We start from the raw sequence: 144179 nt of genomic DNA, 5'->3' as shown, positions 1-144179 counted from the left end.
CTTTCTCTTTCGTATTTGGCTTCTAAAAAATTGTGCAAAAAATCAAATTGATGTGGATGCTCTAAGCATGCACCTCCCAAAAAGTGCATGTCATGCACCATTCGTAATGTGCTACATAGTACCTTTCGTGAAAGTGCTAATTAGCACTTCACGTGGAGTGCTAAATATTATCACTTCACGATGCTAAACAAGATTAACACTCTTTATAAGTGTTATAAAAAACACTTTAATTTTTCGTAATTTCGATTTCTCTCAAATAGGTCTATTTTGAGAATTAATTTATTATTTACCTATGAATTGATAGTACTAATTCCCGCGTAGTAGCAAGAATCGATATGGAAAATGAGCCTCCTTTATTAATGTTGTTCTTGTGTGTCTTTGTAGAGAGAAGGGAGAGCGTTCAATGTAGAGAGAGAGAATGCATAGTGGAAGTGAAAGGAAGACCCCTTAACTTGAAAGGCTAAAGACCCTTTTATAGGTCAAAGGTTTGGGCGGGTTTGACCCGCTACCTTTGACCTTGACCCGCTGACTATGACCACGACCCGAACCGTTTGACCACGACCCAAACAGGAGCACAGAATGTACGGGGAGCCTGAACCCGGGGTATATACCCCATCACCTATTACTCATTTTGAACTTACAATATGTCAATTTCTTCGTCATGAAGAGTGAAAATCCACTTTAACCCTACCAAAATCGAAAGTAGACCTAACATATATTTGTACTACAAAATAGCCACTTAACATTGTCATTTTAGCTAAAATTTCCAACACTATTGATGAGTATATTTTATACCTTAATTTAAATAAGTTTTATTGGTTAATTTTATTATTTATATTTTATATTTCATTATTATTAGTATATTTTGTTATATTAGGATTAAATAACTTAGTTAATAAATTTAAAGTGTAATTAAGTTTATTAGTTATTAAATTGAATTATAAGGTGAGTGGGTTCCATTTTGCTTTATCCCTAATTACACTTTAGTTTACTTCATATGTTTGCTGCGCTGTACGTTCATATATTATATTTATGCTTTTGTTTTGTTTCGGCAGGTTGCGGACGCGAGACGAAAAGCTAAGGCGCTAGAGAGATTTCAACGGATTCATTCGCGGAAGATTTCTGGAGGAAATTAAACAAAACTTTTTGAGGATGAAATTGAAGAGAAAGATGCGGTAAGAACCTGAATTCTAGGGAAGCTTGTTGATTTGGAACCCTATAAAAGGAGAGCCATTCTGATGTATTTTGAGCAGATTGTTCCTTTCATATTCTTATATTTTAGAATAGTTTTCTCTATGTCTAGCTAGATTTTCTTAATCTGATTCAAGAGATTTGAAGTTTTAGTTGTGAATTTAGGGAGGTTCTACTTCAATTAATTTATTGGATTCATGTACTTCCTGCTTTATCAAAGTTAATTTTACAGGAAGACTGATAGTAAATTAAATTGACAACTTGGTTTATTATTGTTTATCCTATTGCTATCTATGAGTTTATGATCCGTAATTGTCATAAACGATTAGACCGAGTAGCTTGTATTAATTTTATTAATGTGATTAGTACACGAATGACAGGAAGACTAAGTTGCAGGTTGTAGCTATCTCAATCTGTGATTTAGGCTTAGTTATTTTCCATTAAAGTGTAATGATGTTATTGGGTGAATATGGAACGCTATCGTCCCCAGTTTATTCAATAACAATTGTTGGTTTGAATGCTTAATTTGAATCAAGTAATTTAGGGAGAACAAAGACTAGTTACGGCTATCCTAATTAGTCTTTGGCTAAGTACTTAAATCTAATTTAATTTTTAAAGAGCCGATGATCTGGGTCACTTCTTTAACATTCATTTTCCATTGAATCAGAATTCAACATCTCTAAACTCGATATTAATTATTGTCTATTTTATTTATTCTTCTCAAACTCCCCAATTTCCCCTGCTTTGAGTCATTTTAATTTAAGAAACAAAATTCATTAGTTCTCTTGGGATTCGACCTGGTCTTGCCACTACTACAAATTAGTGGAGTGAGCCAGTATTAAATTTGTAGGGCTTCGACAACCCTGCCAACTATTCATCAAATTAATACCTTTAGGGGGCGTTTGGTTCAGGTCATCTCAGATTACCTAGGTAATCTAAGTCTGGTAATGTTATATTATCTTGTTTGGTTCAAGTTATGAGATTACCTAGTAATGTTATATTACCTGAAAGCTAATGTGACGGTAATATTTCAAGGTAATGTGATTACCCTCATTTTCTTAGGTAATCTTAGATTACCTTGAATTATTCCAACTTTGCCCTTATCAACTAATAATAATAATAATAATAATAATAATAATAATAATAATAATAATAATAATAATAATAATATGTTTATATAATCAAATATAAATGTGTGTATATTTATATATATATATTTTTTTTTAATATTTAAGCATTGATATACATTTATACATATAAATAAATACACACACATATAAATAAATATATAGACATTATAGTAAATTGATCCATATAACCCTTAACCAAACAAGGTAATATTATATTACACAATCCAAATCAAACACATACCTTCCTGGGGTAATCCAAGATTTGGTTCAACTTTCTCAACCTACTGAAACACAAAGAATCAATAACGCCTGAAGCTCAAACTCACAACCTTCCAAATGGAAATCCAACCCAGATATCAGACCACATAGTCTTGGTGGGAGGAACTTACTTAATTGGTTAAAGAGTTTGGGATGGAGTTTGAAATCGATGCCCAAGTTAGTCATTAACACCATGTATTCGGAACCTGCTCACTCTTATTTTGGCTCCCTCATTGAGGACATTAAAAAAATGAAAAATAAAAATAAAAATAAAAATAAAAATAAAAATAAAAACTAAAGACTTTTCCTCTGTTAAAAGGTCTGTAAATGATGTGGTTCACGTTTTTGCAAGAGACGTGTTTTGTATGACAAACCATGGAAAACGGCTTACTAATCCTTCGATCCATTTTTATCTATGATGCCTTATATTATGATCTTATTCATTAATGAGAAAATCCTTAAAAGATATATAATATAAAATTTTGATTTTATTGATCGAAAATAATGTTTAGTCGTACACTCATAGATAATTCCCGTTTTAGCTCTCTGATTATAATTAACTTAAATGTCTCAACTATTATAATTTCCGTTTTAGCAGTCACTTGGTTGAAGGGAACGAGAATGGGAGATGTTGATGTAGAAACGGATTTTCAGCTAGTTTATTATGCTTTAAAGTCAGACTCTTATTTTTCTGCTTTTGGGTTAGTGATAGATTATGTAAAGGAATTAGCAGCCAGTATTCATGGTGTTGATTTCTCTTGTGTTAGGCAATCTGCGAATCGTGCTGCCCATGTTGTTGCTCAGTCAGCCGTTTCTGAGTCAGGTTGCGGGGAATGGTTTGACATTCCACCTATCTTTCTTGTTGATGCTCTTTCTTCTGATTCAATGAATTAATCCTTTTATCTCAAAAAAATGTTTCAACTATTATATTTCGTTTACTTGAGATTTTCTATTCTAAAATTGATCCAATTTAATATTTGACTTACAATCATTTTTAATCCACTTATGACTAAATTTTGAATAAAATATAACGGTCATGTTTGGTAAATGGCGGTTAGCTGATTGTGTTAATTAGAGAGTATAACTAGTTGATAATATTAATTGTTGTAGAAAAGTGTTTGATAATTAGCTGTTAGCTGATAGTTATTTGGTATAATTTCTTTTTTGAAAAAGGTAATTTAAAAAGTTGCTTGGAGTAGCTTTTTGAATTTTAACATTTTGGAGTTGCAAAACGCTAATTAACCAAACACTTATATTGATATTTTAACTAAATCAAACAATTAATAGTGGTCAAATAAGTCAAAATTGGCCTATAAGCTAATTTTTTACCAAACAGGGCCAACATCTAACTATGACTAAAAGTGACAAATTTTCAAACTTAAAGTACCAAATCCGGCTAGTTTAAAAGTTGAGTATTAATAGTAAAAAGTAGAATAGCCTTGGAACTAAGACCGTAATTAAGTAGAGATCGGTCTACTATGGCGAATGAGACTAATTTTCCCATTTAGGATGGGACTCTCTTAAGTGTATTACTATATATACACATAAGTTCAAACTACTGACCCTGTACTTAAACAACCCAATCTCCTTCCACTTTAACCAACATCTTTTGATAAGGATAGTATGAGTATCCATTGACGGTATATAAAATATCTATATTTGAAAATTAAATTCTAAAGTATTTTTATTTGAAAAAAAAAATGAGGTTTAAAGTATTCTAATTAAAATATAATAATTTTCTTTGCAAATATAATTAGGTAATTAATATGAAAAAAAAAAAAAACAATTAATGGTATATAGTAATTGGAATGGTGGTTAAGTGTCCAATTTCACACATGCATGATTGCTTGATTGTTTGATTGTTTGCATTTATAATTTGAAGTGTGAAGGTGAGACGCAACACGGGGCGGCGGTGCAATAAAAGAGGTGCCGGTGTTGTGCGGAGCCGTGGGCGGGGAATGCCGGGTTTTATGGTACGTAGTGAGAACACGCGTGTGGGTATGCGCTAAGATGCTTCACTCTCCCCCACGCGTGGTTGGTTCTCTTTTGGTGAGAGGGACGATGCCGCGCGGACCGCAAATTACATGGAGAAAATGAAGGTATGAATTTGGTTTTATTGTAAATATATGTAGTCTTGTATTAATGTTTGACACATGTAAACTAATTTAGTAGCATTCCGCTAATCCGCACGGGCTTACCTCAATAGTTTAGTGGGTAATATTTGAGAGAAGAGATCAAGGTGGGCAGATTCCTTGTGCGCACTAGCATTTGGCCCTGTTTGTTGAATCATTGAGTCACCATGATTATATCTTCCCAAATACTCTGTAGAGCCTGGGTGTGGGGGACCCCTTAGGTCACCATGATTATATCTTCCCAAATACTCTGTAGAGCCTGGGTGTGGGGGGCCCCTTAGGTTTGCATTCCGCTATTTATATTCACCCCGACCCGACATAGTATTTGGGAAGATATATAAATCACAGTGACTCAATGGTTTAGCGGACTGGGCCAAATGCTGGTGCGCACAAGGAATCTGCCCACTTTGAACATAATTCCCACACTACCGCCGCCGAGTTTCGAACCTTGGTTTCTTCTCTCAAATACTGCTCACTGAACCATTGAGCTAAGCCCGTGCGGGCAAACTCTAACAACCTGTTTGGTAGATATAAATTGTATTTCAATTACAACATAATTATATTCATTGATGGTAAATTACCGTGTTTAGTTAGAGAGAATTGCAATTCCTTTCATTTGTAGAATTGGAATTCTTGGACCCCCCTACCCCCATGGGAATTTCAATTCCATGGTAGCTAGGACAGGGCAAAACAAGAAAAGTACTTAATTGTATTCTTCTCATTCCTAATAATTCTATTACTCTCTACCAAACAATGTAATTTGAATTCCTACTTTATTCATATTTTATTCTTTTCCATCGAATTACAATTATTTTCATCCTTAATTCCCCATCCCAACCAAACGCCCTGTAAGGGGATAAATGTTTGGTTGGATGGAAAAGTTTTTCCATAGAAAATGTTTTCCTTAAAGTAGAGGAAAATGTTAGTATTTTTTTTTTTTTTGTTTGGTTCATGAAAAATGAATTCCTCACATTTGAGGAAAACAAAATCCTTGGTAGGACATGAAGTTTTGTTTTCCATGAGAGTTGGGAAGAAAAAAAGAGTTGACTTGACAATTTTATTCTTGTTTTTTTTCTTTTTTTTTTTTTATTGTTACTCCGTATTACTTTTATTATTTTGTAGAGGCATATATGTTTTTATACTCATTATTTCTTACAATTCTAAGTCCAACCAAATAATGGAATCAATATTTTCAGTAATTTTTCTCGACCAACAAGACAATGAAATTCATCTACCTAGTAACTACTTTTTTATGGAATTTCAATTCCATTCTTCCTAAAATATTTTTCGTAAATCAAACGAACTCCTAAAAAAAATGGGTAAGAACCAAGTAATTAAATTTGGAGTTCAAACTATGAACAACCTCTTGTTTGGGAAGAAACATAACTAAATTCATTAATAAAAGTCCTCAAACAGAGCATTGCAAATAAAAGCAATATAAGAAGACCACACCACGCAATATGGATGTTAGCGGAATATAATATTACAAAAAAAAAAAAAAAAAAAAAAAGTATTGTTCTCGTATTTTTGGACAACATTCAAGCTCATTTTAAGATTTGATTTGCACTCTTTACCCGTGGGAGAGAGCCTCTACACTATATAATTTAACCACTTTCTAAAAGTGTCTTGTACAGAGACGGAGTCAGAAATTTAGTTGGGGGGAGGAGGGAGGGCGGGGGGGGAGGGGGGAGGAGGGGTGACGAAGAAGTACGGACGGATTCAAAAAAATTTTCTAGTAAAAGCGAAACATTAAAACAAAAGACATAATTTATAAATAAATAAATAAATTACCTAAGAAATATAGTTGTAAATATTGTTGGATATGGACGAAAAATTTAAAATACAATTTAAATTACACATCTCATTATTAATATAAAAGAATGTTATATATATATATTTATATATATATATATATGGTCAGGTTCCTATGAGAACAGGTCATCCCGTGCGGTCAGTGCGACATACACCCTTAGGTATGTATAAATGCACCACACAGTGTTTGAAAATACATCATTATGTGTGGTGTATTTTTTTTTTTTGTGTGGTACATTTTTTAGCATTTCATTCTGGTGTATTCTCGAACACTGTATGGTGCATTTATGCATACCTATTGGTGTATGCCGCACTGACCGCACGGGAAGACATGTTCTCACATAAACCAATATATATATATATATATATATATATATATATATATATATATATATATATATATATATATATATATATATATATATATATATATATATAAAATAATAAAGTTCAAATGCGGCGAGGTCTTCCCGTGCGGCGGAATTCCAGAATACACCAACAGTGTTAACAATATGCACCAACAGTGTTAGAAAAACACACCACAATGAAATGCAATAAAACATCACAGAATACACAACAGACTCAAAAAAAATACACCATATAACTCACCACCCCCAATGGTGTATTTCTGAATAGTGTATGGTGTTTTTACTCACACCTAATGGTGTGTGTTTGGTGATGCAGAACTCTGTTTACTCTGTTTTTTGTGGTATATTTTCCTAAAGTTGATGGTGCATATTTGTTGAACTATTGGTGTTGTCGCACCGTAAAAAATCGCCGCACCGTAAGACACTGCCGCACCTGAACTCGCCTATATATATATATATATATATATATATATATATATATATATATATATATATATATATATATATGGGGTGGAGGTGGGGTGAGGGGGGGCAGCTGCCCCCTTTGGCTCCGTCCCTGGTCTTGTATATATAGTGGTGCAAATTCACTGCCCAAACCAATGTGTGACAAATGTAACTTACAAGTCTTCTCAACTCCATTTTCCAACTCAAATGGGTCTATTTTGATAGTTTATTTCTCACTAACCATTATCTGTTTTGAGCATACAATATATCGATTTCTTTGTCTCACTACGAAGAATCTAAATCTACTTTGACGCAACCTAAATTAGTAATGGACATCACATATATTTGTACCACAAAATAGCCACCTAAATTAAAATGTCATTTTATGTTTTTTTTTCAACAATAAAATCACTCATCAATTAATCTTTAACATTAAGTAAAATTAAATCAAAGGACGGCCAAACATTTTGTGCTCAAATAGCATGTAGTGACCTCTCCCATATGAGAGGTCATGAGATCAAACTTCAATGGAGGAGTCTTATGTTTTAACGGATACTATAATGTAAATCAAAGGACGACACTCCAACCTACTACCACAATCAAATATCAAGTATTCAAGTGTGGACTATATATGGACTGTGGGGTGAGAATGGTAGAGGCAACACCTTAAACAAGTATGAATGAGAATATGGTGTTGTCAGATGAAAGAGAATTGTTTGCGAGACGAGTTAACCATTTGGAATTGTAGAATATACACACACTAATTTTTTTTATGCATAATATACACAAAATAAATGTTCAATATTAATATTTAATGTTAAAATCTTAGTTATATTAAAATATTTTAGATATTTATATTATTGTATAATAATTGTTATTTTTATAAATTTAATATTTATATTTTAAAAAATAATTAACTAACTAATTTTTATTAATTAAAATCTAAATTAAATTGAATTTATTGATTATGTTACTCCAATATATAATATCTACATATATTATTACCATTAAAGAATATCTAAAAATAAGAAAACATATGATAGATGCATGTGCATATGATAAAAAATAATAGAAAAAGATAAACAAAAGTTATAACAATAGATGTGTTTTTGTCCAAAAATTGTATATTAAAACTCTTATATCATAATGCATGTATGAAAAAAAAAAAAAAGTAATGGAAAGCAAAGATAAATGAAGGGTATCAACCTTCATTCACTCTTTTATATATCAATATATGTATGAAAGAGTCTTGCTACACTATTTTAATTTGTCCATTTGCATGTTTGATTATTAATCAAGTTTCTTTTAAAATATCTCGTTATTTATTTTTTAAAACCTTGTAATAAGATCACCTAATTCACAAGTAACTTATTAGTATAAACAAATTTTCTTGTATAAGATGTTTGGATGATTATGGCCCTGTTTGGTAACATTGTTAGCTTATCAGTCAATTTTGACTTATTTGATAACTATTAGTTATTTGACTTGATTACACAACAAATATAAGTGTTTGATTATTTAGCTTTTTGTAACAGTTTATTGTTCCAAAATACTAAAATTTAAAAAGTTGTTCAAAGCAGCTTCCTACAATCATCAAATGCTATCAACTAGTTAAATGCACTAACTCAATCAGCTAACACCTATTTACCAAACCCCCATATATCTGGCCCAATTTAAATACATATTAATAGCTAATAGAGTGATCCAAATTCGGAAGCTTAGCTTGTTCTATTGCACGCTTCAAACATCATTAAAGGCGAAAGGTGCATGTTCACACCTTGAGCCATCACCGCTATTGTGCTACACAAAATATGAGAAATCATCTTGAAACTGGAAAGCTTAGTTATCTTGTTCGGCTAATCGTTGTTTTCTCTAGGTATTATACTGTATAAATAGTAGATGTTGGTATTGATTTCGTACTTAATTTCTTGCAAACCTAGCCATTACTTTATTATTTTGTATATTGAATCCAAACAATAGGTCTAACCGTCTAAGTTTAGCTTTTTTTCTTAATCGATTCAAGTTTGGATGGTTTTCAAAAAATATACTAGCCAACTCAGAGTCATACAAGATAATTTACGCTTACAACACTGGAGACCTAAGAATCTAGACCATCTTCATTACGTACAAACATATCATTTATTCATTACTTGCACTAGTTTATTATTGTAATTGACCAGAGATGTTTAACCACACTATATTGACACTTATCCTAATCAATTTGTACTCAACCTTACAAAGCCTAATTGTACCTTACCAAAAATAAATAGGGAAAATGGTCAAATAAGTCCATGAACATTATACAAGGAGGCAATTAGGCCCTTGAACTTTTATAGGTAACAATTAAACACATCAAACTTTTGACTTTCGTGCAATTAGATCTAAAAATCTAATATTTACCTGTAATTGCAGGTAACCTTTTATGTGACATCATTTGAGCTTGCCACGTATGCAAACTTTAAAAAAAAATTATTAAAATTAAAAAATCAAAATAAATAATAATAATAATAAATAAACATTTCCCATAATGAAGTCATGCGCCGGTTAGCCGTGCCGGCGGCCAGAGAAGAAGAAGGTCTTTTTTTTTTCTAATATATTTCCCTTCTTCGTCTCCAAATATGGAGACGAAGAAGGAGAGAAGAACAAGGCAGCCATGGCCGAGCAACCTTTTTTTTTTTTTTTTTTTTGTAAATCTTTCCCTTCTTCGTCTGGAGACGAAGAAATGAAAGAAGACCCTTCTTCATCTCCAAATTTGGAGACAAAGAAGGAACACGTAATAAGGCAGCTATGGCTGTCGGCCATGGCTGCCTTCCAGCTTCAACCTCTTTTTTTTTTTTTTTTTTTTTTTTTTAAATAACAATCATTTCCTTCTTCGTCTTCAGATCTGGAGGCAAAGAAGGGAAAGAGAACCCTTCATCGTCTCCAGATTTGGAGAGGAAGAAGGAGGAGGAAGGCAGCCATGGAGCCGGCCATGGCTGCCTTTGACGAGTAAGTTTCTTTTTTTTTTTTTTTTAGTTGTTAATTTTTTAAAAAATGAAATATTATTTTTTAAAAATAAAAATGACATGCATGTAGGATGCCACATAATAAGTTACTTGCAATTACAGGTAAATATTCAGTTTTTGGATCTAATTGCACCAAAGTTAAAAGTTGATGTGTTTAATTACTTCTTATAAAAATTTAGGAGCCTAATTGACTCCTTGTATAATGTTCAGGGACTTATTTGACCATTTTCCCTAATAAATATGCATCATTTTTATCTCTATTATCTATGTATTGTAAAAACAATCCTACCCTCAATCTAATTTATGTTGTTAATATTATATATTGTACAAATATGCTAAAATTAATTATTGTTTTAAATTAACTAAAGTGACATTTATAACATACATAGATAGATATTTTCTAATATCCATATCGGAATAAATAGTGTTAACAACATTAATAATAATCTATACTATATATAAAAACAAAATCCTGAAATTTTAACTTCCCGCCCAATTCCTAAAAAATCTCTCCTCCTAATAAAATATATTGATTTCTACTTTCCCATTCGTACAATAATTCTGCGTTAAAATTATATTCTCATATTATTATAAAATACTGTAATACAATCTATACTTCTATCTACTATACTAATAATCTACTATACTAATAAGAGTCCAAGAGAGTTAGGCCTATAATGGGTAAAAAAAAATGGCGGTCAAATTTTTTAATCAAATGAATGTCTCAGATTGATCAGATTTTAATTTTTCCTTAAGATTTCCTAATTTATCCTTAATGAGTATGATTATCCGTTAACTTTTCCGTTAAATATTATATTTTCCGTTAATTTCTGTTAGTTCACCGTTAACTTACTCATTGATTTTAATAAGAAAGGTCTTAGGTTCGAACCTCATCCCAATCAAAGTTGGCATAGTTAGACAATTAGTACTCTATTTTACTTTTATTAAATTATAATAATAATTTAGTAGCTACACCAAAAAATAATACATATGCATTTCTTTAATTTAGAATTATGTGTCTACAATGTCTTTATTCAAAAAAATTATTCATTATCAATAAATTAAATAAGAGAAATAATTTCATAAGTTATATTGTATTTATTTTTCTCTAATACAAAAAATTTTTACATTCAAATTTATCAATTCATTATATTCGCCACATTGTCCTACAATGTCTTTATTAAAAAAAATTATTCATTATCAATTACTTAATTAAGAGAAATAATTTTATTAGTTATATTATCTTTATATTTCTCCAATGTAAAAATTCTTTACATTCAAATTCATCAATTGATTATATTCACTACATTGTCTATTATCTTTTTTGTGCACTATTTTTTAATTAAATATCAAAGTTATAATACAAAAGAATGCTATGTATTTATTTACCAAGTATTTTATTAATACCATGAAAAAATTAAAAAAAATATAATTAATAAAGTCAATCATATTAACTACTTGAGGGATTTGTTGACAAAGAGAGTATTCAAATCACACAACAAATTGAAGTGAGAATTATCTCGCAATGTCCTTGTTTGATAATCAGCAGTTAGCGGTTAGCGTTAGCGGATTATATTAGCAAATTTGACCAGCAAATTATATCAACGGATGGTAAAAAGATATTTGAAAAAATTAATTGTTTAAATTAACATGTAAAATGACCTAAGGGTATAATAATAATAATAATAATAATAATAATAATAATAATAATAATAATAATAATAATAATAATAATAATAATAATAATAATAATAATAATAATAATAATAATAATTGTTTTTAAAAAATAAAAAAATAAATAAAAATAAAATTAAGTCAATCATATTAACTACTTTGGGGATTTATTGACAAAAAGAGTATTCAAATTACACAACAAATTGAAGTGAGAAACTATCTCGCAATGTCCTTGTTTGGCAATCAGCAGTTAGATCTTCAATATTAGTATATATTTAATATTTTATGCCCTAATTTTTATTTGCTCTCCCTTTGTGCCGTATTTGGTTTCAACCATACCTATACAATTATTTTATTGACAATTATAATCAATATTGACTATATTATCTTGCATTTGTAAAAAAAGAATTGCATATTTAAATACGCAAATTTAACATTCAATTATCTATGCATGAACAATTCTAATATAATATTGCCTTGATATACTTTAAAGTACTTATTAAAAAAAACATTGGGCATTATCCCATAAAAAACTAGTACTATATATAAAAACAAAATCCTGAAATTTTAACTTCCCGCCCAATTCCTAAAAAATCTCTCCTCCTAATAAAATAATATTGATTTCTACTTTCCCATTCGTACAATAATTCTGCGTTAAAATTCTATTCTCATATTATTATAAAATACTGTAATACAATCTATACTATACTATATATAAAAACAAAATCCTGAAATTTTAACTTCCCGCCCAATTCCTAAAAAATCTCTCCTCCTAATAAAATAATATTGATTTCTACTTTCCCATTCGTACAATAATTCTGCGTTAAAATTATATTCTCATATTATTATAAAATACTGTAATACAATCTATACTATACTATATATAAAAACAAAATCCTGAAATTTTAACTTCCCGCCCAATTCCTAAAAAATCTCTCCTCCTAATAAAATAATATTGATTTCTACTTTCCCATTCGTACAATAATTCTGCGTTAAAATTCTATTCTCATATTATTATAAAATACTGTAATACAATCTATGATGAATTGAGCTGCCCATGCGGGCATAAAATGTTCATTACTTATATGGAATAACATAATACTTTTGAGGACAAATGTCATACTTTTACATTTTGATATAAAAGTATTATATAAGAATAGAGTAATAGAGTAATGAGCATTTCAACTGGTCACAAAGGTAAAATTTATCATAATAGACTAAAGATAGTGTTTGTCATCCTGAGTTACCCCTCTACAATTCAAAAGGAACATCTAGGGACTGGAGTGAACGATCTCACCTTTTTTCAGAAGAATAGAAGTGCAATTAAGTCGAGTCTTGATTGAACTCATTAAATACTTTCCTAAAAACGTTATTGAATATTTGAATACACAAAAGTTTAAATTCTAAAACTCATTTCAAATATTATGATTTTATTATTATTATTAAAAAATGTTACAAGGCTCCAATTAAATGATACACCCCTCTCTCAGCATGGCTATACAAGGTGGGAATGCCACGTAACCTTAAGGGCCCCAGCAGGAAGTGGAGCAGTCAACGCCACGTTTGACTCCTCCTATATATTCAGCGGCTCTCCACTTTCTTCTCTCAGCCGTACCTTAAAGTTTTCTTACGTTTCAGTCTGTTCTCTCTGAAGCAATTAATTAAAGAGTTTTTAATTTTCTGTAAATATTTTATAATTAAAAATTCACGCGGGGTCGAGTTTAATGGCTCCGAAGGATAAGGGGGCGGCGGTGGCGGTGGCGGTTCCGGCGGTGGACTGCAACGTGAATGGAGTGCGGAAAGAGCAGGTGCATTACAGGGGAGTGAGGAAGAGGCCGTGGGGGAGGTACGCGGCGGAGATCAGAGATCCCGGGAAGAAAAGCCGCGTTTGGCTCGGGACGTTTGATACGGCGGAGGAGGCGGCTAGGGCTTACGATAATGCCGCGCGGGAGTTCCGCGGCGCCAAGGCGAAAACGAATTTTCCGTTGGCGGAGGAGCGGATTCCGCTCGATTTCTGCGCGAGGTTTGATATGAACAGGAATGCGTGCGAGAAGGACGGCGGCGGATGCGGCGGCGGAGGAGGAGGAGGAGGAGGGAGGAATAGCAACCACCACAGTCCCAGCCAGAGTAGCACCGTGGAATCGTCCAGCCGCGACGGCGGGGGGCGGTTCTCGCCGGCCGTGTTGGTCGACTCGTCGTCGCTGTTGGATCTCAACGTCGGCGGCGGCGGCGGATTCTCCGCGGTGAACCTTCCGTACCAGAGCCGTCACCTCCGCGTCGCGCCGGTCGTCGTGAGTGGATACCCGCCCGCCGCCGCCGCCGCCGTGCATCCGGCCAGCCACGTGTTCTATTTCAACGCCCTCGCGCGTGCCGGCGCAATTTCGCCTTCCCTCAACCCCCGATTCTCGTCTCCCAATTTTCACGACGGCGGCGGCGCCGGCAGCACCGGAAGCGGCGTTGCTCAGAGCGAGTCCGACTCCTCCTCCGTCGTCGAAACCAACCGCGATCTCAAACCTAACAAAGACGGCCTAATTTTAGATCTCGATCTCAACCTTCCTCCACCGGAAACTTTGTGAACCGCCCGGCGTCGAGAGTAAACCGTTTTTTTCCGTCAAAACCCTTTTTTGTTCATTTTAGAAAAGAAAAAAAAAATAGTAAGAAGGATTAATGACAACCGTTGGATGTGAATACCAAGAGCCGATACAACCTCTCTAGCTCTCCACCAGCCGTTGATTAGGTGAAAGCTTTGTGAATTAGGCATATTTTTTATATTATTTTTTTCCCTTTTTTAATGACTTGTCGGTGGCGGTAACGGTGGCCGTCGTCACGGACTCACGGCGGTGTGACGTGTGAGACTGTGTTCTTGGATATGGATATGGCACGTGTGGTCCGTGTCAGTACGGGCACTGATGGCACGTGTGGACCATGTCAGTATGCATTATTCTACCACGTGTAGTTGTGCGCCCCATTTTGGAGGCTGGATTTTGTATGAACTTGTTTGCAATATGTAAAAGAAAAAAGAAAAAGAAAAAAAGAAGCTAAAGTGTAATGTCAAGTTCTGCTAGGAAATCTGTATGAAAATTTTTAGATTTTTATAAGTAATTGTGTAGTGAATATATAAATTTTTGTTTTATACTTATAAGTAATTGTGTAGCGTGCACCCAACTTATAGATGTGTAGCATTGATACCAATTTGATACAAATTCAAACCCTAATTACAAAACAACTAATTCGTGCCTATACAAATTTGACTCAAGCCTTATACATTATCCCAAATTATAATGATGCCAAGAGTGACTTGATGGAATAGGCTTGGCAAAATATGTTATATATTGTTGGTTTTAATAAATATATAAACATAATTTAACATCTTTGTTACAAAATATAATCCTTGGATGTGTTCACCTTAAAATGGACCAGAGTCATTATTGCAAGGTTGTCACTGTTGATTCAGACATCAACCTAAAACGACTGAATGGGAGGAATCGAATCATTATTATACTGCAAGGTTGTCACAACCAATTCAAGTTTAATAAGTAAATTCAACGATAAATCTACGCACTTCCTATAATTTGAATATGCAGTATTAATGTATTATATATGTATTTCAAAAAGTAAAAAAATTCATTTTCTTTTTTTTTTTTTTAACTCACATTTTATAACTTGGCAAACTATATTATAGACGCTATGGATCCGTTTTAATATTCATAAAGGAGATAAATATTAAATTATGCAAGTGTTTTAGGCTAGGTCGTCTGTACATTTGTGCGCATAAATAAATATTCACCAATCACCATCATTGATTGGTCAAAGTTCCTTAATATCGAACTATACACTTTTGTGCAGAGGAATACAGTCAACCCAATCAGAGCCTTTTTCCAACCTCATTCTCCTCATTGTTTATTGCAAGTTTCTCAACCACTGACCATTGTCCTAAAGGCAAATTCATTTGTTGATGATGCACTGGGATTTGATTTTTATTTAGTTAAATTAAGATATAATAATCACACTTTAGAGTCAATTAATTATTAGTCATTATACAATTTAGTCCTCATTTTTAAGTGGGTTTTACCATTTTAATTAATGCATGACAAATCAAATTATTGTTATATTTCGTCATCTAAAATTAAACTTTTTTGGCACAAGTGTCAAATAGGCTCATCTACTATTTCGAAGTGTTCAATTCCCCCCACCATTTAAAATATATTGTAATCAGGCACACTTACCCTCTAAATTTGTTCGATTAGATTTTTTTACAGGTTACCACCCAGTTCCGTTGACATGACCCGGTTACGATTACATGGCATCCTTTATATAATAAAGCTATATGGTTTGGGAAATAATTAATGTTACAATTAATGCCACAACATTCTTTATTATTAAAAAAAAACACAACATTTAAAAAATAAAATAGCTATATATTATATAATCATATAAAAAATATACTTTTGAAAAATAAAATAGCTATATATTATATAATCATATAAAAAATGTGTTCAATTAGAGTTTAAATTTACACATACAAAATTTGAAATTTGCTTTCCAAATGTAATTATCTTAGTTATTATTTGTATTGTGAAAATTATAATATAGATGAAATACAATTAAAAATAAATCAATGTAATTATGTAAATTATCTCTATAAGTTTATTTGAATATGGATATAATTAGAGATTATATTAACCATACAAAATTATAATTTTAATTTTAATTGTAATTTTGTATTCTATAAAAATAATTAGTAGGATATTTCACCTAAGTTTGATTTTTTTTTTTAAATGATTGAAAATGTCAATGTGGTAAGAATTTCATAGTCATGCACCAAATATAAAAAAATTTGATAGGCACAAACTAAACGTGAAAGATGTAATATAGTTGGGGGACCAAAAGTGAAAATAGATCTTATCAAATTCAGCCAATATAATATATTAATTAGTTATGGTATTGTAAAAATATAGTCATTGAGTTATAAATATAATGAATGTAGTGCCTTAATTTTTTTAGATGAATGTAGTCATTGGGTGGACCTGGACCGTTAAACAAACAGCGAAAGATCCGAACCACAACGTATGGTTGACACCAAAAAAATAAAAAAAAATAAAAAAAATTAAAGAACTAACTTAACTATATTTACAATTTGGACACTAATTTACGATACCATATCATAAATAACTGAGAGCTCACATTTGACTAAATTTGAAAATTGTGAACTATATTGCATAATCAATTAAAAATTGTAATAGGTTGTCTTAAAATTATTTCATATTTACATCCAAACCCAAGCGCTCCCCTGTGCTCTTTTCTTGAATGTGCCTTTACAATTTGCATGTTTCCTAAAGTGTCAGTGTTACAATATGATCAAAATTATATGTGCTCTCGATAAAAATTCAAAGTATGTACTTTACGATTATTAGTAAAACATAATTGACAGGATAAATTGGATAAATTACTGGAGCCGACTTGAAGCACTCTTAGTCTAATTTGGAACCGTCAAAATAATTAAGCAGTCAAATATTACTCCGTAACAATTAAGAGTTGAGCAGAAAGCAAGTGTAATAGTTGAGTGCAGAGTCAATGCACTTAATAGAGGGGAAAATGACTTGAAATATGAAAAAACAAATATGTATTTCTAAAATTATGAAGCTGTTGAAAGTTGGACAAAAATATGAAAAAAAAAAATTTTTGGGAAATGCGTTTGATGTCAGAATTGGTCAAATACAAACGTAAGTGGGACTTGCATTTGTGTTAAAAAAAAAAAAAAAAAATTTGGTCGCCGGCAACCAACAGCTTTTCTGCCAGCGACACCCGTTTTGGTCACCGGTTCCTCAGCGACGGTTTCTCTTGCGGCTTTGCTCACTCCTTCCCCTTCCCCCCTAAAGGTTGAATCCACTCGCTCTATTTAGAATGCCTGAAGGAGGAGGAGGCTCATGTCTTTTGTCTGAGTGTGGAAGATGATAAAGATGATGAGGACTAAGGTTCAGCGTCAAGGGTTTGGGCGGAGAAATCATATATCCATTTTTCGGGAGTGGTTCAAACCACACAAGGATTTTAAAGATAAAATCTTTACGGTTGTTGTTGTTAATCCACTCGGATATGCATTTGTAACATCTATCCCTTCCGTATTCAATCTCGTTTGCTTCTGCTCTACTGGTCAGCTCTGATCTGATCTGTTCCACCATCGTCTTTCCTTCGCTGAGAAACCGGTGACCAAAATGGGTGTCGCCGACGACCAAAAAAATAAAAAAAACGCAAGTGGGACTTGCGTTTGTGTTTGACCAATTCGGACATCAAACGCAGTTTTCAAATGTCTTTTTCATATTTTTGTCCAACTTTTAACAACTTCATAATTTTGAAAATACATATTTATTTTTTCATATTTCAGTCATTTTACCCCTTAATAGAGTGTATAACAATTATTAAGGAGTCATGACACTTATTAAGGAGAGTCATTTGTACTTATTAAGAGGCTATTGTGCTCATTATTATAATTTGTTATATTTAGTGGCCAATAATATAAAAATCGAACCCATATAACAATAAGAGGGACACATTATAAATTTGTACTCAAAATCATAACAATACAATCATAGACTCTTAGTAATACTATTCTACTTTCTTAAGAAAAAAAAAAAAAAAAAAAAAAAACTATTCCACTTGTATCTATTTGCTTATACACAAATGTTCAATTAATTGAGATGCATCTCGGATTCTTGGAATAGTTGATTGCCACGAGTGATTGGTACATGGAGATGGAGATAATAGAAGGGCCCACTTGGGCGCACACATGGGGATCGAAAGCGCGGCTCCGCATTGCGGTGGGTCCCTTTCTTTGGCCGGCCGCCGTCTTATCACCACTACGGAAGTGTTGTTTTTTTTTTTTTTTTGAGCAACTACGGAAGTGTTGTTATTTCCTACGCATTACACAAAGAGATTCCTAAATCGAAAAAAAAAAAAAAAAAAAAACCTAAAAAACAAATTCTACTTGTTATATATATATATATTTTTAATGCATTTAAGTTCTAATTTTCACTAGACTAATACTAAACTCTCATAATCCTAGTAAAGAGTTAATAGAGTTAACTCTGCACATAAGAGATCAATATTTACACTTCCGCTAATTTGAGAAGTCCAACCTCCTATCTAGGGAACCCCAGCTCCAAGATGTTATTGGTCAGCCCTGTTGGTGGAGTTGTGTCTTTAGTGCATCTCCAATAGTTGCAATTTTTTGAACAGTTTTTACATGTGTAACTAAGAAAGAGAAAATGAGAGGGGAAGAACAAAAATTAAAATAAAGATTTACGCACACGCGCCCAGCCTTAGCGCCTCACGCGAGGCAGCTTTAATTGTTACATTCTTGGTGGTGTCCACAGATCTGACACAAACCAAGCTCCTTCAGCAAATACCCATTTTTTTCTCTCACATCTCCGTCTCTCCTCCACATAAGTATTACTTCCTCAAAAATCAGTAATGGAGATGCTCTTAGAGCAATCTCATTTGTTGAGGCTTTTTGTGTGCCAAGTAGGAGAAAAGCCGGGTTGTAAAAATCGATCTAGGCGCCCGCCTAGGCGCTTCTAGACCGTGGCGATTTCCCCCCTAGGCGCCCGCCTAGGTTACCGGCCGCCTATGCCTAACTCGGCTGATTTGGCCGCCTAACGTCTAAGTTAGTCGAGTTAACTAGTCCATTTCGGTCGAGTTAACCCGATCGGCTCGGCCTATTTATTTTATATATATATATATATATATATATATATATATATATATATATATATATATATATATATATATATATATATATATGTGTGTGTGTGTGTGTGTGTGTGTGTGTGTGTGTGTGTGTGTGTGTGTGTGTGTGTGTGTGTGTGTGTGTGTGTGTGTGTGTGTGTGAATATATATAATATGACATATATACACTCGTAAACTAGTTTGATACTTTGAATATTTGGATGATTGAAGTATTTGAGTATTTTTAATTTTTAATATTGTTTTTTTTTTTAAAAAAACCATTGTTTTGATGTTATGACTTATGAATTATCATTAATTCATTTATTTGGCTGTGTTATTTGATTAAATGTTGAAAACAACCTCATTAAAATTGTCAAATTGCAAACCACTTTTTTTTGGCGCCGCCTAGATTCCGCCTAGGCGCTGCCCGAACGCCCGACGAGCGCCTAGCGCCTACTGCAACCATGGAGAAAAGAGAGAGATAAAGAGGATAAAAAGAAAATAAAAAACAAGGCTGACATTAAATTATTTTAAAAAAAAAAAACAAAAAAACAAATGTCCCTTTTTACGCGCACAGTGTGCGGCTTTTTGCATTTCACTGGGCCCCACAAAAAAATTATTTTAAGGGAAAAAAAAGAAAAAAGAAGAAGAAAAAAACCTCCTAAAACCCCATTCTCCCATTAGTGAAAAAAACTCCACCTAACTTTTTTCTTATGTCAAAAATCACAAAAATTCACTAATGTGATTATTCTTACAGTGTGTTTAGTTCGTGGAATAGGTCGGGAGTGGAATACCATTCTCAGGAATAGATCTATTCCATTGTTTGGTTTGTCTTTTCAGGATTGGGAATAACATTCCCGTGAATGAGCTATTCCCTTTACAAGGGGAATAGCCATTCTAAGGGGACCGACCCCCTAGTATTAGCTATTCCCAAGTATTTGGGAATAGCTTTTGTACTCTAATTCTGAAAATACCCTTTTATATATGTGTGTGTGTGTATATATATATATATATATATATATATATCACCACTGTCACCACCATCACCACCGTCGCCACCGCCACTACCAACACCACCGTCATCGCCACCACTAGCATCACCGCCGCCGCTACCACCATCGCCGCCACCACCAACACCACCACCACTAGCATCACCGCCGCCGCTACCACCATCGCCGCCACCACCAACACCACCACCACATAGTTTTATAAGGGTATTTATGTCTTTTAAAACATATATCATTTCTATTCCTTAAACCAACCAAACACTGTAATATAATTCATAAAGTCTATTCCTCGCGCGAACCAAATAATAGATTACAATTTTTATTCTATTCCTTGCCTATTCCATTCCTTATGGAATAACATTCCTATATATTACCTCAAAATTCATTCCGTGAACCAAACGTGTTGTTAGATCAAGTGGTCTATCACTTAAGCTAGCTCACATGGCATACTTGTATTCTTTGTTTTGTGATAATAGAAACTCGCAGCTCTATTTACATATATACAAGGGATAAACTCTGCTCTTGTGTAATGACTTGCAAACTACACTGAAGATTATGTGTGACAAACTCAATCAAGAAAGTGTTTACAATAATCAAATTCATAATTTTCAAGTATGAAAATATGTCTCGCCTACTTGACCACTTTTTTTTTTTTTGGATGCATTTATTATATTCTTGTGATGATGAGTTATTTCTCCCATAAAAAAGAGAGCAGAAAAAAAATGGTGGTTCCCAAATAATATTATAGTTTGCAAGAGTACTATCCTATCAAATATTCTCTAATGTCTTAATTGAATTTATAATTTAATTTTTATAATGTTTGTTGTATTAATGCATGTTTTTTTTTTATATTTATTATGTTTTATTGTATTGTTTTCAAAAAAAAAATGCATGTTTTTTTATATTTATAAAATGTTATTAAAAAGAATTATTAAACACAAAATAAAGAAGAGAAAAATTTAAAATTATAAGAAATGACAAATTTTAGACTGATGAAGAGAAAAATTTATAAAATGGAATAGAGATTTTTAAGACAGGATGGCAAGCAATCACTCCCACCTACCTCCCTCTTAAAGTCTTGGTTTACATGTGTTTGAGATTATGTTCGCTAACTTAAAGTTACTTCTTTTTGTTGTTCTTATAAGCTCACAATTGCAAGATATTTGTAAGTAATATTTTGTTTTAGTGTTTGTTTTATTTTTTATTTTTTCCAGATGTATACAAAAATTGGTAAAATGAGAGAGGAGTTTTTTTTCCCCTAAATTATGTGTTTTTTTTTTTTTTTTTTTGAATGCAACAGACTTTATTACATTGTAGTATCTGTTCCACTAAGGTTCAATCTCATGAACTCCCGTATAGGAGAGGTCACTACGTGCCATCTGAGCACAAGGTGCTTGGCAATTTATGATGTGTATATTCTATATTAAATTTTTTTTTATGAGACTTCAGCTTATAACATTGGACCTCTATTCCGTTTTTTTAACAATTTTTTAAGGTGATAGATTTTCTCACTTTCGCGATGATTCGATGAATTAATAATCGACTGTTACAAAAATTTTAGAAAATCAAATACTCCGTAATAAATAATAATATAGAACAAATATTATATTATAAAAAATTTTGAGTGTTTAAAAATCAAATGATAATAATAATAATAATAATAATAATAATAATAATAATAATAATAATAATAATAATTATTATTATTATTATTATTATTATTATTATTATTATTATTATTATTATTATTATTATTATTAATTTGTACGCTTGAGATCCTCGTACATATCAAATGTAAGTAACACAGGAGTTGGAACAAAGGTCTTCTCATTGCTAGGAACAAAGGCTTCACCAGGGTTGTTGAATGCGACTCGGAGGCCATGACCAGCACGATCAAAGGTGACGGACTGACGGTGTCTCTAGTCCAGAACCGAACACCCTCATCGCTGATTGCAAGGCTATTATGAGGTAGCTTCAAGTTCAGGACTTTAACCATATTCTTTGGTGAGGGAACCAGTGCGCTGACTTCTTGGCCAATCTGGACCACAATGGCAACTGGGGTACCACCATTTTGAATCCGCCCGACGGCATCGCGCACCTCTTGGGCAAAGATGCTGGGAACGACACTGTTAGAAGAATTTATTAATCTCGGGATCTCTTGGGTCCGTTCCTTTCACCAAAAAAAAAAAAAAAAAAAGAGTTATGACTAGATCTTATTATTTATAGTCGGAGCTCAATAACAATAAGATATGCTATACGCAGTAAATATTTAACAGGTCATTTACCAAACTAAAACACAAAGAGCCAATAACGCTTCCACTAAGACTCGAAATCACACCTCCTATATAAAAGTCCAACCCGAACACCATCTACAGACAATGTGCTTGACAATTATGACATAAATTTTGTTTATTTAGTTTTTTTTTTTCTTAATATAAGCAATTATTTTATAAAGGGCCAATTGGTACATGAAAATGGACCGATTGGTTTCTGTTTGGTTAAGTTTCAAGCATTCCTGTGGCCTAAATGATATAAATTATGACAGAAGGCCCAAGCCCAATCTAATTGTGGGACAAATTGAAGGCAAATTATGCCGTGCATCCGTATGCACCATGCATGGTACATACGGATGCAAAAACGACGTCGTTTTATTAAAAACGTGCGTCTCCCCTTTAAAAAAAAAATTTCAAGTTCGATTCCTAGCAACAACATATGAACTAAAATTCCAGAATCGATGAACTATAATTCCATAATCGATGAACTATAATTCCAGAATCTATGAACTAAAATTCCAGAATCTAATCTATGAACTAAAAATTCCAGAATGAATGAACTAAAATTCCAGAATCTATGAACTAAAATTTCAGAATCGATGAACTACAATTCCAGAATCGATGAACTATAATTCCAGAATCAATGAACTAAAATTCCAGAATGAATAAACAGCATAATGTTGTTGCTGGGAATCGAACCTGAATTTTTTTTTTAAGGGGAGACGCGCGTTTTTAATAAAACAACGTCGTTTTTGTATCCGTATGCACCATGCATGGTGCATACGGATGCACAGCATAACTACTCCAAATTGAAAGGTTAAGGCCTTCAAAAATGAAGTCGGTAAATTATTGTGTGAGCCACGGTTCAAAACGACATCATTGAATTTTATGAGTTATAATAATATATTTTATGTGTTAAAATAATGTACATTATATATTAGAATGATGTACTTTATATTAGAATAATGTATTTTATTTGTTAGAATAATGAAACTTCTAGAGTAAAATAATGTACTTTATGAGTAAGAATAATGTACATTTTATTTTAAAATAATGTACATAATAAATTATAAAAATATATGTTGTAATGGGTTGCGTGAAAAAATTGCACGAAACGACGTCGTTTTTTTTACCATAGTTCACACAGTTGTGTAAACCACGGTCCATGCAATAATTATTGAATGAAGTCCATGAATACCAAATTAGGCTGTTTAATGTTCACATAAAATCATGAATTAAACCATCATAAATGATTTAGTGATTAAAAGTCAACCTGCAATTTGTATTTCGTTCTCCCAAAAGAGGTTGAATTCTCAATCTCAAAGGCCCCATAGTAATTTGTACTTCGTGTTCAATTTCATTGCTCCCAAACAGAATAAATATTTCCCTTTCTTTTTTGTGTTCAATTTTATTCTTCCCTAAAAATATGGAGTATTAACGGGTTTGACCTGTATATAAACATGACCTATCAAGCTTAATGGTTGTTGTTATAGACACGATGAGAGTTTGAATTTGTTGATTAGTTGTAACTGAATAGAATTACAGCAGATAAAAGGCAACTGACTGGAAACTCTCCTAACTAATAGAGAGCCTCAGTCAAACTAAACCAACACCACATAATTACATAATATAAAAACTATATAACATAACATTTATTAATACACCCCCTCAAGCTCAAGGTGGATGTGAGACGACATTGAGCTTGTCGCGAAGAAGCGTGAACCGAGGTCCTGTGAGTGGTTTGGTGAAGATGTCTGCTAGCCGGTCTTTGGTGGAAACGAAGTTGACGACAAAGTCTCCTGAGGCCACTTTATCTCGGACAAAGTGGTAATCAATCTCCACGTGTTTTGTCCTGGCATGAAACACGGGATTCGCACACAGATATGTTGCCCCAAGATTATCACACCATAAAGTAGCTGGCTCGGGAGAATGAAGCCCAAGTTCACGGAGGAGAGACACAACCCAAGTGACTTCGGCGGAGACATCAGCAAGCGCTTTGTACTCGGCTTCAGTGGATGACCGAGCTACTGTTCGCTGCTTCCTGGATAACCATGATATGAGATTCGTACCGAGAAACACAGCATAGCCACTGGTACTTTTCCTGTCAATCGGACAACCTGCCCAGTCTGAGTCGGAGAAGGCCTGTATAGTAGTGGATGCAGACGGAGTAATGCGTAAGCCATAGTTGATAGTGCCTTTGATGTAGCGCAACATCCGTTTGGCCATGCCCCAATGCTCGTCAGTAGGTGAATGCATGAACTGACATAGACGATTCACAGAGTATGACAAATCTGGGCGTGTTATTGTCAAGTACTGTAGTGCCCCGACAATGCGCCGATAGTGCGTTGGGTTCTCATAAGCGGATGTTGCCGTGATGACTGATGTTGTGACTGATGCTGGTGTGGTGAGAGATTTGCAGTCGAGCATCCCCGCACGACTAAGTAAGTCTGTTATGTACCGCCGTTGAGAAAGTATGAACCCGTAATCCGTAGATATGGTCTCGATGCCCAAAAAGAAACCTGGTTTGCCAAGATCACGGATTTTGAAGGTGGACGCAAGCCGCTGTAGCAGGGTATTGATCAACACAGCATCATTCCCCATCATGATGATGTCATTAACGTACACAAGCAAGAATACCCGAGATGTGCCGGACGTGTAGTGAAACAATGAGACATCTGTTTTTGACGAGGCAAACCCTGCAAGCAGTAGAAAATCATGAAGCCGTTTGAACCAAGCCCGGGGGGCTTGCTTCAACCCATAAAGCGAGCGCTGCAGATGGCACACGTGATCCGGGTGCACTGGATCCTCGTAACCAGGAGGCTGCTTCATATACACGGTTTCGGCTAGATGTCCATTTAAAAAGGCATTATGGACATCTAACTGGCGCATCGTCCAGTTGGACGAAACAGCAAGAGAAAAAAGCATCCGGACGGTGGTCGATTTAACCACCGGGCTATATGTGTCGAAGAAGTCCTCGCCAGCTACCTGGTTGAACCCTTTGGCCACCAGTCGTGCCTTATAGCGCTCGACTGACCCGTCAGCCGTACGCTTGGTGCGAAACACCCACTTGCAGCCAATTATATTCATATGTGGCTTCAGTGGCACCAAACGCCAAGTGCTGTTGTGCAGCAGCGCATTGAACTCCTGATCCATGGCTTCTCGCCACTGTGGATGACCTACAGCCTGGGAGTAGCAAGTCGGATCAGTGGTTATATGTAAAGCATGAAACTGTTCGCCAGAGCCCCGAGTCTGGTGACGGAGACGCATTACATGGGTTCGGTCCTGGGGCTCGATACGACGCCGTTTGGTCCTGGCACGAGGTGGTGCAGTGACAGCTAGAGGCGCGGGTTCATGTGCCAATGGCACAGGTTCAGCCTCGGGAACCGGGACCAAGCTTGATGGTGAGTCCGTCAGGGCAAGTCGTGGGACCATGGGCCCGGACGCCCACGGAAGAGGCTCGGGCGGAGTAGACGTAGAAGGTGTCCGAGTTGCAAATGGAAACATCGTCTCGTCAAACCGCACGTGACGACAGATGTAAACTTTCCCAGTTGACTGGTCCATGCATCTATATCCCCTAAAAGACGGGGGGTAGCCAAGAAAGACACAGGGTGCCGAGCGATATTCTATCTTATGCCGGTTGTATGGCCTGAGATAGGGATAGCACCGACACCCAAAAATTCGAAGAAACGTGTATGGAGGAGACACTTTATGTAAGCGAGAGTAGGGACTGTCAAAATTCAGCACAGGTGTTGGTAGATAATTTATTAGAGTAGTGGCAGTTTCGAAGGCAAAGTCCCAATACTCAAGTGGTACTGAGCCCTCAGCAAGTAGAGCAAGGTCCGTTTCGACAATATGCCTATTACGGCGCTCTACTCGCCCATTTTGCTCATGTGTGTAGGCACATGACTGCCGATGATTGATGCCCAGTGTTTGGAATGTGGTATGAAGTTTTCTATACTCACCCCCTAAATCCGACTGAATACACTTGATGGAGCGGGAAAATTGCCGCTCTACCAACACCCGAAACAATTCAAAACTTTTATAAACATCTGATTTTACCCGTAACGGATAAAACCAACAGAACCGAGAGTAATCATCTACAAAAAGCAAGAAGTAGCGATGACCACTAGTGGAAACTACCGGAGCCGGGCCCCATACATCGGTAAAAATTAAATCTAAAACATTGGTGCTAGATTTATGAATTCTATCTAATTTAAACCGGGACGACTTGCCGAGGTGACAAGCCGGGCACGACTCCGTGGACTTGGATTTATTTGGCGAAACTGGACAGTCTTTTAAGATGCGACTCTGGACAACACCGTGCGGGTGACCCAACCTTCGATGCCAAACGCCTTGCGTGGCACGAGAACTGACGAACGCAAACTGTGTATTTGACAACGGAAGCTTGTATAGCCCCCCTGATGTTGGCCCCTTAAGCAGAATGGCCCTGGTTTTGGAATCCTTCACAATAAAACAGTCGTTATGAAATTCGAAATAAACACTGTTTTCTTTAGTAAATTTTTGTACGGAAAGTAAAGGGACCGACAGACACGGAACATGTAACACATTGGACAAATTTAACGATTTGGACATGGACGGGATTGATGCATGACCGACACGTGAGATTGTCAAACCTGCGCCGTTCCCGACTCGTAGCACATCCGGCCCGGTGTACTCATCCGATCGGGACATCATGCTTGCGTCCGGCGTAGCGTGCGCGGTGGCACCGGTATCGGGGTACCATCCATCCGCCGATGAGACCGAAGGTGCCGGCGGTAGTTCTCCAGCAGTGGCGACATGGGCTTCCGCCGGCGGTTGCGTCGTGTACCTCTTGTAACAATATATTGCCGTGTGACCCTGGGCACGACAAATTTGGCACCTAGGCACACCGCGGCCATTCCAGCCGCCTCTGCCACGGCCTTGGCGGCCATTACCGCCTCTGCCGCCTCGCCACTGCTGCCCTGAACCTGCAGATCGCCCGCCGTCTCCACTGGACCCGCGACCACGCCCCACATGCAGCGCCTGCGGAGGACCTCCATTGCCGTCGCCAATAGTAGTGAATTCATCAGAGATGATGAATTCTTGCGCCTGCAAGAAATCCGCAAGCTGCGGCAGTGAGATGGAGTGGTTGGTGGCTGTGAGCGAAGCTGCCATGATTCGCAGGTCCTGACGCAATCCACGTAGAACATATAAGTTCTGTTCGGTGGAAGACAGTGGCCGTCCGGCCTGAGCCAAGGCTTCCACGAGGACTTCCGCACGCCCCAAGTACTCCGCAGTCGACAGATTCCCTTGCCTCAACGTCTGGAATTGGCCTAGAAGGCTGAGGCAGCGCGCTTCGGTGGATGAACCAAGGGACGTGGTGATCGACGTCCAAACCTCTGCGGCGGTCTCCCGTCCGACGGCTAGGTGGAGCACTTCATCGGACATGGAGGAGATGAGCATGGACAATATCGACTGGTCTTGCAAGACCCAGGCTTTGTGCGCTGGGTTTGGGATGGTGGCGGTCGTTGTCGTCGCGCCGGAGCCGGAGCCGGAGTCGTTGGATGATGCAGCGGGAATTGTGGATGGCGGACATGGCATTGATCCATCGACGAATCCAAGTAAATCCTGCCCCCGGAGGAAGGGGACGAGTTGTGTTCGCCAAAACAAGAAGTTTCGGCTATTCAGCTTCATGGAAACATGGTGATGGGCGCCGGAGAGGGAATTGGTGGTCGCCGGCGAAGGGGAGCCACCAGCGGTCACTGTGCGCTCAGAAGAATGCGACGACATCTCGGAGGCAAATCGGACGGTCTACGGTGATTTGGGTGGAGAGAGGATAGAGGATCGGGATCCTATCTGATACCAAATGAGAGTTTGAATTTGTTGATTAGTTGTAACTGAATAGAATTACAGCAGATAAAAGGCAACTGACTGGAAACTCTCCTAACTAATAGAGAGCCTCAGTCAAACTAAACCAACATCACATAATTACATAATATAAAAACTATATAACATAACATTTATTAACAGACACAACCACAAATTATAATAAATTGATACCACACAACACAATAAGCTAACGAGTTTTAGGTTACAATAGTTGATGCAATACAAAATGATATAACTACACCCTGCTAACCTGTTAACTTTTTTCTTTCTTTAATTTCTTTCTTTAAGGAAGGATTGACAAAATTTATCTATTTAGCTAGTAGTACTAAGGACTGGGATTTGAACACCCTTAATACACTGTTTGAGGATCGCGACATGGATCTCATTCTGAAAATTCTAGTAGCAAGCCAGTTTGAGGATACTTGGTGCTGGTCGGGAGATATTAAAGGACTCTATACGGTAAAGAACAAGGTAAGTTAAGTTCACATATGTATACTAAGTGGTTTGTGAGCTATTGGTATCCGATTGCTTCCTTATGTGGGAGGTCTAGGTTTCAAGCCTAATATTTAAGTTCACATACGTATCATCGTGAATAAAATATTTAATTCGAATTAATACTCTATATGATAGTTATTAATAACCATTATTTGTACGATGCTATCCATCATATATTGAATAATAAAACATCATATGTTGTATTAATTTTAAAATACAAATTCTTTCCTTTGATTGAATGAAATTGTCGCGGAATTGAAATTCCATCATTTTCATGGAATTAGAATCTCATGCGCACCCTATATTTCAATTCAATAGATTTTGTTTGTGTCAATATGCCAACCTCAATCATGTATGTTTTCTCAAAACACTCTTATTTATTTTATTGTTTTCGTTATGTAATTCAAGGATTTATTTACCGCATGTTACATAAATTTTCAAAAGCAAAATTTGAATTTGGTCATTTAATAATAATAATAATAATAATAATAATAATAATAATAATAATAATAATAATAATAATAATAATAAAAGTATCAACATTCTTGTCATGCAAAATCATTGATTTCACAAAAAAAATAATAATAATAATAATAATAAAAATAAAGAGGTGAATCAGTCTTCATAGACTTTGCATTCCTTGTCTACAAGGTTTGTCTTGCAGTTTTCTAACATTATTGTTTCCCTTTGTTGAAGCTTAAAATTAACAAACTGTATGTTCCATAACATTTTTCCTGTCTTTGTAGATGTGTACTTTAGAAAATAGTCGGTTTTCACTATGTACGAATCACCCTTCCAGAACAATTTTGACTTGTTTATACGAATCACCCTCCCCGTTATTTTATATCCTAGCATGACTCCACCAGCTAAGATATATAGGGTGTGCCTTAGAAATTTGTCAACACTCGGTGGGAACTCCTAAAATGTAGGGTTTTCCAATAGCAAAACATAGCCTTTGATTTTCAATATCTCTTATGAATGAAGTTCTTGATTTTTAGTTACCTCATTTTAAGGAAAGAATTAAGATAATTAGTTCTTTGCATTATTAGAGTAGGTTGTATATATGTTATTGTAATCTCCATTAGTTTAATGCAAGAATTTTCCAAATTTTCTTCTTGGTATCAAAGCTAACCCTCGGAATTTCTTTATGGTATCAAAGCTAACCCTAAGAATTTCATCCATTGATATCTTTGAAACCCCATGAAAACAAGCAAACATCATTAGTCACACACCATACAACTAGCTGATGTTATTAAGGAGTGGCACGACCAATTTGAAAACCTCGTGAATAATCAAAAGATGTATATCCAAGCCCTCAACAGCTGGCTGAAACTAAATCTCATTTTTGTAGAGAGTATCTTGAGGGAAAAAAAGAAAATCACTTTTTCCATTACAAATGTCAACACTTTCATTGATTCAGTTGATCTACCAAGATTATTTAGAGTGCACTACAATATTCACTAAATTCATGAATGGATAAACCATGCACTCAATTGTTCAAAGTCACCTTTTCTATCCCTGCATACCATAGATTCAAGCTTCTTTGGCATATCTCTATCCTTGTCCATTAGAAGATTTGCAAATTTCCACCCCAATGGTCCCATTAGGGGCTTTACAATTTTCTGCTTTGCCAATTCTCCCTCATGTTGGTCTATTAGAGGCTTTGTAAGTTTCTGCTTTAATCCCCACTTTTGCCAACTCTTTTTCCCATTGGTCGATCAGAGGCTTTGGAAGTTTCTGGTTCAACTTCTCTCTAGCCATCAGCTTTGCAAATTTATTTGCCAAATATCCATTCCAATATTCCATCATAGGCTTTGCATCCCCTCTTTTGCCAACTCTCTCTCCCATTGGTCCATCAGAGGCTTTGGAAATTTTTAGTTTAATATCACTTTGTTCATAATAAGCTTTCTCAATCTATCTAACAAATGTATTTCTCCTGTTTTTCCTAGGATGTAGGGAAAACACCTCCCAATTTGGCTTTTCGATACAAACTTCGGGACATCCTAGGCTTTGTTGCATGTCCAGGTGGAGTCCTGATAAGGTATTCCAATACCATAGCATAACCTTCGATACTCATTAAAACCATAAGGTCTGAGGCTATACACATTCCTTAAATTGCGACACCTCGGGCTCCAATTGGTAAATATCCATTCAAAACCACCTCATGGATCATTATCTCAGTTAAAACCATGATGTCCTCTTTTAGAAAAAGAAATCCATTGACTCCATGTTTAACCTAGCTCAAACAAGGGTATCAGGGCTAAACCTCATAATTTCTCCATGGTATTAGAACTAACCCTAAGAATTTCTTCGTGTTATCAGAGTTAACCTCATGCCAAAGGTCATAGATTCAAATCTCTGCATCACCTGAAAAAAATTAAAAATAAATTCTTTGATCCACATGTTACTTGGAGTTCATGTCTGAAAAACTTCAAGTTATGAAGATACATCTAATAACGCTGCGGAGAAAAACTCCTCCCAATTTGGCTTTTCCGCTACAAACTTCGGGACATCCCTAGGCTTTGTTGCATGTCCAGGTGGAGTCTTGATAAGGTCTTCCAATACCATTGCATAACCTTCAATACTCATTGAAATCATAAAGTTTGAGGTTATACGCATTCCTTGAATTGCAACACATCGGGCTCCAATTGGTAAATATCAATTCAAAACCACCTTATGGTCCATTATCTTAGTTAAAACCTTGATGTCCTCTTTTAGAAAAAGAAATCCATTGACTCCATGTTTAACTTGGCTCAAACAAGGGTATCAGAGCTAACCCTCAAAATTTCTACATGGTATCAAGGCTAACCCTCAAAATTTCTTCGTGATATCAAAGTTAACCTCATGCCAAAGGTCATAGATTCGAATCTCTGCATCACCCGAAAAAAATAAAAATAAAGACTTTGATCCACATGTTGCTTGGAGTTCGTGTCTGAAAAACTTTAAGTTATGAAGACACATGTAATAACGCTGCAGAGAGAAACTCCTCCCAATTTGGCTTTTCTGCTACAAACTTTGGGACATCCTTAGGTTTTGTTGCATGTCCAGGTGGAGTATTGATAAGGTCTTCCAATACCATTGCATAACTTTCGATACTCATTGAAATCATAAGGTGTGAGGCTATACGTAGGGGTGTCAATTGGACCAGCCCACTGGGTTTTGCATTAGCCCTGCAAGGCTATTGAGTTTATCGACTTGGGCTAAATGGTTTTTTGTTTTTAAGTTTTTGGGTTGGGTTGGCCCTAACTCTAAACGGTGAGCTATTGGGCTAATCCAGTGCACTGAATCACTAAACAAAAATTGAAAGATAAGAGTTGGTATCCGCAATCTGTGAAACGAGATGAGTTTTGAAAAAAAATCTACCTATGACGTCGATGAATTGCGATTCCTTTCTCACCTAATTCTCTCCCTCTAATCAAACACCCAGTACAATCATGGTATCGAAGCTAACCTTCAGAATTTCTTCATGGTATCAGAGCTAGCCCTCAGAATTTATTCATGGTATCAGAGCTAGCCCTCAGAATTTCTTTATGGTATCAGAGCTAACTCTCAGAATTTCTTTATGGTATCAAAGTTAACCCTATGCCAAAGGTCATAGATTTGAATCTCTGCATCCAAGGTTTAAAAAGGAGCGCCTCGGTACGCCTCAAGGCGAGGTGGGAGGTTTGAAGCCTGAGGCGTCCACCTCTCAGGCAAGGTTAGAGGCGGACGCCTCAGCCCTTTGAGGCGTACGCCTCATGCACGCCTTAGGGCGTGTCTAGGGCGTTAATTGAGGCTATTTATGCCCTTTTAGATTTCAGAGAGTCCAACTATTATTTTTTTAAGCGCAATACAAAAAAACCAAACCCAATGACCCAATCAACCCTAGTTTGACTAGAATTAGAAGTCTGAAATGTGTGTAAAAAGGAATTCAAAGAAACCAGCAACGGGAAGTGCGAAGACTGCGAACTGCGAACAGTGCGAGTGTGCGACGCGACCTATATCTCCGACGAGTTCCCCCCTTCAGCGACCTACCCCCTCCGACGACTCCAACTTCAGGTGATGTCGTCATGCGTCATTTTTTTTTCCAATTTTTTTTTGGGTTAACCTACTGAGCTGAGTAGCTAACTGTTAGAGACTTAGAGTATTATATATATATATATATATATATATATATATATATATATATATATATATATGTATATAAGTATATAACTAATATTTAGAGTGACACTTGGCAATAGTATATATATTGTGTTAGATGACTCATTCACTCACTTCACTATGGCAGTAGGCACTGCCATGTAGTGGTATTGTGGACTGTGATAGGATTTTTTTTTAAAATATTAATTTGTTGAATATTATTAATTATTTGTAGGTTGAAAGGTTGATTGTCTATAAATGGTGAATCACTCAAAGAAGAGTAGTGCAGGAAGTGATTTAGGCAATCTTGGAGCATATACTGGTTCAAAGAATAAAAAAGATCCAGCTTGGGACCACTGTGTTGAACTTGTTGAGGATGGTCAAGAAAAAAGAGCATATAAATATGTTATATGCAATTACTGTAAGAAAGTCATCACAGGGGGAGTGGCACGGATGAAACATCATCTCGCCGAAACCAAAAATAATGTCAAACCTTGTGCCAATGTATCAGCAGAAGTAAAGCAAAAATTTGTTGACATATTAAACAAAGTTAAAGCTTCCAAGAATTTAGCACAAATGGAGTTTGAGCAACGTGTGGACGTTGGCTCATACTTTGGAAGCGGGAGGGAAGCTAAGGGTGAGGATGGAAACAATGTGGCTTCCGGTGGTTCAAGTTCTATCTCTAATAGAGGTATCCGGGGACCTATGGATAGATACATCATGAAAGAAAATTCTAGTGGTGACCAACCAACCTTACACCCCAGAATGCAAAAGAACTACGTCAACAAGTTTGTTTAGACATTGGGAGGTTCTTTTATGAAAATGCAATACCATTCAATGTGGCAAAGAGTCCTTCATTTATCAACATGCTTCGGTCGATTGCCGCATATAGTCGGGGACTTAAGCCTCCAAGCATGTACGAACTTAGGACATGGATATTAAAGGAAGAGTTGACAACAACAACAACAACAACAAAAATTGTTGAGGACATTAAGAGTACATGGCCACTTACCGGAGTTTCAATCATATCTGATGGTTGGCAAGATATTAGACATAGGAGTCTAATTAATTTCCTTGTCAATAATCCTAGTGGTACAGTTTTTTTGAAATGTGTTGATGCATCCGAGCATGTGAAAGATGCTAAATTGTTGTTTCGGTTGCTTGATGAAGTTGTTGAGGAAGTTGGAGAAGAGCTTGTGGTTCAAGTGATAACGGATAATGCAAGCAACTACCGGGCAGTGGAACAGATGCTTATGGAGAAAAGGAAGCATTTGTATTGGACTCCATGTGCTGCACATTGCCTTGATTTAATGCTAGAAAAAATTGGAGAGCTACCACAACACAAAAATGCTTTGATCAAGGCAAAGAAAGTGAGCAACTACATTTATAATCATTCTTGGGTTTTGAGCTTGACGAGGCAATTCACTAATAGAGAGCTTATTAGGCCAGCAGCTACTAGATTTGCCACTGCATATTTGACATTACAGAAGTATTTATCAAGTGAGGCAACCATTGGAAGCTATGTTCACTTATGAAAAGTGGACAAATAGTAATTACGCAAACAAAGCTTATGGGAAGGAAGTTAGAAAAATAATTTTGAGGGATAACAACTTTTGGCCAAGTTTAATCTATGATATCAATACTACAAAACCTTTGGTTGAAGTATTGATGCTAGTAGATGGAGAAAAAGAGGCTGCTATGGGTTTTCTTTACAATGCTATGGATGAAACAAAGGAAAAGATAGCCAAAAACTTGGGTGGAGAAGAAAAGGATTACAAGGAGATATGGGATCTCATTGATGAAAAATGTGATGTTCAGATGCACCGAGATTTGCATGCAATTGCTTACTTTTTAAATCCTCGTTGCCATTATGCTCTTGGTTTTTCTACACATGTTGAGATCAAGCGTGGCTTATTAAATTGTTTAGAGAAGCTCATACCCAACGCAGCTGAAATGGAGAAAGCTGACGTACAATGTAGTGCTTTCCACGCTCAACAAGGATTCTTTGGGTTGACTTAAGCTAAAAACACACTCTACAAGCGAAGTCCTGGTAATTAAAATTTAAATTCTTACTTAAATAGTTAAATATGAGTGTTACGTAATTATAGTAAATTTAAATACTTAATGTTATATTGTTATTACTAGTAATTCACCCGCGCGATGCACGGAAAAAATTATTTTATTATAAATATAAATAAAAAATAGAAAAACTAAAATATTTTAAATTATTTAATATAATAATATTTTTGAGCTTCCATTGGTCAAGTATTTATTATTTTTATAGAATACAAAATTACAATTAAAATTAAAATTATAATTATAATTTTGTATGGTTAATATAATCTCTAATTATGTGCATATTCAAATAAACTTATAGAGAGAATTTACATAATTACATTGATTTATTTTTAATTGTATTTCATCTATATTATAATTTTCACAATACGAATAATAACTAAGATAATTACATTTGGAAAGCAAATTTCAAATTTTGTATGTGTAAATTTAAACTCTAATTGAACATATTTTTTATATGATTATATAATATATAGCTATTTTATTTTTCAAAAGTATATTTTTATATGATTATATAATATATAGCTATTTTATTTTTTAAATGTTGTGTGTTTTTTTTTTTATAATAAAAGATGTTGTGGCATTAATTGTAGCATTAATTATTTCCCAAACCATAAAGCTTTATTATATAAAGGATTCTTTTAGTTGAATGGTGGACTCAATATTGAGATGGTACTCCCGAGCTTCAAAAGTTTGTCGTTAAAGTGTTAGGTCTCACTTGTTCTTCTTCTGGATGTGAGCGCAATTGGAGTGCATTTAATCAAGTGCACACCAAAAGAAGAAACTGTTTGACCACAGCAAGGATGAATGCTTTGGTTTACATCTTGTACAACAAAAAATTGAAGGATATGCTTTTGAAGTTGAAGTCATTGGGAAATGATGAGGATAATTTGTTGATTGATGAGTTACCATTGGATGACGAATGACTTGTGGGTGAAAATGATGAATATGCTCCCAACATAAGTTCGGATGACATTGGTGTTGATGTTTTTGAGGGCGAGGGGCCATCACAAGCAACTCAAGCTCAGCCAATTAAATCCTCAAGCAAGAACTCCAAGAAAGCTAGTGCACAAGGATCAAATAAGGGAAAAGGAAAAATGAGACTAATCAATGAAGTTGAAGAAAATTGGGAGGATTTTGATGATGATAGTGACAATGAAAATGATGAGGATATAGACAATGATTCTCTAGATGAATTTACATTGTGATTTATGATGTGTTTGACTGTTTGTTTGAATGTTTGATTGTTTGTTTAGTACTTTAATCTTAGATTGTTATGCATTTGTTTGCTTTAGACTTATATTATGTTTAATGTTTTGTGGTGTGTTTCTTTGAGACTTTTAGCTAATGAATTTTAATCTTATATTTTGGTAAATTTTATGAATAATGTTTACAGGCTTACAACTTACTAATATATTCTGAGGCTAAAAATTGAGGCTTACGCATCGCCTCAAAATAGAAAACGCATCAAGGTACGCCTCTGCCTTTTAAAACCTTGTCTGCATCGCCTGAAAAATAAAATTAAAGACTAAGATCCACATGTTGCTTGGAGTTCACGTATGAAAAACTTCGAGTTATGAAGACACATGTAATAACGCTGCGGAGCGAAACTCATACCGTTGTTGGGACAATTGAGAAGAATAGTTGCTACTAGAAAAAGTTAAGTCTAGTTGTTTACCTCCAGAGTGCGAGAATAGTTGCTACTAGAAGGTCTAGCTAAGACAACTATTTTTATTTTTAGGAGATGAACTAATTTTTTGAAAGTGGGTAGTAGAACCGGTAAAACAAGGAGTTGTTCTTTGTACTGCTGTTGGCGGCTTCCCACAGTGGTAATGGTGAAGTCTTCTAGGTCACAACCCATCTTATCATATATTATCCTATCTAGAGAGTGATTATGTTCCCATTTTTCATTACGGAGTTTAGGAATCATAAAGTAGTTCGTATTATCAAATATTGAATATGCAAACTGATAGGAATTGAATAGCCAACACGTAGAAATTATCATTCAATTGGATTAGGTAATGAATTGCAAACACAAAAACTAATTTTCAGTTAAATTTTCTATCTAAATCTTAATTTTGAAATTCTCTGTAATTCTTACCCTACAAACCAAACACTAGAATTTAAATTTCCACTAAATTCCCACATTATTCCTCTCTCATAGAATTAACGACTAATTATTCCAAATATGCATGAACCAATTATTATATTTCCGTCCACAACTCTAATTGATATTTTTTAAAAAAAAAAATCTCAAACTCTTCGACACTATAGTAAAAGATTTTGTGTGTGTGTGTGTGTTTTTTAATTAGAAATATAAATAATGTTTGACGAATATGATAAATGATTAACCATAATTATATAAATTACTAGTTTTTTTACGCTCATTGTGTGATTGGGATAATGCCCAATGTTGCTGTTGTTGTTTTTTTTTTTTTTTTTTTTTTTTTTTTTTTAATAAGTACTTTAAAGTATATCAAGGCAATATTATATTAGAATTGTTCATGCATAGATAATTGAATGTTAAATTTGTGTATTTAAATAGGTAATTCTAAATTTACAAATGCAAGATAATATATTCAAGATTGATTATAATTGTTAATAAAATAATTATATAGGTATGGTTGAAACCAAATACGGGACATAAGGGAGAGCAAATAAAAATTAGGGCATAAAATATTAAATATATACTAATATTGAAGAGTTAATTGCTGATTGTCAAACAAGGACATTGCGAGATAGTTTTTCACTTCAATTTGTTGTGTGATTTGAATACTCTTTTTATCAATAAAACTCTGACCCCAAGTAGTTAATATAATTGACTTAATTATATTTTTATATGTTGTTTTTATTTTTTAAAAAACAATTATTATTGTTATTGTTATTGTTATTGTTATTGTTGTTGTTGTTGTTGTTGTTGTTGTTGTTGTTATTATTATTATTATTATTATTATTATTATTATTATTATTATACCCTTAGGTCATTTTACATGTTAATCTAAACAGTTAATTTTTTTAAATATCTTTTTACCAACCGTTGCTATAATTCGCTGGTCAAATCCGCTAACGCTAACTGCTAGCTGCTGATTGTCAAACAAGGACATTGCGAGGTAGTTCTCACTTCAATTTGTTGTGTGATTTGAATACTCTCTTTGTCAACAAATCCTTCAAGTAGTTAATATGTTGGCTTTATTAGTTTTATTTTTTATTTTTATTTTTTCAAGGTATTAATAAAATACTTGGTAAATAAATATATAGCATTATTTTGTATTATAACTTTGATATTTAATTAAAAAATAGTGCACAAAAAAAAAAAATAGACAATGTAGTGAATATAAGCAACAGATGAATTTGAATGTAAAGAATGTTTACATTGGAGAAATATAAAGACGATATAACTAATAAAATTGTTTCTCTTAACTAATTTATTTATTGATATTGAATATTTTTTTTTAATAAAGACATTATAGGGATAATGTAGCGAATATAATCAATTGATGAATTTGAATGTAAAGAATTTTTATATTAGAGAAAATAGAAAAGGATCAAATAAGCCCCTGAACATTATACAAGGAGGCAATTAAGTCCCTAAACTTTTAAAAGATGTAATTAAACACATCAACTTTTGACTTTTGTGCAATTAGACCCAAAAACTGAATATTTACCTCCAATTACAAGTAACCTCTTATGTGGCATCATCTGAGCTTGCCACGTATGCAAACATTAAAAAAACATTTATAAAAATTAAAAATCAAAATAAGTAATCTATAATAATAATAATAATAATAATAATAATAATAATAATAATAATAAATAAATAAATAAATAAATAAACATTTCCGGTAGTCGGCCCCAGAAATGTTCGCCGCCGCCGCCCGGCCGTCCGGCGTCCAGAGAAGAACCAAGGCAGCCTTCAACCTCTTCTCTTCTATCTCTCTCTCTCTCTCTCTCTTTTAATATCTTCCCTTCTTCGTCTCGGAGACGAAGGAGAGAAGAACAAGACAGCCATGGCTGTCAACCTCTCGTTATTATTATTATTTTTTTTTAAATTTATTAAATCTTTCCCTTCTTCGTCTCCAGATCTGGAGATGAAGAAAGGAAAGAGGACCCTTCTTCATCTCCAGATTTGGAGACGAAGAAGGAACAAAGAATAAGGCAGCTATGGCCGTCCCTTCAAGTTTCAACTTTTTTTTTTTTTTTTTTTTCTTAAATAACAATCATTTCCTTCTTCGTCTCCATATCTGGAGGCGAAAAAGAGAAAGAGGACCCTTCTTCGACGAAGAAGGAAGAGGAAGGCAGCCATGGCTGCCTTTCACGGGTAAGTTATTTTTTTAATTTTTTTTAATTAAATATTATTGTATTAATAAAAATGACACATATGACGCCACATAAGAGGTTACCTTCAATTACAGGTAAATATCCAACTTTTGGGTCTAATTGCACAAAAATAAAAAGTTGATGTGTTTAATTGCTACTTTTAAAAGTTCAGGGGCCTAATTGCCTCCTTATATAATGTTCAGGGGCTTATTTGACCATTTTTCCTAGAGAAAATAAAGACAATATAATTAATGAAATTATTTCTTTTATTTAATTTATTGATAATGAATAGTTTTTTTTTGAATAAAGACATCATAGACACATAATTCTAAATTAAAGAAATGTATATGTGTTATTTTTTGTTGTAGCTACTAAATTATTATTTAATTTAATAAGAGTAAAATAGAGTATTAATTATGACAACTTTGATTGGGATGAGGTTTGAACCTAAGACCATTTTTATTGAAATCAATGAGTAAGTTAACGGTGAACTAACAGAAATTAATGGAAAAGATAATATTTAACGGATAATCATATTCATTAAAGATAAATTAGAAATTTTAAGAAAAAATTAAAATCTGATTAATCTGAGCCAGATAAAAAAATGTGACCGTCATTTTTTCTACCCATTATATGCCTAATTCTCTTGGGCTCTTATTAGTATAGTAGATAGTAGATAGATATAAATAAATTTCCATTTTAATTTATTAATTATTGTATTATTTTTTTGGTGTGAGCTAAAAATTAACTATTTGATCGTCAAATATTAAAAATACTTCATTTCAGTTTTATATTAGATGAGAAGTATTACCAAATAATTTTCAAATAGAGATGACATTACACGTGGATGATGAGAATTATAGTTGTACGATCATCGAAGATCCTAAGATGATACATCTATAATCTATAATATTAATTTAAAACGACTATATTTTGTATAGTCTGCTAAAAGTTTTATAGTTGAGCGACATGACTCTGACTTTTCTAAATATAATGAGTTATTAATTTTTTGTGCTTCAATTATATGACTCTTTGTGCTTATAATATATTATTATAATCGGTAGTACACACAAAAAAAAAAAAATTGTATAGTCTATTTTTTTTAATTATATTCCCTTTATATATTTATAATATAAAAATATATAAGTGTTATAGCTGAGGAATTCAACTCAGAATCAATCCATACAAGAATGAAATTGTGATCCCCAAATCAGAATCCAGAGGGGGATTATAGTTCTGTATTCTCTAGCGTTTCAGCCATTGTTGTCGGCGGTTTACTGGTTTTTCGTCGCCGTCAAATGCATGTCACTTTTCAGACGGTGAGGTCTGTGTTACGGTATACGGAACCCTAACCCTAATCAACTCCACATCACCTCTTCATCGGAGCTACGCCACCGCTGCATGCGATGTCCTCCGCTGCGGCGGCGGTTGATCCACCACACAACACCGTGGACCCTGCCTCCAAGTCCGAACAGGAGATGGAGGATGAGGAGTACGAGTACGAGTACGAGGAGATAGAAGAAGAAATAGAGGAAGAAATTGAGGTTGAAGAGGAAGAAGAAGTGGAAGAAGTAGAAGAAGAAGAGGAGGAGGGGGAAAAGGAAGATGTAGAAGAAGCGGGAGCAGATAGTGACCAAGAATTAGCCCCATCCAATGGAGAAGATAGCGGAAAGGGTTTGTCTTATTTATCAATAAATATTGATCCTTTACTGAGAATGTGTATCTCCCCAGTATTTGTTTCTATGTTCTGATTATATCATTGTTTTGAATGTGGGTGTTTTATTTACTCTCTTATTTGAGTGCATAAATTGGTGTTTCAAGTGTAGTTGAAATAAGCCTAATTTGCCCATTTATGTGAAGGCACTGCTGAAGCAGGAATTGCAGAAGCAGCAGCCAAATTGTTCAATGAACATGATCATAAAAAACAAGACTTGGAGGAAGAAGTCGCGAGAAAAGAGGGAGCTGATAATGCTGAGGAATTAACTAAACTCAATGAAGAAGATCATGCAGAAGGTTTGTTTTTTTTCACGAGTAAATTTTATTGCTCTAGCTGGTTTATTAATAACCTATTATATTTCTTTGGCTGAAGTTATGACTGTTCTCGCTGTTTCGAATTGCGAGATTTTCGAAATGTCTTATTTGAGTGTATACTTATTATTGAAAATGTAGTTGAAGTAATCTCATATTTGTCCATTTACATAAGGCAACGTAGAAGTGGAAGAAACAGCAGCTGCTGAAATTGCTGAAGGATTAAGTCAATGCAACAAAGAAGGTCATGAAAAAGGTGTGTCTGTTTATTAATATTTAATAGCCTTAAATACTTTAAGTCCTGTTTTTATTGATAACATGGTATATTTCCTCAGCATTTTTTTGTTAAGTTTTGATAATTTCATTGTTTACGCTTTGCCCAAAAAAGGGAAAATTTTCTGGTAATCTCATTGGTACCCATTTCAATGTGATATTTTATTAAAATACCCTGTTAAGGGAAAATGACACTTGAAGAACTAAAGATTGAAAAGAGAGTAGCGTGCGATTGTTTGAAGAGTTAGAACTTGCTCCAAAAAATGTAGTGTTAGATAACCACCGGGTTTCTAGATTTTTATTTGATAAGTTATTTTACCAATATTATGTTATATATAATATACTAATTGATTCAATTATCTAATACTCCGTATCTAATATTTTTTTATAGTATATAAATGAATATTTTTTAATAGAGTTAATACCCAAAATAGTCCCTCGACTATGTCGTAATTACCAATTTGGTCCTCGACTATCATTCTTACCCAATTAAGTCCTCAACTATACAATTTTTACCTAATTTAGTCCTTTGTCAATTTGACTGTTTGTTGACTGTCAAAAGTGGAAATAAAGTTGTAATTTTACAAGTTTTCTCCTTCCTCCCCATTTAGCAGCGCCAAACCATGTAGCAATAAGCTCCGGTTGGGTTCTAAACCTGTCAGTATCGAAGTAGTGGTTATGCATCGGATAGCCCATGAATTTGATTTCCAACGATTTTTTGACGACCGAAATCTGATCGGAGTGTATTGCTGCATGGTTTGGCGCCTCTAAATGGAAAGGAAGGAGAAATCTTGTAAAATTATAATTTTATCCCGACTTTTGACAGTCAACAAACAGTCAAATTAATGCAGAGGACTAAATTGGGTAAGAATTGTATAGTTGATGACTAAATTGGGTAAGAATTGTATAGTTGAGGACTTAATTGAGTAAAAGTTACATAGTTGAAGACTTAATTGGGTAAGAATGATAGTTGAGGACCAAATTGGTAATTATGGCATAGTCGAGGGACCATTTTGGGTATTAACTCTTTTTAATAATACTCCATAATATTTATGTAGGGATAGAGATATGCTTCTTGCACCCATTCTTATTTGAGGAAAAATACTTCAAAAATTCCCCAATCATCCTTGTTGGTGTAAATTAACTTTGGCCAACTTATATAGAAGATAAAATATAGGAAAATAAAGTAGCTTGGACACAATATTTAACATGGAAACTTGAAAGGGAAAAATCATTTGCCTTTTTGGGCTAAATCAAACCAGAATTCCACTATTATTTGTGTAGTTTTATGTTATGATCATGAGTAAACACGTGTCACCTACGATTAACACTACTAGAGGTCGTTAGCGGGCTGGCTACGTTGACAAGTGAATTGAGTGAACAAGGAAAGGAAGACACATAGCTGAATGTAAGAGCAACCCCAATATTCATATTTGTTGGGTTTTTGGCAGCGTTTTTTGCTTAGTGGGAAAGAGAGAAGGTAGGAGGGAGAGGGAGAGGATGCATGCAGAAGATGGGGTTTTTCGTGGGGCCCACGCGATATTAAAAAAAAAAAAGACCTAGCTGGCAGACACCAGTAGCGCCCAACGGGTGCGTCAGGGTGGCCACCGATTGGCAGCCACCTTGACTACTCTTTTTTATTATTTTTTCTTCTTCTTCCTTTTTCCCCTTCACTCTCTTTCCTCTCTTTCTCCTTGTTGGATATGAAAAAACCTGAGCAAAATTCCACAGTGTTGGGCTTGCTCTAATGGATAACAAAATATTCGGAAATGTTTAGAGAGCTTTCCATCTCTTTGTTTGACCTAACTTTTTATTTGTTTTATTAACTTTCATAATTCCCTTTATTAGACCCAAGGTTACTGTTGAGCATATATATAATATATAAACATAAATGTGCAATCCAACTATCAACTTAGGTTTTAGTTGAGATGGAGCACATGTTTTAATTTGGTATCAGAGCCAACCCCGTGCCAAAGGTCATGGGTTCGAATCTCCGGGTCACCCGATAAAAAAAAGAGACTACGGTTCACGTGTTGCTTAGAGCCCATCAAAAAGTAATCGGCCCGCACACGTGAGGGGACGTGTTGAGCATATATAATATATAAACATAAATGCGTAATCCAACTATTGGCTTAGACTTTTAGTTGAGATGGAGCACACGCTTTAATTGTTACAAGCATGCAACTTTCATAAAAGGAAACAAATAGAAATTGCCACAACTCCAAGAAAATAAAATAAACAACTAAAAGGAAATAAAATCTTCAATCAAGGATGCTTGGAATAAATCCTTATTTGTGATCAATCCTCTTGATTTGTTCTGATTTGTTTCCTTGCGATGGTAATACTTTCTTATGAATGCATCATTGTACATGTACAAAGATGCGAGATTTGAGATATAAGTGGAAAGCCAATGTAACGGAGGTTGATCTTTTTCCAATCTACCATGTGGAGGCCAAAGTCCCTTTTGAAGGCCTGGGACCCTTTATTTATATTTGAAGCGAGGTGTCCGACTCCTTTCTCTGACATGTTGACATGGTGGGAGATTATTGGTTGGATTGGCCGACTAATTAGATAGGCTCAACCGCTACTCGGCTAGCTTTGGAGCTCTAGATGATACGCCTATTATGATAGTGCTAGCTTATTACCGACTAAGCTGCTGAGGCCAATCTCCTTAACTAGCTAAGTTCCTTGGGTGGTACACCTCGGTGGTTTCAACTCCTTGAATTAGATCTCTTGCGCAGAAGACCTCATGGGTGGTAGACCTCCTGGTTGGTAGAAGCTGACCTCGGCGGTAAACTTCACAAGCCTAACTCTCAGGGTCTAAGCTTTGATTCACTAAGCTAGATCCTTCGATGAATTGATGTTTGGTTTGTTGGCTTGTTGAGTTCCATGTTTTGATGACTCGACCTATGGACCTCTGGGGTGTGACCTGGACCATCTTGGGCTAGTCATGTTATGGTGTCCCTAATGACCTAAGTCCAATGGATTGGGCTATTTTCCCATCATCTTTATGCAAATACCTATACCCATATGGTTAAAAATAGGTGCTATCCCTAGGGCATGGGTATAATTGTCATCCTTGTTTAGTGGTATGAATGTTATACATTCATTAACTATGAGTTTAAATAATGTTGATTGGCAACTATGGTAGGCAAGTCTTTTGACGGTGACCATGGGCCAAACAAATTCTTGTTGCTCCATTCTTCACCTCTTTTGCTCTTGATGGAGAAAAAACTGCTTTTTATTTTATATTATATTTAATTTTTAATTTTTAATTTGGTTGCCTTGCTCTATTGAGACTATTCATATGCAGCCCCATCCCTAGGAATTTTTATCTTAGTCTCGAAGGTCGTATATTGCTTTGTGTTACGAAACTGTTAATATCCGGTATGGTTATCCTTTAATTGCGTCTAATTAATAGGCCTATCTTCCTAATTGTTATGAGCAAGGTGGAGTGTTTGTCTTAATTGAAGTTTGGAGCTTTTAGATGTTCCAACTTGAAGCGAAGTGTTGAAATATAGAAACCCTAGCATAGCTCTAGGTGTAATCTTGGGGTTAGCCCATAATATTTCTGTATAAGCATGTGTATCTCTGTTAGAATATATGCAATATATTATTAATATATTATTAATACAATCAATATATTATTTCTATAGTTTCATATATTAGGTTTTGCCAAGCCTTCAATCCCTCAATTTCAACATAAACTTATTCAAGAAATAATTATTATTATTTTTAATTCTAAATTATTTTATTGGTAGAGAATCTAATTATCTAAATGTTAATTTGAACTACCATGCACATTAGACCTTTCACTATTAAAAGAATTATTGTTTCTCAATGAGTAAAATAAATACTTATAGTGTACGAAGTTATATGCGAATAAAATTTTACATAAAACAATAATATGAAATATATGTTTAGTGCATTTTTCTATTTCATTTTTCCACAGTTTTCTCAATTTTTTTTTCCATTAGAAAAATAGAAAACGTGTTTATTAACATCTATTTTTCCATATTATTTTTCAAATGAGAAAATATGAAGTTATTCGAAATTCAATTGTTTTTCTTTATTTTAACCTACAAATAATGCTAGTGATAGGTGACAATAATATGAAGTAGTGCGATCATGTGTGTACGTTGGATCGGGTCGGTTATATCTAAATTGTATTTTGAATATTCAAAAATTTGGGTGCTACTTTTTGAGTTTTAATTCGGATTATAGGAATAATACCCATAAATGACAATAGGTAAAATAACACCGGGTACTTGACCTCCCAAACCCTAATAGGACGGGTTTGAATAGTAGTGAATTAATTGTACCCAATACCTGATTGTGTGTGTGTATTCATTTGGATTTCAGAATGATTTTGATTACTATATCGATAGTGTCAAACAGTTTTGAAATCGGTATGGGGCTTCATTCATGTCCAGGTAGTTCTAAATGTATTTTTGTTCAAATTTGAATAGATGAGTACCTACTATTTTCATCCTAATAACATAGGTAGAGTATAAAAAGGATAATATTATATGTAGTCATAGCAGTGGATATGTAGATAGTTTGAATAATGGTGGTGATAGGAAGATAAGTGGATAGGGGTGGTGATAGGGTATGTAGGTGGTTGTAGAGGTATATGGATAGGTGGTTGGGTAGATGATATGAGTAGATAGGTAAGTGAAGTGAAAGTTTGTAGGTAATACTAATAGGAATTATAGATGAAGTTATGTGTGTTTTTGTATTTGGAAAAATCTGGAAAACAAGAAAAAAATGTTTTCCAAATCCTTTGTTGAATTGGAAAGATGAAAAATGGAAAACGGTACTAAAAAACACATTTTCTGTTTTCATTTTTTTTTTCTTCAGAAAAATAGAAAATTTTTCCAGAAACTAAACGTGCCCTAAATCTTTTCAAAATATATACATTTATGATGGATTTTCTAGTGATGTTTCATTTTATTCATTTGACTTAGAATGACCTTTTTGGTTGTATGTTCAGTCTCTCATATATCTCTTAATAGTTCTTTGTTTAGGCAGATGTTTTTCATAGTTGGGGAGCCCTAGATCTAGACAAATTATCTCAAGGGATCCAACCACCTTTTGCTACCAATATTGTCTGGAGAATGCATTAGCTTGTGTCTCATTTCTTCTCTAATTTGTCCTTTGTAGAAAATAGACAAGTTCTGGAGCCTGCAAGGCTTGAAAAGCTTTTGGGGTCAGATTCTGCTACTCCCCAAGAATCGGTAGCACATCCACCATTGGATGCCTCTGTAGTAAGGGACAGTGATAACAATAACGGAACTGCTAGCCCAGATGATACAAATGAAGGGAAGAAGTCAACGGTTGATGGTAAGAACCGTTATTATCCCATATGGGTTCCATTTGGTTGCTTTTGGAGAAAAGTATTCAATCCTCGGCTTTTTTACTTCAGGCCTTAGTGTATGCTTAGTTCCATTTATAGCGCGATAAGAAATGAAGATATGTGTCGATAATTTTGGGCGCCTTGCAGGAAATAAAACCCACAGAGGTGATGTCAATATTTCTCTGCATGAGGGTGGAGTTATGCCTGAAAAGGCTTTTGGTTGTGAAATCAATGCTGCAATGTTGGATGTTGATCCTTCCAGCAATGGGATTATTGGTGTCCAATATTCCAAAGATATGGCAGATCAGGAAGCAGCACAAGCTGTAGAAGATATGGAGATATCACCAAGGTTTTTCAATTTCTTTTATCCCCACTGGTTCAAAGAGTTATGGAATTTTGTTTTTGTATTATTTCTAGAAAAAATCCTTATGGATCTAGGTGTTGTTTAGGTCGGATGTTCCTCAATTAAGGCCAAGAAGTTTGTCACCCGGTGCTGAATTCAATGATAAAAATAAACGACCCGCAATTATATGTGATTTTTTTGCTAAAGGCTGGTGCATCAAAGGAAGTTCCTGTAGGTTCCTTCATGTAAGGGATAATGCTGCTAACAGTTCCAAGGAGGGCAGTGTAGATGCTTCTAAGCTAAAGGGCATACTTGCTGGGGAAGGTAATTCGTATTCATAATACTTGAGGTTGAGTCTTCAAGGGGCAGTTCTAACTAGTACTTTGTACCTTGTAGGTTTGAAATATACAACTGAAATATCAGCAAAGAACATGCATTCAGACCTGGGTCTTTCTAGGATTGAACATGAAGCAACACTAAGGTTGAAGAGTGGGATTGAGGAAGTGCCTCTAGACAAAAACCTTTCTGTGTCTGATACCTCTTTAAAGGATAAGGACATTGGGAGGGAATATCTTGAACATAAACCATACTTGGCCAACTACAACCACTCATCATCAATGCTCAAAGACTATTCTCAAACTTTTGGGAACAACTCTTTTGGTAGAGGTTTGCCATCTGAAAATTGTAGAAATGTTGGATATTCCTCTTATTTCTCACATTTAGAAGGAATAAGAAGTAAAGGAAGCCAGTTTCTTCATGATGACCATCCTTCAAATTGCCCTGTAGAGAGGGTACCTTTATATCCAAGTGCTTCTTGGAATGCAAGTCCCCTTGGCTTGCAGAAGCCTATAGAAGGTGGTAAAGAACTTTCTGCTTCTGGATCTGTTTCATTCAAACACAAGTCTCCGCCGTTCACTGGTTCTGAATCAACACTAATTTCTCACCTTGATTTATCTGCACCTACACATCATTCGTCTCTGTATAAGCCCAACCTATCCTTTGACAATTGGGAGCCTTCTGTTCCATTTCAACCATCATTCTTGATTACTCAGCGTATGCTGTCTGAGGCAAGTCGATATGATCCTATTCGAGACAGTATTGAGCAGACAATTGCTCAAGACAAGCCCTCACAGTTCCCTTTCTCTGGTCAAGGTGCATCTGCCTCTGGCACACACGTGTGTGAAAATGCTGATCCAGTAGCAACAGGAAACCTTGGCCCTGAACAGAGCTCTAATAAACATTCAGTTTCTAGTCACAGTTCTCACAAGGATGCTGTTCCCCGAAACCTGTCAGAGAAAGAAAAAGAACTGATGGATACTGCAGGGGCTCATCAGGAGAACATTTATTATACTTCCTTGAAAGAAAAGCAGCTTCCGAAATCTGCTGATTTCGGAGATACTACTGAAGCTGATAAAACACACTGTAGTAATGATACCGTGCAGAAGAATGGGGCACAGTATAAGATGGAACTGAAAGTAGAGAGTGTGAAAAGTGGAAATGATGTTGATGGATTAGTTCACCAGGACTCTAGAGCTTTAAAACAGTTTGAGTCTGCTGTTGTGGAATTTATCAAGGAACTATTAAAACCAACTTGGCGTGAGGGTCTTTTGAGTCGTGATGCTTACAAGGCGATAGTTAAAAAAACAAAAGCTAATTTTCTTAGCACAATGCAGCCTGAACAAATTCCTGATAATTCTGATTCAGTAAAAGAATACCTCTCATTTGCTCAGCCGAAACTTGAGAAGCTTGTTCTGGTGAGTTTTATGGATTTGAAAGATTTATGTAGTTAGAAAGATGACTATAGACACTAAGTGCACTATTTTGACCAGGATTTGGTTTTACTACAATTGCAGGGTTATGTAGATAAGTATGGCAGGTCATGATATGCATTGCAAGTGTGCAACCTAGATACTAGGTAGTTTGGAGCTATCCCAATGGGATACTAGGAGTTCTGCCAACTGGTATTGGTGTTCTTCCTTTCAAGAGCATTTTGTTATTTCTAGAGCCTAAGTGTATACATATAAAGACTAAAGTGCTGTTAGTGAATTTAGTTGTTTTTAGACATTAATTAACTATATATTTTCTGCATAATATAGTTTTGTATTTTTGCAATATACTTCCGTGAGTACCTTGAGTTACTTTTGTTATGGGGATACAATGTTACTAATGGCGGATGGCGGTTTATGATGAATAGCCAAAATCCGCCATAGAAATATGGTGGATGGTGTTGCGGCCTAGGGCAGAAGCATGGCGGTAACACAGAATCGGCAAATGTCAACCATAGGCACCAATTGCTTCAACCATATTTTAAAAGCTTTTCAACTTAACCAAGTTGAATGATAGGCCAGCTTGGTACAAAAAAACAATAAGTTGATGGACCTTGATTGCAACTTCTTTGTTTACTGATCCTCTAATGTTAGTTTGCCGCAATTTCTCATCTTTCTTTACTTAATTGCAGTTTTAGGCTTTCTGCAAAATAAATCTATTAACCCTTTTTTAGTGGCATTCCTTTCCCCATAGTACTTGCACTATTAGAAGTTATGGATTCAAGTTCATCATCACTTTCATTAAATCCTAGACCCCAAGATGAACATTTCTCACATTTGGAATATCCACCATGTCATTGTGTTGTTTTCCTCTAAAATATGTCCAAAGTTCTTCTCTAACTAACATTGCCTTTCTTCCCCTATTAAGTGTTCTTCGGCTCTAGTTATTCCTCCCATCATGATTTTTTGACAAAAATTACACCTAATGGTGTTTGTATCTCCCACCAATGGACGACAATACTTCCATCTAGGATTAGCTTTGTTACTGGCCCTTGAAGTAATTTCTTCTTCAACGGACATGGTTGTAATTTGTAAAGGAGTAAATGCTAAAAAATATAAAAAGAGTATATCTTAACTCTTATTTACAATTTTTTTGAGTTTAATTATAATAAACTAATAAAGTTATAAACTAGTAAGTTGTAATAAATACTTAGTTTTTTCACTAATGGTCCATTTTCCAAGTGTTTCGGAAAATGATTTTAAGAAAATGACTCATTTTTCGGAAAATGTTTTAATTTTCTAGTGTTTGGTTGAGATTGGACCAACATCACTCAATTGGGCTATAATGTACATGAGTGAAACCAGACTAAAAAATTGAATCCAATCAATTAGCTAGTTTAACCTATAGCCTTATAAACCCATAGGTTCTTTCTTATATTTTCAATGTGGGACTCTTAACACTCTCCCTCAAGTGGACAACTGGGCCATTTTGAATTTAACCGGTTGACCACTTGAAATTGGATTGGACCCTCCCCGGAAACGAAAGCTTTGGACACCAACAAACGGACTTGGGATTGGACCCTCCCCCTAAAATGAAAGCTTGAACGCCTCCAATACCACGGGTAGACAACCGAGTGAACACAAAGTGGACTAAACTGGCTCTGATACCATGATATAGTCTAACATTGGGCCAATGTCACTTAACTGGGCTCTAATGCACATGGATCAAGCTACACTAAAAGACTGAATACAATCATTTAGCTAGTCTAACCTATGGTCTTATAAACCCATATTTTCACTCTTATATTTTCAATGTTAGACTCTTAACCATTCATTTTCCTAAAAATGGACATAAATATATTATAAAGTTATTTGTTATAAAATAATAATAATAATGGTGGTGGTGGTAATAATCCAAGCTAGCATGAGGAGAGATGAGAGAGACGGGAAAATAAAAAATTCGGAAAATGTCTTTTGACTAAAAATCTAGGAAGATATTTTTCTGCCAAATTGGGTATTTTTTTCGTTGGCCATAATGAATATAGGAAAATCCGGAAAATGACTTCCGGAAGTCATTTTTTGGGTTTCCAAACGGACCCTTAATTGAATTTTCCTTACTATATTTTATACCTTACTAGTTACTACCTTAGATATTGTAGTTTTTTCATAACAATCTAATATGGTAAACTAATAACCATTAAAGAAACTGTTAAAGTAAACTAATAATTATTATAAAAATTATACTATTATAGTAAATTAAAAAACATTAAAGAGACTATTAAAGTAAACTAATAAATGTTAAAGCAAATAAATAAACGTTAAAGGAACTTAAAAGAATGAAAAAGAAGTAGAAAAAAATAGAAGGTACAATACAGTCTTGTCTAGTCAATAGAAAACGGAAAAAAATATCAGGAAAAAAATTAACAAATAGAAAAACTGAAAAATTAGTAGAAAAGAAAAGAGAGGGAAAAATAAAAACTTATAGAGTGGTGGCTGGAGGCTTGGCACTAGAGGTTGTTGGAGTTCTCGCTAGAGGTCGTTGTTTTGAGGTTAGGGTTAAGACTTAAGAGGTTTTTTAAAAAAAGCCCAAATTTGGGTCCGGTGATCGGGTCCAAACCCTTCTTTTAAAGAATTTGCCATGGCCTACCACAGCTAAAACACATTGCAACCTCCATTAGATGGAGGAATCAGATTCTGCCATGGTGGCAATTTGCCAATTTGACAACATTGCAAGGATAGAATATGCTAACTAGTGCCTTTTGGTAGAACAAGATATAACACAAAGCTCTGGTTTTGTTGATTGTCAGCTATCCATGATGATAGATGTAGAATAGTATCACTATAAGATTCAGGCTCGGGTTATTAACAAACCAATTAGTATACAAATCAATTTTACATAAGTTGGAGAAACTCATAATAGGTCTCGTCTGTCAGACTTTGTAGGACATACATAGGTTGAGCTCAAGTCCCCATTCTTAAGTTGCAAAGTATGGATACATGCACAAACGCAAACACAAAGAGACATGATACATCATAATCATGATTTGAATTGGCCTCTTTGTGGATAACTTGGGTCCCATATTTGTGTTGTATGACCTTTTAGGATGCAAATGGTTATTTCTCTATAATTGAGAGAGAACAAGTGCAATTTTCCCATTTTGCTATATGGGAGGGAAATGGAATATGGTTGTGTATTTACTATTTTGGCAACAAATTAGATGGTGTCAAATGCCTCAATTGGGGGGAGGGGGTGGACCAAAGTCACCATTTCTGTCACAACTTGAGTCCAATATTTGCATTGTCCATTTAAACCAAGGGATAAATAGCTATATCCCCATAATTAAGGGACCAAAAATATTATTTCTCAACTTTTCTACATTACAGTTTGATACATCTTTACCAAAAGTGTATTTTATGTCACGTTGGTTCCTTTTCACAGGAAATATTTCTTCTAAAACTTGGATTTACAGTGACTTGAATAATGAATTGTGGTGAAGCAATGTTTTCCCTTCTAACTATTTGTTAAGGTAGGGCCCATATTTCACTATAGGATGAGCATAGATAGAGGCCTTAAGAGAGCCATCCCAGCGAAGAAGTGAAGGCCACAATTTAATAAATCAAGAATAGTAGAAACCCCTTTCCAAAAAAATAAAAAAAGAATAGTAGAAACCCATTCTGGATGGCCCAACATGATCAGGCAGTGATGAATTAGCTGATGGTGGATGCCTCGAAAGCCCATAGGTTGGGCAATTAAGGTATGGAGCTCAAGAGGTTGGTCTGTTAGTTCTTGAAAAACCTAGCTTGGTAAGTTTCTCACGTAGCAACCACAGGTTATTAGGTCAACAGCTATAGCTTAGTACTCGAGGTTGGCGCGCTACCTACTTGACCAATAAGTCGGTGATGCATAAATAGTTAGATAGGCATAGCATGTATGCTTGCAAAGAAACATTGTTATGTTTACCAGTTTAGTCACCCAATCACTTAGCCTTTAGACAATAGCTTAGATTTGGTTAAATTCCTGATCTCCACCACTCATATTAGTCATATATTCTCCTCACATACTGGCTATCACTAGGCCTATAGCATAGTGTCCGAGCTTTATTAGCTCACACATTTAGTAAATCCTCAAATGGCCCACTTGTACATGTGCAATGATATCAATAATTGTGGAATTTCAGTTTGGCTTAGCCCAAAAAGACGTGTGGTTTTCCCTCTCAGGTTTTCATGTAAATATCTGGTTTTATATTATCTTGCTCTCATATTCATAAGTACTGAGTATGTTGGATTGGGGTAATTAACACCAACACCTAAGAGTGTTACAGTGTATCTATTTTCCAATATAATTAAATAAAATATATTGAATTGTATGAAGATTTGCAAGCATGAGCAGTGTTGTGTAGATTAGGGAGCACATGATAGGGAACTAGAAATTCTTCAAACTCTATGATTCCTAAATGGCTAAACTGTCAAATTGGCCCTTATGTTTTGCCTGTTTGTTTCATTTGCGCCGAATGACATTTTAGCCACTCCTAAACTATTAGAAAAGTGAAGTGATAAAGTAAATTCATAATACTTCTAAGATTCCTAACATGAGTTTAGGCAACCATCCTAATCTCAATTTAGGGAGGAATACTCTAACTATTCGAAGTATATAGAATAATAATACTCCTAACACAATTTAAGTATGTTGTTATAGAACATATAGGTCTTGTTTGGGGATTGACTGTAATGTTACCTAATTGTATTGGGTGTTAATTGTTAGTTGCGTGTATGCACTTTGTACAAGTGTGTGTTTGGCAAAATTAATAGTAAGTTATTAGTTGCATGGATAGTAAAATTTCATATAATGGTATTATTACTATTGATAATTGGTTTGGATTTTTATGCATTTATTTATTTTATAAAAATAAATTGAATATATAGGTAGGGGTATAATTTATATATAGTTATATACACATTACAACAAATCAAAAATAATTCTACACATACATATTAGCTTTTTGACTTGGTCAAATAATTACAAGCTCTTCCTGAAGCATGGCCATAATTCAACAACAATGATAAGTAAGATGAGAATAGAGAAGATAGAAGATGGTGATAAGTAGGAAAAGATGCTAATGGATGTAGTTATAATAGTAGATAGATATACAAGTAGATAAGGATGATAATTGATGTGGTAAATACGGTGATTCCCACGGATACGTACAAGTATTGAGGTCGGACTGGGTTTTTGTCCTGCCTTAGTCTGCTTGTTGGTTTAAGCTAATGAACTCGGGGAGGTGACGTGAGGTCAGAGGGTCCCGAGCTGATTAAGGTTGTATATAATTGTCCAAAAAAGTTCACCGCCCCCCCCCCCCCCCCCCCCCAGCATTTAATGTTGTATTTATAGGAGGGTTGAAGGGAATACATGCCGGAAGCTCGGCATGTGGGGCACGTGTAGCTCATGCAGAGGGGCAGACCGGAAGCCTTGCAGATTCCCCCACGTGTCCAAAGGTTCCTGACACTCTTGCTTTCTACCTCCATTTCGCTAGCTTAGAGAAATTGCTGCTTAACCTTCCAAACCGCGCCCGACCTAAGATGATTGGGAAGGATCCAGGATCTGGGCAATAGGACTACTACCCAAGCCCCGGTCGGTACTTCACAATATGGTCGGGCCGAGTGGTTCTCGGTCGGGAATGATTCCTCCCGGCGACCCAACCGGACACCGATCCGGTAAACGGTATATACGTATGTCCGAGTATATTCCCTATCAATAATAATTAGTAGATAATGATTGTAGTCATAGTGACAGATAGATATGTGAGAAGATAAGTATGACCATAATTCAACAACAATGATAAGTAAGATGAGAACAGTAAAGATAGAATATGGCGATAAGTAGAAGAAGATGGTAATGAATGCAGTCATAGTAGTAGATAGATATGTAAATAGATAAGGGTGAAGGTTGGGATGCTGGGTGGGTAAGTGGTGGTGGGAGTAGATAGATAGGTGGTGGGAGTTCTGTTTTCTATTTGGGGAACGAGGAAAAAGTGTTCTTCAGTTTTCAAAATGGAAACTGTTCATGTTTTTTTTTTTTCTCCAATTTTCCCGAAAACTAGAAAATTCTCTAGTTAGTACACAGGCCTTGAGATTTCACTTTCATGCATTGATGAACCATTTCGTTTTAAAGATATGTAATCCATTAAATGGAACCAACAGGATGGCAGACATTAGTACATAGTAAAACAAAACACTATACAAGTCTAAGTTTGAACAAAAAGTCAATCAAGTTTATTTATCCACTAATAGGGTGTCTCTTCTCGAGTCCTAAGTTTGTACACTGGTTGAACTAATGGAGTGAATTGTTTATTTATGCTTTCAGATTGACTATTCTCTGACAATATAGTTGGCAACTTTACACAGAAAAGGAGTGATAAATGTTCTTATTAGACAATATGGATGATAGATCTTTTTCGTTGCTAATGTTTGGTAAGAGAAAGCTTTTATGAAATTTTATCCTTTTGATGTGTACTTTAAGACATAATGCCAGGAACCTTTAGTAACGGGAGTGAAGATTAAATTTCTAAGCAAGATTTTAGTTCAAATCTTTATTGAGGATATTCTTGCTTGGATTTTTGCTGAGTGTTTCTGGGTAACATGTCTTATTTTGGTTGAAGGTTTTTGGGCAAAGCATCTTAATTTGCTTCCTTTGGCAACAAAGTGGAATCACTGTGGACTTTCATGCAGCTGTTTATCTTTGCTAATATCAATAATAGGGAGTGAAGGTGAGATGCCAAACTGGATACATCATACATGTGCATCTAAATGTTTCTCCCCTCTTCAAAGTAAACACAGGTGGTATTGATTTATTTTATTTTATTTTTCTCTTTGGCTGTTATATTTCATTCTTTCCTTCCTCTGTCTTACTCTTAACACTCCTCATACATTCTTTTCCTTTCCTTTACTTTCTATCTCTTCTTCTCAAACCTCATCAGGCATTCTGTTCTTTGGAAAGCACGGGGGATATATCATATTGTTGGGCCTGTGATAATAATATGAATAACCTTTTTGCAATACCAAGTTAAATATTGTATGGTTTTTGTTATTGAGGTCTTTGTGTTGAACATTGCATCCGACAGTTAAAAGTAGTGCTCCGTGCTTTAAATTCTTAGGCTCCATTTAGAATGCAGGTATAAGATGGGAAAGAGTCTTGATTCTGGTATCAATATCCTTCCCGCATTTGTTATGCCCATTCTATTGTAATTGTGATTCCTAACCAGACCACATTCCTTTCTATACCATTCCACCGCCACCCCCCTACTGCATGCTAATAGCAGCAAGAAATTAATGTTAAGTACCCACTATAAAGTTCTGAGTATTGTCGAGCATGTTACTGTGAGTAACAAACCAAAAAGTAGATAGATGATCAGAGAAGCTACTCAAAGAGAGTGGATAGAATTTGAATTAAATTTCATTTGTTTGCAGAATTATATTCAGGAAATGCATGGATGGGTATCACTTTCATTAATGACTTCAGATCTATGGTTTATTGAGTGTCAGAACTGATATCTATAATAATAATAATATTGATGATGATGACGCCGACACTATGCTGCCATTTTATCAATAGGACTTTAGTGATTTATGTGTTGTAATATTATCGTATTTTCATCAGAAAATTCCTGATAACTTTCAATATTCCTTGAAAATATCTGTATTGAATGAAGATTTATTAGCAAAAGTTTCTTTGACATTGATGCTCAAAGTTTCTAGCTTGAGTAATCACCCTGCTGGTTATTCTCTGGAGTTATTTTTAGCTCATCATCTTCCTTTCTTATTTTTTTCATAAATTTTATTACAAGTTCTTAACAGATACCACATTTTTTTCTTTGCAACTGCAATTGCCAATATGCAGTAGTGCAGTACTATATAGCTGAAAGGAGGAAGAAGACTGATACAGGATTGTAAAAACATAGAGGGGACTAAATGAGGTCCTGAACCATTGAATAATGTATTTATGTTGTCTAACTTGGGTTGGAGCCATTTCCTGTTGGTGTTGTAGTTAATGGATTTGATCAATGCCATGTTACGGATAAACTGGAGATAACTTAAGCCTCTGAGTTTCTTTCGTCAATGTGATACCTGTCCCTTTGCTGATGCAGTTGGTTCACTTGCATGACATGTTCTGCATGGTTTTGCAAATGTCTGGAAAATTTTCTGACCAAACCATTGGCCTGAAGCACCATGCTTCTTATTTGGTATGCGTTTGACTTGATTGCATGGTTGGGTGGTTCCTTTGTTGAGATTAGACTCTTTCGTGTTTGATCTTCTGCTATTCTTTTGAGCCGGTGACAGTATCTCCTTTAAACTGGTTTCCTCATGCGCTTGAGGTTGATAGCTTTTAGACAGAACAGATTGTGACAAGACCACTTTAGCTGGTGCATTGCTGTTTGGGGTTGACTTGATCGAGTCATCTGTTGTTGATGGGAATTCAAACGCTGGCTCCATATTCTGGACCCCTGTAGCCTTATTAGTCAGAGCTAATGGAAGAAACTGCTGAGTTTGAAGCTCCGCATTCTGGTTCTTGATACATACGAGGTCTGCAAACGAGGGTGAGCCATCTGCAGCAAAATCTTGTGCAACACCTGACAGCCCCTTCTTTCCCATACTGGTCATAATGGACACGGTGAAGCTCTCTCTAACGCTTCGGTCTCTTTATATACAGAACTCGTAACAGTCCCGGTAAGTTATATCTTAATTTTTACTTTGTCAACACCCATGAATTGAGATTTTGTCTGGCTTAGGGGAACAAGGAAGACAGGCACCTTACATTTGTTTTATACAATAAGGTTCTCTGAAGCAGAATGCATGGTGAAGATGGGAGCGTAGTTTTCGAGAACGAGAGTGGAAGTCCAGCCATGAGAGGTGGGTTTCTTTACTCTCTTGTTTTGGCATATCTAAATGTTGAGGTTGGATGCATCACTTTGTTACTTGCTGGTTTTGTGTTTTGTGTTTTGTGATGGCTTTTAATGTTTTGTTTGGCCGTCCATTCTAGGGTAGGGACTGCATTTCATTTTTTTTTTTTTTTTTTTTTTTAATTCTTCCTTAAACCCATTTAGTATATGAGAAAAGTTTTATAATGTTGATTACTAAAAAGAAAAACACTACTTGGATTCTCAAGTTTTACTCATTTAAAATTTTGATGTTGAAATTTTCCTTGGGACTAGGACGAAGATGACTTATCATATCAGGGAGTAAAAGTGAGGGAGTAGATATTTAGAGTCCATGTAGTAAAACTCTACCAAGAAAATTTAACAAAATTAAATGAGTTTAATTTACATAATTTGCTATTTTTAATATTTGGCATTGTTACGATTAGACCTATAGTCAGTGAACAAATTATCAAATATCAAAAGAATTCTACGGACTCTCAAATCTTTTATTCCGGTGTTGTGGGCACTGATAAATTACTTTTTTCATGTGGGTTCTGATATAAATGTCTACATCAAGATTTTGTGTGAGTAAAAAGCTGATAGTAGAAAATAGGAGTATACATAGTATTAAAATTTAATATAATCAACTATATGAGTACATGAGATAGGGAACTTTATGTTTTACATGATGTAACCACACAAGTATAACGAATTATACTAGGATAGTGTCGACTATAGTGCTGACGATACATAATTCAATTTTATTGGCATCTTAAAATTTTTTGATTTGACATTTTAATGTTAGACGTTCAAATTTTTATATAGGAGGTGTTTGGTAAATTATTGTTAGCTGATTGGGTTAGTGAGTTTGACTAGATGATTGTAGAAAATTGTTTGGTAAATTTGTTGTTAGTTGAATACATACAAAATGATTTTTTTTTAAAAGCTGATCGAAAAAGTTACTTTGAGCAGCTTTTTGAATTTTAGCATTTTAGAACAATAAGTTGTTACAAAATTTAATTAATCAAACATTCATATTGATTGTTTAACTAAGTCAAATAACTATAATAATAAAATAAGTCAAAATTAAGCAATAAAGTTAACTAGTTACCAAATAGGTTTATAGTAAAATCATTGTCTTTAGGAAAATACTTGGTGTACTCCCATTTTAAACTCCTAACTTATACTCCCTCTCACATGCTCTTGATGTAGACATTTTTCTGTTGACCCATATGATGAAAATAACCAATTCTGGACTGCCACCTCAGGGAGTATAAATGATGATTATCTGTCAAACATTAATTCAAAAATATATGTAAATGCGGGTTGAATATAACCCCATAATTGTACTAATAAACAAGGAATACGACTCGTAACTTTAATACAAGTTTAGAAATTATATAAACGCAAAACTATACGTTTATAAACTCATCAATTTATTAACTTCATAATAATTAACCTATATTCAATTTATGAAAATCGATCTTAAGCTTGCTTAATAGTTCATATACTATGAACTTATAACATAATTAGAACACTTGACACTTATAATTAACAAATTATATACATATTTAAGTTTATGTACTTATTATAGTTAACAAATTATGGAGTATGTATTTACTGTAAAGGTGTGTTAACTAAACTGAAGTGATTTTTTTTTTTTTTTTTTTTTTTGGTAAGTTGCGCTAATCTGAAAAGAATATCGTTTAGGGGTCGTTTGGTTCACGGAATGTCAGATTACCTTAGGGAATGTTAGATTGCTGGGAATATTAGATTACTGGAATGTTAGATTCCTGTGTTTGGTTAAAATTGGGGTATGCAATATAATCATGTTTGGTTTAGGGTTATCTTTTATACACACTATAATATCCTTAAGATAACCAAGGTTATCTTACATTACCTAAGATTTTGAAGGGAATCACATTCCCTTCAAAATCCTATGTGGAGGGAATATGACATTCCTTGGGAATGTCAGATTCCCTAAGATAATATGAACCAAACACCGGAATGTGAGCTTTGGAATGTCACAATCCCTTGGTTATGTTATATAACCTGAACCAAACGCCCCCTTAGAGTCTAATGTAAGGTGGATATTGGTCTACGGTATAATTTACATTTAGAAATGTGATGAGCCTAACTCTCATAAAAAATCCTGAACGGCCCAATAAATTGGGCTTTACTCTTTGCGGACACGAAAAACTTTATATATATATATATATATATATATATATATATATATATAGAGTAAATCACACTAAAAAGATATTGTGTGACAAGTGCAACTGAGAGAATACTGAATTTTACTGTAGTTTCTAAAACTAACATCTTACCAACCGTAAAATAAAATGCATTAAAAAATCACATAGGTAGGGCCCACACATTTGAGCAATTTATTATATATTAGGTTTACTCCAAAAATGATGACACATGAATAGCAACCTCTCAATAGCAGACATTATCATATTGGCCCCACATTTACCAATTCTTCATCCTTATCCATTTTCGGATTTGACACCTATATTTTCTTCTAACAATTTTTTTTTTTTAAATTTCTTTTATAATTATTTTATAGGCAATTTCCCCCGGGCTCCATCGAGACATTATTACACTCTCAAGACTCAAAGTTGTTTGTCAAACAATGTATGCAACGATTGATTTTGATTGTTATTTACCTTGTGTATACAACTTATGAAACGTAATAAAGTAACAAATTTTATTTTGGTTTGCACAGTTATTTATGTGACTCGTTCGTTTATATTTCTTATTTATTTGATGTTAATAAACATTAATATCATTATACATATTGAATATAACTAGATTGACAATGAACTAGCCCGCATGAGTTTAGCTCAATGGTTATTTCGACGGCAGAAATATGGGGTTATGTTCAGAGTAGACAGATCTCTTGTGCGCATCGACAATTGATCCTGACTCAGTTCGAGAGGCCATTGCGGTTATGAATTCAACCTTTTGAGAGAAGAAAATTAACTGCGGACTAATATCTATAAATATAATTACACAAGCTACTGACATCGTGGTCTAGTCGTACTAAGTTGCTCTCTCATATGAGAGATGGTAGGTTTGAGCCTCAGGAGGCGGTATTTACTCTGTGCGTAGAGCATATATTGCATTGCAACAGAGTTAGTTGTACTAAAAAAAAATTAGAGCCTTTTAGTCCTTTATTATAACATCCTCATTTAGTCCTAGTATTATTGTGGCATGGCCATTTTTAGTCATTCTTCAACAAAATTGATGAAATGACGTTAAATACAAAGACATTTCAATCTTTTTTTTTTATACAAAGTAGGCTGAATCACTATATTTTTTTATGTTTATTTTGTTGAAAAAATCTATAATTGAAGACCGAAATGTCCTTGTATTTAACGATATAAGAAATGTTTTGTTGATAAAGGATAAAAAATGGTCATGTCACAATAATACTATGACCAAAAGTGGATGTTCTAATAAAAAAGACTTAAATAGATTATCACATATAAATCTATGACCAAAAATGGAATTAACTCAAAAGAATATAATCACATAAAATTAAATTGTTTAATTAAAGCACTCATAAGCCACCCCTAAATATATGGAGGCTTAAAAAACACGTAAGTATACTATTGGCTAGAGTATAATTATGATGTAACAAAATAATAATAATTAGATCGAGCCCGAGCTTGTGAAGACGTTGTTGACTCTTTATGCTTTATTATGTTGAGAAAATATGTTTAAACAGATACTACAATTTAATAGAGTCAATAACATTTAAAAAATAATAATTAACAATTTAATCATGCATTAATTAAAAATTGAATATAATAATAAACTTCAACAAAATCAATAATATATTATTATTGGTTTCAAAAATAATAAAATTATTATTATTATTATTATTATTATTATTATTATTATTATTATTATTATTATTTATGTGTAATATCTTTTTGAAGTCATGACACCAACTTTTTTTTTTTTTTTTTTAAATTTCGACACATCACACTCATTGTGATGAGTCATCCCTCTAAAGACACTGCTAAGTGTGGGCCATACATTCTAATATGTTACTATGTATGTCTTCTTCCTTCCACTTGCCACTTGTGATCAATAATAACATGACAAATTGACAATCCACTTTTATTTCAATTTTCTTTAATTTAAGAGGAGAGAAATTAAATATATTTGCTCACCTTGTGCTTAGAAGATATGTAGTGATTGGAGACGGTGTTAACTTCAAATATATATAGAGTTAATACCCAAAATCGTCCTCGACTATAGTGATTTTTCTCAATTTCGCCCTAAACGACTTTGGTGACCTAATATCGTCCCAGACTTTTGTGTTTCGCTCAATTTAGTCCTCCATGTGTTATTCCGTCAAATTGGTGTTAAATTAAGGGACAATTCAGTAATGTCAATATTGATCTCTCTTTACTTTCAACTTGTGAAGTGCGAAATTCCTCTTTCTTGTACGAATTACAACCAGAATTACTCCTAGACCTGCAAATCAAATTTTATATTCGCAGTTTTAAGAGTAATTCTGGGAGTAATTCGTAAAAAAAAAAAAAAAAAAAGGATTTCGCAGTTCACATGTTTATGAGTAAAGAGATGCCAATATTAAAATTACTGAATTATCTATTTATTTAAGACCAAATGGACAGAATAACAAATGAGGGACTAAATTGAGTAAAAACACAAAAGTCTAGGACTAAATTGAGCGAAACACAAAAGTCTGGGACGATATTAGGTCACCAAAGTCGTTTAGGACGAAATTGAGAAAAACCACTATAGTCGAGGACGATTTTGGGTATTAACTCAATATATATATATATATATATATATATATATATATATATATATATATATATATATATATATATATATATATATATATATATATATACACACACACTCAATATTACTCTATTTATTATACTTTATCTCTCTTATTAATTGGTTAAATTATATATTTCTTTGTTATTTTTTTAATATAATTTCTATATATAAAATACTAGTATTATGCTTAATATTATAAAATATTTAAATTGTACATAACTTCAGTTAAATGGTATTAATTGAATCATACACATAACAGGTCAATTAAACATATCTATCGTATAAACTTATTTAAAAGTTGTATTCATGTTTAGACCGTTAACCTTAACATGTCGTATTTGTGCTTAGTTTTATTGTATTTGTGTTATTATTGTGGAATGAATTGTCAGATTTAACTTTTACCTATAATGTCAATGTCACATCATGGATATCATTTTTTTCATTCATATACCTAGGGCTGAGCAGAATCCGAACAAACCGAAAAAATCGGCCGAACCGCGAACCGAACTAGACCAACCGAACCGAACCGCTACCCGAATTGCAAAACCGAACCGACGCCTAAAACGACGTCGGTTTACGGCATTCGGGTAGGGTGGCTTAAAAATGCACCCGATCCGCCCGGATACCCGATTAAAGCTAGGGTTGCGTACGTAGATAGCAATACGACGTCGTTTAGGCTTAGTATATATATATATATATATATATATATATATATATATATATATATATATATATATATATATATATATATATATATATATATATATATATATATGTTGTTACTCCTAACTTCACACTTGCGCAGTCAGTCTCTTGATTCCCTTCTCTTGCTAGGGTTTCCAGACGAGAGCTTCTCTTCTCTCATTCTCTGAGACTCTCAGTTCTCTCTGGTTCTCTGCGCAGTCGCACCTTGCGATTTTAGTCCTCACTCCTCAGTTCTCTCTTCTGTACTCTATACTCTCCTTCTTTGTAGTTTATACTCTCCTTGGTCGTATAGACGACGAAACATTGGTCATTGGTGGAAGCCCTGGGGCCCTGACTGGTGTTGTGGTGCTGTGGTGCTGTGGTGGACTACTGGTGTCGTCGAGACGTCGACTTCCAGTAATCTGAAGGCCTGAAGCCCTCGTTCTCCGGGGTATTTGTGATAAAAGAAGTAACTCGCTGACCCTATTTTTATATATTTGCAATTCTTAAATTTATTGTGATGTATTACGTGGTCTCTGTGATATTGTAGTGGAAGCACTGACTTTGTTAGTTGTTACTGCAAACCCTAGTTTTGTAAAAGTTATTTCTTAGAGTTATTGGCATATTGCTCTGAGTTTATTGCGAATTTGTGATCTATTTTGTGTCTCTGTGAGTCTGTGATAATGTGGTGGAAGCACTGACTTTTTATGAAAACCCTAGTGTTATAAACTTGATTTCAGAATCTGTGAATGTGTGATATGTTGTGTGACATTATGGATTTCTGGTGGAAGCACTGACTGTGTGTGATTATGATTTCTATGATTCTTTGAATTGTGGACTGTGATTAAGTCAATCTGTTGAGAAGTTCCAGATTGTATATCACTTGTCCCTTATCCCTTGTTTGTGATGTTATGATACTTGATTATGGTTTCTATGATTCTTTGAATTGTGGACTGTGATTAAGTCAATCTGTTGAGAAGTTCCAGATTGTATATCACTTGTCCCTTGTCCCTTGTTTGTGATGTTATGATACTTGATTATGGTTTCTATGATTCTTTGAATTGTGGACTGTGATTAAGTCAATATGTTGAGAAGTTCCAGATTGTATATCACTTGTCCCTTGTTTCTGGTGGAAGCACTGACTGTTATAACTTATAAGAGTCTTATGAATTTGAGTGTTATAAACTTATAATGTCTCTTAAAGGCTTTAATTGGTGGAAGCCCCTTAGAAATTCAGTTAATGATGTTGATGAAATGAGCTGTTTTTATGTTATAACAGTCTCTGATTCATCTGGATATTTTAAATATATCCCTGAATCTAGATTTCTTTGTAAGTTTATGGATGTATTCCCTTAATTGTATTTGTATATTTGTAATTTTGTATTGAATAATGCCTTTTAATTAATTATGCATTCCTGACTAATGATGACACAAAATGTGTCTGATTCTGGAATGCTTTTGAATCCTGTTGTGTGTACTGATAGTTCACTATTTTTAGATGGATAATATCAGTATGCCTGGTACTCCTGGTAGTCAACCTCCCAGCTCCCCAATTGATGGACCTTCAGGGGTGGAAGCCCAAACTGTTGAGAATCAACAGAATGAGCAACCTCCTACTGCTGTTCCAGCCAAGAAGAGGAAACAGGTTGCTTCCAAATCACCAGTGTGGGATCATTTTGAGGCAATAAAGGACACTAATAATGTGGTTGTAAAAGGCAAATGCATTTATTGTGCCAAAATTTACCACTGTGAGACAAAAAAACATGAGACTTCTTCCTTAAGAAATCACATGTTTAGCTGTTTGAAAAATCCTCACTCCAAGGAAACTAGGCAGTCCCTGTTAACATTTCAGGCTGTTACATCACTTACAGATGGTCAGCCTACTGTGGGAGAAATAGGGACTTGGGTTTTTAATCAAGAGTCAATAAGGAGGGCCTTGGTTGAAATGATAATCATAAATGAATTGCCCTTTAGGTTTGTGGAGGGAATAGGTTTCAGGAGGTTCATAGCTATTGCTTGCCCTAGGTTTATAGTTCCATCCAGGTGGACTATAAGTAGGGACATCCTAGTTGTCTATGATGAGGAGAGACTGAAATTGAAGCAATTTTTAAGGGGAAGCAGTTATAGGGTTAGTATCACTACAGATTCTTGGACATCCATCCAAAGAATTAACTACATGGTAGTTACTGCCCATTTCATTGATTCTGAGTGGAAGCTTCATAAGAAAATCCTTGCATTTGTCCCTGTTACTTCTCACAAAGGTGAATATCTAGCCAAAGCCCTAGAAAATTGTTTGCTTGAGTGGGGGCTTAGAGATGTGTTTTTTGTGACTCTTGATAATGCCTCATCAAATGACACTGCTATGGGGTTTCTGAAGAAAAAAATGTTGTCTTGGGGATCATCTACTGTGAGGACAAAGTATCTCCACATGAGATGTATTGCTCATATCTTAAACCTAGTAGTTCAAGATGATCTTAAGGATTGTGATAGTTCAGTTAAGAAGGTTAGGGAGGTGGTTAGATATGTTAGAAACTCTCCTGCTAGACTCAAGAAGTTCAGAGATTTGGCTGATTGGTTGAGTATTGAACAAAGGTCTTCTTTGTGTTTAGATGTTCCAACCAGATGGAACTCTACCTATTTGATGTTGCAGTCTGCATTAACTTACCAAAAAGTGTTTGAATCTTTGGAGTCAGATTGCTCTTTCAAGTCTGATTTGGGTAATTCAATTCCTGATTTTATGGACTGGGAATCTGTTGGCAGTCTGGTTCAGTTACTGAAGTGTTTTTATGACATGACCATTAGAATTTCTGGTTCTTTATATGTCACCTCAAACACATTCTTTACTGAGATTTCTGATCTCTACTGCCTATTGATAGGCATGGTGGAAGTTGGTGGGCCAGTTGGTGTGATGGAGAAAATTATGAAGGCAAAATTTGAGAAGTATTGGGGTGATGTGGAAAAAATGAATCTAATGATATTTTTTACAAACATTCTAGACCCTAGTGACAAGTTAGAGTATATGCCTACTCAGTTTAATCATATGTATGGTGAGGAAAAGGGTCAACCATTCTATGACAAAGTAGTTGCTGGTCTTGCTGAGTTATTTGATGATTATTCTACATCTGCCTCTTCTTCTGTCCCTTCTGTGCCTGTGTCTGTACAGCCTACATCTGCCTCTTCTTTTTCTGTTGGGAAGCCACAACATTTTCTGAAGTCCCAAATTAAAAAGCAAAGATTGGAGTATGGGGGTAAGAAACAAACTGAGTTGGATATGTACTTGAGTGAGGGAATAGTTGAAGAGGAAGAATCTTTTGATATACTTGGATGGTGGAAGATCAACTCTGCTAGGTTTTCAGTTCTGTCTAAGCTTGCTAGGGATGTCCTAGCCATTCCAATCTCCACTGTAGCCTCAGAATCTGCCTTCAGTACTTCTGGAAGAGTATTGGATCCTTTTAGGAGTTCTTTAACTCCAAAAATTGTGGAAGCATTGGTGTGTACACAAGATTGGCTTAGAAAGCAAAATACTCCTTTATGTATTGAGGAGAATCTGGAAGAGTTGGAGAGGTTTGAAAAAGATATGACTTTTTAGTTTTAACATTATAATCCTTTATACTTATATTTTAAATTGCTTAAATTGTTAATACTTTTCTTGTTTATTTTGCAGAGTTAATTGGTGATGGTGGAAGTGGGCAATCGTTATATCCTACACCACGGCGCACATAGCACTGTGCGCCGCGCGCCTCCCAAAACGACGTCGTTTTGGGGTAGTGTTGGGAGGCGCGGTAGGAAGTTGCTGAGATTATGTGTATTTGTTCACAACGTTATGTGTATTGGTTCATACAGTTATGTGTATTTTTTATACAATTATGTACATTCTTTTTATACAATTATGTACATCCGAATCAGAAAATTTGTGTGTATTATGTTAAGAGTTGATGTGTATTATGTTAAAAGTTTATGTTTATTATGTATTATGTTAGATTATGTGTATTATCTTTTAAAAAGAGTATGTATATTTTGTTATATAATTATGTATATTCATGTATAACATTATGTGTATTCTAGCATAACATTATGTACATTCTTGAACAGCGGGTTTTTTTTTTAAAGAAAAAACTACTGCCATTCACTGGGGCGGGAAATTTCAAAAAAAAAAATAATTAAAACGACGTCGTTTTGCATCTGGGCGCATAGTGCAACGCGCGCCGTGGTGTAGGATATAAATTGCCGGAAGTGGGAGGTCTCTTGGTTCTACACTTGCTACAATTCCTGTAATGTTATTATTTACATTACTTGATTTACTTACTTGATTGTATTGCAATCTTTTACAGTATTTGACTGTTTAACTAAATTGCAATCTAATCTCACTTGCTATTTTTTGAGCCCACTGTGTTTGACTCAATTACACTGGACATCTGTAAGTCTCAAACTCTGTAAGTATGAAGGCCTGGTAACTTGTACTAAGTTGCTGCCTCAAGTACCTACCTTGGGCATTTGGTAATGTATGGACTATTTTATTATGTCTGTTCACTTTAAGTTGGCAAGTTTGGCAATGATGAAGCTTCCACCTTCAATCTGAAAAGGAAAGGATTAAGTTGGTCAGTTGCTCTATACTTAAGGTATATTGAAGCAATAGGCCCTTAATCCAAATGATATGGAAAAAATGCTTACTGAGCCAATATTTATATAATCCCTTCTCTGTTTTTCATTTTCTAATGCTTGCTCAGTTGCTTTACTTGCTTACTTGCTTGTGTACTAATTATCTACACTAACTTGCCACAATTCACAGGAAGAAGAATAACTCTAATTGTCTGAATTCTAAAAGTCTAGGAGTTGCTGAATGCTGAGTTGCTGATTTTGGGTGAATTTGTTTTTGTGGTGCTTCGGTTTAAAGTTTAAACAGTTGTGTATGTAGTATGTAAATTTGTATGTAGTAAGTAGTATACTAGCTAGTATGTACTTCTGTAGTTTTTTTGGAGTCTTAGACTCTTAGCCACTTAAGAGTTAAGACTCTTAATGTTAGTTAATAGACTACTTAGTAATAGTAATACTAATTACTAACTTAGTAACTTAGTATTACAGGTATTAGTCTATTACACTATCATTCTATTAATTATTTACTTATTTATTCAATATTTCAGACTTTCAGTTACTTATTATTGTGCTTTTGATTTTAATTTATGATTTTTTGATTTGATTTCAACAATTGTTAATAACCGAAATAATTTCGGATATCCGACCGACCCGACCCAAACCGAACAATGATATAACCGACCGGATAAGTCAACATTTTTAAACGGATAGGGTAGTCAAAATACATATCCGAAATCCGACCGGATGCACCTATCCCTCACCCAATCCGTCCGAACCGTCCGAACCGTCCGAATGCACACGCCTACATATACCTCATTGTTTTTATATTTTATAACAATAATAACAAAAAAAAAAAAAAAGATAAAAGAAAAAGAAAAAGAAAAAGAAAAAGAAAGGGATTAAGATGGAGATATTTTATTTCCAAAGTGCATCTATTTATTATGTGTTCTTGCTCTCACTACACTTCACACCATTGAGCTTAGAGCAGAGAAAAAACAGAGAGGAAAGATGTTAGAGAAGCTGTGGGATGATGTTATGGCCGGACCTCAGCCGGAAACCGGCCTCGATAAGCTCCGCAAAACCCTTTCCGTTCAAACAAGTAATCAATCGCCTTCTAAGCTTCAATATACATACATATATGTGATTGAATCGAGTTATTTTCGTAGAGATTTACAATTATCTTCTTCTAAATTAAACTTCAATATCTATATATATATATATATATATATATATATATATATATATATATATATATATATATATATATATATATATATATATATATATATATGATTGAAACGGAGTTATTTTCGTAGAGATTTAGAATGATCTTCTTCAAAACTTCAATATACATATATATGTGATTGAATCGAGTTATTTTCGTAGAGAATTAGAATTATCTTCTTCTAAACTTCAATATACATGTATATGTGATTGAATCGGAGTTATTTTCGAAGAGAAATGGAATTATGTTAGGTTTGATTGGGGTATGTGCAGGTGTGGAAGCTGGGGAAGGATCGAGCAGCAAGTACCAGAGGTCGATGACGATGCCGGCGAGCCCTACAACGCCGACGACGCCGTCGACTCCGTCTCCGACGGCGCGTAAGGAGAACGTGTGGAGGAGCGTGTTCCACCCGGGGAGTAACCTCGCCACCAAGAGAATCGGAGCAGCGGTTTTTGACAAGCCTATTCACCCCAACTCCCCCACTGTTTATGACTGGTACTATACATACACATACACATACATACCTCTCCTCCAATACATACATATATCATTATGTATTCAAAATAGCTGATAACCCAATTGAAATGGCTAAGGATATAATTCGTAATTACAGGATCACGAATTTGAACTAATTAGGTGGATCAATTTAGATTAAGTTAATCACCCAAATCAAAAAGGTGTCTTAATAAGTAGATCAGTTTAATTAAGTTGTTCATAAATATTTGGTTTAAATCATAATAAACAGTTTTATTAGGAATTAAATTTAAAATTTTATAATTATAAAGTTAATTATTCAATCAATTTGGTTAGAGAATTTAGATTTTTTTTTTTTTTTTTTTTTTTTTTTAGTTTTGGAATTGTAATATTGGTATCTGGTATCAATTAACATTTTAAAATTTAATTTAATATATATGTGCAGGATGTATAGTGGAGAAACCAGATCCAAGCATCGTTGAGGATTGAGATAAGAGATGATGGATATATACATGTAAATACAAGCTATATATAATATGAGTGCTTCACTTCTTGTACTATCGATATGATCTTTTACTTGGATCGGCTACTACAAAAATGTTGTCAAAACACATCGGTTTTACCATAACCAATCTATAAGCTCACCAAAAAATCTTCTCTCGAAAAATTGAATCTTCAATTACAAGAGCTCTTTATATCCTGACATGACGGAACATTTGTGAAGATTTATAAGTTCACCAAAAAATCTTCCCTTAAAAAGTTGAATCTTCAACTACAAGAGCTCTTTATATCCTAGCACGACAGAACATTTGGAAGGATGTAGATCACGGTGACACAATGACTCAGCGAAATCCTTGATCCTATGCATACTAAGAATCTATGATTAGTACTTTAATTTGCTTGCTTATATGTTAATCACTATGTGTAATCATGTCTTTTGTTTAATCTTTATGTCGTTTCTTCTACTCTAATGGTTTGAACTTTGAAATGAAGGTGTACTTTTTATGAATTTTGTCTACTCTGAATGACCTAAATATCTATAAATCCGTCTTGAATTGTTTTGTTTTTTTTTAGTATGAAATAAATAATTAAATAAAATTGAGCTACTATGTAATGTTGTTGATCCTTATCTTGTAAGAATCAATAATTAAGTGAGCACTCGACAGAATGGCCCCCACATTTGTTTGTGTCCATTTTTTTTTTCTCAAAAAAAAAAAAAAAAAGTTCCAATCCAGCTTTAATAAGAAACTGTTTTTTAATGATGAGTAACGTGATGAGCAAATAATGAAAATATTTGTTACTCATGTTAAATGAATGAGATAATATGATTTAAAAAAAAAAATTAATTAGAGATTTTTATTCGAGGTTTGTACTTTATACAACTCATCACGCAACAACCTTTTGAGAGTTTTCGTAAAATTTTAGAATAAAAATGTGTTAAAAAATATAGAGATAATATTAACTTTATACTCAATACAAATTAAAAGTTGTATTATTTATCTTTAAAAATACTCAATATAAAGTCTTAAACATCATTCGATAATTTAAAATTTTTCATATATATATATATAATTCTGATAGAGGATAAGGTAGAAGTGGGTCCGAGTGTTGAAAAGGATGACCGACAATAATTGTTGAAGTGATGCGTATGTACTAGATATGCATTTCGTGAATGTTAAAATATGTTCAAAAATTATTTCTTTTTATTTCAACTTATCTTTTTTTTTTTTTTTTTTTAATGTATTGTTGTCGTATCACGGTATCAGAAAGAAAATTGTGTTTGATTATTGCTCCGTATCTCTAATATAAGAGTAAATACCTAAAATGGTTCCTCAATTATAGCTAAATTCACAAATTGATCATTGACTTTTAATTTCAACCAATTAAGTCTTTAACTTTGCAATTTTGACACGATTTGGTCCTCTATTTATTTGACCGTTTGTTGACCGTGATCAACGATCTCCAGAAGAACCTTCAGCTCTCGTCGGAGCATGTGGAGGCCTCCAGGATGGCGTTGCACCGGTTCGGAAACACGTCGTCTTCTTCGCTCTGGTTCGAACTCAACTATATTGAATCCAAAGGGAGGTGAAGAAAGGCGACCGGATTTGGTAGATTGCTTTCGGCGGTGGATTCAAATGTAACAGTGCGGTCTGAAAATGCAACCGGAACCTTAAAAAACTGACGATGGACCATGAAATTACATATATATCCTCAAAAATCACAGTCAACAAACAGTCAAATAGACAGAGGACCAAATTGTGTTAAAATTACAAAGTTAAGGACTTAATTGGTTGAAATTAAAAGTCGAGGACCAATTTGTGAATTTAACTATAGTCAATGGACCATTTTAGGTATTTACTCCTTTAATAATACTGGCCAATATGCACAAAGAATATAGGTAAAAGCATCCGTACTAGTGTATATTTAGGGGATAATATCAGCAAAAATTATGATAATTAGGAGAGAGAGTGGAGGGTTCTTCCGCCAAGATCGGGTTAGGGCGCAACTCAAGAAAAAAAATGAAACGATGTGCGCAAAACAGCTTGGCCAAAGCCGGGTGTGTGCACTGCATGCGCCCGGTGGCACGTCAGGCACGCCTGACTTCACGATTTACATTTTTTTTTTTAAATTCAATTTTATTTATTTATTCTTTTTTCTCCCCTCTCTCACATTCTCTTTCCTAATCACTTTTACAAAAACCCCTCAAAAATCAAAGTTAAACTACTATGGATGCTCTAAGAATGATCATCATGAATTCATGATTGATTCATGAGACCCTTCACCAATGTACCACTCAATAAAGTGATTGATTTGAATCCTAAAAGAGTGAATTCGTCACTTTGATAATAATTAATTCACTAATTCTGTACCAAATAATTGAGAGACTAAGACTCTGTTTGGCAACCTAGCTGAAAAGCTATAAGCTAGGAACTGAAAGCTGAAAATAAGCTGAAAGCTGAAAAGCTATAAGCTCGGAGCTGAAAACTGAAGAGTTGTTAAGCTAACTGTTATGATTGAAAGTGTTTGATAAAAATAGCTTTTTGATAAGCTGATAAACGTAAAAAGACTAAAAAGGACATATTCATAAAAATTAAATTAGTTTGTTTACATATTAAAATTTAATATTTTGTCTTTAAAAAAATTAACATTTTGAAATAAATTTATTAGCATAATCATGATCTAGCATATCATAATGAAGTAGCAATATTATTGCAAATCTCATAATATAATAATAATAATAATAATAATAATAATAATAATAATAATAATAATAATAATATTTGCGGTGAAAGTTGCGGATAAAGGAGAAGAGAAAAGGGTTTTAATTGAGAATGGTAAATTATGTAATTTTTTTTTAAAATAATAAGGATAAAAATAGGAAAAAAAAAAAGTTAAGAAGCTAGAAGCTTATTTTGGTAACGTTATCAAACAGAGCTTATAACTTATTAGTAGCTTAAAATAAACTATAAGCTCATAAATAAGCTCTGCCAAACAGAGCCTAAATCTACAAAATTGTTATAATTAAAGAATTAAGTGTCATTTTTTAAAAAAAAAATTGAACTTTCATATATTTTTATAAATATACAAATCTACCAAATTAAATTATAAGAAGTTTGAAAGTATGTAATGTTGTTCAAACAAAACGTCAAAACATACAAAATGGAAAGAAAAAAAACATATTCGATTCTCTCTTGTAGCGAAGCGAAGAGATATGGTACAATGATTCCCATAGAATCCGCCCATAGGATTTGGTAAACATTAAACAATGGGCTGTTTCTTGCTGGAGACTGAACATACTTTCTGCCTTTCTAGTTTTTTTTTTTTTTTTTTTTTTTTTTTTTTTTTTTTTTTTTTTTTTAGGTTCTAATTTCGAGTCCTTGCAAAAGTTGCTTGTTGACTTTTTAAGGAATTTACGCAATGGTCTTTTGATTATTGCGATTTTTAAAAATTGGTCCTTATCTTTTAATTTGGACAAATAGACCCTTGACTATCAGATTTATTTCAATATTGATCTTTTCGTTAGAAATCAGTTTGTTAGGCGTTAGGTATGGGCTAAAATGATCTTTTCCATAGCTATTGCTTTCTTCTTCCTCCTTGTCCGACCACCGGCCATCTTCTGCTTCACTGTTTTACCTGAATCACTTCTATCCGCAGGTCGGAAATAGAGCTTGACGTCGGAAATAGAGAAGCAGAAGATGGTCGATAGTCGGACAAGGGAGGAAGAAGAAAGCAATAGCTAAGGAAAAAATCATTTTAGCCCTTATACTAACGCCTAACAAACTGATCTCTAACGGAATGATCAATGCTGGAACAAATCTGATAGTCAAGGGTCTATTTTGTCCAAATTAAAAGACGATGACCAATTTTGAAAAATTGCAATAGTCGGAAGACTATTGCTGGATTGCTGGAATTAACTCCTTTTTAAAGGGTGTGCTTGATTTGGTGAAAGATTAATTAACCCACTGAACTGACAAAATTCAGTTAATTGTTTCTTAACTGAAATAATTTGGTTCAATTAATGACTAGTAATTGTCCCGTGCGATGCACAGATTATTAGTATTTTTATATAAATTGGAAGGGGTATGCACAGATTATTAGTAATTTAACAAATTTACCAATTAAATTTTTGACATCCTCTAAATTAGCAAAGAAAGTAATAGCTGTGGAAACAGAAAAACATACCTAAGTTCTTCAGCTCCTAAAAATATTCTTCTTCTCTAGATTGCACAGTATAAAGCTCTATAAGAGATCTAAGCTCTCAGAAATATTCTTCTCCCTATTCTAGTCACGACCATCCTCTCAATTCCAGACACAACCAAAACATAATTGTAGTATTGGTTATGGATGATGACTTATTTATAGTGTTGAAATAGGTGTAGATGTTCATGTAAATATTGATTCTGTATTTTAAATTTATCTCCAATCAATTAATGTTAGTCTTGGAGATTGTAAAAGTCATTTGTAATTCAAAACATGTAGTTATTGGAATTTGCAAGAATAATTTGTTTATTGAAGTAAATGTGAACACAATTAATGCATTCATACTTTGCTAATGTTATTTGCAGTTGGTGTGGAGATAGTAAATGCTTATACATTAGAAACATAACATAATTATTGCAATGTTAATTCTCAATTATGGATCAACAATTATTACTCAAATTAATTTTGTGAATTACTCTCCTCTCTCTTTTTGCTTATTATTCACTTTGATTTTCTTTTCATATTTATTTAATTATTTATGATGATTATGAAGTTTCTAAACTCTTGATATTCCATAACTCCCAAATGCAACAAATTGCGGGAGAACTTTATCCCTTTCATTTTGCTTTAGGCTCTGTTTGGCAAATCTAGCTGAAAAGTTATAAGCTCGGAGCTAAAAACTAAAGAGCTGTTAAGCTAGCTGTTATGATTGAAAGTGTTTGGTAAAATTAACTTTTTGATAAATTGATAAATATAACAAGACTAAAAAGGATATCTTCATAAAATTTAAATTAGTTTGTTTACATATTAAAATTTAACATTGTCTTTAAAAAATAATTAACATTTTGAAATAAAACTATTAGCATAATCATGATCTAGCATCTCATAATGAAGTAGTAATATTGTTGCAAATCTCATAATAATAATAATAATAATAATAATAATAATAATAATAATAATAATAATAATAATAATTGCGATGAAAGTTGCGGATAAAGGAAAAAAAATTAATTGGAAAGTATAAATTATGTCATTTCTTTAAAATAACTAGGATAAAAATGGAAAAAAAAAAGTTAGGAAACTATGAGCTTATTTTGAAACGCTATCTAAGGTGACTTTTCAAAATAAGCTTTTATTTTAAGCTAGGAGCTTATTTTGAGAACATTACCAAACAGGGTGTATAGCTTATTAGTAACTTAAAACCAAAGTACCGTATGCGTGTGTATACTATATGGGGCAATTATTTATAGTTCATAAATTATACTATCAGACTAGTGTTTAAATTTTATTATTTATATACAGATGTAATGACTATATATATATATATATATATATATATATATATATATATATGTGTGTGTGTGTGTGTGTGTGTGTGTGTGTGTATGTATGTTGTGGTATGAAAATATACATTTACAAATTTTATTTATAAATTTTAAGATTTTTAAATTGTATTAAAATATTTTAGTTAATCAGTTAACGAACCAGTTAAATTAAAATAAAAAAAAAACGATTAGATTAATTCAGAAATAGAAATTTCGATTTGATTAACAGTTTACAAATTCGGTTCGATAAAATTAACACTGATACGCTTAATTACCCGATACATGTGAAATGTATACCGTATGTATGTAGAATAAGGAATAAATTCAAGAATCTTAGCTCAAAGGAGTCTTTATTAATTATTGTTCTTCTATTTTGTAGAGAGAGGGAAGAGATGTACATCTAGAGAGAGAGAGTGTCGTCAAGAGAGGGCTAATGCCCCTTATATAGGGGCAAGCATTGACGGGTTTAACTTTGACCCGTTAATCCAAACCGTCTGACACCGACCCGACTACCAAACGAGAACACGAACGTATAAAGAAGTCAAAATCAAAGTATATTCCCTATCAAACACCCCTGACTTTCTTCATTTAAACTAATCAGTTATAAACAACCTAAATTAGTTTACATTTTTTGTGGTCTTTTATGAACTTAAGTCACAAGGCAACTTCACCCAGAAAACACCTTTGAATGTCGATGGTGAGCTTTCCTTTGAAAAAAAAAAAAAAAAAAAAAAAAAAAAAAAAAAAAAAAAAAAACATCATTATTGATCAATGTAAAATGATTTTCTATGTTTTTAGGAGAAAATTATTTTCAATCTCTTAATACATCGTTATTTTGATTATTTCATTAATCTCAACAACAAAACCTTATCATTAGGAGATTTTGTTTGTCAAAAATTTGAAATTGTAAGAAAATTTGACAATGTCATGAGTTACTATAATGTTGTACGTTTTGTAAAAGGAAAATAATATTTAAACTCCCTAATTTTACTCCCAACTTTTACTTTCTCACTTAAACTTTTGATGTAGACATTTTCTTTTGGACCCACATTATGTAAGATAAGAAAAAGACTACATGTACTCTCACTTTTTACTCTCAACTTCTACTCACTCTCACAAATTGTTGATGTAGACACTTTTTCTGGAACACCTACATGATGAAAATATCATATCCTTGTTTTGTCACATCATGATGTAAAAGTGAGGGAGTAAAATTTGAAAGTACATGTAGGATGTAGCAGAACTCGTAAGATAATTTATCAATGGTTGCCACGTCAAGGAGTAAAAGTGAAGAAGTAGAGATTGAAAGTCCATGTAGTAAAACTCTTTATAAAATTACACCTTGTGCTTTGCAAGTTGTACACTTATGCCTTATGTACCTCAATCATTATGGTGTTATACCATGGACCATAGTGCACCTTGCAAGATGAACCATTGACATAAAGTTCGTTTTTAGTACATTGAATGTTCATCTTCTGAAGTCTGAAGGTTCATTTTTAGATATACTACCAAAAAATGAAAATTCAATATTCTAAAAATGAACATTTATTCATGATTCATATTGCAATATGAATCATGGTTCATAGTATAATTTGCCTATATACCTCTAACAAAACACACAAGATACAATTTTAGACAGAAATCCGGGGCATTGTAAAACTGGAGATGACACTGCAGAAACACTAGACACAAAATGAATAATAACATCCCCCACAGTAACAAACTTTAACCTAAGAGTAAATATGTAGGATATTTCATACAGAAGGAATCTTAGGGGGGAAAAGGGTGCATATACTTCTAACAATTTAACCTAGTATCATTGGTATCTCAGAAAAGAAATGTTTATAACATACAGGAACAACTAGTCAATGTGTTAGTGTTGTTTTCATCGGGCTATATATAGATCACACCTTCATAGATGTATAGATACAATACAAAGGATTAACTGACCTTCCCACTTGGTTAAACAGCTAAATTGAAATTGCCAAGTATCTGTGCACAGCATGTTACACGAACCGCGTCAACGTTTGTCGTTTGTCATTTGTCATTCCCTTCATCACCACCGCCTCTACTCCTTTGGCTTTCGGCGGTATGCCAGAAGCTGAAGATTGAAATGAATGTTATGACTTACGAGATGGGAGAATATAGGTCTCTTTTGGATTTGCGGTATGTATACTGTAAATGCACATCTTTATAAACCTAAGATGAAGCGAAAGCAAGTGCTTACCAGGTTACATTGACTAAAGCCACAGCTTGGTTGGATTTCTTCCAATGTCTGGTGTTCTTGTAACTTGTCGAATTCGCTGTTGCAAGGCACCCCTGCGACTGATTTGGTGATGGGAACAGCCTCTGAGCTTGAAGGTTTATCAGTAGGAGAAAGCTCTTTCATTACCAACATGTCAATTTCATCGGCTTGTATTGAGGTCTGCAGCGAGACATACTGTATAGAGATGCAATCAAAATCGAGCATTGCAATGAAAAAAAAAAAAAAACAATTGTTTATTACAAAAAAAAAAAAAATATTAAAAAGGTTTTAGATCTGAAATATTTACTTGGATCAAATGTTTGACTGTCAAAGTGGGCCTGCAGCAAAGGTATGGTCGCTGCAAACTTGGAATATCTTCCTCGCACAAGGAGACAAGCATCAGACCAATATCAACCTGTAAAAAAAAACAAATAAATGAATAATTCTTAAAATAAAAATAAAAAAAATAAAAAGTGAAATCACTCTTATTATGTAAACAAGCATACAGATCACAGAAGCTTGATTACGCAGCAAGTTTACCTTTGCATCATTTTCACTTGAATGTTGAAGAGATTCAATCAGCTTTGAGACTCTGCTACTCCTGCAAAGCCTGCCATTACGACCACCAAGACTGCCATACCTATTTTGAGTCTTTTGACTTCGCATGCCACCCTTCCCCCAGGCAAGAATTTCTGAGCTGCCAATAAGAGCTGTTGCAACAAGTGACTCTCTGTTCATTTCTGAATCATTTTCATCACAGCCTGCATTGGCATTGCCAGCTGTTGAGCCTTGGGAAAATCGACCTCCCAATCTTTTAGGCCTTTTCGGTTTGACCTCTGCACTGTGATCATCACCAGAAGACGAATCTTTGTCATCATGACCATTGGCATCCTCATCGTCATCAGATCCTTGAGGCTCAACTCGTTGGTTTCTCCGTCTCCTTAAGTTTCTGTTGCCAGATCTCCTTATAAATGCTGGAGTTGCTCTTGATGTTCTTTTTCTACCCAGTGCTTCTGTTTGCCGTCTAAGTGTCTGGGCAATTGAAGCTTGAATCTGCTGACAAAGCAGAACAACTCTAAGTCTGGAAAAATATCAAATAAAGCATGAACTATATGTTTTTAAGGCATTCATATGGTTAATTTGGCCATTTCTAAAGATTACAATGTTCAACACTGATACAATCATCATGCAAATACCCAGGGCTCCATTACCAGTCTACCACAGAGAAGTATTTAGCTTCTTTAGTACTCCCACTTCACATTCACAAGGCCAAGCTACAAACGCAAGCGAAAAGCATAACATATATTTTCATACTTCCCAGAATTTTCGTACAGAATTAAAATGTCATTTCCAGCTCATTAGAGTGCTTAAACTATAAAGAGTTAGCAGACATTACACTAACCTGCTTATTACGAGCCATCTCCTCTTCATGAAAAGCCAATTCCTACACAGATTAAGACAAATATCTTCACATAATGGTTCAAAGGAAAGACAAGAAGTTGTCTGTAATACTACCTCTTCCTCATATTTATCAATATCTGGATATAATATTGCTATTAGGGCATCATAGTTTGGATCATCCCTCAAAGAACGGCGACTAGCACAGTGTGTGCGACAAGCAGGACATTCATTGTTCCTATGTCACAATTCTTCAATTAGTTCACATAACAACTGTTTGATCAGAAAAGGATAAAACTAAATCAATACCCCATTCGCATAGACTTGTCAATGCATTCTCTGCAAAAACGGTGTAAGCATTCCATAACCGTTCTTGTCTTTCGGATAATGCCTGCCCTTCCGCAGTGATAAGAAACATTAGCACATATAAGTTGATATTTAACTTGCATATAAATGGAGGCAGAGATATGAATTAAAGAGACCTTAAGTTATCCAAAATCCTTTCCATGAGATATAAGGAAAAAAGAATAAAAAGATAAAAACAAGTACCCCCAAATAATTCATGACAACCATAATTCAATTGATCAATATGGGTTAACCTGAGAGACATCAGAGCTAATAACGTAGAAAATTAGGTGCCTCGAGTAACTTTCATTTAACTTATAATAGATAAGTCTTTATAAGCAGGATGATTCATTTTGGTATCACCAGACAAGAAACATTGACGCACTAAACTTGAAGTCACATTCTGAAAAACTATCATCCCAAAAAAACTAAAGGGAAAAAAAAAAAAAAAAAAACTTAAGTATCTGGAGGTTAGCCGTAAGAAAAACCTATTTGAGATTTTGAGCATTTGAAACACTAATACTGAGATTCAGTCTTAAAGCAAGATAATCGCTGCTAATAGATTAAGCATGTGTTTTTCCCTTCCTTCTGCTAGTTTCCACAAAACACCACCTCTTAATGTATGATACTATGATCTAGGGGTTTAAAACCTTCAAAAGCAATTTCTACCTGGTTTCACAAAACCTTCAAAAGCAATTTCTACCTGGTTTCACAAAACCTTCAAATATAGCGGTTGGTGGTTCTCTTTCATTTCCTTGCATTCATTGATGGTTTTCCTTCTGAGGACATTGTTTTCAACAATTTAAGTTCCCAAGTAACCCAAATTTAATGCAATATATGCTAGTTCATTCTCCCTTCATTGCCACTGCTCAAGAGAATCCATCATGACTTTGACAGGAGGTAGTGACTCAAAGGAGTTCTCATACATGTATGATTCTGACATGAGACCAAAATAAAAATAGAAAAAAGTGGATGTGCAGGACAAGCTAATTGATGAGGCCATGGGCATGGTATGTCACATAAGTATATTCGGAAGTCCCCTTGGCGAGTATTGTTGAACAAAATCCATTTAATGTTCCTACAACTGATTATGCAGGTTTAGAAGGAAAGAATATGTTGGATTCCTTGAGGTTAAGGCTTCACAACAGGCATCAACACCATTACTTACTTTGTTCAGTTAGGTAACCACACCAGCTTGCCTTTTAAGTTTTAACCCTTGGGTTATTGATTTGGGGCTTCTGATTACATGTCAGCTTGTCTTATACCTAAGCTACATTATAATATCTTAACAGTCTAAACTACAGCCAGAAAACCAAAGAGACTGCCCAGTACATTGACACATTCCACTGAGATCTGCATTGTAGCTAAACACACCTTGAGTCTGGCACAAGTTGCATCAGATTACTGCAGAGAGGTGTACAATTATATCTAGAGAGCTTGAAATAAGCTTATCTTTTAGGATATTAGTAGAGCATATTACGAAGACAGTTCGTGCACAAGATAGCATGCATACAAAAGATGTAGCATAAACAATTCTGTCGCATCCATCAAAAACTAAAATAAAAGAGTGTGGAAAGAAAGAATAGCAATACCTAAACATATTGGACATTGCACTTCTTTGCGTATTTCTGATAACCTCAGAGTGATAAATCTGCAAAAGAGAAATTTACTTGCAATTAGATAACGTCATCATTCATTTCAGTAACTATATTCTCAAATACCTTTACTCATAACATGCTGCCACAAAAATGTATAGTAGTAACCAGAAATGCAGAAGGGAACTTGAGGAAAAGAAAGACCATTAAAAATAATACATAAAGTAAACCAGAAAATCTGTTTGGAGAGATATTTTCCCTGGGGTCCACTTCATATTGTCTAGTTCAAATGTCTTTTCAGTGTTAGTTTTCAACCTTTTTCATTAGCTATTAAGCAACAGCACAACAGCTAAACACGAAACCTTGGAAAAGGAAAGAGCAGTCATGAACATGTTTGGAGTTTGTACTCAAATGTTTGTCAACTTATCTTACAACTGATGTGCTTGTGCTTGTGCTTGTGTTTGAGTCACTATGTAAAGCAAATACATTAACATAATTTAGAGCCTAAAAATGCTAAATATCGTTTCAAGAGAAGTTTCTATGGGATAAAACTTTTTAGATGTCATATGTCTGTTTAGAGGATCTAATTCAGAAAGATATAAGCAATTGATTTGAATTACTCTAATTCTTCTTGGAGCATTATTGTCTTTCTTTAATAGGAAAAAAAAATGTTTGACAAAATATGATTATATGAAAAGGAAACATACAATTTAGTCAAGACAATGAGTCCTCTGGTGAAAAAGATTCAAGAAATAAGAAAAAGCACAATTAAGAGAGAAAGACAGCTATATAAACACATCAAACCATGAAAAAATCAACATAAAAAAAAAAAAAAAAAAAAAAAAAAAAAAGTAAGACTGATCAAGAAGTGTAAAATTGTTTTTTACTTGAAAGTATATGTTATTATAAGCAGTTAAAGAAAAGTCTTCATTAATTTAGGCACAGGAACTAGAAGGATGCAAAGTTGCAATTCCATATTTCCATTCAAAATGTTAAGTGGTGCAACTTTTCATACTACAAGTTGACCTAAGCTGCAAAACATATGTTTGCAAACTAGTTAAAAAATGATAGGATATTAGAGCACAAAGTCATCTAAGAAATCAAGGACATGCAACAGCAAAATTGCAGCCCTTTTAATTACAGGCCTATAGTAATTTGTGATTCACTTCGGTAAGGGCCTGATACAGATTGAAAATGTGCAGGGGGGAGAAAGAATGGTCCTTATTGCAGGGCATAAAGATCATGTCTTGTTCTCAGAACTGGAACTGAAGCTAACACAAACAAATGAGTTATTAAAATTAAAGAAAGACCATCAGTCAAATGATATGGTAATATTTTGAAACCCAATAAAGAATAATGTGTCCCTTCTTTTCTTTTTTTCCTCTCCTACTACCATTCTAGTTTTCACTACACCTACTAAAAGTCATTAATGCACTACCTTAAAAGTCATTACTTCTCTACGATTTCTATAATTTCTCTAAGCAATTTGTAGGCCACACTAATAAGCAAATACAAAAGCATACAAGATAACCCCTAGAATTTTGTATTCTTACCTTGACAACAGCTTTTATGCAATTACGCATTTCAGCTTGATCAACCAAACAGAGATTATTACATTACAATGCCTATATCTACACTTCTGGGCCAATTTGGTGCTTAGGACATGAACTACCTTAAATTCTATATCTTCTCCTCTTTTGCATCTTCTGTGGAGGTGGGGAAGCAAGTGTGGTGAGAGTAGGGGCATCTAAGATCCACCAAACTAGGTTGTATCAAATCAATGAATATTTTGGCTAGCCTCATCCCTACAACTAGCATATGAAAGAGACATGGGCACTTGGTCCAACACATTCAAAACTATGTTCTATCATTCTTTGTTGTTATACCCTTTTCTCAATTGCTTCTCTGGCACACACTATAAAGTCTCATCTAGTTGTATTTGTTATCATATTTGGATTTCCTTATTCCTCCAAAAGAAGCTAAGTTAGTGAGCACGGTAGGTTCAAACAGAACTACCTGCTTGGATGAGTTCACAAGAATCCTATTCAATTTCAATACCCGTAAAGTGAAACACTTACCACCTGCCACCATCCAACCCCAAAGTTTAAACATATAAGAACTTAATAAGAAACAAACAGGATAACAATTGGAGATAAACAGTATCAATCTATGATATGACTGAAACTTCCATATCAGCTTTCCAGAAAGGTGACAAGCATGAGAAAATCAAGATGGTACCAACTTGGTAGACCTTATGAAGCAACATGCAACCAATAAACAACTACTCACCTTAGATAAAACTGTAATGGTCACATGGATTATTTTCCTGTTTTTTTTTTTTTTTTGGAGATACATACAGAAAGGGTGTTTATCAAAAATAAGAAAATAAAATTAAAAGATATAAGCAGAAATTGAAATCTCTGGAAAATGTCCTCAAAAAATAAAATAAAATAAAGGCTAAACTCATTAAGAACTTATATGAACACCTTAAGCAATGCTCATGGAAACAAAACCAAATTCTGTAGCTAAACAAAGAATGTGAATCTCAAAGGGAACTATCATTGTAGATTTGTAGATGGAGAGCCAAAGACCTTGTCTACCAGTGGCATGCATCATCCGCTTGTGATTCTAAGTATGAGGGCACAAGTTCAATCCCCTCCCCTCCCCTCAGATGTACCCAAAAGGCCAAAAGAAAACACATCACCATAGATACAAAACATCAACTACCAAATTAACAGTAACATTCATATTTGCGAACAGGCTGAGTGAAATAACGAAACCACAAACCAGACACAACAAACATGCCTCTCCACCGTACATTTAGCCGAGAAATGCATACATATACATCACAGTCCGTATAAACAGATATAAGTTAATGCATCTTTTCGCGGATGCATATGACGTGAATTTTAAAGAGAAGAGGAAGTGAAAGTACTCGTCTTTCTCGGCATCACTTGAAGAAGAACTTTCATCCGAATCTACAAGTCAAACACAAAAAACAAAACAAAATCGTTGAGCAAAAACCAAAGCCGCCATCGAAATTCTACACTGACACGCCAGGCATCGAGAATGAAGAGTAGATTCCACGCGTAAACATAAACCTAAGATACGTAAGTACGTACCATCTCCTTCATCGGCTTCTTCGTCGTTCTGATTCTGATTCTCCGGGTGCAAATCGTCGTCCTTCTCCTCCTCCTCCTCCGTCGTGGGCGGCGGAGATGCCTCGCGCGAGCGCTTCTGTGCAGGCATTGACTAGCCAAGCTGGCAGCCGAGCTCGCCGGCGGTGGTAGCGGTGATTGTGGTGGTGGTGGTGGAGGAGGAAAGCGAACAAGGTGTAAATATAGTGTTTCTGCCTTCGTTGTTCGTAAATTTAAGTCAGAGCGGCTGCGTACAAGTCTTGAAGCAGACGGTACAGATATCCGATCGACTATTTCTTTTTGTATGACACACGCTTTTCTATGTAGAAGTTTAAATACATTATTCTATTATTATCACTTTCATTTTTGTGATGATAATTTTATAGTAGAGCAACATAAATCCATCATTATACATTTGAAAAAAAAAATTATACAAAAAATAGATTAATCTAATCAAATTTTAGTTAGATCACATTTACATACAATTTTTTACAATAATTATACTTCACTCACTAGATCACATCTTATTGGGGCTAATGTAATTACAAATTTCATTTATGGTAGGTAGTAAGTTGAGTTTGAATTTTAAAATTATGCTTGTCTTTTCACCTATTCGTCATGCCATGTGCCGTTTATTTTTAGTGTACTATTTGATGTGGTAAATACAGACAGGACTACAAGTAAATATAGATTGTTAGGTCATATCGTATATGGATCTTCTATTCGTCTGCTTGTTAGTTTAAGTTACTAAGTTCGAGAAAGGCGACAGTGGGTCTGAGAGTCCTGAGCTGATAATGATTCTAAGGGAAATGGCAAAAGTCCCTCCCCCCCCCCCCCCCCCCCCCACCCAGCATTTAATACAGTATTTATAGGGGTGAAGGGAACACATGCCGGAGGCTCGGCATGCGTGACACATGTGATCCATACATAGGGAAAGATCGGGGACTTTGATGACTCCCCCACGTGTGTTAAGATTCATGATGCCCTCGTTTCTACTGTGAACGGGTTGGACAATGGGAAGAGGAGAAGGTCGGACAGCTCGTCCCGAGCTAAAATGATCAGGGCATATCTGTGACAACCCAAAATTTAATTTTATAAATTCGGTTTTAAGAAATTCCAAAATAGCCATTTTTCACTCTATAAAAAATTTTGCGATGAAATCGGTGTTTGAATAAATTATTTTGAGTCACTTTTAAGTAAATTCAACACCGGGACTTATTTTAAATCTAAAATTCTAGATTTTCGGTACATTGCGTACCAAGTTTTTGATCCAAAAAAAAAAAAAAAAAAAAAAAAAAAAGTCAATCTGAGTGAAACCGAGAGAAATATGAGGAACCTAAAACTAAGTGGTTGTCTAGAAAGTATTTTTGGAAAAATGCATTTTGACCCCAAAACTATTTTAAACCATGATTATAAACCTTGGTCTATAAAGCTTGGTGAACCACTAGACTCTACATCTCTTTGCCTGATATTTTTGCAAGCTAAGCTAAATTACCATTTTGCCGCCCTCCAATCATTTGCAAGCTTCCTAGGTTTTGGACCCTATATAAACATCACTTTTGCATTGTCATCTCTTGATTTCTTCATTTCTTCCTCCACTCCAAGTCCGATAACAAGGAAAGGAAAATCACAGTAAGATTTCATCTCATCCCTTCATCTTCTTCTCTTAAGATTTCATCTCTTAATCTTCTATCTCTGAGGTTGTCTTAAGCTTAGAATGTATCTATGTTTGTTTGAGGAAATAGGTGGTGAAGGAGGGTAACATCTGAGAAATAAAGGAAAGGGAACCACACAAAGAGAAGAAGTCTACAAAGGTATAACCTCATGGACTCCCAAAGCTATTTAAGACTCTGTGAAGTCTTGTTTTGTGTTTGAAATGGGTAGAAATGCTAGAATAATGTTGTGTTTGAGCTAGTAAATGATCCTATTATTGAGCTATGATGTGTTGTTGATGATTTGAGAGTGTTTATTCGCCTGAAAATGTCTTACATGTGAAGAAGAAGCTCACTGGTGCACACACACAGTGTGCACCATATGAGGCACGGATCTAGCCAAAGGCCCTTGGGATGAGCCGTTGGCTAGGGCCGTGGAGGAGCGACCCTAGAGCACGGCTCTAGGCAAGAGCCGTGGCCCTAGGCCGCCGCTTGGCGGTTCCAGGCGACGGGGCTCCTCAAGCCCCGCCACAAGCCTCGCTAAGCAGAAGCTGTGCAGTGGCCAGACCCTTGTGGCTCAGCTACGTGTTGTTTTGGACCGCGATTTGCGGGCTCTTGAGGCTCGGACACTTGGGGCTGTCACGACGCATGTTTAGAAGTTGATTTCATTGAATTTGGAGTAAAAATGAGCATTGTGTGATAGAAATGGTGAAGAAGAATGCTACAGAAATTGCCTGAGTAGTTGCAGTGATTGGAAATTGCTAAGTGTTTGATCTTGGCTAATTGATGAGAAGCATGACAAATTATATGATTATTAGACTAAGAAGCATGAACTCTATTTGTTAAATTTTGCTAGAAAAGCATGCCTAGAATGTCTAATATGACTTGTTGAGAGTTTTGCTAAGAATGTTAAATGTTGAAGTGTACAGAGCATGTTCTCCTTGAATGCTAGATTACAGTAAATGAGATTAAGATGAGTATTTTGAGTTCAAATTCATGTTGAATGCTTGCTAAGTGTTTGCCAAAGAAGATTTGCTGAGTTAGGATTTATAATCATGTTTATGCAATTTTTTAGAGTTCACAGTGAAAGAAGTTTTGAAGCATATTCTACAGTAAAGTGCATATTTGAGCATATCATGTTTTAAAATGCATAAGTGGCCAAAGTGAGCCTAAGTATTATTTTAAAAAACTCATAGCTATTTTAGAAAGTCATTATCTTGTTGCATTGGGAAATTGTTGAGAAGTTATGTGCATAAGTTGCATAAGAAAAGAAGTTGCATGAGATATATATGCTATTTATTGTGAGAAAAATAGTATTTTCGAGGACCGTTAGGACTATGTCTTTTGGAAGAGAAGAGATAGGATCGGATAGAACCGACAAAACAGTAACGGACATTGCGAGCCGACTGATTTAACATGTAACGAGGTAGAAATTCCCGAGTTACGAGGTTGTAGACTTCCCGCCGGCTTGGAATCCTGGCTAGAGGGTGTGCACACTAAAAGTACGATACCTGATTCCACAGAGAAAGCAAGCAAGAAAGAAAGATAAAGAACCAAGAGAGTGGTTCTGTGGGCGAGTTGAGTATTAAGCCGGCTAGATTGCCGAGCATGTAAAGGTCCATTCACGAGTGTGAAGGTCCTACCTCCCCACGAATAAGAGGTTCTGTAGATACGGATGTGGCAGATGCACGAGATTGCACGATACGCTAGGGCTTCGCTGCGGCGGAGTACCTGCCTCGCACAAGATAAAGCAATCGAGTCAAGAGACTCAAGAGAAAGAAAGCTAGTCATTGTGACTCTAAGAAACCTCCACAAGAAAAAGTATTCTTTTACAAAATAGTGTATATGTATATCCATCTATACTTATACTAAAAACATCATGTTCATTTTACTGCATGATCAAGTAGATTGCACGAGATTGCATATTGAGTATATGATTGTACGAGATTGCATATTGAGTATATGATTGCACGAGATTGCATATTGAGTATATGATTGCACGAGATTGCATATTGAGTATATGATTGCACTAGATTGCATATTGAGTATATGATTGCACGAGATTGCATATTGGGTATATGATTGCACGAGATTGCATATTGAGTATATGATTGCACGAGATTGCATATTGAGTATATGATTGCACTAAATTGCATATTGAGTATATGATTGCACGAGATTGCATATTGAGTATATGATTGCACGAGATTGCATATTGAGTATATGATTGCACTAGATTGCATATTGAGTATATGATTGCACGAGATTGCATATTGGGTATATGATTGCACGAGATTGCATATTGAGTATATGATTGCACGAGATTGCATATTGAGTATATGATTGCACTAAATTGCATATTGAGTATATGATTGCACGAGATTGCATATTGAGTATATGATTGCACGATATTGCATATTGAGTATATGATTGCACTAGATTGCATGTTGAGGATATGATTGCACGAGATTGCATGTTGAGTATATGATAGCATGAGACTTCTTAGAAATTATATGATTGCATGATGAGTATATGATAGTATGAGATTGCTTAGAGATTATATGATAACACAATAGCTTATTGAGTTATGTGTTAGCATGAGATTGCTTACTGAGATATTTGATGATATGAGATCTTCGATAAGATAAGTATGTGATAGTATGAGCTTGTTGATAAGCTAAATAATTGTGGAAGCATGCCTATTTGATAATTAGGTTGCAAGCATATAGAAACCCTGTTGAGTATGATTAATTGTTGCCGAGTGATTAAGAATGCTTGATGAAACAAATGTTTTCCAAAAGTATATACTGTAGTACTTTACAGGGTTGAGTGGAGTTATACTTAGCTTCGTGCTAACGGGTTTGTTTTCTACTTGTTGTTTGTTAACCCCTTTCAGGTGGGCCCAGTTCGTAAGAAAGAGTACGAGTTAGACTAGACTAGCATTTAGATAGCTTTTGTAGTCTAAACTCTTGATGTTGATTTACTTTTGAGATTTGTAGTTGACTACCCTATGTTTTTTTATGGTGCTGGACACCGGGGTTTTATCCCCTAGTTTGATTGATGATAGTAAGACTTTTAATGATTTAGTTGTTTATCCTTAGCCCGTGCAATCACCGTGAAGGGTGATTGTAGCGGTGACACCTCTATTAAGTTGTTTAGTAAGTTTATTCCGCTGCCTTATCTTATCTTTCAAGGTTAAGTCTGTTAATAAGGTTTAAGAAAAGTGAGGTGTTACAATATCCTTCAGACGAGCAAAGACTATTGGTTGTCGAGCCTATGCTCGTTCCGCCAGTATAGGTCGAGTCGATCAGCCCTAAAGTCAGTTATGGCTAGGAATAGTTCCTCTCGGGTAGCTGATTAAATACCGGATAAGTGTGTAATATGTACATGTAGGTTAGTCAAGGAAATAATCCCCATCACTATTAATAATTAATATTGTTGTGTAATTAATATTCATATACATAAATAGTCATTATATATAGTTTTGTTAATTTGTATTTTTCAGCTTAGCTTGGTATTTTAGAATGTTTTAACACTATAATAGGTTTGTGGATTATGTCTTAGATATATTAGTAAGCTAGCGAACCTTATATCCCATGCTCTTGCTAAAATTACATGCTCTCAAGACTTACTAGGGAGTTTGAGAGGTCTCCTCTCATTTGTGTATTAAAATATAAGATTTGCCAAGGAACTTATGATTTAGTGACACCAAGTTGTTCTCCTATATGAGATGTTTTTGGTACTGTATTGTAACAGAGTCATTAAATTATTTTACGTCAATAATATCACTGGTTTTCTTTTATAAAACTTTATAATAAAAGATTAATAAATAGTAAAAGTTTCAATTTGATCATTATTTTATGATATTTGCCATTTTGATTAATTTTACACAACTGCACAGTATTTAGATATCAATAACTGACTTTAATTTCATTCAATTTAAAATTTTCATTATAATTTATAAACTTATTATTTTTATCTTTTTTTTTTTTTAATCCAGTATTGACAAATCAAATATTGACTCACAACGTATATAGCACTGTACCAATATTTTTATTACGATAATGCAACATATATTAGCGACGTATTTAGGATATGTTTTTTTTTTTGTTTTTGTTTTTGTTTTTTTTTTTTCCTATACTTGGACTAAAATTCTTAATTTTGACTAATAAAACTTGATTTCTTTTGTATACTTTGTTCTCAATGGAGCTGAAACCATTTTATGTAACCCAACAATCATGAATCATTTGTAAATTCTATAAAGAAGAAAAAAAAAAAAAAAAAAACCTAGCCTCAAAGACATCCACAAAATTATTCGTCATAATAACATAAATTCAATGACAACTAGCAAGTCAACCCATTATATTGTAGTGAAGTCATATGAATTGATTTGTGAGTTTCTAACATACTTTTATTTATTTTTAAATTTTTAAATGACTTGTGATTTAATTAATTTCTAAAGTATTATAAAAGAAAAACAATTTATTGTTTATTGAAAAATTACAAAAAAAGTCCATGCTATTCCAGAATTCTGTTCATATACTTTCTCAACCTACTAAAATACAAAGAGCCAATACCTTCCAAATGAAAGTCCAACCGGGGTACCATTAGACCACATAGTCTTGGCCCACAAGAGGTAGTTAAATCAACATTTTAATGATGATTATGGGGGTGTTTAGTAAATAATGGTTGTTAGCTGATTGAGTTAGTGGATCTGACTGGTTGATAGCATTAGCTGATTGTTAAAAAACGTTTGGTAAATTAGCTTTTAGTTGATTACATACAAAATGACTTTCTAAAAAAGTTGATCGAAAAAACTACTTTGAGCAACTTTTTGAATTTTAGCATTTTGGAGTAATAAGATGTTACAAAAAAACTAATTAATCAAGCACTCATATTGATGTTTAACCAAGTCAAACAACTAATAGCAGTCAAATAAGTCAAAATTGGCTGATATGCTAACTATTTTACCAAATAGGACCTATTATATATCTACTAATAAAAGTACTAAGACGTTTATCAATGGGAAATGATATATGAACCTTTATGGAGTTATCAAATATCTGCCACTATTTTCTTCACATAACACTTAAGTATGGAGTAAAATATGGTAGACATTGAGAGTATGCGTAGTTTTACTTTTTAATAAACAACTATCAAATATTTTGAGTTTGAATTATGTTTCTTCAATAAGTCAACTAGCAATCATATATTGCGATTAAAACACTAAATAGATATAACTGCATTCATAGGGCTCAAATATGATGTATCTATTTAAACTAGAAGAAACCTGTGATGTCGTTCACACCACAATTCTACATGAGTTTTTTGTTTGAATTTAATTTGGACAATCAAATAACATATTGATGGAATTAATTGATCTGAACTATGAATGGATCAACTTAGCTCGCATAAATTAAAGGGATAAAATTGATAAAAAAAAAAAAAGAACAAAATATTGTAGTAATAGTAATTGGATTTGCTTTCAAAAAAACAGTGATTGGATTAATGCAAGAGCAATAGAAAGAATATTTTGTAATAATTGAACATAAAATGTCTTGTATTTGTCTTGACCTTGAACATGATTTGTCTAGAATAGTACACAAACTATATATAGAAGGGAAACATAACTAACATAGCTAAAATTGTGCCAGGCTTTAAGAATGGGCCAAAGGCCACGGACCGGGGTGCATAGCTTGGTCCAAACCCCCCGTTATGGATCCCAAGACGGGCTATGGGATGAGAACGCGCGAGTGTCCCAGGTCGCCCCCAGAGGCCGGGCTTCGATCGCATGAATTAGTCCGAGTTGTCTTGTTCTCGATCGTTCCCCTACCCCACCTTTTTTTTTTTTTTTTTTTTTTTTTTTTTTAAACATTAAGTAGAGGAGGGACACTGCGAAGAAGTTAGCTAGAGAATGAGTGCTACATCCCTCATATGGGGAATACTAAGTCAGTCTTCAACCAAAGCGTCCCACAAAACTATCAATTGAAGGGGGACTCTCTCTCCCATTTTATGTATGGGGGTTGGTTAACGAGACTTGTATAGAATTATTTATAATTTAAATTTTTGTAATATTAAATTTAATATTAGTATATAAAATTTATATATTTAAAAAATACATTAAACGTATTATTAAACACAAAAAACAACAATAAGAAAATACTAGAGAAAATGATCAACGAAGAAAAACTTAACTTGATGAAAGAATAATAAATAAGATAAGTAAAATGAGACTGATGAATAATTTTTTGGGTGTCTAGAAAAATTTGTAATCATTACTCAAGTATTTTAAGGACCCGAAGATCATTTTCGGGTAATCACAAACTTACTCGGTCAGTGTATCCACAAACTATATAATAAAAGTAAATTGATACGCTATTACACACGAGTAAGATTTACTTATTGTACACTCTTAAATAACGACTATAACTTTTATTTATCATGCAAAATAAATGGATTATAATGAGTTTAACTGAGAGGAGGTAATAGTATTTGTAAACTAAGTAACAGGATTCAACTTTGGAAAGAATTTAATCAAGAGGGGAGTAACTGGTAACTGGAGTCAAAAACTTTTTGGACAAAATTAGTACGGAACAATTTTATTTTTTTTTTTTAAGAAAAAGGAAAATGGAAGAAATAGCGTCTCTACATTGGAAGTCGCAAAGAGCAAGTAGATTCTCGCAGTCTTCTTCTAGACTTCTACCGCCCTGCTCGCAAGTCTCGCCGCGTCTCAATTCAATCGTATGAACCTGACGAACACCATATCAGGATGAGCATCCAGGAAGTCATCGATGTCGCTCGCAATTTCGCCGTCATGGTTCGAATTCAAGGCCCTGTAAGTTCTCCCCAAATAAGTGATGCAATTATAAGTATGTGCGTGTGTGTGTGTATATATATGTATGTATGTATGTATTCAGCTACTGTGATCGTTCAGAAATCAGAATTGTTTGTTTATCTTATATTAATTGAAAATTTTTGAACCTTTGGTGTATTTTAAGGACCCGAAGGGCCTGAAAATGCGAAAGCACGCATTCCACTTGTACAAGTAAGTTTGTTTCCTCTCGTGTATTTGCTTGTTGTATATAGAACTGGTAGGAGTTATGAAGTTCATGAATATTTTACCCTGAATTGCAGTTAATTGAGTTATTTAATTTGGGAATTATTTGTTTTACTTATTGGTTGTTCATTTATTGCTAAATTTGAGTAGTTCTGGAAGAACTACATTGTCAGCGTCTGGAATGCTTTTGCCAAGCTCACTTGTGAATGCTTCAGTGGCCAAGCAGAATGTGGGTGAAGGCAATTTGCAATCTATGGGAGGTTATGTTTTGGTTATGACTGTTGCATCTGTTATTGAGCCATTTCTTTCACAGCAGCATAGAGACAACATGTCAAAGGTTAAAGATTTATACAGTTTAGTTAGTAGAATTTGCGTATGGTTCATGGAACTTTTATTGTGTTCTCACACATGGCATTTGCTGTTTGATACTTAGCTGGATAAACCAACGTTGATACCTGGTGCTCAGATTGACATTTTGACGGAGGTATACAAATCTTGTAACTAGAGTGGTTTGTTGTTAAGCAATTTGTCACAGATTATTAGGTGTTTGTTGATTTAGGCCATATTCATATGCATGCTATTTTATTTATAGGGTAAGGAGGCTTATGCAACGGAAAACAAGGAGGTTCTGCATTGGCTGCCAGCTGAACTTCTTAAATTGGTAGGTATTTGTCAAGGGATAACCTGTTTCCTTAATCTGATGACTGTTTGCATCTGTTATTTTATTAGAATTAATTTTGCAGAGGTGATTTGTCACTAATCTTTCTATGCAATTCACATTGCCCTGTTCACCACGTGATATGGAATTTTCTTTGCTTAGTACTGGAAACTGGTTTCATATTAGGGCTGGTCCTTTCTTTCTCATTCTCTCTGTTATTGAAAAATATCCTAGCATAGTCTTTTTGGTGTTATTTATGAAGGTTGATGTGGCTACATCATCTACTGCTGTCCAATCTCTGATTGAAGCTTCTTCTGGTTCAAATGGTTCAATAGAGCACGGGTGGGAAGTTGGTTGGTCTCTAGCTTCGTATGGAAGTGGTCATCAATCATTTATGGATTCTGCACGGAAGCAGGTAGTCTTGTTGTAGTTTCAACTTGTCTTCTTTTGTTGTCCATGCATGACTTTTTCAGTTTTTCTTAATAAACCAAATTGTTTTTGCTTGCGAATAAGAGATATTCAGCGATGATGAAAATTGAAATTGATTTAAAGAAACACATAGGGGGCATTTGTCGTTACTGACTAAATGGCAAAATCCAGTTCCTTGCTTTATGAGGTAGACGATTCACTTTTGGCTTTTGTGCCTTTAAGAGTCGATGCTACATGAAAACAACATCATTTTCATAATTACAAACAACTTAAAAGGCTCCACACTACTAGACAATCTGCTTTCAAATACTGTAATTACAATAAATGTAGAACAAAAAATGAATATCTCTTGCTTACTACTAGCTATATCTTCAGGGTACAGCATGCTTGCCAGATTCCACCATAGAGTTAGCTTCAAGTTCCCAATTATGAGACTACAAGGCAAATGTTCAGACATGTCAAAACAGAATTCACAAATGATTATGCTCTTTATAACAATATTAGAAAGGTCAACTAAAATGTTTGAAAGAAAATTCAGAAAATTGACTTCATAGATGTTATATCATGTAACAGGATTTCTCAAATAATCATTTCAGGTCGAGCAAGCTTCTTTCCCAAGCCAAACGTATACTGTGGTGGCAGAATCTAGCAATCCAAGTTTGATGGGCAAATCAACAACCAGAGTTGCTATTCTCAGAGTTTCTTCCACTGAGTATGAGGTATTAAGATTTTTTTTACATTTAGATGGCATCATATACTGTCAAAGGGTGCATGGCATGACATATGGCTGATCTGCTTTTGTTGCTACTGCTGCATTGTGATTGCTGAATTAAGTTCATGTTTAACTCCCATATTATTTCTTATTTAGGGTCTTCCGGAAATAGGCACGTCTCATTTTAATAAGAGGGGAGATCTTCTTCTGTCAATTGGTTCTCCTTTTGGCATCTTATCTCCTATTCACTTTTTTAACAGGTATTTACTTAATATGGAAGTATATTGCATATTTCAATAGGTTATGAACTCTATTGTTTAGTATTTTCCCATCTGACTACCAAAACCATGATGTTAAAACCACATATGAAGTAATAAACTAGCTATATGTTACTCTTATTAATATTTCTTCAAGTCTAATTATTTATGTGGTTTGCCTTTTACTTCATACCCTTACTGAAATTAGCTGGAATTGTGCATTAGAACTTTCTTTGAAATCCAATTTACCTAAGTCTTGCTTATAATATTAGTTTCGCCTGGTTCTTTATGGATTCTTCCTATGCTCCACTTTCTTGGCTTACTGATGGAACAGTGTATCTGTGGGATCCGTTGCCAACATTTACCCATCTAGCAACTCACAAAGATCATTGTTGATGGCTGACATCCGGTGTCTTCCTGGTATTAGAGTTTTCCACTTTTCCTTGTAACTTAGTGTTCTTTCATGAATTTCTAATATTCTGAAACTATGATTCCATTCTTACTCATAATGTGTTAGGAATGGAAGGTAGCCCAGTTTTTGGGAAACATGCAGAACTTATAGGTATCCTATCAAGACCATTAAGGCAGAGGACTAGTGCTGCTGAAATTCAGGTAAGCACATAGTGTTTTATTCTCTTTTTTAAATCACCCTTGAACTTGATAGATGTCTGTGCATCTGATCCACTGCCCACGAACCTCTCAGAATTGACACTAAAATGTGTAGCTTTCTATGCCAAGACTAGCATACACAAATTTGCTGCACCCTTTGATGCTTTCTAGTCCAGGTATTTGAACCTATTATTTAGTGTACTGTGAGAGAGTATTTTGATTTTCAGAATAGGTGTTCCTTTTTCTTTTCCCAGTGCATCCCTATGTGTTCGTCTGTGCATTTTGTGCATTTACTTTTGGCTTTTACTACATTAGGTATTTTTATCGCCCATTGTGCTTTCTTTAAAGCTGGAGGGAGGGTTATTCTTATTCTTGTTATTTGGTTACAAATACAGAATACTTGCGTAGCATAATAATGAAACTTTGGGTGACAGATGGTTATCCCTTGGGAAGCTATTGCATCTGCATGCAGTGATATGCTGGAGAAGCAGCCTCAAAATACCTGGAATGGCATCAACCATGACAATGGATTCTTGAGTGCTGTGGGAATGGGGACCGAGGGTGGATCCATAAAGGACATCCATGGGTATCTCTGTGCAGGTCCCCCACCATCATCCTCAATTGACAAGGCAACAGCTTCTATTTGTCTTATTACTGTTGATGATGGAGCATGGGCCTCTGGTATTTTGCTCAACAAACAAGGTCTGATCCTTACAAATGCTCATCTTCTGGAGCCATGGAGATTTGGAAAGGCATCTGCAAATGGTGAAGTACCTAAGACCAAACCCAAGGTTGTTTTTACACCATATGATCAATGCAAACATCCAGGTGACAAAAAAGTTAGCATCAACAGTAGGGATCAAGGTTTACCGCAAACAGGAATGGAACCTGTGGATTTTTCTCTTAAGAGAAGGCACAAAGGGTTTAGAGTCAACCCGGAAAGGTCAGGCAATAGGAATATACGTGTACGCTTGGATTTTATGGATCCTTGGATATGGACCAATGCGAAGGTTGTTCATGTTTCCAAAGGACCACTGGATGTTGCACTACTGCAACTTGAGATTGTTCCAGATCAGCTGTGCCCCGTTGTTATGGATTTCACTTGCCCCTCCCCTGGATCAAAGGCATATATTCTTGGACACGGTCTATTTGGACCACGATGTGGTAAATAGCTCCTGAACTCTGTCTCCCTAAAAAGGCCAAGTATTCCCATCTTGTATATCATTTGTAACTTACAATTCTGTCTTTTGTTTAGACTTCCTTCCATCTGCTTGCCTTGGTGTGATAGCTAAGGTAGTTGAAGCAAAGAGGTCTATGCACTATCAGTCCACTCAACAAACATATTTTCCTGCAATGCTTCAAACAACAGCTGCTGTCCATCCCGGTGGTAGTGGTGGAGCAGTTGTCAATTCGGACGGGCGAATGATTGGCCTTGTGACAAGGTAAAAGAATACAACCTATCAGGGATGATTATGTTAACAGCAGTAATTACTGAATGTTGGCATATTAGTTACGAGCATGGATGTTAACAGCAGTAATTACTGAATGTTGAAACAGTAATAATTATTATTTGAATTACACATCTATCAATTAAAATGCTTCTTAATGTCCAGTTTAAAGAACTGTTTATTTATTGTTTGCACAGCAACGCCAAACATGGTGGAGGAACTGTTATACCGCATTTGAACTTCAGTATACCGTGTGCAGCTTTGGAACCTATCTTCAAGTTCTCTGAAGGTATTTAATATTTGCTATAGCCCGAATTCATAATTTCATACTGTCATCATAGATGGCGAGGTTCTACTTTCCCAGAAAATGAAAGACGGAAAGAATTTTGTTTCCAGCAAATCACCCTTTATTTAGAATGAAACTTAAACTTGGCTGTCAAAAAAAGTATAATTTTAAAACTTAAAAGCAGCCTAGATCATATTCTACGGGTTTGGGATGGAAACTTTGTTTCCTTCAACCTGGATATTTTTAAGAAGTTTGTGTCCTCGCTAAAGAGTTAATTTCAGCAAAGATCCTCTGACTGTTAGCTTTTTTCGCAATTTGGACAGATTTTTTCCTGGACTATCAGAATCTTTTTACATTTAATCCTCCCGTTGGTTTAGCATTAACTAGGTGTGAAATTCAGGGGTAATGTAGGCTATTACACTTGAGTGCGGTGCACCTTTTCTCTTAGCCCAAAAAAAATTGGACTCCCAACACCCAGAAAAGGCATGTTTTGAGTGAAAAAAAAACCTACATTGCCACTGAAACACGCCTGTTAACGTTAGACTAACAAGAGTACCAAATGCAGAAAGATTTTGATAACCCAGGGCAAAATTTGTCCAAATTAATAGATGAAGACCAACTGGAAAAAGCTAATAGTTGGAAGAACTTTGCTGGAATAAACTCCCTCACTAAATTTTAATTGAACTTGTTTATAAAGTTTTGTTCTATACATGAAAGGCAATGAAGTGAAGGGCATGAAAAGTTTGAGCCTTTTTTTTATGTGCTATTTTTCTAACAGATATGCAGGAGTTATCCCTGCTGGAGTATCTCGACAAACCAAATGAGCAGCTATCTTCTGTGTGGGCATTGGCACCGCCTTTATCATCCAAACTAGGCCCCTCTTTACTCGACCTACCTCTACTTCCTCAAGACGGTGGTACTAAAGATATAAAGGGCTCCCGATTCGCCAAGTTTATGGCTGACAGAGATGAACTGCTGAAAAACACACCCCAACCTGACAAACCCGAAGGCTCTCAAACTAAATTCATTTCCAGCAAGTTATGATAGTCCAACCCCTCTGAACAAACAAAAAGTTTCGATACCACTGTTCAGATTCCATTCCTTGTTGGGATTGAAACACAAATTGTATCTTTGGTTGTACTCATGAAGCATCATCGATTGGAGGAAGATTGGATATGCGGTGGTTTAATTTGTAGCAGCCGCCTGAATGTTAGCAGTAGAGCAAACCAAACCACATATGAGAGATGAACACTGTACTATAGTAGCAAAAACAGGGCTTTCTTTATATTCTTATTGTAATGTCATTGTCAAATAAAGGGAGGGGAAATATGCTTTTGTGTCTATTGTAATTTGTACATTGGTGATGGCGTGATGCAGTAGATGTTTGTTATACAGGTCTGGGTTCATGGAGTGCTCTTTCCATTCATATATTATCGATTTTGTTACCACTTTTAGTCCTTCAGCTATTTTCAATTTTGATTGGTGACTTTATTAATCTATTTTAAATTTACGATTTTTTAAAAACGTTTCACTTTGTGTCTTAAATGTTAAGACTAAGAAGTCGATTTGTGTTTTTCACCAATTAAATTCTTAAAATTCGCCAATCACAAGTATTAAGCCTAAGAAGTCGTTGCTTTGATTCTTTAAATTTTTTTGGTCAAGTAGCTTGTAGTTCAATAACACTATCTCTTTAAAAATATTTAATAGTGTATTTACAAATAATTTATGATATACTCATGCTTTATAATAATACACTATTAATTATTTATAAATGTATTTGATAGTGTAAGTACTCTCCGGTATACTTATTAGAATACAAATTGTAGAATCTTGCTTAAACAAAATCGAGGGTTGAAAGTTCCCGATATAAATACTCAAGAGAGAGAGAGTAGCTAAAGTCCTTTAATAGGTATCAAATGCAGTATTTTACTATTTATAAAGGTGAGAAAGGGACACATGCCAGTCTTCGACATAACTAACACGTGTCACACATGCCGTCGACACACACCATTAGGTGTGAGTAATAACATCTACACTATTCAGAAATACACCATTGGAGGTGGTGAGTTATATGGTGTATTTTTTTGAGTCTGTTGTATATTCTGTGATGTTTTATTGCATTTCATTGTGGTGTGTTTTTTTAACACTGTTGGTGTATTCTTGAATTCCGCCGCACGGAAAGACCTCGCTGTATTTGAACTTTATTATATATATATATATATATATATATATATATATATATATATATATATATATATATATATATATATGGGACTTGTGGTCGGTCAAAATTGGGATGAACTCCTCTTGGTGAACTTACCTAATACCGAGCAGGTATAAGAAACATATGGGTAAGTACACCGAAAAAGATTTCCTATGAGTACTATTTAAACATTTCCAAATACGTATCATCTTCTTCCAAATACATCATCTCCTCCCAAATACATCATTTCCTTAGATATAAATAAGATATGCACAATTCACAAAATTACTAGTTCTATACGTTTCCAAAGATATAAATAAGATATGCACAATTCACAAAATTACTAATTCTATACGTTTCCACACAGAACTACTCATGTGCTACTAGTTTGATCTCATTTCTAGAAGTTCTCACGAACTAGTAATTATTATAACTGCACATTCTCACAAGCTACTAGTTCTTAACGTCTTCACAAAACTACTAATTAATATTAACTACTAATTAATATTATTTAATTGCACGTTCTCACAGGCTATTTATTCACATTTAGTAGCACTTAATTAAAAAAGAAATCTCAAATAATATTTAGATGATATGGATGGTAAACATGATAAAAATGAAACATCATTAGAAAAACAAGCATATAATATGTTTATGGGAGTGATTTACTACTTAGAAAACAACATATAACATAATAATAATAATTAACGACATATATATATGCCTATATAGAACCACTACTTTTTCCCGTTTCAGAATTTATTTTCACCGGCACGCCGCCTGAGCTCCACCACATCCTCGTCCATCGTCTTCCCAACATCCTCCGGCGGCGACACCTTCCTCGGCTTGGTGTGATCTTCAACGTAGTCCTCCACATCCTCCGATTTCCCCACCACAGTTTCCTTAATCTTCTGACCCGTCTCCTTCGCCGCCCCCCACGCCCCCTGCACCGTCTGCTTCGCCTTCTCCCCTATGCTCTCCGCCGCCTTGTTCGCCCCCTCCTTGGTCCTCTCCGCCGCCGCTCCCGCCGTCTCTTTAGTCGTGTCTTTCGTCCTGTTCGCGTACTCTCTCGCCTTCTCCGCCGCCTTGCTCGCCCCCTCCTTGGCGTCGTGAGCGTACTCCTTCGCCCTGTCCTTGGCCGCCTCCGCGCCGCCCTTGGCGTCCTCCTTCATCTCGTGGGTTCTCTCCTTGGTCCTGTCCGCGGCTTCTCTCGCGCTCTCTCTCGTCTTCTCCGCCACCTCCGCCGCCGCGTCCCCCACGGTCCTGTCTCCCCCATACCCTTTCTCGTAGTCTCTCCTCTTGTAATCCTCCGATGCATGAAAACCCTGCTTCAATAATATAATTGCACAACAAATTTATATATACATACATACTTTCTGCTCTTTCCATTATTATCTACAAAACTTCATGCACCTGCTTCAATGCAAAATGAAGTAATAACACAAAATCTGAGACTAAGAAGAAGCAATCCAACTATCAGCTTAGACTTTTAGTTGAGATCGTTGCAGCACATGCTTCGAGCAAATACAAGAAATTTTTGAAATATCCAGTATATATATATAAAAGATAAAAGATATTGGAATAGGTTATGTTGTTATATATACCTGGGGGGAGGAGGCTGAGGAGAAGCAAACTCTGGAGAATTTGGGTCTGGGAGAGAAAGAAGGGGATGGAGAAGCAGTCTTAGAGAGGAAAGAAATTATGGCGTTTTTGGTCATAGACGACATGGCTTCTATATATGAAGGATCGGAGGCGAAATATAATGAAGATTGATCAGATTTTTGTACCGTATGTGTTAGTTTCTGCGATAGATATGATTTTGGGGAGGAGTGGGGGAGAGCTGAGGGAGGTTTAAATTCATGGTCGAAGAAGATGGAGTTGAAAGAGGGGACAAGTGGTGTCATCTCCAGGAGATGACACCTTTGCATGAAAATGACACGTATCTCACTGGGGTGCATGACATGCCATTTTTGGAAGGTTGGAATTATCTATCTATATATATATATATATATAAGAAAATGCCACCTTTGCATGAAAATGCTCCGGATTACAAACTCATAATTAATTTAAATTATGCACAACATAATGCCGTTAACGGAAATAGAAATTAATTTTTTGTTTTTTTAAAAAAATCGGACGTTAAAACAACGTCGTTTGCAAATATAGTGCCGCACATGGTTACACAGCATAACGCTTCGTGATAGTTCACCTCCTCCTCCCACGTGCTTGTCTTGCCGGCCCATCAACAGTGCAAATTATGCTGTGCAACCGTGTGCACCACATAGTTGCAAAAATGATGTCGTTTTGACTAAAAACTCGCGTCCCACTTAAAAAAAAAAATTAGGTTCGATTCCCGACAATAGCATTTTTTTGTGCATAATTTGAATTATATATCCACAAATTTATAACTATATATCCACAGTGAATGAATAACACAAAATCCAGAATGAATGAACTAAATATCCATAAATTCATAACTATATATCCACAAATTCATAACTATATATCCACAATAATGCTGTTGAGGGGAATCGAAACTGAATTATTATTTTTAAATAGAACGCGCGTTTTTAATCAAAATGACGTCATTTTGCAACCGTGTGCACCATACAACACAAAATAACTATTGCATCAACACCTCCTCACCCACCTTGGGCCACCATGACCTTAGCCCAACAAGAATTCTACCCCCTTAGGCCTAGAACAAATAGGGCCGATGGACTATTATAACAACACTTATACCATGGACCCACTTTACAAGCTAAACCAGATCAAAATACACAATTTATATACTGAATGTTCAAAATTTTTACGTACTGAATATTCACAATTCAAAAAGTGGACGTCCACAGAATAATTTGCACTATTATAAGTTTATTTTAATAACTTAGCAGTATAATAAAAATGAAGCAAGGAATATTGTATGCAGGGAAATGTATACAACTCATTGGCTAGGTAACTTTCTAAAATGCATTCATCTTTCAACTGTTTAAAACATACATTAGCCCAAACCCCACACTAAAAACTGCAGTAAATCCAGTAATGATGCTTACATACATTATACATACATGCAATGTGATGCATATATAAAGTTAGAGAAAATCCCATAAAAGATGGAGTAATATATGTATCAGTTCCCCATAAAAGATGGACCTCTGAACTGATACTCTGGCTGCAACTGAAGCTCTCTCTCTTTCAGATATTGCAGCAATAATGGTGGCTGCTCTGATCTCACCTCCATACCAGTGCCACACACATAAGGGGATGGCCTTTGGTACCCGAAAAGGGGCTTATCTCTTCTCTGTTCGTCTAGGCCCGGGATGAGAGGACCGGGAAGCATTTGTGGGCTCTCCAAATACAGCGCTGCTGGGCTCGAAGCCAACGGGTTCCCCCACTGGTCTAAAAGATCGTACCTTGCCATGTTAGCTGCATTGAGATTGAAGTGAGATGGCCAGAAGTGAGTGTTGGATCGGTTTCTGTAATGGTATAGCCATTCGGACGAGCTCATCCCTTGCAGTGGCGAAGAATACCCGTCGAGAAAACTTGGAGGAGCTCCTCTCACGAGATTGAATGGTCCCCCCCGAGTTGCTTGCCAGTTCGGGTATCCACTCATTGGTGATGCCCCGAGAATCCCATCGCCTTCCTTGCTGCCCTTGAACCACGAGGCATCTTCGGGTAAAAGCGGGGCAGAAGGCACTGGACTTACATAAGGTGGAGGAGGAGAATCGTGAATTGCTGCAGAAACGTGGGATGAACCAACTATGGGGTCTTTAGTTTCGGTAATCGAAAGGGCATTGAAGGGTTCGGGACTGAGAGTTTCGTTGTCAATGACCCACGCCTTGAGGGATGGAGGTCCAGCAGGGTAAGCTGACGACGAGTCTTTCAAGACACTACTCAATCTCGGGTTAGTGGTATCAGGGTGGAAACTGAAAGTATCAGTCTCTGATTGGCTTTGCCCGACAAAAAGCGAGGAGGCACGACGCAAGGACTCATCGGTTTCCTTCGTTCCTTGAGCAGAGACACGATCACTCGAGGGGGGGCGGGATGTAGAAGCAGGAGCTGAGTTATGTCTTGTGATAATGGGCTTAAAGAGAATGACTTCTTCCTCCTCTGCAGCCACGTTTTCTTTGCCCGGGTCTCGGGATTTTGCTACCAAAGAGCTGAATCTTTTACCAAAATTATCAAACACGATCCAATTACGCACCAAATCACCTGACCTTCCTGCAAGTTTAGTCCCAACGAGAAATATACGTCGAGCTCTAGATATATTCCTCCTACAGAAGTTATCCAAGCATTCCCGATGGCCCGTGAAATCCAACTTCACGTGTGCACGGGCCATCGGGTCGAACCCCTTCAGCTCGTGGTCCTCCCAGAGAGCAGTGTTATCTCGAGCAACTTCTTCATTTCTAAGATCAATCCGGTTCAGAAGATCAGCAAAGGCACCGAAAAAGTAAGACATGGCACTCGTGACCCTTTCATCTCCCGTGTGAGCTTCTGCTCTTTCAAGCGTGTTTTCTAACCATTCAACGAACACCAGCACAGCGGGTAAGAGCGGGCAATCTTCTAACTTACCCCCGTTGCTCATACATCGCTCGACGATGCGGCCCGTGCAAATGAAAGTAGCAGTTAGTGCCAATTTAGTCAAGCTAGACTCGGGCTCGGGCTCGGGCTCGTTATCCTCTTTCTGCACCTCCCCCCCTTCATCACTCTCGGTCAGGCAGTGGATGATGAAGATGAAAATGGTAACGAGTTGAAGGGTACGATAAGGGCCCTCTCTCGATAGATCCATAAACTGATACGATTCGAGTGCAGCCTTTAGGTCTTCATCACCTAACCCCATCAGAGCTTCTAATTGTCTAACCGTGGAAGCAAGCGTGTGGGGAAAATCCTCTAAACTGCATCATAAAAGCGTAAACTAGAGTATCAGTTGGATCACCAAGATGGAATATTCGAATCATACAATAGAAATGGATGATATGTTTCTATATATATATGTACCTGGATCTTAATAGAAAGAAACTTATCAATCTGACAAACAGGCGCCATATATCAGATTTTCCCGAGGAAACACTTTCAGTGCTATTGTCATTTGACGAACCGTCACTTCCTCGGGATCTCGTACTCAAGAGTGCTTTTTCCGATGGTTTTAGCAAATCAAGGTGTGCCTCGCTCGAAAGGGACTGGAAGTGAGATGACCTGTTCTGCAGAGTAGAAAAGATAACGGGGAACTAAGAGTTGAAGTTCTCTAGAACGAGAAAAGGTTAATAATGTATGTTTCGAATTTCTACCCTATGATTAGGAAAAAGTGGCATAAATACCTAACTTACCTCCTCGAAGAGCAGCATAAGGTTATTCCAGGCATCGGGAAAAGGCTCCTTGACAGCCAAACTCCTTACACAATGATACAACGCGAGGAAAGGATCACCAACGTACGTTGCCAAGAGTGCAAGCTGCAAATGAGTTTACATCTTTATATTTAGATAGTATTGTTGAGTTTGTCTCATATAGGGATCAGGAATATGTGTTTGTCTCATACAAAGAATAGGAGTGAAGTGGTTTGGGTAGACCCATTGTATAGGGATTAGATGTATATAAATACATTTGTTGTATCCCTAGGTGTTGTCTGATACATAAATCTTGCCTTCTTTACTTTTCTGCCATTATTATTGTTTCTTGTTCTTGTTAATCTCAACAAATTGGACTACAAAAAGTCAGGAATGATACACTCGAACTCTTCAGGAGTTGATGGGATTGAAGCAAACGCTTTCCTATCGATTAAATTACAACCTTTACCCATTGATGTCCTACAAAAGCATATTAGACTAGCAGAAAAGCATGCCAAGGATCAAGAAGATGATGTCTGGGTACCTGATTATGCGGGTTTCCACTATCAGGCCATATCCACGATGCTTCGAGATAATAGGTGGCTGCATCTGACCACTTACAAGCATCATGTTTCTTACAAAGTTCATTGTACCTAGCGAGATCTCCGAGGCAAACCAAAAAGCGATGGCAAGCATATTGGCATTGAGGGAACTTCGTAGGTCCCGCCAAACACGAGGAGGCATCACCCTTCTTTCGGAGTAAGAGTTCCCCGGGAAGTCCACACGTTCTTCTAAGTTTCTTAACTAAATCCCGATAAAAGTCACTAGCTTCAGCTAGAAACGACTTGAACCCATCCGTGTGTTTATCGATATCGTGATGGGAACTCGTATCCTCCTCCGAACTTTCACTTTTCCTTTTCTCCGCATTCGATTGTCGTATCCATTTCCGATACTCATCGATGTGCTTATAGTGAAGCTTCCATAAAGAGAACTCAACTTCTTGAAGCCCCACCACTTTGTAATCATTCAAAACGATATTCTCATAGCTAGCCCGGGCCTTATGGTAAAGCTCACGGACCTCTTTATGCAAGAGACCTTTAGAATATATCGACGCCAACAATTGTTTCTCTACGCTAGCAATCTGGGAAGGCGGGAACGACAGAACAATCAACAACTTTGCTAAGATAAGGAGCCCTAAGCGGGATTAAAAACAAATATGAATCAATATATCCAGATCACCTCGAGAAGAGCATTGAGCTTTTCCTTTTGATCTTTGAACGAGGCAGCCTCTTTGGTATTCATGGCCACTACAAACAAACGTCTTAAACAGGAGGATCGATCAATCTCCTCGTTATTATACCTAAGTAAGACTAATAAAAGATTAAAAGATCAATCACACACTAAAACAGATCATAATCAACTGAAACGAGCATTTCCAAGAACAGATTATCTGCAAATTCCCTTATTTCTGCTATGATAATGACTAATATCACTACAAAAACAGCTTAAAAGAGTGTAATTAAGGCACATCATTAGCACAATATCCAAAAAAACATAACATTAAACCACATAATCAACAGAATATCCAACATTAATGATAGTAAAACAACAAAACATTCAACCTATTTATGAAAATGCAGTGACTTGAGGTAGCATTTCCACATAAGAGGGAACAAGGGGAAAACCAAAAGCAAAACCTGAGAAGACTTCAAGATTATTTTGTATCACAACATCTTTAAGCCATCAAACAAGAAAAAAAAAAAAAAAAAAAAAAAAAAAAAAGGACACAAATACCCCCTCATCAATTTTATTTCAAGAAATTAATATTTTCAAGATAGAAAAGCATGGTGATCACCATTCACCCATCACACAAGAAATTCTTGAAGAATACAGCTTGGGATTCAAGCAAATTGGGGAATTCTTACAACCCATAGGTTAAAAACAAGAAACAAAAAGATTGCAATTAACATTGGGGGAAAAAATATTTGTTTAAAAAAAAATTTAAGACGCAACCCAAGTACCAGAATTTGATGAATGTTTGCTTGAAAGTTGAAAAACAGCATAAAAAATTGATCAGAGGGGATTAAAAAAAAAGGTAATTTGATGAGAAAGATGGGAAGAAGCATTGGAGTGAAAGAGATACCTCTAGAGAGTTGAAGAATCAGCTTATCTTCTAAGCTGCTTACATTTGTGATTGGAGAGAGGTTAAAAGAGGTCTTTGCACAGTGTTTTTGTTTTAGTCATGAAAATGGTAAACAGACAGGTGGGAGGAAAGGTGGCAAGTCTTAATGAGCGCTTTTCTAATGACTAATATACCCATCTCTCTCTCTCTCTCTCTCTCTCTCTCTCCGCAGCCACTATCTAAATTGCACTATGAAATTCCATGAAAGTGTTAAATCGGTTGTTATACACATGGCCCTATTTGGTAAAAAAATTGGTGTATAAGTCAATTTTGATTTATTTAACTATTATTAATTATTAATTGTTTGATTTAATTAAAATATCAATATAAGTGTTTGTTTAATTAGTTTTTTGCAACTATAAAATGCTAAAATTCAAAAAAGTACTTCAAACAACTTTTTTAATTAGTTTTTTTACAAAAGAAATTATATCAAACAGCTATCAGCTAACGTTAATTTAGCAAACACTTTTCTATAACAGCTAATGTTATTAACTAATTATACCCTCTAATTAATACAATCAACTAACAGCTAACAATTATCAGCTAACAGGCATTTACCAAACAGGGCCATGAAATGGTAGAAAAAATCGATAGACACTCTTCGAACACTCGGGATTTGTATATTTTTTATTTTTTTAAATGTATTTAAAATTTTTTAATTTTTTAAAATTGGATAACTATAAATTATTTAATACTTTAAAAGTTAATACTAAAATATTAAAAATTAACCTAAAAATATCTAGAATTTGAACAATTTAAGCTTATTTCGCTCAAAATGATGTCTTTTTGAGTGAAATAACTCATTTTAAAAATGAAACAAATAGCTAATCGACCGACTAGGCGGCCTAATTGGTGTATAGGAGGCCTAAGCAGCGTTTAGGCGGCCTAGTTGGTCGCCTAGCCGGCCAGCCGCCTAAACAACCGATTATGGTGATACACTAGACGCCGATTAATCGGTGTCTAGACGAGATTTTTGTAACAGTAGACCCTGGTCCTAAATTGTGTATTTTTAGTATTGGAATTGTGAACTTCTAGAATATAAATTGTGTTTCTAATACAATACCTACAGGGTCATCAAAAATTGTGAATTTTTAAAAAGTAAATTGTGAACATTTAGTCATTTAGTATGTAAATTGTGTATCTTTGGACCCGGGTCCATCTTGCAAGGTGAACCCTATCCACAAAATAATTTGTCAGTGTTAGCAATAATCAAACTCGTGACTCACGTGAACAAAAATTATTCTTCACTCACTTGTCCACCCGACTGACCGATCCCCCTTTAGAGGGAAATTCCCTATTTTTTTTCAATTATAAATTTATTAAAACTTAAAAGATTCATTCACTTTTACTATTAAATCATTGAAATTGTACTAAGTATTTAATATTTAATGATCATTAAAAAGAAAAAAGATGTATTAATACACAACTTTTATCATAACATTACATAAATTTAATATTGGTTGGAATTTAACTAATACTTCTTTTTTAGATGATATCATAATTGAAGGTGGAGAACCATCACCAAAAGTCTATAAGTTCTATCCCTTCTCCATCAAGCTAAACCTATCAGAGTATATTCACTACTTTTCTCTTATAAAATTATTTTATTAATTTTTCTGGGTCTTCTTTAAACATTAAATAATAATTGTGTGTATTCAATGATTATAGATTTTTTTTAGTTTTTTGGAAAATATAAAATACATATACTTGTATATTTAGAAAATTAATTAAAAAATAGAGATTGAAAAGTTGGAGTAAGGAAAAAAGGAAATTGAATAACGTAATTAATATTTTTATCATTATGAAATTAATTTGTATTCATCTCGAGTCACATCTGTATTTTCTAATCTCATTTGATTTTGTTGTTGTATCAATAATCTGCTTATCAATTGCACCAAATTGTTAAGTTAGTGGTTTCTTTTGATGGAGACAAAGTTTTAAACTACTAAGAAAGAAGGATGAGTTTCATGGTAGTTTGCTAGTCTTATAGGATCACCATCAAATCAAATAAACTAGTTCAATAATGTTGACTTAAGGTGTACTTGACTATTCAAAATAGACATAAAGAATTAGATATAGTCTTGTTTGAATTTCATGGAAATTGTTTGTTCGAATAAAATCAATGAAAAATAGTAGAATTGGATAGTTTGGTACGAATTTCATGGAAATTGTTTGTTCGAGAAAAAATCAATGGAAAATAGTTCTAATAGCAATCGCTTACAAATTAAAGACAAAATTAATGAATTGAAATTATTAACATAAATGTAACAAAACTAGGCTCAAAGTGAGCACATCTCCTTTGTGCTCCAATACAATCATTATATCGTGCATTAGGGCGCACAATGTATTGTGCGCGCTGCTCAAAACGACGTCGTTTTCTAGGTAAGAGTTTATGTATGTGTATTCTGTTAAGAGTTTATGTGTATTATGTATTATGTTAGATTATGTGTATTATGTTATGAGTTTATGTGTATTCTATTATGAGTTTATGTACATTCGAAACAAGGGATTTTTTTTTTAGAAGTTAACGGCAAAAACGGGAAACAAAATTTCTTTAAAAAAAAAAAAAAAAAAAAAAAAAAAGAAACAGATACAAAACGACGTCGTTTTGGCCAGGGCGCATAATGCATTGTGCGCCCTGGTGCACGATATAATTTGGCGCACCAGCATTTGGCTTGTCTGCTGACGCAAATTATTCTATGAACCTGGGCCCAAATGTTCACAATTTACCTTTTAAAAATTCACAATTTGTATACTACGAACACACAATGTTAACATAAATGCAATTGATTACCTTGTTTTGTATTCACAAGTTCTTTTCAAATACTGCAGTTACACAATATTAATAGATTAGGATTTGATGACCATGTATTGTGTTCACAAATTTCATGTGTTTTGACTTAAAAACACAATTTATATTCTAGAAGTTCACAATTCCAATACTAAATGTACACAATTTATACGTCATTTAAGACCAGATAACAACCTGTCTGCTGAGTCATTCAGTTACCGTGATTTACATCCTCTCAAATGCTCTATCGGGTCGGGATGTGGGGGGCCTTGGGGGGAGAAGAAATGTAACAAAACTACATGTTAAGTATGGCAGCAAAGCGTTGTGTACTCTTTCGTTTTGGATAATGAGGTAAACTCACAACCACTATTTGAAAGTATTGATAAAAATTGAGCTCATGACTTTTAGGTATAAGAATTATATATGTTGCACCCATTTAAGCGTTAACCATCCCTTTTGAAGCATTATATGTACTCTTCCCTAATGTATTTTGCTTGACATGTCAATAGCTTATAAGACTACTTATTTTTATTTTTTTTCAATTAACCCTTTAATAGTATAGGAGAAATGGCATGCCTGCAAGTGTTACTTACATTTTTTTTCTAAATATAATATAAGTCTCGATTCATATATATAATTGTATGAATTTTATAAATACTCATCATAAACATAACATACATATCCTATATCATTACCCTAGATACTATGTCGATCAAGTTGTTTTAATTTCAATATTTTCATGGTATATTTTAATTTATTGTAAAAAAACATTACCATTTACTAACCTGTACATAATTGTGCAGTAACTAGTATTAAAATTAAGTGTTTATATTTCAAATACATGTCAATAACAGAATGTTAAATTTGACCTTTCAGACCTCCATCGAACTAGTAATATCATATGGAGTAAGATTGAACTACAATTTCTAATTAACATTATGCAATATGTCACTTTTATATACTTATGGCTTGACTCCAAGGGTTGATTTGTGGCCTACTTGTTGGTTTAAAAATGACTTCAAACAAAATTATTTACTATAGATGAAGATTGGTTGGCCATATACATTATGGTTTCCATTCCCACCCCATATATGCATTCATTAAATTAGTATATGCGAAAAGTCTTCACTTAAGACTTACATTTAAAGATAATGTGAGAGTTTAATTGATTCCTGTCACAAATATTGGAGGATTTGATTTGAGTTAGACTCTTTTTGCTCAGAAGTGTATAATTTAATGGTGAATTTCAAAATTAATGTACTTGGGACGAGTTTATGGAGTCTAAGATAATGGGATATAATCTGGCGAAACCGAGAAACTTAATTATAAAAACAAAACAAAACAAAAACAAAAACAAAAACAAAAACAAAAACAAAAAAAAAAAAACAAAAAACATCATAAGATAACAACATAAATATTTTGTCAAATATAGAAATTTGCCATCCAAGGACAATTAATAGCTCACCTAATCCATCTGGTTTTATCTTTGGTCCCACTATCCATGAATGTCTTGTGAATATAGGGTTAATGTGGTTCATTTTATGACCGTTCAAATAACTAAATGCATAAATTTTACTGACAACATTATTTTTTATCAAACAAATTAAATAACACGAATAGCATTAATACATTGACTTTTTTTTTTAATGCTATTGACTCTATTACCATGTAGTATCTGTACATAACTACTTTTTCAACCTATTGGAACATAAAGAGTCAATATCGCCTCCACTAAAACGATAAAATATTGACTTTTATAAAATTATTATTATTATATTAAAAATGAAAAATATTGATGGTTTGCTTTTCTCTTTGAAATAAACCTTTATGAAGATCCATGAATCACAATCCGTATCTCCTTATGGTGTTTCGCCTATGAAAGCGCCTTTCTTTTTTTCTTTGGGCATCCATCCAATGCATTCTTTTCGATCGTGTACTAAGGCACATTAAATGTTAATCCAATCTTGACAAAAAATAAAGTAAAATCAAGTAGATCTCTAATTTACCTCTTAAATCAAGTAGACACATAACTACTCATCACACGAGACACATAACTACTCATCAACTTCATCTACATACAAACCCTAATCACAGATACACAACATCTCAAATAGAAATTCAATCAGAATAACATAATAATAATTCAACAATAATCCTAGAAATTGTTTTTAGATAAGTAATCACCGCTTATCAGACACGAATTCAATTAATTGCATCAACAACCAAATAAAAAACAAGTGAAAATCTATAAACAAGAAAACATATAGATCGTAATTGTAAAATTTATTTGAAAAAGACCTATAATAGACCGGTCTGTCATTGGCTCACTGCCAATTCCTACGGAGTAATCATCTCATCCATATCGAACACACGCAACACAATAAAAATCAAATCCAGATATGCAATGTCTGAAAATCCGCGAAAGAGAAAAAATCGCAAAGATAAAAAAAAAAAAAAAAAAAGGGAATGCTAATTAAAAAAAAAAAAAAAAAAAAACAGATAACGGTGAAAACTAGAGTGACAAATTAATCCGTTAAAATCAAAGCGTAAAACAGCGTTGTTTGGATCCAGGTCGAGTGGTCGACAATATAAATTGCCGGCGGCAAATTATGCTCTGGAACCATGTCCATCTTGCAAGGTGGACACGGTTCCAAAACTGTTCATAATTATGAATATATAGTTCAAAAATTATGAACATATAGTTCTATAATTATGAACATAGAGTTGTGAAAATAATTATAAACATATAGTTCTATAATTATGAATATAGAGATTCAATAATTGTGAATATTTTTTTTGAATGCTACTGACTCTATTACAATGTAGTATCTGTTCATATACATTCTCAACCTACTAAAACACAAAGAACCAATAACGTCACCACTGAGGCTCAAACTCACAACTTTCTAAATGGAAGTCCAACCCGATACCATTAAACCACATATTCTTGGTCAATAATTGTGAATATGATCCTTTAAAAAAAATAATTGTGAATATGAAGTTCAAAAATTATGAATATATAGTTTTATAATTATGAACATTTAGTTCAGTAATTATGAACATAGAGTTTTGTAATTGTGAATATAGAGTTCAATAATTATGAATATGAAGTTCAAAATTTATGAATATATAACTTTATAATTATGAATATATAGTTCAGTAATTATGAACATAGAACCATGTCCACCTTGAAAGGTGGACACTATTCCACAGCATAACGGTTGCATCCGGCAAATTATGCCCTGGACCCGTGTCCACATTGAATTGTGGACACGGGCCCAAAACGACGTCGTTTTTTAAAAAAAAAACGCGTCATTTAGTTTTAAAAAAAAAAAATCGCGCGCGTTTTGCCGTTAACGGCGTTATTTTTTTTTTTTGGATTATGAATGTACAGTTATGCCGTTATGAATGTACAGTTATTCCGTTATGAATATACAGTTATGCAATTATGAAATTATGAACACAGAGCTCTAACATTATGAACTTACAATTATGAACATATATAGTGATAAAATTATGACCATGGAGCTTTAAAATTGTGAATATAGAGCTTCGAAGATTATGAATGTACAGTTATGGAGTTATGAATGTACAGTTATAGAGTTATGAATCTACAGTTATGGAGTTATGAATCTACAGTTATGAGATTATGAATCTACAGTATGGAATTATGAATGTACAGTTATTGATCAAATTATGAACAAAGAGCTCTAACATTATGAACTTACAATTATGAACATATAGTGATAAAATTATGAACATAGAGCTCTAAAATTGTGAACATAGAGCTTCGAAAATTATGAATGTACAATTATGGAGTTATGAATGTACACTTATGGAGTTATGAATGTACAGTTATGGAGTTATGAATGTACAGTTATAGAGTTATGAACGTACAGTTATGGAGTTATGAATGTATAGTTATTAACATATAGTAATAAAATTATGAACATATACTCTTACAATGAAGCGGTTTGAAATTAAAAAAAAAAAAAAAAAAAAAAAAAAAAAAAAGGAGATAACAATGCCTAACGGCACTATTACCCGTGTCCCTTGCTGGACACGGGTCCAACGCATAACGATTGCATGCATCCCATATTGGGAAATTTAGCATATGGTCCATTTCGTTTGGGCTCAAATTCTGACCCAATTTAGTAGTTAGGGTTCATAGCTTGGGCTGGACCTGCAAAATTTTTAGAAATAGTTAATCTTAGTTTTCATCTGTTTTTAATTTTAAAATTTATAATTAATCTATACTATATATAAAAACAAAATCCTGAAATTTTAACTTCCCGCCCAATTCCTAAAAAATCTCTCCTCCTAATAAAATATATTGATTTCTACTTTCCCATTCGTACAATAATCCTGCGTTAAAATTCTATTCTCATATTATTATAAAATACTGTAATACAATCTATACTATATAAAAACAAAATCCTGAAATTTTAGCTTCCCGCCCAATTCCTAAAAAATCTCTCCTCCTAATAAAATAATATTGATTTCTACTTTCCCATTCGTACAATAATTCTGCGTTAAAATTCTATTCTCATATTATTATAAAATACTGTAATACAATCTATACTATATATAAAAACAAAATCCTGAAATTTTAACTTCCCGTCCAATTCCCAAAAAATCTCTCCTCCTAATAAAATATATTGATTTCTACTTTCCCATTCGTACAATAATTCTGCGTTAAAATTCTATTCTCATATTATTATAAAATACTGTAATACAATCTATACTATATATAAAAACAAAATCCTGAAATTTTAACTTCCCGTCCAATTCCTAAAAAATCTCTCCTCCTAATAAAATATATTGATTTCTACTTTTCCATTCGTACAATAATTCTGCGTTAAAATTCTATTCTCATATTATTATAAAATACTGTAATACAATCTATACTATATATAAAAACAAAATCCTGAAATTTTAACTTCCCGTCCAATTCCCAAAAAATCTCTCCTCCTAATAACTTTTGACTTTTGACACTAAGTTGTAAAGTGTCAAAAGTTCGGCAAGGCATAACTTTTGACTCCGTTGCCCGTTTTAGACAAATGTTTTTTTGAAATCGCATATTTTTTCGAGATCTATCCACCGCAAACTGTCGTAGGCGGTTTGGCCCACCAATTTATATAAAAAAAAATACTTTATTAAAGAGTTTCTAAGAAAAAACTATGAGAACCTTATGTTTTATTAATGAATTTTTAAAATTTTTAATTAAACAATTGTCCCGTGCATTATTTTATAATCTTTCTTTATAATTGGTCAAATTATTTAATTATGGTAATTTGAGAATAATTAATGATGGTAATAGAAATCCTAGAAGAATATAGAATTGAACAATATTTAATTATTGTTATATTATTATTGTGACTCACGGAATACAAGAGTTAATGCCATTTTTGGTCCTAGACTTATTGGGGCATTGACACTTTTCATCCTCCATAATAAAAATTGCCACCTAGTAGCCACTGTTATTGATCGTTGGACAGTGTTGATCCTCCGTCAATGATGCCGTTTGTTGACCGTGAATTAGAAGGGTTTTTCTGTCTTTTTATGTTCTAATCCTTGTATTTCTCCATCCATTGGTCACTGCTACATCCATTTCTTCAAACTGAGGTTATCCGCTTCAGTCCTTTCTAACATTAAGAAACCATCTTCACCCAACTAACAATCACGAATTTTACATTTGACATCAATCTCAAGATAATAGAAACAAGTGCAGTTGGAATAGAATGGGTGTTAGTCCATGCCTGTGGAAATTTTGTCGAGCATACAACATAACTAGCAAAGTCAGGAATATCACCCAACCCCTCCCTTAACCTTTTTGCATCAACTATAATAGGTATGCCCCTACTCTTTGCCTCCTGCACTACAATCAAAGCAGTCTCATGCAGCCTTCCATCTAAGTAGACAATATTTACTCCAAGCGCTGAAGATAATTTTGATTTGGGTATGTAGACCCTCAGATATCATGGGTGGATATCCTGGAGTGAAAATGCACGTGCGAGTTTTTTTTTTTTTTGGTTGTCAACAATGACATATGTGAATGGTGAGTTTCCTCCTTTGGACACCACCATAAAAGATGTATCAACACCATCCCTTTCAAGCTCATCAAGTATTCTTTCGCCATGCGAGTCATCAGCAACCTTAGATATGATCATTGGATTAAGACCAAGACGAATTTTATCATCCGGGTTTTATCAAAGCATTGTCAGTGTTACCACCTCCTTGAACCTCAAAGCTGGTGCTTCGAATTTTATCATCCGGGTTGGGGAATGAAGCTACAGCAGCCAGGAAGTCAACACCGGCCATTCCAACACCTCAGACAATGCGATTTTTGGGGAGCGGCGGATTCCACATTTTCAGCTTGAAACTTCAATGAATTTGAGGTAGAATAACAGAGTTTTTGAGGTTGTGCACCAAGTAGTGGTGGTCAGAGAGAGAGAGAGATGGGAAGAATATTTGTGGTCAATATGGAAGGGAGGACTTACAGGTGCAAATTCTACATCACGTCATCTACAACTACAACTGCTATTTACCATAGGAGGGTTCGCCGACCTGCTGCCCTCTCTGCTTCGCCGGAACCAAAAACCACCGGTGAAGGCCCCAACCTCGCCGGATCTGTTGCTGCACCGCCAGATCTGCCTTACTGGTCCGTCACCGGAAGGAGTTACTGCCTCGTATGCTCGCCGCCGTACCCACAACTCGCCGGAGAAGAACCTCGCTGCTACTCACTACCGACGGTTACTACTTAGCCGCCAAGTCTCGCCTCACAGGAGTCACAACAGCGCTGGTCTAAACAAGATTAGAAGAATAGGACATAAAAAGACAGAAAAGCCCATCTAATTCACGGTCAACAAACGGCTTCATTGACGAAGGATCAAAACTGTCCAACGACCAATAACAGTGTCTACTAAGTGGCAATTTTTATTATGGAGGATGAAAAGTGTCAATGCTTCAATAAGTCTAGGACCAAAAATGGCATTAACTCCGGAATACAATACAAGAATATTTAATTATGGTTATATTATTATTGTGTCTCACGACCATTATATACTAACAATACTTGAAAAGAAACTAATAATAATGATAATAATATAATAATAATAATATAAGTGGTAATAATAATATCTAAAAGTAATGAAGTGTTAATAATAACAGTAAGAATATTAACGTAAGAGTTGTAACATAGAATAAATCGTAATAATTAATAACTATAGTCTATGATTAAATTTGGAATTGTCAGGAAAGATAAACGAACTCTGGTGAAATTAACTCTTAAATAATTATATATCGATTTAAATATTCTTAATATATTACAACAATTCCATTTCGTGCATCGCACGGGTGAAAATACTAGTAATAATAATAATATAAGTGGTAATAATAATATCTAAAAGTAATGAAGTGTTAATAATAACAGTAAGAATATTAACGTAAGAGTTGTAACATAGAATAAATCGTAATAATTAATAACTATAGTCTATGATTAAATTTGGAATTGTCAGGAAAGATAAACGAACTCTGGTGAAATTAACTCTTAAATAATTATATATCGATTTAAATATTCTTAATATATTACAACAATTCCATTTCGTGCATCGCACGGGTGAAAATACTAGTTATATTTAATCACAATTACTAAATGGCGCTTTTAATCCTAAAATAGATCACCTTTAGTCTCAACGGAAGATTAAAATTTAAAAGTGATACTCTGTCTCATTTTACATGCTTTATTTACTATTTATTGGTCAAACTAATTCTTTCTTTTTAGTTATTTTTATTTAGGGAAAATGGCGTTTTTTCCCCTGAGTTATATACCTATAGCATTTTCCCCCCTAAATTATTGAAGTGGCTGTTTTCCCCCCTGAAATGTTAAATGGACATATTTACCCTTAAACTAAACATTTAATTTATTTTTTTTCTCCAACAAATTATGACCATAATTTGGTTCAAACCAAACAAACACTATAGCAACCAAACCGAAATATTCCAATTACAATTTAGAATCGAAATCCGATATTTAGAGTTTATTAAAATCGTGAACCAGAACGGACGGTTCATGTTCCGAACTGAAAAAATAAAATACATATATTGTTGAATTTATACTATTTTAAAATAAAAATAAAATTTTAAAATAAAGACGGTTCAAAATCGCGAATCGGATCCAGAACCGCCGGTTCACGGTTCAAGATTCAATTTTTTGATACATAATTTTAATAAATTGACATTTAAATATTGAATTATAGATCTGAATTATAACCGAAAACAATTAATTCGATTGCTATAGTATCCGGTTCAATTCAAACCGAACCGTGGTCATCCCTACGTATACGCAATAATTTGTTGGAGAAGTAAAATAAATAAAATATTTACTTTAAGGGTATAAATGTCAATTGAATATATCAAGGGGGAAAAAGCACCACTTTTAGAATAACTGAGGGGGCTAATGCGCTTACCTAAATAATTGAGGGGAAAAAGTGCTATAAGTATATAACTCAAGGGTAAAAAGTGTCATTTTCCCTTTTATTTATTTATAATTTTTTTTGTGTTTAATAGTATTTTTAATTTAATTATTAAATATATAAATTTTATATAATAATAATAAACTTAATATTATTACAAATAATTTCACACAAATCTCGTTAATCAAATCAGACATATAAAATTTAACAGGGAACTTTTTTTTTTTTTAAATAATTCCGAGAACGGTTTGTGCTCGATACTCTTTGTTGATGTAGGTATGATTTTGCCTAGAATTATAGTCTTTTTTTTTTTTTTTAAACATATTTTCTTTGTATAAAAAAAAAATCAATAATTTGATGTTTAACACCCCAAGTCAAATAAATAGGATAGGTTTATTGCAAGTATGGATAGCTACACCGCCGCCTACATAATATATAATTAAAGAAAAAGGAACAAAAGAATTAGAGGATTACAACGTACAAGAATGTTTCTAGGTTATTGTAGGTTTGCAGCCAATGTATCAATGACGAGGATGTGTATTAAGTAAAATTTTATAAATTATATAAAAAAAGCAAATTAATTTTTTTAAAAAAATTTATATGACAGACTATAGGAATGAAATTAAAGCGTCTATTAATAATTTTTAAATTTTATTTTATATGAAGAAAAAATGTAAAATATATTATTTAAACGATGATAATCAAAAGAAAAGTTAAGAGCGCTAAACTTAACCGAAACCTGATTGTTAATAATAACGAAAATTTATAATCAATACTTGAGGGTATGTGGTAGGTAATTATGTTCTTATATAATAACTCGTAAATTATACCATAGAGATAAATGACACTAAAAATGTATTATGAGACATTTCGACTAAGAAGAATGAACTTGAAAAGTCTATATATGAAGTAAAAATGTATCAGATATTATGTGGAAAGAAGTATAGATAATAGAATAAATTTTTTTTGTGTTAATAACCAAAAGACAAGTTGTGCAAAGCCATTTTAGGTCAAACATTTCATACTGGTATTCATTATATTTGTCAAAATTAAGATGTCTGCAAAAATTTTAAAAAGAAATATATTTAAAAAAAAAAAAAGAAAAGAGAGAGAGAGAGAAAAAAAAAAAAATAGTCAAGAAAGACGGATTAAATGAAAACGGTTGAAAGTTGGAACAACCCTATCAAAGAAGATGAATTAAACCCAGGATTGCCAATGCCCAAAGAGGGTGAGACCAAACACTGAATAGAATCTAATTCTCAAATCTACTATCCTCATGACCCCACCACCAAGTCTTCTCCTTTCCTACATTTTATTTAAAATATTGTACTCCGTATTAGTATACACCTGAGTTTTATTACATGTATTTTCAAATTCTACCACGTCACTTTTATTTTATGATGTGACAACCCATGATAAAATATTCAGGAAAAATTATAATTTATGCTTTTTAATAATATGTCAATTATCAATGTCACTCCTAAATTATCAGTAGTGTAAATATTACCCCTCAATTTTCAAAACGGTATATATATTACTCATCCCGTACTGTATGGGAGGAAAATTAAAGGACAACATTTATATTACAAGTTCCCTCACTCCCCACTTTCTCAACCCACTATTCATATTAGGTATCTCCACTCCCACCCCACATTGATGAGAGTCTTCCAAGGGGAGTTGAGTGTGTTAGCTGACAACACCATAACATAATGACAAGAAAGAAACTTCCTTTGTGGCTTTGAATGATTTCAAGCTCTGCATTAATGGCAGCCTGTACTTGGGATTAAGCTGCAGATGGGTCATTATAGGCTTTTGTCCATAAATCTCTTTAATCTTTCATTAAGGTATCTCTCCAAAACGAGTATTTTCAGAAGAAAAATTTGAAAGGGAATTTTTGGACTAATTAAAGGTGAAATTTTTAGTAAGTTTCATGGGACCCATTAAATGAAAATAACAATATAACATACTCTATATATGGGGCCCAAATTCTCTTGGACCCCCATCCAGTTTTGGCTAAACCTGTTTATGGCTTTGTGCCCATTTTGGTCTTACACTTCTGCTGTCAATTTTGACTGAATTTATTGCTTAATAAAAATGCAATTTTTGCAATAATTGTTTAGACCCTCTCTCCTACCAAAATGTCTTAAAAAAAAAAAAAACTGACCCACCAATAAAAACTACCACCTGCCAAATTAATGATGCTCATGAATGCCATTACACCCATTCAAGAAAAGAAAAACATATAGATATTGTTTCATGTAAGAGACTTAATCTCGTTGTTTGGGACAGTGCGAATTGACGAAATTATTAATACATAGAATTGGAATTTTCGATCCTTGTAAGCATGACGAAATTATTATAAGCATGACCTAAACAGAATTAAAATTAGTCTAGAAGCAACAGACTTCAGTTTAGAAAAGATGATCACATAAGAGCAAACACATCTTACTCAATCTTCTTATCTAATTGTTGGAACTTTAGATCACGGGATAAGGTAATCCCACGCTTATAACACCAACGCAAATCCAAGAAATTTTATCCAATTTTAAACCTATCCTACTTCAGCTATCAACCAAGGCTAGGACCACAAAGAGATAAATCAGGGTAAGTTGTCTATAACTGATCGAATCAAACCAAGAAGGTCAATAGATCGTTCTCACCGAGAGTCAGATTTAGAATCTTGTGGTTATCAACTTGATTGGGGTTCCGAATTTGGCACAATATATGGTATTTCTAGCCCCACATGAAATTTATGCCCACAAAGAAAAATGATGTAGGTTACTAGAGTCCTAAGCAAGTACTAAGACAAGGTTTCTATGTCAAGAATGAGCACAATTAGGCAATACTATAATTGTGCAAAAACAGTGCAAGTTAAGAGAGATGAAAATAATTGAATGCTTATCATAGAAAGGTTGCCTCTTTTTTTGGCATCATTTTCCTCTCTTCCACAAAGACAACAATAGAGTCAAGATTCCTTGCCCTTTCCTCTACTCTTCCCCCCTATCACCACCCCCATTTCCTCATCCCCACCTTGAAAGCAACCCCCTTCTTCCCCTCTCTTTTTACTCATGTGTAACCTAAAAGTACGAGAATTTCTAACGTGTTGATCAGTTCTGTGTCGATCTATATTGAGTACAATCTTCTACGATATTTTGGGTTGTACTAGGTCGACAATGTGCTAATTTATATAAGATACAATCTAGGGTTTGCATTGGGTACTCTCGAATCTAGTTCCCACAGTACCCGATGCAATAGGACATATATATAATGTATGATTATACTCGGTATAAATTAGCATTGTGCGAATCAACACCTTAGAAGCTCCCTAACCGGGACATCAACACCGGTCTCGACAATAACCGGGACATATCATGAGTGATTATACCTAATACAAATTGATTTTCGATCATCACCTTAAAAATTTCCTAATTGTAACATATAAAAGAGAACTCCAATAAGCATTCATAGAAAAGAACACCAAACAATTCAACAGGCAATCATAAAATTTGATCAAATTCAACAATGAAAACATCATTCTAACCACCAAAGTCACATAGTATTTAGACTTGAAGCAATAATATGTATATATATAATATATATATATTGCATTTTCTTCAAATTGTTCATTGCAGATACACCGAATAATATCTATGAGGTTTATATATATATAATATATGAATCATACATCAAGTGAAGCTCAACTGGAAATTTAAAGATTATAACAATGGAAAAATGGACAAAAAAATTAAAGACTCACTTAAGAATCAGAATTAGCAGAATCTGAGATTCTGGGAGAGGTGAGTGGGAACAAGGGTAACAGTCGGGGCTCCGAATCTTTCGGAGTATTCGCCGGCGACGGATGGAAATAGAACCCTTTTTTGGCGATGGCCTTCTCTTCGGCCTCCATGTTCAGAGCTCCGGCGGGCGGGGCGGCGTGGGGGGGCCGGTTGAACGGGTCGGGTATGAGAGGGCTGACCGGGCTGAGAACCAGTGACGGGAAATCGAGTATGCTCGGCGACAGAATCTCCGGCAGACCGGGTCGGCCCGGTAAGAGTCCGAACCCGGGACCCAACGGGTTGAGCTTGAAATTCTTCAGGCTGTTTCGCCGCTCGTACAGCTTGGAGGCGGATTTCTCCTTCTTCGTAACGCCGGCCTTGACGGGCGGGATCGGGTTCCTCGACGGCGGCGACACGGCGGCGGGTTTGGCCGGGTCGGGGGATCCGGTGAGCATTTGGACTACTTGCTTGAACGAGGAAGCGTCGGCTTGGACGAAGGTGGTCGGGTATGGGCTATTGGGTTCGGATCTGGTGACGGGCAGTACAGGCGGCGGCGCCGCCGTCGCCGGACCATTGCTGTGGGTGGTGCTACTGCTACTACTGCTCGAACTATTACTGCTCCGGCGGCTATCGGGGGAAGAAACCGGCGGCGGGTTCCGGTTTTCTCGGGGATTCATCGAACCTTCCATCGACGGGTCCGGTTCTAGAGAGAGAAACGGGGCGGCGAGAATCGCCGGAAAATAAAGAATAAGAGAGAGAAAAAAAAAAAGGGAGAGAGAAGATTAAAGGAGATGAGAGTTTGGCATTTTCGCATCACTTTTGAGTCTTCAGTTTGGTACGAAAATGTTTTGTTGGGGAACGTGACCACGAATCCCACGCGGTTTACAGCGCGTGAAAATCACCGGAGGTGGAGTGTTAATGGCGGCGGCGCGTGGGTGGAGAAGGAACCAAGTGGCGGTATGGGAGTGGTGGGTTTATTGGAATATATGGCCGAGGTAAAGAGAGAGGAAATTGTCAAACGAAGCACATGAAAATGAAAGCTGACTATGGTCAACGAGTATAAATTTTTGTAGAAGATTAGAACTCACCAACTTATCTTGTAAGACCTAGTCTCCTCTACTTATTTAGGGATGTTAATACATTCAAAAGACTATAAAAGACTTTAGGTTAGTTATTGCTGATGAACACTTGTGTTCATTATGAACTTTGTATATATAGCCTACCAGTGGCGGATCCAGAAAAGTATGTGAGTGGGGGCGTGTTTAAATGACTTTAAAAACAAACTATATATATGAAACATAATCGACAATATATTTATAAATACTTTAATTTTAATTTTCTTTTAGTTAAGATTAATTTTAAATTTTTCTAGAATCGAATACAATTAGTATAATATATACTTATGAACTACATTATCTAAATGATTAATTCGAATATAATGACGTATTATATAAACTTGTGGACTACATTCACACAAAAAGTAGACTTGAAAAAATATTTAATTTATTGAATAATTGGAAGGGCTAAAAAAATGTAAAATATATATATAAAAAAAAAAAAAAAAAAACTAAATGATTCATTCGAATATAATGAAGTATAATATAAACTTGTGGACTACATTCACAAAAAAAGTAAACTTAAAAAATTATTTAATTTATTGAAGGATTGGAAAGGCTAAAAAAAAAGGAAACTTGAAATTTTTTATTGAAATTAAAGGTGAAAAATTATTTAATTTATTGGAGGATTGAAAAGGCTAAAATAAAGAAGAGAAACAACAAAAAAGTGCTGCTACTGGGAGTTGATCTCATGGCATACTATTACAAATTTAAGGTTTTAACCACCTACGCTAACAAAATGTTTTGTAAATCTTATGTTTATATTATATAAAAGGTTCAGGGGAGGGGGGTGAGTGGGGGCAGCTGCCCCTACTGCCCCCACTGCCCCCATAGTAGGTCCGCCAATGTAGCCTACAATTGTTATAAAAACGATGCGACTAATATAGGTTTTTGTTCAGTTTTTTTAGGACCAACAAGAAAATAGAGGAATGAAAAAAAAAATTGAGAAATTCTATTTACACGCTCAACTAACTAGGCACACCAGAAACTAAGCATCTCCAATAGGCATGATTTTTGATGAATTTTTGTCATATTACAAAGAAAGAGGAGAGAGAAAACAAAAGCAATAAAAGAATTTTTTTAAAAAAACCAACTGTTGGAGGGAAATAAAAAATAAAACGGGGACGCACGCAAGTTGCGTTGAACGCGCAAACAAGGCGCAAGCATTTTCTCTATGGCGGACTCCACATGTTTAGTCCAAAAATCATCCCTCATACAAAGACTCATTTTCTTCTCTCTCCCCCACATAAGCATTATCTTCTCAAAGACCACCCAAAAAACTACTATTGGGTTGCCCTAAACATTTTTTCCTTCTCTTATCGACCCAAAAAAACTCATTCTTGTCATCTTGTGGTCAAACCCAACCCAACCCACCCCCCCCCCCCAACTCCCCTATCTCTCTCCCCCCTCCCCCCACCCCTAGCCCTACCCCAGTGACTACCTGGGTCACGAAACCAACAATACCATCAAGTATAATCTTATGATATAGAATATGTTAGCCAATGTTGATTTTCTTGTATCTAGTTCGTATTTGTGTTTTTGTTTTCAGGGGTATACCCCGGTGTCATATGTATTTGGAACATTTGATTTATATTTACATCTCCGATTTGATGATATAGATATTTATCATTTTTTGAGTAAAAAGTATACTGATACCCATTTAGATTTATTCTAACGGATAGATTTTATCTTCTTTTTTTTTTTTTTTTGCAGCCTTTTTTAGTGATAAAAAATAGTAATAAAAACAAAAAATGTTGATTGGGTCATATTGCATTTGGTGTCATGTAACAACCGGATGGCAGAAACCATGGGCTATCACACCTTAACAACATAAGAAAACCATAAGCTGCAGCCTGCAGGACAAGGAGAGGATCATAAGGTGCATAAAAAAGCTCTATGAGGATAAAGTCTAAGCACCTTTTTTTTAATCACGGGTCTTTTGACTTTTCAGGACAATGAAAGGGTGTAATTTTTTTCTGAAAAAAAAAAAGAAAAAGAAAAAGAAAATACACCCTTTCATTCTCCCTGAAAAGACCTGGGGTAAAATTGTTCAGAAAGACAACAATGACTGAATGACTGTATGTGAATAGTAGAAAGCAGGTAAGCCCGCCCGTTTCCAGGGTGGTAGATTGTAGGCTACAGATTGTGAGCAAGAACCCTAAATAGGACATTAGGGTTTTCCCTATCTGCATATAATCTAGTTGCACAATGCAGACATCAAATGGCAATGAAGCTCAGGTTCAACTGACATGACACCAAGTGTGAGTTTTAGTTCTTGGCATGATGGTGGTAGCCTGGAGACGAGACATTCACATGCTGTGATTAAGCACTCAACCAACTGGAACTGAACAACAAAGTAAGCCCAAGTTATTGTATTCGACTAAACTAGAAAGCTATCACATTAACTATCATACGTTGGGATATTCTGGTGACGTTCTCTTTAGCTTATTGCTCCTAAATTGGTAGGGAAAGAATCAAAATGCTGGAAGGGATGCAAATTAGAGTGTTTTGGGGAGAACTAAAACAGGGATTCACCACTAAAGCTTCCATATTACTCAAAATTCCAAAGTGAACCAGGAAGAACAAAAATAATCATTAGCCCAGTGAGCATTGGAAAACATAATATCCACACTCCACAACGCAAAATATCAAGAATGCAGATTGCAGTGATAAATGGATCGGTCCAATTATACAGAAAACATAGACAAAAGATGTGCAGTAAAGGAATTTTAGGTAAAATGGCAAGCATGTTCAGTATCACGTCATTAATTCTGTCTGATGTTTTAAGATGCAGGAAAATCATGGCATATAGGTAGTATTAAATATGTATCACACGTATAAGTGTATAGCAAAATGTACCACTCAATAGGAGTAGACATGCAGGAGCTCAAATTTCAGCAAACTAGTCATTATCATTTCTCTAAGCAAAAAGAAATAGATAGTGAAAGGTAAAAAAGCCTAACACATGACAGTTTCTATCCTCTTGAACCAAAACAACTAAAAAAACAATCATAAATTAGTGCAAAATGGTGGAAGTACAGTCCAGATGACCACCTTTCAGGATAGCAAGATGAAATATGCTCTTACCCTTAAGCAGCAGCAGCTTCAGTGCTGACTTCCTTATCCTCTACATCATTTGCAACACCATTTGCCTCACCAGTGTCCGCATCTTCACCAGGTGGCTGCACCTGTTCGTCCTCCGGCAAAGGTTCCTCAACATAATCATTTTCAAACGCATCTGGAGGAACCTCGTATATTCTCACTTGGGGCTTGGATGGGTCCTTAACAAGTACATACTTCCCATCCTTCAATTTCATAAACAGGTCGACAATACTCTTCATTATTCCCCACATATTAGACGTATTCAAATTGATTTGTGCTGCAAAGTCTCTAGGCTTATACCCCACCACAGCCAATATTACATGGTTAAAGTGATCCCTGGGATGAACACGGGAAACATATCCCAATTTCATCATGTCAGCACTAGCCAAGAGTGCCTGTGCAGTCCATTTCGCTAATTTATTAGCATTGTTCTTCAACTCAGTAGCTAAAACCGCACCCCTCTGAGTCTCCAGCTTCTGTCTCCAGTCAACTCCGGAATACTTAGAATCAAACTCATTCAGGGCATTCACAGTCAAGAATGATCTCTGATTGTTCACTTCCACCACACTCTGGACCTCACACCGGGCCACCAAATACATATCATCATCCAACTTCCACCTCCGATACCTGTAAGCTACTGATGCTACCTCCTCACCCTCTGTGGCAAATGGGTTGGGCTCCTCAAATGTGAGCTTATTCCCATCCCTTACCAACACTTGTTGGGAGAAATTTTGGTTTATATATGCTGCCTCCACACTCAATGAATAAGCTGAATTGATATCCTCCTTAACATCAGGCAAGGGTTCCTGGGAAGTCTCATGAACAGAAAGCAAGTCCAGCTGCGATCCATCACGTTTATCAAAGAATAATTTGTTTCCAACCTTCTGAATCACTATATCCCATGAATAAACCGATCTAGGGGCGCACATTAAGGTCGATAGAATAGTATCGGTAGCAAAAACAGTGGCTTTATCCTCATTAGCTAAGCGGCGTATAACAGGGTCATCTGTGGTGGTTACCTTGAAGAAATTGCGGTTCTTAAATCGTTCAAGACGGCGGTCATTCCTTGGAGTAATTCGATCGAATGAGCGGTCATAGAACTCCAGGCCACCGCAGATAAGTAAATCTTCCGGTTCCGGAACAGAAAAGGAGAGCTTCGTGAAGGTGGAGAAGGGGATCTGATCAAGCATGTTCCATTCTGGCTGGATATCGACGGAGGACTTGAACACCGAAGACTCGCGGCGTTGGCCGGCATTGATACCGGAGCGGTTGAGATTGTAGAGCCTGTCACGGCGGGCTCGTTCCTTCTCGGCCTCGCGCTTGCGAGCCTCCACCTCCTCGTCACGGCGCTGAGGGAGCTGAGAGCGCTGGTGGTGCGGATTGAATCGCCACCTAGGGTTGAACCTGGGACGGTGCTGGCCGTGGTGGTGAGACTTCGCGGCCGTATCGACGAGGCGGAAGGAGGAATCCTCGTCGGCGGCTAGCGTAGCGAAAGAGTCGTCAGTCGAGAAGTCGAACGCAGAGTCCGCGTGGCCCTGCTTCGAGTTCGCACCGGGCCGGCCCGGGTTCGACAGAGTCCGAGTCCAATCGGCGATTCTCCCAATCCTCTCCGAGCGGGAGAAGGGAGCGAACGGCACATTGGAAGGCTGGTTAGGGAGGGAGATCGAGCCGCCGGTGCTCGAATCCGGTGGGCCCCATCCGTCTGGGTTGAACGGTACTGCGCCGATTTCAAAGCCAACCATATTCCGATCAGATTCGAATTGTTCTTCCTTTTTTGGTGATTGTAGCGCAGAGACCAGAGAGAGTGAGGAAGACGATGATAAAACCCTAGCTACCTAAATGCCTTCGATTTCTATTCGGAGTATACTTCGCCATTTTCTATGGACCGTTCGAGTTCGAGCCCAGTATTGTTTAATCTGTTGTAAATTGGCTATAAGCCCAAAACTACTCTCCAAAGTCCAAACACATACCAGCCCAGCTTCTATTGCGAGCGCAAATTATGCCATGGAATCATGTTCACCGAGAATGGTGAACACAAGACAAAACGACGTCGTTTTTAGGCCAAAAAAAAAAAAAATTTCGCGGATGTGGAGTTAACAGCGCGCGTTTGATCAAATTATGAATTTTCTGTTATGAGATTATGAATTTTATGAAAATTCATAATCTCATAACAGAAAATTCATAATCGCATAACAGAAAATTCATAATCTCACAACTGAAAATTCATAATCTCATAACAGAAAATTCATAATCTTATAACAGAAAATTCATAATCTCATGGTTCCAAAGTGAATGTGTAGGCATGGTTCCAAAGTGAATGTGCAGGCATGGATTCATAATTTATGAATGTCCGTGATTTTGACGGGAATATGTAGGCATGGTTCCAAAGTGAATGTGCAGACATGAATTCATAATTTATGAATGTCCGAAATTATGAATGTAATGAAAATTCATAATCTCATAACAGAAAATTCATAATCGCATAACAGAAAATTCATAATCTCATAACTGAAAATTCATAATCTCATAACAGAAAATTCATAATCTTATAACAGAAAATTCATAATCTCATGGTTCCAAAGTGAATGTGTAGGCATGGTTCCAAAGTGAATGTGCAGCCATGGATTCATAATTTATGAATGTCCGTGATTTCGGACGGGAATGTGTAGGCATGGTTCCAAAGTGAATGTGCAGGCATGAATTCATAATTTATGAATGTCTGAAATCTTTGTTCACTTCAAATTAAAGTGAAACCGCAAAATGTGAAAATAAAGAAGAAAAGTCACGCAATTAATTAAAAAAAAAAAAAAAAGATAACGGTGTACTAACACCGTTAGAACCGTGTTCACCATGAATGGTGAACACGGTTCCATGGCATAACGTCTGCTATTGCGAGGCAAATTATCAACCGTTATGATGTGCATCCGTATGCACCATGCATGGTGCATACAGATACCAAAACGAAGTCGTTTAATTAAAAAACGCGCGTCTCCCCTTTAAAAAAAATTCAGGTTCGATTCCCAGCAACAACATTATATTGTTCATTCATTCTGGAATTTTAGTTCATAGATTATGGAATTATAGTTTATTGATTATGGAATTATAGTTCATCGATTATGGAATTGTAGTTCATCGATTCTGAAATTTTAGTTTATAGATTATGGAATTTTAGTTCATTCATTCTGGAATTTTTAGTTCATAGATTAGATTATGGAAATATAGTTCATATGTTGTTGCTGAGAATCAAACCTGATTTTTTTTTTTAGGGGAGACGCGCGTTTTATTAAAACGACGTCGTTTTTGCATCCGTATGCACCATGCATGGTGCATACGGATGCACAGCATAATTTGCCGCAAATTATGGCAAATTATGCTATGCGCACGTGCGCACCTTGAAAACAGCATCGTTTTCCTTGAAAACGACGCTGTCCTAATTAAAAAAAAAAATTACTCGAAAGGTCGTTAACGACGTTAACAACGTATTCGTTATGAAATTATGAATGTACGGTTATGACATTATGAATGTATAGTTATAGAATTATGAATGTACAATTATGGAATTATGAACTTACAATTATGAACATAGAGCTTCGAAAATTATGAATGTACAGTATGGAATTATGAATATACAGTATGGAATTATGAATGTACAGTTATGGAATTATGAATGTACAGTTATGGAATTATGAATGTACAGTTATGAAATTATGAACACAGAACTCTGACATTATGAACTTACAATTATGAACACAGAGTTTCGAAAATTATGAATTTACAGTTATTGAATTATGAATGTACAGCTACGGAATTATGAATGTACAGTTATGAAATTATGAATGTAGAGTTATGAAATTATGAACACAGAGCTGTGAATATATGCTCCTATAACGAAGCGGTCTGAAATTTAAAAAAAAAAAAAAAAAGAAAAAAAAAAAGAAAAAAAAAAGGAAGATAACGGTGGCACTGACGGCACCGTTACCGTGCCCATGATGCACGCTGGGCACGAGTCCACAGCATAACGATTGGCAAATTATTCTGGGACCCTGGCACATAGTTGTGTGGACCATAAATACAAAGTACATTTTTAATATACTAAAAGTACATTATTTTTTGTACTGAATATACATTATTTAATTGTATGTACAATAATATACTTTCAGTATTCAAATAATGTACTTTATGTACATAAATAATGTACTTTTAGTTTATTACAAATATACTCTTTATTTACAAAAATATTAGATGTACTCCCAATTTGTACTCTTACTTGTGTTCAAATTTGATTGGTGGAAGAAAGAAAAAGAATGGATAAACATCATGGCCCCCTACTAAATTAAGGAATCAAGGCATGCCATGTCATAAGGAGTGCAAAATGGGAGTATGATTTGAGAGTACATGTAGAATTACACTTTTATTTATGGTCCACAAAACTGTATGGACCATGGTACATGTAATAATGTTTGCTACTATGATCTTCATGGTTATATCAATCATTAATGTGTGGATCATGGTCCATACAGAGCATATTATCAAATAATGTATATACAGTATACAAATATGTACTTTTAGTATTGTTAGTTTTAGGACTTTTGGGAGGCCCACGGATCGGAGGTCCAAAACACTCGGAAAGTTGGTGGATTCACCGAAAAATGTAGTGTAAAAAGAGGAAATAATGTGCTACTAAAATGAAAGAGTATGAAAGAAGGTAAAACTAGTGTTCTTCTGTGTATTATTTCCTCTTTTTACACTACATTTTCTGGTGAATCTACAAACTTTTCGGTTGTGTTGGATCTCTGTGAGCTTTTCAAAAGTGCTAAAACAAACAAGTATATTAAAAATGTAAATTGTATTCAAGAAAAGTACATTATTTGAGTACTAAAAGTATATGATTTTATATAATATACATTTAGTACATAAATAATGTACTTTTACTATATTAAAAATGTATTTGTTTGTTATGCTCCATGTAGCACTGTATGGACTATGGTTCACACAATAATTTCCCTGATTTTAGATTAAATTACTTTAATTGGTGCATTTGATTTTCTCAAATTAATGCTTTTTTTTTTTTTTTGGAAAATCAAATAACAAGCTTATATTAACTCATCAAAGAAAGCATAAATACAACTGGGCGGGAAAACATCCCAAACTTCAAGGATAGAAGAAGAACCAGTCGCCCGTGCAAGCACATGAGCTACATGATTTGCTGACATCTTAACATGACGAACAACACCGTTCCCAATACCTCTAGCAAGTATACGACACTACTGAACAATAAGACCAACATAAGAATAGTCCTGACAAACAAAATTAAAACTTGTGTAGAAATTTAAACAGTCCAACTCAATAATAATAATGATTATTGATTATTATGATATCACTTGTTTAATGTAGTCAACTATTAATAGGGCGTTTAGTTGAAGGGAAGGAAATTAAGTGGGAAATGAATTGCAATTCCATGGGAAAAGAATAATGTAGGCATAAAGTATGAGTTTAAATTCCTGTATTTGGTTTACGAAAATAAAATTACTGGGAATTTCAATTCCTATGTTCGGTATACATAGAATTTGTAAGGGAATAAGTAATACAAAATTCAAAATGTCCATTGTTATTGTTATTGTTATTATTATTTTTTATTATATCATTATTATTATTATTATAAATCATTCAAAGGAACATGCACGAAAATAAAGAATGCAATTATAAAATCGACGACATTCATAATGCAAATTATAGTTGTTATACATAAAATTATAAACAATGCAAATTTTTATTAGCTATTGTATAGGTTCATTCGCTATTATAATTAAAATTAACAAATTAACACTCAACTAACGTCATTCACTATTGCATAGATTCATTTGTTATTATAAACAACAAACACATCACCCACGATATATACACATCAATTTAAATACTTGAGTGTTTTGAGAAAACATACTTGATTAAGGTTGACCTAGAATAATTATTGCTCAAGAATGACGTTCTGTTGACAGTAGTCGAAGAAAATACACGACTATCATCTACAAGGAAAGGTCAAGCATCAATTTTAGGTTAAAAAAAATAAAAAGAGAAGTAATTTTGTTTCAAGATTATCTTCTTTTTTTTTTTCTTCATAAAATTCACGGAATTAAAATTCCAAAGGGAACATAGGATTCTAATTCAATGAAAATGAGAGAATTACAATTTTGTGGAATTGAAATTCCTTCTAACCAAACTAAGGTATTTAATGACCTTTAAAATTAGGTGGAATTAAATAGAAATAGAATACAAATTCTCTCCAACCAAAAGACACTGTAAAGGACGCGTTCTTCAATAATCTTTTGGGTGGATTAGAGTTTAATACAAAGTTCTATAGTATGTTTTGCAAGGGATATAAAAAGATTTTTTTTTCACCTTTTAAATTTTTTTCATTGTGTAATTTATATTCATTGAGTGCACATAAATTAACTGACATCACTAACTTGTAAACAAATACTAAATAATTCAAACGTTGTTGTTGTGTGTTTTCAAATAAATTGCATTAAAAAATTATAGTTATTTTTATAGTTATTAATTACTTGGTACTTCCTATTTCTTACTAAAATTATTACGTAATCTATATATATATAAAAGTAAAATCCTCCTATTTCATTTTTCCGCCCAAACTTTTGTAGTAAAACTTATTTGGTAACTAAATGTAAAATAGAAATTAATTAAAATCTATTAATTGATAATATTGTTTCCATATTCACGTATTAACCTAATTGGTAAATCTATTAATTGGTAATATTTTTCCTTATATTTATTTATTCATTCTTTTATATTGAGTAAGTATATATAGAGATATAGATATGTATACTAACATACAACTGTTACGGCTCCAATGTTTATTCTTGCCCAGGATATTTCTCCATTGAAGACTTGCAGAGCTATTAGACTGCAATTGGTGCGCACCTATATGAAGTCCCATAGAGAAAGGAGAGTGAATCCATAAAATCTAGAGAGTGCATGCTTCACGATCAAGAGGTTTTTTTTTTTTTTTCAATTTTACTTTTTTTATACGACTCCAATGTTTATTCTTGCCTAGGATATTTCTCCATTGAAGACTTTCAAAGCTATTAGATGGTGATTGGTGTGCACCTATATGAAGTCCCATAGATAAAGGGGAGTGATTCCATAAAATCTAGAGAGTGCATATTTCCCGATCAAATGGTATTTTTTTCGATTTTGTTTTTTTCTAGAACTCGTGTTGTATATAAAATTGGGAAAAAGATGCATTATAAAGCTGCTTCCTATACTGCAAAAATAAATTGCAAAATAACACTTTTCTTTTTACTTCATTGTAGGAAACTTCATGCTCATATAAGGGAACATGTTGGTAAGTACTGTAAGCTTTTCAAACAATGAAAAGTTTATGCCATTAAAAATTTTATGGTGATAAGTAATTTCTATATTTTCAAAAAATGCACTCATTATTTTATGTTGTAATTCCACTATGGTACTTTGGTTAAAGAATATAAAAAAATGACAACTTTTCTAGACAAATTTATTTATTGAAATCATTTTCATCTTTGAAGTCTGTAGATGATAAACAATTTGTTGGTAAGTTTCATTTACAATTTTAATCTACATCTGAATTCTTTTTTTTTTTTTTATGAACATGTTTGACGTTATTGGTAGGGTAGTTGAGATATACTCCCCATTGGATAAGATCATTGCAGGGAAGCTTTCTTAACTTATTGATTTTCTAATTGTACGTGGATACAAAGTAAATTATCTAATTTTGTTATTTTTATTGTATTTTGTATATGTATTTTTTATTAAGAACTCCGTAGTTTATTTGTTTATAGGGAGAATCAATTGAAAGCTACAGTGTGGGATCAACATATACCAAGGCCAAGAGTTGAAACCTTTTTTTTTTTTTTTTTTTTTTTTTTTTTTTTTAAATTTTGGCCTTGCAAATCCTATGGTTGTTCTTATGCAATTGTGTAGAGTTAAAAATGATACGAAGAGTTACTCTAAACACAAGTATTTTAATTTTTCTTTATATTTGAAAGTGTTTGAATAAGGACAAGTAATGAATGTTCTTTTTGATTAGCCAGTTATGTCAAGATATGTAACTTTTGATACACAGCTCCTTTTCAATAAGGATTTTCAGAGTTTTGTGATTTTTTGGAAAGGTAAATTTATTATGTCTTAATCATTATCATAATGTTTTTATCATTTATTTTTGTACATATTTTGTTTATGATTGTCATTTTTTTTTTCAGTTTATGTGTTGATTAGACCCCTATAATAAAAATTATGGATATTTATGAGATCATTGAGGTAAACAATAACAATAATTTTTTTTTAAATTGATGCAGTGGCATCAAATTAGAAAATCATCTTTTGCCACTTTTTAAAATGATTTATTAGTATAAATTGTCACACTTTAAAATGTATTTTTTTAATGTTAATAAATAAATTAGCTTAAAATAATACATTAAAATCTAAAGGATAAGCAAAGTATAATTTAAAGTATAAAATAAAGTCAAAGTTGTGCAAAGTGATGGAGCATTGTAATAGTCTTAGTGCATCCAAATAAAGGCATCATTTAACTAATTATTTCTTATCTCACATTAAAGGTTCAATACTGCAGATATATATAAAGTATTAGTAATGACATTGGTACTGCTAAATGTGAATATAACTAATTATTTATTGATTTAGGATCAAAGAGTGCTCTATATGATCTTAAAGCTCAAATTTTACTTCCAGATATATTAGTTATATTCTATAATATAATAATATTTTTGGGAACATTATTGTTTGCAAATTCTTCGTATTTTTTTTACGTATTTATAATATTGTGTATAAAAGACATTAATTAATTAGATAATAACATAATAGCATAATTGGTAATATTATGTATGGTATTACCGTGTAGAATTTTTGGATGTTTATCACCAACTAATTTAATACAACTTATTTTTGTAAGCAAATATAAAGTAGAAATCAACTAAAATTTTGATAATATTGTTTCCATATTCAATGCCCTCACATAACATAATACCCTATATAACAAATTTAAACAATTTATAATATAACCAATTCATCATATATATATATATATATATATATATATATATATATATATATATATATATATATATATATATATATATATATATATATATATATATATATATATATATATATATATATATATATATATATATATATATATATATATATATATATGTTACAACCTCACGGTCAAATCTATACTATAATTAAAAACAAAATCCTATTTATTTGATTTCTTGTCCAAACAATAGTAAATAGTAAAGGTAAATTAAAAAAAGAATGAAAAAAGGAACATAAATATTTCACAATAATATTCTACATCATCAATTAAAAATGGAATGGAAATTAGGTAAATTGAAAAAAGAAATGAATATTAATAATTTATTGAAAATTAAAAATGAAAAAAAGGAATTGAAGTTAGGTTAATTGGAAAAGGAAATGAATATTAATAATTGACTGAAAATAAAAATGATCCATAATTGACTAAAATGATAAAGGAAATGGTCAGATCATTGCATTTAAATTTTTCACAATAATATTATACAGTATAATACATCAAATCACAATTATGTCATAAATCTTTCACAATTTTAAACAATAAAATGGAAATTAAAAATAGAACGAAAATATTTTAATAATAATATTCTACATCATCAAATAAAAGTAAATTAAAAATAAAAAGGAAATATTTACATAATAATATTCTACATCTTCAATAGTAAATGCATATTTTAAACAATAGTAAAGGTAAATTAAAAATGAAACAAAAATTAAAAATGAAACTGGAATATTTCAATAATAATATTCTACATCATCAATTAAAAATGGAACGAAAATTAGGTAAAAATATCACTGCATCTGATATTCTAATTGACTAATTGAATGAAAATAAAATAAAATAAAAAGAATAATGGGCTGAAAATGAATATGGAATTACAAATTGACTGAAAATATAAAAAGAAATGAATACTAATAGTTGAATGCAAATAAAAAATGATCCATAATTGATTAATATGAAAAAAAATAATAATTTGATCATTGCATTTTAATTAAAAATGAAACGGAAACTAAAATTTGACAGAAATATTTCAATAATATTTCTACATCATAAATAGTAAATGCATATTTTAAACAATATTAAAGATAAATTAAAAATAGAATGTAAATATTTCAATAATAATATTATACATCATCAATTAAAAATTGAACAAAAATTAAGTAAAAATATCACTGCATATGATATTCTAATTGACTAATTGACTAAAAATATAAAAGAATAATTTGCTGAAAATGAATTTGATATTACTAATTGACTTAAAATATAAAAGGATCGCTAATTGACTAATACTCTACCATTATATATTTTCACCCGAGTCACCTATCCTGATGGACTGAAGGTGTTAGCTCTATACGATGATGGACAGTATTGCGTTGCTACAACCAATGTCATCTACAAACAGATTTCAATAATGTGTAAATATAATCGTTGATATTATGTTTTTTTTTAAATGACAAAATTGCTATATATCTAGACAAATATATATATATATATATATATATATATATATATATATATATATATATATATATATATATATATATATATATATATATACGAACATATTTGCCTAATTTATAAAAAAAATACTAAACAATGATAAATAAAATCTCCAAAGTTACAGCATCACATGCGTACATCTACACATTAACTATTAATTGGAACAATTATTTGCTCAAATTCAAACAATGATAACATCAAAACACATAAATAATCCAAAACATATCTTCAATTGCACTGTATAATATTTGATGTTCTAATTTAAATAATTATATATCAATCCAAATATTTTTAATATATTATAACAAATCCATCCCGTGCATCGCACGGGCGAAAATACTAGTATTTATTATATGACATGGCATTGATTAAGAAATGGAAGCTTTTTCGTATGTAGTTCGCTCTTTGTAACATTGTATGTTACAAAGTTAACAGCTTGATGACCAATTTTGGATGATGTTTCTATAAATTTTATATACTAAATTTTACTAAATATTACTAAAAAAAAGGTAAATAAATTGAGTCAAGTTTCATTAATTGAATCGAGACATAAAATGATTAGGAGGGATATTAAAAAATTCTAATAAAATAATGACATATCTGATAGCGATTAATATGGATTTCTAAGTTTCTAGCATTTTACCTATATACAATTATCTTTGTCTAATGATAAATGCTAATATATTTTGTTGCAAAACTTAAAATTGGATTCCATATCTATCTTCAATTTATCTTGCAAGTTTATATTACTCTACTTCTATGAATATAAGATTTATGTTATCATTTTTACTTTTTCATGTATCAATTTTATTTATTTTTTTTTAAATTTCAAATATGCAATAATTCCATTAAATTTTTATTAATTAAAATTTAAAGGGATAAGGGTCAAATAAGCCCTTAAACTATACTCATTTGTGTAATTAGGCCCATCTACTCCAAAAAGCTCCAATTAGAACCTCAAACTTACCAAAAAAGTGCAATTAGCATTATTTGCAGGTTACTTTCAAGTTAAAAGGTCAACTCTTGATGATTGAATTTTTCAAGCTGATTTGGCGAGCTGAGGTGGCTTTCACATTTTTTTTAAAAATAATATATTATATTAAATTTAATTTTTAATAAATATTAATAATCGTATATTAAAAATTAAAAAACAAAAAGTTATGCTAGCCCAAACAGTCGGAGGCCACAGCCACCCTACTGACATCATCACAGCACCGTTGTCGCCGCCGCTGCCGTCACGCACCATCGCCAACTTTCAGTCCATACCCTCCATATCTATTACATCCCCTGATGCTGGGTAGTCTCGTCCCTTGGACTCCATCTTTGGGCCTCTGCCATCCAGAACAGAGCTCGAAAAAGCCATGTCCGATCTCCGCTGGTAATATTATAATAGCTTTAAACCAATTGAAATTTTGTCGGATTTCAATACATCAAAGTAAGTTCTTGGTCGTACTACGCGGTGTCTGTTTGCTCAATTCAAATGCTGTAAATGAAGTATAGAAACCAAATTGGATCGAATCCTAAGATGCAGAAACTTCAAACTAATCTGTTAATTTCAATTCCGATCCATGGTTGGGTTCCTTCTGATTTTTCTTTTTAATTTATTATTATTATTAATTAAAAATTTAAAATTAAATTTAATATATATTTTTTGGAAATAAAATTAAATTTAATATAATATATTATTTTTTAAAAAAAGTGAAAGTCACGTCAGCTCGCCAAATCAGCTTGAAAAATCCAATCATCAAGAGTTGACCTTTTAACTTGAAAGTAACCTGCAAATAATGCTAATTGCACTTTTTTGATAAGTTTGAGGTTCTAATTGGAGCTTTTTGGAGTTGAAGGGCCTAATTGCACAAATGAATATAGTTTAAGGGCTTATTTGACCCTTATCCCAAATTTAAATTACTTTGATTTAAGGAAAAGTCTTCAACGGTTGCCTAAATATGTGTTCTGGGTGAAGCCCACTTTGTGACGACCCAACGGCAAAGGAGGCAAATTATGTTGTGCAACCGTGTGCACCATACACGCACATAGAATTGGATCCATAATTTCTATATTATAGATTCATAATTTCTATACTATAGATTCATAATTATTGAACTCTATGGCCCTGTTTGGTAAAATGGCTGTTAGCTGATAGCTGTTTGCTGTTAGCTGATTGTGTTAATTAAAGGGTATAAATAGTTGATAACATTAGATAATTGTAGAAAAGTGTTTGGTAAATTAGCTGTTAGCTGATAGCTGTTTGGTATAATTTCTTTTCTCAAAAAGCTAATTGAAAAAGTTGCTTGGAGTAGCTTTTTGAATTTTAGCCTTTTGGAGTTGCAAAAAGCTAATTAACCAAACATTTCTATTGATATTTTAACTAAATCAAACAATTAATAGTGGTCAAATAAGCCAAAATTGGCCTATAGGCCAATTTTTTACCAAACACGGCCTATATTCACAATTACATAACTCTATATTCATAATTTTCAGTATTCATATTCCCAATTGTTGAACTCTGTATTCACAAATCACTGAACTATATGTTCATAATTTGATAACTATACAGTTTAGAAATTATGAATCTACAGTAATTAGAAATTATGGATCTATAATATAGAAATTATGGATCCATATCTGTGTACGTGCACTTTGCATGGTGCACACGGTTGCACAACGTAACGCTCCGGCAAAGAACTATAATGAGGTAAATTAGCTTAGGTTGCCAATTGACTCAAACCAAGAAGGCATTAAGTAACTCTAACGAGGAGTTGAATTTGGAGCCGACAAAAAATTAATTTCTAGCAAACATCATAGGAAAATAGTTATAATAATATTTTAATTGTTATTTTATTCACATGATTAATTATTCTAGATGCATAGATAATGGACGAGATTATTCTACAAGTTCTGACAGAACGCCTTAATTATTCTAGATATATGCATAGATAATGATATGTTTGACTAGGTTAGATTAGTCTATGAAGACGTTGCATGCAATGTATTCAAGATGAGTACAATTTCTATGTGCATGCATGCATGAACCACCAAATTAAAGCTACAAAACAAAAAACAATCAAATCAATTCAGACAAATTATATGTACAGAAGTGAAGTGAAATTCACATGAACACACACAAACACATGCACTTGAACAACATATATATATATATATATATATAAACCACAGTACAATGATATTTCAACAATATATATGTAATGTAAGCACAAAATGAATTACCCAAAACTAGTTATTATATTTATTACTTAGCTATATATGTAGATATAGCTAGCTAGCTTGCACCATTCACAAAGCTATGAAGTCTCTCTGAGATCCTTTGAGCTTTATATGCACATCCAGACTTTTCAATCTACATGAAATTAAACAATCAAGAAAATCACGTTTTCAATTTATCCCCACAAAAAATAAAAACAAAAAAGAATAACGGGTGTGTTTACTCACAGGAGAAATAAAAACAAGAAACACATTTTTTATAGTACACTTTATACTTATCAATAATATCTGTTCAACAATTCTGTTAACTCTAATTAGGATGAGACTCAAACTTGAGACCTTCCGTATAGAAATATTACAAGAAACACATTTATTAGCAGGCTGGTTTCTTCAACTTGAAAACATAGAATTGAAGTCGTTGAGCATAATATGTATAAATAGTAAATGTGTAATTTAACTATTAGCTAGTTTACATTGTATGGGATATAGAACAAATTATCAAAGCCAAACCCGGCCCAAACCGAAAAGGTAGGTTATGGCCGCGCCGGACAACATGTGTAGTCCAACTATCAGTTTATTAGACTTTTAATTAGTTTAAAAATGTGTTTACTTGCACATTTTTTCGGGTTTAAAAGAGAGAATAGAGAATTTCGGGTTCAAAAGAGAGGAAATGTGAAGAATTCAAGTGATTGAGCATAACACACACATATTTAATTGGAAAATACTACATGTACTCCCACTTCTTACTCCTTCTCACAAATCTTTGATGTAGACACTTTTCATTAGACCGACATGATGAAAAAAAATCCTATCCTTGTTTGCCACATCATGGAGTAAAGGGAGAGCCGAGTAAAATTTAGGAATACATTAGTAGAACTCTATATAGTTTAATATATATCAACACCCCACCACCGGGATTTGATCTTATGATATTCCCTCAAAGAGAGCCACAGAGGTGCATAAGGTGCTTGACATCAATTTAGTAATTTAGTTAAGACAAAACACACTATTAAAGCCCGACTCAAATTGAATGGTCATAGATGCTTGCAGCAGATTATACTATCGGCTATAAATAAATGTTCATTTTTAATATATTAAATCTTCATTTTTTGTGTATTGAGTGTTCTTTATTTGGTAATTCAGTACACAAAAAAATGAACATTCAATATATTAAAAATAAATTTTATATCAATGGTCAAGGTCCATGGTATAATATCTGGGTATAACAATCTAAAAATTTAAAAATTAGTTTATACTTTTATTTGGAACAAAACACGTAGATTTAAACGCGGAAAATGGGTTACGTTACCTGAGAATGTATGGTGTGAAAAACCATGTTGTCGAGAGATGAGAAGCTGGCACTGATGATGTCGGCGCCTTCCTCGTGGAGCATTCGAAGGACATCATTAAACATGGAGGACTGGGAACAATCCACGCCGCCGCCGCCGGTAATCAGAACCACCTCCACAGCTGAATCAACGTGGTGGATGTCGACATGTGGCAGTTTCAATCCCCCCACCGCCGCCGCCATCCCGCCACCGCCATTGCTAGACCTTGAAGCTGCTATGCTCGAGCTTTGATGATCATGGCTGCTGCACCCTCCTCTCAAGCTTTCCTTCTTCTCCTTCATCCTCTCCAACTTTATCTGCAACTTCTTTATGTAACTCACCGCTTCATCCAGCTGATCCGGCAATGACAACATCTCCTACAAACATTAAATTCCCCGTTTACTAATCGGAAAATTTCTCTATTTTTTTTCGAGAAACGATGTATTTCGAAAATGACCCACAGTCAAAATTAGAGAATTGAAGTAAACGCAATAACTGCATTAACCAAGAGAAACGAGTCCAGCTTGCAGCCAAATTGGTCATTCACGACTGAAAATTATGAAATTTCCGACCACCTGAAAGTGATCTTAAATCAAGTTGAAAGCAAAGGTGGTCGGAAATAGCAAAGGTTTTTCAGAATACCAAAAGTGATCGGAATAAGGCTTTTGACTTGATTTAAGATCACCTTCAGGTGGTCGGAAATTACATAATTTTCAGCTGACTTGATAACTACAAGATTAGTTTTTCGAGCTGGTGAGTAACTTAGGCTAGTTTACCTCCTTGTTGTCCTTTGTCGATTAAGGCCACAAGGTGAAGGTGGGGTTTAGCACTTCAGCCATTACATACCTTTGAGTAATGACTATGAATTTTTCTCGTCATTCGAAAAAAACTGGGAAGGAGATGAATGTACTATTGTAGTGGATATACCAATCAAAGAAAATAGGGAATACATATATTTACATGTACATTTCTCTGATTCGAAAACAGAAAACCGAGAATGGTCAGGAAATGACCCAAAAGTACGAAAACTGAAGAATTGAAGTAAACGCAGACAGATCGAGGGAATGGAGAAAGAAAGAAACTAACAGTGGATTGCTGATGAGGGACAAGAGAGTTGAGGGTTGAGTAGAGGGCTTTCATTTGATTTCTTCTGTTCCTCTCAACTGTCTTTCTGTCAGCTCTGCTAGGGTTTCTGTTCTGCTCATCCATATTTTATACTCTTTAAAGAATTGAAGAAGAAGAAGAAGAAGGAGAAATAATCTTCCACACAAACTGGCTAGAGAAGAAAAGAGGAAATGTTCAAATTAAACTAGAGTGAAACTACCCCCCTATGGGGAGCTTTTTATAAATGTTTAATTATTAAAAAATAGAAAAAAAAAAGGTGGAATCAGAATAAAATAATAGATGAAATGAAATGATTGCATCAGTTGTAATGTTGTGGAAAAAGGGTTTGGATTTGAGAGAATGGTAGGGTTTTGGTGGGGGCCCACTGGTGACTATTTTTGACCATTTTTTTTTAATGATTCTAACCTGATATCAGTGATATGGGAAAGCTATACTTGTGCACTGTACTAAAATCGGCTGGGGAATTATGACCATGAATCCAAACACATTTTCACGAAAATGACACAAAAAAAAAGTATATGATTTCCTTGGAAAATCTCAACAGAATATATATATATATATATATATATATATATATATATATATATATATATATATATATATATATATATTCATGTGAGAACATCTATTGCTGTAAAAAGTGTGATTTTATCATCACTAATTTAGGATAAAATTATAATTCATTAAATTTAGAAT

At 34.3% G+C, this 144179-nt stretch overlaps 11 protein-coding genes across 23 annotated transcripts; 5 read left to right on the top strand and 6 right to left on the bottom strand.

The window, feature by feature from the left end:
* Positions 1-13602: 13602 nt before the first annotated feature.
* Positions 13603-15018, top strand: LOC109164637 (ethylene-responsive transcription factor 4-like). Its single transcript, XM_019313159.1, has one exon. The coding sequence runs from the start codon at positions 13739-13741 to the stop codon at positions 14588-14590; it is 852 nt and encodes a 283-aa protein (XP_019168704.1). The 5' UTR covers positions 13603-13738; the 3' UTR covers positions 14591-15018.
* Positions 15019-41043: 26025 nt separating this feature from the next.
* LOC109170985 (protein FRIGIDA-ESSENTIAL 1) lies at positions 41044-56409 on the top strand. Of its 4 annotated transcripts, XR_002052510.1 has the most exons (10): positions 41044-41568; positions 41755-41907; positions 42098-42178; positions 47359-47538; positions 47699-47900; positions 48001-48218; positions 48291-49648; positions 49748-49855; positions 56022-56128; positions 56317-56409. XR_002052510.1 is itself a non-coding variant. In XM_019320126.1 (8 exons), the coding sequence occupies exons 1-8, from the start codon at positions 41301-41303 to the stop codon at positions 49775-49777; spliced, it is 2481 nt and encodes an 826-aa protein (XP_019175671.1). In that variant the 5' UTR covers positions 41044-41300; the 3' UTR covers positions 49778-50010. The 4 variants fall into 4 exon arrangements, 2 of the variants coding, with proteins under 2 accessions (XP_019175671.1, XP_019175663.1); XR_002052511.1 differs by lacking the exon at positions 56022-56128 and having other exon boundaries at positions 56317-56404; XM_019320126.1 differs by lacking the exons at positions 56022-56128; positions 56317-56409 and having other exon boundaries at positions 42107-42178; positions 49748-50010.
* A 9175-nt stretch (positions 56410-65584) lies between these two features.
* Positions 65585-67675, top strand: LOC109166565 (zinc finger BED domain-containing protein RICESLEEPER 2-like). The gene has a single exon (XM_019315474.1). The coding sequence runs from the start codon at positions 65585-65587 to the stop codon at positions 67673-67675; it is 2091 nt and encodes a 696-aa protein (XP_019171019.1).
* A 1947-nt stretch (positions 67676-69622) lies between these two features.
* LOC109170973 (dormancy-associated protein 1) lies at positions 69623-71404 on the top strand. Of its 2 annotated transcripts, none has more exons than XM_019320113.1 (3): positions 69623-69778; positions 70177-70399; positions 70824-71404. In XM_019320113.1, exons 1-3 carry the CDS (start codon positions 69688-69690, stop codon positions 70858-70860), a joined length of 351 nt encoding a protein of 116 aa, XP_019175658.1. In that variant the 5' UTR covers positions 69623-69687; the 3' UTR covers positions 70861-71404. The 2 variants fall into 2 exon arrangements, with proteins under 2 accessions (XP_019175658.1, XP_019175653.1); XM_019320108.1 differs by lacking the exon at positions 70824-71404 and adding an exon at positions 70666-70686 and having other exon boundaries at positions 70177-70460.
* A 6651-nt stretch (positions 71405-78055) lies between these two features.
* LOC109170940 (putative E3 ubiquitin-protein ligase RING1a) lies at positions 78056-85378 on the bottom strand. 3 transcript variants are annotated; one of them, XM_019320075.1, is made up of 10 exons: positions 85110-85378; positions 84923-84965; positions 81985-82043; positions 80357-80438; positions 80165-80285; positions 80052-80093; positions 79190-79705; positions 78957-79064; positions 78632-78844; positions 78056-78505 (listed from the first exon to the last, which is right to left on the bottom strand). In XM_019320075.1, exons 1-10 carry the CDS (start codon positions 85234-85236, stop codon positions 78473-78475), a joined length of 1344 nt encoding a protein of 447 aa, XP_019175620.1. In that variant the 5' UTR covers positions 85237-85378; the 3' UTR covers positions 78056-78472. The 3 variants fall into 3 exon arrangements, with proteins under 3 accessions (XP_019175620.1, XP_019175627.1, XP_019175632.1); XM_019320082.1 differs by having other exon boundaries at positions 79190-79702; positions 85110-85376; XM_019320087.1 differs by lacking the exons at positions 81985-82043; positions 84923-84965; positions 85110-85378 and adding an exon at positions 80597-81011.
* Positions 85379-93383: 8005 nt separating this feature from the next.
* On the top strand, positions 93384-111965 carry LOC109170924 (glyoxysomal processing protease, glyoxysomal). 2 transcript variants are annotated; one of them, XM_019320058.1, is made up of 14 exons: positions 93391-93611; positions 93775-93821; positions 93984-94170; positions 94267-94317; positions 94426-94494; positions 94754-94906; positions 95517-95639; positions 95789-95892; positions 96224-96309; positions 96407-96501; positions 96933-97662; positions 97754-97940; positions 98144-98235; positions 99011-99665. In XM_019320058.1, exons 1-14 carry the CDS (start codon positions 93546-93548, stop codon positions 99274-99276), a joined length of 2256 nt encoding a protein of 751 aa, XP_019175603.1. In that variant the 5' UTR covers positions 93391-93545; the 3' UTR covers positions 99277-99665. The 2 variants fall into 2 exon arrangements, with proteins under 2 accessions (XP_019175610.1, XP_019175603.1); XM_019320065.1 differs by lacking the exons at positions 98144-98235; positions 99011-99665 and adding an exon at positions 111955-111965 and having other exon boundaries at positions 93384-93611; positions 97754-97972.
* On the bottom strand, positions 101033-102357 carry LOC109170959 (late embryogenesis abundant protein 76-like). 3 transcript variants are annotated; one of them, XM_019320105.1, is made up of 3 exons: positions 102040-102357; positions 101538-101763; positions 101033-101450 (listed from the first exon to the last, which is right to left on the bottom strand). In XM_019320105.1, exons 1-3 carry the CDS (start codon positions 102337-102339, stop codon positions 101188-101190), a joined length of 789 nt encoding a protein of 262 aa, XP_019175650.1. In that variant the 5' UTR covers positions 102340-102357; the 3' UTR covers positions 101033-101187. The 3 variants fall into 3 exon arrangements, with proteins under 3 accessions (XP_019175650.1, XP_019175639.1, XP_019175645.1); XM_019320094.1 differs by having other exon boundaries at positions 101033-101763; positions 102040-102355; XM_019320100.1 differs by having other exon boundaries at positions 101033-101760; positions 102040-102350.
* On the bottom strand, positions 103383-108027 carry LOC109170902 (protein SMG7L-like). Of its 4 annotated transcripts, none has more exons than XM_019320049.1 (6): positions 107903-108027; positions 106999-107066; positions 106304-106900; positions 105763-105885; positions 105434-105636; positions 103383-105330 (listed from the first exon to the last, which is right to left on the bottom strand). In XM_019320049.1, exons 2-6 carry the CDS (start codon positions 107059-107061, stop codon positions 103566-103568), a joined length of 2751 nt encoding a protein of 916 aa, XP_019175594.1. In that variant the 5' UTR covers positions 107062-107066; positions 107903-108027; the 3' UTR covers positions 103383-103565. The 4 variants fall into 4 exon arrangements, with proteins under 4 accessions (XP_019175594.1, XP_019175586.1, XP_019175590.1 ...); XM_019320041.1 differs by having other exon boundaries at positions 106999-107129; positions 107903-108026; XM_019320045.1 differs by having other exon boundaries at positions 106999-107119; positions 107903-108026.
* Positions 111966-122770: 10805 nt separating the features above from the next.
* Positions 122771-123819, bottom strand: LOC109170895 (VQ motif-containing protein 4-like). Its single transcript, XM_019320036.1, has one exon. It carries the CDS (start codon positions 123669-123671, stop codon positions 122964-122966), a length of 708 nt encoding a protein of 235 aa, XP_019175581.1. The 5' UTR covers positions 123672-123819; the 3' UTR covers positions 122771-122963.
* Positions 123820-126946: 3127 nt separating this feature from the next.
* LOC109170891 (eukaryotic translation initiation factor 3 subunit D-like) lies at positions 126947-129051 on the bottom strand. Its single transcript, XM_019320030.1, has one exon. It carries the CDS (start codon positions 128939-128941, stop codon positions 127187-127189), a length of 1755 nt encoding a protein of 584 aa, XP_019175575.1. The 5' UTR covers positions 128942-129051; the 3' UTR covers positions 126947-127186.
* An 11793-nt stretch (positions 129052-140844) lies between these two features.
* On the bottom strand, positions 140845-143672 carry LOC109167114 (transcription factor bHLH125). Its single transcript, XM_019316043.1, has 3 exons — positions 143445-143672; positions 142340-142735; positions 140845-141166 (listed from the first exon to the last, which is right to left on the bottom strand). Exons 1-3 carry the CDS (start codon positions 143565-143567, stop codon positions 141089-141091), a joined length of 597 nt encoding a protein of 198 aa, XP_019171588.1. The 5' UTR covers positions 143568-143672; the 3' UTR covers positions 140845-141088.
* Between the last annotated feature and the right edge of the window lie 507 nt (positions 143673-144179).

This window comes from Ipomoea nil, unplaced genomic scaffold (assembly GCF_001879475.1).
Source record: "Ipomoea nil cultivar Tokyo-kokei standard unplaced genomic scaffold, Asagao_1.1 scaffold0317, whole genome shotgun sequence".
NCBI classification, from domain to species: domain Eukaryota; kingdom Viridiplantae; phylum Streptophyta; class Magnoliopsida; order Solanales; family Convolvulaceae; genus Ipomoea; species Ipomoea nil.
Note: the sequence above shows the minus strand (reverse complement) of the source record. Positions and strands in the feature narration are given on the sequence as shown.

Coding starts and splice junctions, on each gene's coding strand:
- LOC109164637 (XM_019313159.1), top strand. CDS start 13,739: ATGGCTCCGAAGGATAAGGGGGCGGCGGTGGCGGTGGCGGTTCCGGCG.
- LOC109170924 (XM_019320058.1), top strand. CDS start 93,546: ATGAGCATCCAGGAAGTCATCGATGTCGCTCGCAATTTCGCCGTCATG. Junction 93,822..93,983: donor CACGCATTCCACTTGTACAA/GTAAGTTTGTTT, acceptor AAATTTGAGTAG/TTCTGGAAGAACTACATTGT. Junction 94,907..95,516: donor TGGATTCTGCACGGAAGCAG/GTAGTCTTGTTG, acceptor TAATCATTTCAG/GTCGAGCAAGCTTCTTTCCC.
- LOC109170985 (XM_019320118.1), top strand. CDS start 41,301: ATGTCCTCCGCTGCGGCGGCGGTTGATCCACCACACAACACCGTGGAC. Junction 41,569..41,754: donor TGGAGAAGATAGCGGAAAGG/GTTTGTCTTATT, acceptor ATTTATGTGAAG/GCACTGCTGAAGCAGGAATT. Junction 42,179..47,358: donor CAAAGAAGGTCATGAAAAAG/GTGTGTCTGTTT, acceptor TGTCCTTTGTAG/AAAATAGACAAGTTCTGGAG.
- LOC109166565 (XM_019315474.1), top strand. CDS start 65,585: ATGGATAATATCAGTATGCCTGGTACTCCTGGTAGTCAACCTCCCAGC.
- LOC109170973 (XM_019320108.1), top strand. CDS start 69,688: ATGTTAGAGAAGCTGTGGGATGATGTTATGGCCGGACCTCAGCCGGAA. Junction 69,779..70,176: donor AACCCTTTCCGTTCAAACAA/GTAATCAATCGC, acceptor GGGTATGTGCAG/GTGTGGAAGCTGGGGAAGGA.
- LOC109170902 (XM_019320049.1), bottom strand. CDS start 107,061: ATGAATACCAAAGAGGCTGCCTCGTTCAAAGATCAAAAGGAAAAGCTC. Junction 106,901..106,998: donor AGCTCAATGCTCTTCTCGAG/GTGATCTGGATA, acceptor CCGCCTTCCCAG/ATTGCTAGCGTAGAGAAACA. Junction 105,637..105,762: donor TTATGCTGCTCTTCGAGGAG/GTAAGTTAGGTA, acceptor TCTACTCTGCAG/AACAGGTCATCTCACTTCCA.
- LOC109170891 (XM_019320030.1), bottom strand. CDS start 128,941: ATGGTTGGCTTTGAAATCGGCGCAGTACCGTTCAACCCAGACGGATGG.
- LOC109170959 (XM_019320094.1), bottom strand. CDS start 102,339: ATGACACCACTTGTCCCCTCTTTCAACTCCATCTTCTTCGACCATGAA. Junction 101,764..102,039: donor CCTCAGCCTCCTCCCCCCAG/GTATATATAACA, acceptor ATATTATTGAAG/CAGGGTTTTCATGCATCGGA.
- LOC109170895 (XM_019320036.1), bottom strand. CDS start 123,671: ATGGAAGGTTCGATGAATCCCCGAGAAAACCGGAACCCGCCGCCGGTT.
- LOC109167114 (XM_019316043.1), bottom strand. CDS start 143,567: ATGGATGAGCAGAACAGAAACCCTAGCAGAGCTGACAGAAAGACAGTT. Junction 142,736..143,444: donor TCCCTCATCAGCAATCCACT/GTTAGTTTCTTT, acceptor TAATGTTTGTAG/GAGATGTTGTCATTGCCGGA. Junction 141,167..142,339: donor TTCACACCATACATTCTCAG/GTAACGTAACCC, acceptor AATTTCATGTAG/ATTGAAAAGTCTGGATGTGC.
- LOC109170940 (XM_019320075.1), bottom strand. CDS start 85,236: ATGCCTGCACAGAAGCGCTCGCGCGAGGCATCTCCGCCGCCCACGACG. Junction 78,845..78,956: donor CAGTCAAACATTTGATCCAA/GTAAATATTTCA, acceptor ATCTCTATACAG/TATGTCTCGCTGCAGACCTC. Junction 78,506..78,631: donor GCTTTAGTCAATGTAACCTG/GTAAGCACTTGC, acceptor TTCAATCTTCAG/CTTCTGGCATACCGCCGAAA.